The sequence below is a fragment of the Passer montanus genome, unplaced genomic scaffold (genome assembly GCF_014805655.1).
Source record: "Passer montanus isolate IOZ18808 unplaced genomic scaffold, ASM1480565v1 scaffold97, whole genome shotgun sequence".
Lineage (NCBI taxonomy): Eukaryota > Metazoa > Chordata > Aves > Passeriformes > Passeridae > Passer > Passer montanus.
Window position 1 is genome coordinate 1,701,997 of NW_024375145.1, and position 128,297 is coordinate 1,830,293.

Consider the following 128,297-nt stretch of genomic DNA (forward strand, 5'->3'; position numbering starts at 1 on the left):
TATACAACGCTCCATTTTCATTTTTAATTTTTATGGAATTTCGGGGTTTTTCTTCCCCACTGCTTCTTTCACCTTTCAATGTCCAGTTTCATTTATCAGCCACCCTACAGTTGGTTTGTAATGGCAAATATCTTTTTCCATTCACCAATCAGTGGAATCCTTCCCATTGTTTCTTTTCTTTTGGGTTTTATGTATCAGCAGACCCACAGCTTGTATGTACAGACAAATCCACTATTCCTCTCACTTTGGATTGCTCTCAAACTCGGTTTTCTGGGTGGACAAAAAACAGCCCCACAAGGTTTTCTCTGGCTTCATGATCCTGAGGAAAGGGGTGTCTGCTTGGGAGTCCCTCTCTGATGTTCTACTGTGGGCTGGACTCTGAGTGGAGGTTTTTCCTGGGGAGGAAACCTCTCATCCATGCTCCCAGGACAAGGGAAGAGGTGAGAATCTTGACTCCATGTTTCAGAAGGCTGATTTATTGTACTATGATATTATATTATAATGCTATACTAAAACTATTCTAAAAAGAATGGAGAGAAAGGAGCCCCATGGACCCTCAAAAATCAGTGGGCAGGCAGTCAGGGAAGGGAAGGGAAGGGAAAGCTCTGTTTCATCTCAGGGTTTGGTGGAAGCCTCCTGCCCTCTGCACAGGCCAGCTGAGTTCTGGAGGAGCAGGTAAAGCCAGGGATACAGGGGTATCCTTTTGGTCACAAAGGATGAATCTTTCAACCAGCACTTCAAGCCATTTCTCTTTTTTTCAGTCACTCACAATCCCATGGTGAGATTCCCAGCAGGGATACAGATACCTCCAGGGTTTGTTTTTTTTCAGGAGACTTTGTCAGGAGACTCCAGGATTCACGAAATTCCATTTAACCCCAAACCCTGCCTTGCCTGGAGGTTCCCCTCCCTGGCACGCCCTGGAGCCTCAGGTCTCTCCCAGATTTTTAGACCTGGCCTTGGAAAGCCTGGAAGGGGTTCCCAAGTGAGATCTTTGCCTGCTTTGGGGCTTTGCTCTCAGGGATGGAGAAAACTCCTTGCCACTGAGACTGTCCCCAGCCAGGGTGGGGAGAACCAGCCCTTCCACCTGCCAGGAAAAACACCAATTTTGGGAGTGTGAGGGCTGGGTGCTGCTGCAGAGATGTGAGAGGAGGCATCACAGATTTGGAGACTGCCAAAACCACCCTCCTCAATTCCACCTCTCTGATCATGAGCTCTGGAAAAGGAAGGGGTTTTAACACCAAATTCCTTCCTTGCAAAGCTGTTCAGGCTGCTGTCTCACTTCCCTGGCCTCTCCCAGGCTCTTCTGAGCATGACCATGACGTTAAACTCACACCCTGAATAAACTCCTAAATTCCTACCAGTCATCTGGAGACATTCCCAATCTCCTGTGGGAAGCCCTTTCCATCCAAGGACCTGCAGCTGGTTATTGACCAGTGGGTTTGCTTGAGAAATTAAAAATTCTTGCAACACACTGAATTAGCTTTGAAAAAGTCATGTCTTTATGGTTTTTGGGTTTGTTTTCTTTTTTTTTTTTTTTTTTTTTTTTTTTGGTAACAGTGACAAACTACTTCCTGAGCAAAACAATGAGATGTCAGCATATTCACAATATTTCAACATTAAGTGCTAATCCATTTGTATCCACAATGATGCTTCTAAAAAACAAAAAATAGTAGGCCAGCATAATGCCAAAGCTACTTTGACTCTTTTTTTTCTTTTTTCTTTCCTCTTTTTTCTTATTTCTTTTATTTTTTTTCTTTTTCCTTTTTCTTTTCTTCTCCAAACTACTCCAGACCTGCCTCCATCTTGATAATTGAGAAATGAGAGTAATTTGCTTCTCAAGATGGGCAGTCAAAATAAACAAAGATAATATCCATCAGTCCTAAAAAGCTTCTTCTGAGAGGAGAACAACGTCATCAGAGCTAAGGATGTCAGCATTGCCTTTTTTTCTCTGTTCCAGACTCTTATCACCTCCCAGTTATTGGAGCCTAAATCCTGGGGACAGATTTATTTTCCCCAACGTTTAGGAGGTATCCATATCCTCCAATTATCTTCTGATTTTCTAGTTACATTAAAACAAGAAAAGGCATCATGAAATTATAGTAAAACCTGTCTTTTTCTACCATATCTTACACAAAAGGAACAAATCCAACTAACTAACCCGCTGGGGAATTGGGCCTATGAGCCAAGAGGAATTATTCTCTTTTGAAGAGCTCCATTTGGGAAAACCTTTCCAGAAGTTCTTTTAAAAAAAATGTGTTTGGGAGAAGGTAATCATGAAAGGAGGAAAGAAGACTCAGCTTGACAATAGGAGATGGATAATTCCCAAAAAAAAATATTACTGATCTTTGCTTCCAGAGGGAAAAAAAAATCCCCTCTGGATAAATTCAGCTTTCTGGAAAAGGGTTTAAACTTAACACTTCCATTTGACTGATGTTTTGCTTTCCAGAGGAGATAAAAGATAATGACTGACTGAATAGCATGAAATCTTCATGCTTATCCACACCTCTGGAAAATATGCTGGGCTCCACTTCCTTCCCTTCCCACATTTTCACCCTGACATAATCTTTCCCATGTGTTAAAAAAAACCGAAGGTTTCTTTGTTTCTGGAGAGTAACCAAGTGCTCACATGCCCTGGTGATGTAAAATCCAATTTGTGTCCAAGGGAGTCCTGCTGGAATTTAGGAGCAAACCCTGTCAGGCCTGATGAAACACCCCAGAAATCATCAGAAATCCTGAAATCACCAGAAATCTGGGTTTTACCTGAGCACCAGAGCAGCACCTGGCACAGGGGCAGCACCTCAGACCCTCCTCTCAGGTCTGGGGCTCAGCCAAGCATCCAGGAGCAGGTCCTGGCAGCCCAAAAGGTGAGAGAGAGACTCACCTTGTCATCCTGCAAGCAGAGATGATGCTGAAGGTCAGGAAAAGGCTGGGAAAAGAGAGTTTCCTGCAGTGCCACAGGAGCCTTGGTGCAAGACATTGAGAGCACCAAAGTCAGCTGCATTTGGTATCTTGTGGGAAAGAGCCTGGACTTGAGGTCTTGTTTGGTGTGATCCTGAGCTGGTGATGCCTTTAGGTTTCAGGTTTTATATTTTTCAGATCATGTACTGCTTTAGGGTATAACTCCATATAGAGTGTTAACTACTGTCCTCACATTTTGGTCAGAAAAAAAAAATCCCTCCAGGCCTGAGAACCAAAGTCATTCATCACAACCTCAGACCGCAAAAAATAGAAACAAAAGGGAGTTGTGGGGGGAGCAAACTGGGGTATAACTTCATTACCTGAAGCTGGAACTGGAGGATTTTATGCCTTCTGAAGACAGGTCTAGAACAGAGACCAGACAGAGTTACAGAATAAAACAGGGATTTATTGAAAGGATCTCCTCCATGGGTCCACCTTGGGCAGCGAAAAACTAAACCTAAGGCAAAACCTGAAAAGCTAAAACCTCAGATTAACCCCTGAAATGCAAATTGACCAAATTTATAATTGTGTGAAAAACTCGTGTCAACCAAAATTGCCAATTTTGGGTGTAGCTTCTAGGAGGGTTCTGACTCCCCAAAATGTACCTTTTGCAGCCCTTCAATAAATACCTACTTTATTCGTTTGACTCTGTCCTGCCTCTGTTCCAGCCACTCCAAGGTCTCAGTGTCACACCCCTGGGAGCCCCAGGAGGGGGTCAGTGCTGGCCAGGAGGCGAAATGAGCAAAGCCAAGCAGCAGAAACCCTCCAGGACAGCTGAGGTTCCCACAGCCCCCAGCCCCTGCTCCCCAGGCACCCACAGCTCCTGAGAAAGCAGCCCCCAGCCTGGCTGGAAATGGAGCTGGTGACAAATGAGATCCTGGGACAGGAAATGTCAGGGCAGTGCCGGTGCCTCTGCGAGCTCCTTTGAACTGTGAAGACATTTAGTTCACATTTCAGGCACCATTTATTTCACTGGCATGTGTGGTTTTGTCTTCATTTGCTTTTCCTCGCTGAGCATCACCCTTGTAGTTAAACTATCAGGTTCTGGGGGATTTAGAACCAGAGGAAATGCAAGCATCTCAAAAAAGAAAAAAAAATAAATTAAAAAAAAAGTTTAAAATTGTATATTTTTGTACTGGGTTCAATATTGTAACAATCTTCCTCTTTCTCTGCTCTCTGAAATGCAGGAGAAGGAAAGGCAAAGAGGAAACTGCCTCATATCCCTAGGAGTGGGGTAAAAAAAAAGTGGTATCACAACAAAGGGTCATGCTCACCACTTTCACTTCTTGAAGAGGAATTTCATTGCCTTTCCTGTGCAAGCCGAGGTTCTTCTTGCCTGCATTGATGAAAAAACCTTGCCCTCAGGCTGCAGGAGCACTGTTATTCACCCTGGGGGAGCAAGGGATGCTGAAATCGTCTGGTTTTACCCTAATTTAGAGGATGTGAAATGCAAGACAAAGTGTTCACAACACAGGAATGATCCAGTGCTCTTTGTTTCTCTTTTCCCCAGACTCCCTGCTCAGAGCTAGACACGTGGGGCAGATTTCTGAATGTCTCTGTCTGCAGCCATCTTAGAAGCCTCCATTTGTGACAAAATCCTTTAAAGGAAACAGCAAAGGCCACAGCGAGGGGGAAGGTTGGCACCATCCAGTGCTGCTCCATCCCCTGGTCCAAGAACCTTCCCAAAAATCTGAATCCAATTTCCACGATGCTGAATGGTGACAATGTACCAGCAGCTTCATGAGCTTTTTTTTTATTATTTTTTATTTTCCGTCAAGAAGCCGGCTGGCTGGGATTTTGGATGGGAACTGAAACAGCCCAGCTCCCTCTTGCTGTTTGCTCATTGTTCAGGGGCTGCTCCCCGTTTGCCCAGCCCTGTGAGCTATTGTTCCACGGGGCCACTGCAAAACCTCTGCGAGCACAAACTCAAACCACAACGCACGCAGCACATGGCTTTGTTTAATCCACAGCAAAGCCCTGTGCTCCTGCTGGAGAGGCAGCACAGCACAGTGACCTGCCCTGTTTGTTCTGCCTTTACACATTGCCCACTCTTTTCCAGTATCAGGACATTGTGTGCCCCGTTTTTTATTTATTTATAAGGAGGATGCTGCAGCATGAAACGCCTCTTGGCTCTGTCAGGGTGGCTTGTGATGGCTGACCTAAAACAGAGGCTGCAAAGAGTTACAGAATAAAGCAGGGATTTATTCAAAGGATCTCCTCCATGGATCCACCTTGGACAGCACAGGAGCCCAGCCAGGGCTGCACCCAGGATGGACCAAAATGGTCCCAAAATGAACCCAGGATGAACCCAAATGGCACAAAATGAACCCAAGATGAACCCAAGTAGTCCCAAAATGAACCCAAGGTGATCCAAAATGGCACAAAATGAACCCAGGATGAACCCAAGTGATCCCAAAATGCACGAGCGCTGACGGGGTCTCTCCCTGGGCTCAGCTCTGCTCCATGTGCACATTGCAGTTCAGTGTCCAATCCCACTGCAGCCCCTGCAGTCCCATCCTGCTTGTTTTTCTCTCTGCAGCCCACGGGGTTTGTGCTCCTGGGCTGAGATTGGGATCATTTGTCCTTGGTGCCCAGCTGGAGCAGGAATTGTTTTGTCTCCCTGCTCTGTGCAGGGAATTCACCATCCCCTCATGTGAAGCCCAGACCCACTACACCAAAACACTAGAGCAGCACAGAACCTGAAAAATATAAAAAGTAAACCTGAGGCATCAGTTTCAGGGTGCTCCGAGGGTTTCCATGCACTGGTTAAGGCAGCATTGTCCTGCTGAGTGCTGCCTGCAAGCACTCCCCTCATTCCAGCCTCCAAATGCAGGCTGTGGATGCCCTCTGCTGCTCCACCGGTGTCAGTTTAAGGGTTTTTTTGCTGTTTCTGGAGATATTCTGTTGTTCCTACAAAGATTAACCTGCTAGGTATGATTTTAATTCCTAATAAACGTGTGTGTGCTTTCAACAGGCTTCTGCAAGTATTGTGCTGCTCAGAAATCTATTAACAGGCAGCAGAACAAAGTGCTCATCACAGTTTAAATTCTGGGTTTTCTGCTTTGGAATGGTGACATGCTAGTGCTGGCATTTCATCAGTTCCTACTGCTGAATTCATGGAAAAGGAGTGTATCACAGAAAAGGAGAGGAGGGCATTATAATAAATAAATAAATAAATAAATAAACAAATTTTTCCATTTATAAATATATATACACTAAGTATAATGAAAATAATAAAAATTATATTACATTTATAAATATATATACACTAAGTATAATGAAAATAATAAAAATTATGTAAGTATAAATATATTGTACTATAAACACCACTTGTTAAAAGCTCTAGTTCCACCAACTTTTACAGGAACACACCTCCTGGACTGGGAGCAGCGAAGAGCCAAGTCAGTGCCCTGACAGTGAGAGGGAAACCACAGCAACCAGGGGTCCCTCAGCCAGAGGAACAACCTGGTCTGATCCCCGAGGAAGGACAGCAATGGGGAGAGAGTGTTAAAAAAGTTAATTTCTGCCTTCTCTGTGGAGAAGCGTGAGGAGAGCATCCCTGGGCAGCAGCAGGGGGAGGTTGGCTCTGTGGGGTGACCCCACAGCACTGTCACCCTGTGCAGCTCCAGCAGCTAGCCAAAACTCAGGGGCAGACATGCTGTTTCCATTAGAAGAAGTAATTGATGAAGAAATCAGATACTTGCCTGATGCACTCCTATTTTTCTGCAGTGAATGTACAAAGCCCCATTTCCCTTCCCCCATTGTGTTTGAACAGCAGGAGATGAGATTTTCCGTTCAGAACTCCAACACTTTTTTGCAGCTAGGACCCTTCCTGAAGACTCTTTCTTACCCTTTTCCCTATGGAAATGTGAAAATGTGGCTTTGGCTGTCTGTGCCCCCTCTGTCCCTGGCTTTCCACCCTCACTGCTCTGGGGGCTGTGCCCCACACAGCTGGGTGGGATAATCCCAAAGTTTGCCCTCCTGCATCTGCCCCCAGTGCAGGCAGCACTGCCTGGCTCCTGACCAGCCCTACACCTGGCCTGCACCTTATTTCCACCAGCTGGATGGAAAAGAGCTCCCTCAGGGGCTTTTTTGTCTTCTTCCCTAAACAAAGGATGTCTCTCCCCTCCTCAGTGTGAGATCTCACTCCAGCTGGAGGCCTGAAGAAGCATTTTCTGTCAGTGCCTGGTCCTTGAAATACAGATTTCCTCCTGTTAGCAGGTACTAAATTAAAAGGCAATAACCAGGTGGAGAAAGCAGCATGGGGAGATGATTCCTCCCTCCAGGTGTAAAGAAATCTTCCGCCGCAGGGAAAAAAACAGAAAGAAAAGAAAAAAAAGAAAGAAAAAAATCTTACAGCAAAGCAGGATAAATAAACCTTCCCTCTCTTGTGCACACTGCACACAGCTGTAACTTCAGTGCTTTCTGGACGAGGTCATGGAGTCCATCTGCTAATGGGTTTCCTGCCTGAGGGTATTTACAGGGAAAGCAGTTTGATGGACAAGGGCCATCACGGGTGAAAACAATTTGACAGGGCAGGAGATGAAAGCAGAGAGTGACCACAGCAGCTCAGAGCAGTGTCCTTTGAGGACACACAAGCAGCCCGGACACTGCACCCTTCTGGCAGTGGATTTTGGACAAAGAAAGATGCTTAATAAATGCATTTGACAAGGGCTGTCATGAAAAGTGCAGCTCTGAGCAGAAAACAGGGAGGGAGGAGGGAGCAGCACACGTGGAGCCATGCCTGTGTCATGAGGAGGAATTCAGCTCAGGAGACACTTTTCAGGTAAATGAGAATCAGATATTTAAGGAAACTGGCAAGATATGTTGAGATTATGGAAAGCAATAAGGAATTGATGGAGCTTTTATCAATAAAGACATGATAAAACTCCATTTTATTATTATCCTTCATATTGCAGAGTGTTCAGAGCTGGAGAAAGGGGCCACATGGAAAAAGTGCACCAAGATTTTTGTCTTTTAAAGCACAGGAGTTTCATACTCTGACCACCACATGTTGGCTCTTAATAGTCATGTTATCAACTTTTTCATCTGCCACTCACCTGAAATTACCCTGGTCACTCCCCTCTGCCCTGTGCCCCTGCACATTAGGGAACTTACCCAGAATAATTCTGCTTTTAAACCCCATCTTAAACCCCATTCAGCTGTCAGCCAGGCCACTGCCAGGTGTGGAGCTTGCCTGCTTGAGCCTGCTTCCATGCAAAGCTGGGCAATCCAGCTCTTGGCTTTGCTTCCCCAGCCCCAGCCCAGTGGGAAGCAGTGAGATCCATCTTGTCCAAGGAGATGTCACTGTCACTCTCCACTTGGCACACACGCCCAGTCTTTTTCTGTCATTGTTTGCAAAATGGTTTGGTTTGGGGTTTTTTTCCCTGGCAATAAACTCCTGCAGCTGGCAGTTTATTTGCCTTTCTCATGTTTCCCCCCATAGTACAGGCATTGTTTCTGCCTTCCTCTCAGGCCACTCTGTTTCTCATTAGTCTGTGTTTGTCTCTTGTTGTATACGTGACAACCAAGCTCCATTATTATTACACTTTCAGCTTTCATCATCAATTCTTTCCTGCTCTGCTGCTGCAGAGGACACCACAGGGATAGTGTGAGCACTAGATCACCAGCTCCACACCCTGATCTTATGGATTCCCTCACATCACCTCTGTGAAAAACACCAATCACTTCTTTTTAAAATTTTAGAAGTTCAATAGTAATAACATTGTTATAAAAATAGTATTATAATTAGAGTAATAAACATTTGGACAATTAGGATTAGGAAAATACAAGACAATAAAAACAAAGAGTTATGGACAGTCTGGGTACCTCTTTCTGGGCAAAATAAGCCCAAAAAAGGACCCACATTAACAGAGGATTAACCCTTAAAAGCAATAGCCCGTTTCATAGTCATACACCTCACACATGATGCATAAATTCTATTCAAACAAAAGATTCTGTCTGGTCCGTGTCAACTTCTTCCTCTTAATCTTCAGAGCTGAGGAGGTGAGAAGAAGTTAATTTCTTCTCATAATGGGGCAATAAATTCTTTTTCTCTGAAAGATTTAGGTGTCCTGTGACTGCTATCTCAATGTGAGTCCTCTCTTTCAAAAAGTATCTTGCATAGCATAGTTTCTATTTTAACATTCTGTTATAACCTAAAACTATATTTAACACATTACTTAAGAAAATTAATACAGCATAACTTTCTAACATAACACATACAATATTCATCTGAATATTTGCTGAAAGCCAATCATAAAATACACATTTTTCACAACATCCCAAACGATAGTGGCCAGGACCAGATGTCTGAGCCAAGGTGTTTGGTATTTCTTGAAGAACTTTGGCCCTGTATGAGGGCACAAAAAGGAGGCAGGGAGGAGGCCAGGAGGGGTGCTGAGCTCTGGGGGCCTGCAGCAGCTTGGGCTGTGTGGTTTTGTCTCATTTTCTGACGTGCAGAACGAAAAATGAAAGGCCCCTAAACTTAGGGGTGTCTCAGGGAACATGTGTCTACTTGAAATGCTGGAAATGTCAGCATTCAGGAACACATAATCACAGAATGATTCTATGCAGGTGCTTTTATTGTAGAGCTCTGGGTGCCAGGGCTACAGACCCAAATCTGACTCCAACATGGGTTTGGGATGATGTTTTATATTCTATCATTATATAACTTACATATTAATTATTAAACTTACATTGGTCTTTTGTATATATTGATTTCATCCAAGCATGGGTTTCTCATCACCCCCCCTCAATCCCTTGAACATGGCTTCTCATGATTCTTCTTATGATTAAACAATAATTATATTTAATTACTAAACAATCATCACATCCAGCAATTATATCATTTATCATATATTGATTGCACAGGTGCAGTTTCACATGATCTGGCAAACACAAGGCCTAGCATTTCCTAGGGCCTACCCTTAACATTTTCCCAGGGCCTACTAAGCCTAGCTTTCTTTCTAACTCATCAAATTTTCTATGATTTCAAAATCTTTTACTATCAGAACCGTGGGGAAAAAATAACTGCAACAACCCTTGTGGAAGTGGATGTGAGAGCCTGGACTCTGATTAATGACTCAAACACTGGACCCAGGGCTGGGCAAGCCAGGACTGGCAATGCCAATGGCTCCAACCATCTCTGCTCTGCTGGTGATGAACCTGGGCTGCAAACTGGGTTCCCAGGTCAGGGAAGAGGGTGATGAGACTCCAGGTGTGCTGATTTTATCGTGGCAGAGTCCCCCCCTTACACAGTGACTGCAGAATCTCCCCTCTGAAGCACAGGGCCACTCACAGGGAGGATGAAGGGTGTCCCCTCTGATGGGCCACAATGGCTCCAGGCACACCTGAGCCTGACCTAGGAGACAGCTGCAACCTCCCAGAAGGTGTCAAGGACTCAGGGAATGTCCCTGATCCACCATCAGTGTCCCTTATCCACCCAGGTGTCCTGTGGCCCAGGCCACTCCAGCGTCCACTGTGAAACTCCCCATCCTGGAGGGGATCCCTGAGTGTTCCCCCCAAACCTGGGTGAACACAAACCCAGGCTTGTGGGGGTTTTATTTTTTTTTTAATTGTGTGTTTATTTTTTTTTATTTATTGTGTGGTTTTTTATTTATTTGAGCAGAGCCTGTTTTCCCTGTATTCTCCCCTCCACCTCTCAATGGATGCAGTCTGCAGCCACCAAGAGGACTAAAGGAAGAGGATCACCAAAATCTGCACAGTGGTGATATTTTTCCTACTTAGTCTGTTTCTCTGTCATTTTCTTTCTCTTCCAGCCACCCCACCCACCCCCACCCCCATATTTTTCTTATCTCCCTCTCAACTTCACATTTACTGCTAAATAATAATCCATACTATTGATTTCAACATGTGGTCTCGTTGGCACCTTAACTGGGGCAGGGGCATCTCTCTAATAATTTTAATAGTCAGATTTTAACAGTGAAGGACCAGGTGAAATGGCCAACAGAAGATTTATCAGCAGGGCAGTCGCCCAGCAGAGGAGAGGTCTTTTCCCTCTTTTGGTTTTCAAGCCACCCTGAACCCAGAGGAACCATCAGCCCTGTGCTGATTCAGCCTGACAGGAATTTCACCCCAGCATCTTCTCCTCATCACCAGAATCACGCTGAAGAATGGGGCTCCAGGCAGGTGTTGACACTTGCTCTGCCACACAAATGTCTGAGGTTAAACAATATTGATGGATTTTGAATGTTTTCCATTAGCAGAGGCTGCTACTGGGCAATGCCATCATTTTTCCACAGAAAAAAAAAAATTTTTTTTTTGGGAGAATAAAGGTTGTGTGCAATTTATTACCTTTGTGTAGTCATTTATGTGCTTTAAAAACAAAAGCAGCCTGCTGCAATCTCCCACCAGCTGATCTAGATATCCCAGGTACAAATCAGACTCTGCCCCCTGACAATAAATCTGTCCAAAGCACAGTGACTCTGCAGGAATTTTTCATGGAGAATCTCATTTGTGTAGTGAACAATTAAATCATCATTTTGAATTTCTTCCCTATCTATTCCACTTTGCAAAAGAAAGCAACTCCTGTGGCACCTGCTTGATTAGGAAACTGAAATCATTCAAATTTTGGAAAATTTAAATTCCTCACATTTTCAGGTGCTTTTGAGATGTGGCGAAAAGCTGTGAGAGGAATTAATTGGGAAAAAAATATGAAACCATGTCAAATGGCTGGGGTTTGCTTTTTCTTTATAAACACATGTCCCCATATTTACAGAGTCACAGAATCATCACGGCTGGAAGAGATCCTCAGGATCACTCAATCCCCCTGTCAGCCCAGCGCCACCATAACCACCCCAAAAAGTGTCCCTAAGTGCCACATCTGGACACCTCTGCAGACAATGACCCCACCACCTCCCTGGGCTGCTGATTACAATGCCTGGTCACTCTTTCAGTGAAAAAAACAATTCCTAATATCTAATCTGAGCCTCCCCTGGTGAACCTGACTAAAGGGGAATGTCCTCATTCTGGAATTCTGCAGGTCCTGTGGGATGTCAGCCCCTGAGCAAGCTACAAATCCAAAGGGGTGCCATGAACTTCAGCTGCCCAGAGGACAGGAAAACCCTCAGGCTTCTAAATCAAGTACAAAAAGAGATATACAGTGCTTGAAATACAGATTTCCTCTTGTTAGCAGGTACCACATTAAAGGGCAATAACCAGGTGGAGAAAGAAGCATGGGGAGATGATTTTTCCCTCCAGGTGTAAAGAAATCTTCTGCTGCAGGAAAAACAATATTAAGAACTCTTACAGCAAAGCAGAATAAATAAACCTTCCCTCAGCTCTGCACACAGCTGTAATTTCAGTGTTTTCAGGAGAAGGTCATGGAGTCCATCTGCCAATGGTTAATACCACAACAAGGTGAGGAGTGAACCTCCCAAAACACCAGCTGGATGCACTTCAGCTCAGGTTCCTAAGCAATTTCGTAGACCTGGATCTCAGGACCAACCAGGAGCACCATTTGGGGGCAAAGCAGGGGAGGAGGTGGCCGTGCCACTGTCCTTCAACATGGTGGCCCAAGCACATCCCCAGTGGCCACCACAGAGAGTGAGCAACCACTCAAACCCTGCTGGGCTTCAGTGGCTGGAGAAAAAAGCTTCGTGTAGCCAGTCCTAGGTGTCCATAATTATTTCTGTTTGGAGGTGGGCTCTCAGTGAAATGCTCAGTGAGGAAACAGCCACGTTGGCCACGCTGTCCCACGTACAGCTTGGTCTTGGAAAGCATTCATGGCTCAAAAACCCAAAAATAGCTTCAGCTCAATGACCCCTTTGTACCTTGTGAAGTTAATAACTGCAAGTTAATAAAGGCTAACTCAATTTTCCCTCAGACGAGAGCGTCAGGTCTGGTTTTAATCACGGCTGCAGTCTAGACCAGGAATATTGTCTAATTAGAACCCGGATGCAGACAGCGCCGGGGTCGCGCTTGCAGGTGAACTTGGAACCACAATTTCCGCTCCTCTCCCTCCCCCGGCTCTCAACCAGCCTGAGATGAAGCTTTCATTGTAAAATCATAAACCCTTCAGCCATCCCGTGCCAAAATTAAGCCAGAAAGAGTGGTTTGCAGCTTTCTGATCATGGTCCTTTGCATTGGCCCAGAGAGGGACTGCGCCAGAGGCTGAGCTGCATGTGCCAGGTTTTTGGTTCTGAGCCACTGACCAACCTTGTTTTCACTGAGTTTCCCTCAATCAAACACTCAAAGCCATTTTTAAGATGGACAGAATTACCCAGAATGGAGAGAAGGATAGTGTTAGCAACGTGGGTGTACATATAAACCAAATAATTGGTTTATAAAAACGTGTTGCCTTCACTTGTGTGCAGATCCCTGCCCAGAACAACACTTGGAATACAAACCTACCTTTAAATTGAGTGAGTTCAACTAAGTACAGATTTAAAACCAAAAATCATGCTGATTTTTAGCCCATCACTACTTCTGCTTCATGAAATTACCAGTGAAAGAAGAGGGTCATCACCTGTCCACTCCTTCACAGCAACAAATGTGTGAAATCATAAATCATTTACCCACCTTTTTGTTTCTTTTAATATAGAATATTATTTTTATTTTATTACAATATTAATTTTTAATATAAAATATTTTAATAAAATAATCATATTATACATCTGTAATTATATATGTCCAAAAAGTGACATTTTTGTAAGTATGACCAAATGAAGGGGACCTTGTGTTTTGTTGGACATTTTTCTTGCAAAGCAAATTACTACTTTTCCAATGGTCATCAGACATTCTTAAATAAAAATTATTTTAAAAGAAAAGGAAAATAAAAGATCAAAAAGTGAGCTTTAAATAGAGCTAGCATTAAATTAAAAGCATGACTCAGAAGAACTCAGAAGAGATAATGTGTGCTCCTTGACCTGGTTCACTTGTCAGATCTTATCCTTCATCAAAAGTGATTTTCATGCAGGCTTTACCTAGAATCCTTTCTGCTTTTTGTGCTTTTTGATTTGAGGTTTTGGTGGTTTTAGGGGTTTTTTTGGTTGGGGCAGAGAATTGGCTTTTTGAGGGTGTTTTGTTTTGGTTTTTATTGTGGTGCTGTTTGTTTCATTTTGTGGTTGTTTTGAATAAATCCAGAATTCTTAGTCTGAGAAAAATACTAATTTTAACACTTTTTTTTTTTTTACTTCCCTATACATATATAACAATACCTTCTTTCTGTATAACAGAATATCAAATAAAGCAAATACTTCTGTCAACATGGTAGTACTAGAACCCAGAAATTGAAAATATTTATGTTTTTATCAGTGCAATGCAGTCACTGGGGAACAAAAATAAAAAGGTGGATCTGCTGATGGATCTGCCCAAAGTTTCATCAGTTGCACAAATAACACAGACAAAAGCAAGCTAGCAAACCACACCTGTGACTGGAAACTGGTAAAGCATTCCAGGTATTCCAGAGTGAAGCAAAGATTATGATGGTGAATTTGCATGTCGAATTATGTATATTTCAGCCAAATATTCTCCTCTCATAGAGCCCTCAGGTCTGGAATCTGCTGGTGCAACTCACTGATGCCGAGGTGCAACCAGATTTTGAAACTGGTGCAGTTGGTGGTGCAATACAGTGATTTAAGCTCTGAGTTTCTGTTTCTGTGAAATTACATCTGTCCCTTTGAAATTTCTGAAGTGTCTTTGGGCATGGACGTACATGAGGAAAATAGGAAATGGAAAAGGAAGAGGAAAAGGAACAACAGAAAAGGAAAAGGAAAAAAGGGAAAGGGAAAGGAAAAAATGGAAAGGAAAAAAGGAAAAGGAAAAGGAAAAGGAAAAGGAAAAGGAAAAGGAAAAGGAAAAGGAAAAGGAAAAGGAAAAGGAAAAGGAAAAGGAAAAGGAAAAGGAAAAGGAAAAGGAAAAGGAAAAGGAAAAGGAAAAGGAAAAGGAAAAGGAAAAGGAAAAGGAAAAGGAAAAGGAAAAGGAAAAGGAAAAGGAAAAGGAAAAGGAAAAGGAAAAGGAAAAGGAAAAGGAAAAGGAAAAGGAAAAGGAAAAGGAAAAGGAAAAGGAATCTTCTAGAGAAAAACAAGAGTGGCAATCTTTCCAGTATAAAGAAGAATCCCTCTTCATTCAGATTTCAGCACCTGTGTGTTGTTCAAACATGGCAACACTCATATTCATCTTCATCCTCATCCTGCCTCAGCCACTGGGCTGTGCTTTGCCACCTCCCCTGTGCCCTGACACAAAATTGTTCCACCTGTGGCCACATCTACTTAACCCTTAAATTCACCACATAAAATTCTGCCCTTGAACTTGCCCCACTCATTTTCTCCTCATTTCTGGCTTCTGTAGTTTAAGGACAGAGGCTTTACTTCTGCCAACTCTAACACCGCCCTGCTTTAATCAATACTGACACTGACCATTCATTTGGACTTAAAATTATTGCAGACTCCTTTAAATCCCTCATTAACCTCTGTTTTCCCTGCATTTCCTCACAAAGGGTGGGTTCACCCAGGGAGATGTCAACCCTTTCCTTGCCAGGGCTTACCCTTTGCAGGGATGGGAGCTCTGCACTGGGCAGCAGCGATTTAAACTGGGTTTAAAATTTCAGAATTTTCTCTGTTCCAGTTCCCCACCTCATCCCCTCAACTCCAAGTGCCTTACAGCTCCCAGTGCTTGCAACTTCAAATCCTTCTTCAGCACCCAATTTCTGTCAAAGGGACGTTCACATCCAGACCCAGGCACTGGAAAAATTTCTCCATGTCCCATGGGACTGAACTACATCCCCTCAAACAATTATTTGGGCAACCTCATCTGTGCACCCTGGCCTCTGCAGCTGCCAGCTACTCATGTGCTCTGCTTATCCTGGTTGGATGCAGGTGTTCCTCCTCCTCTAGTCCTCATTTTCCATCCCAAATGCCACCAGTCGTGTGGGTGGTGTGGCTCCCATCACACTTCTACTGTAGCCATGATACTTTCTGAGAAATCCTTCTGCCAGGACTTTTCTCCCGAGGAGCCTCAGGAAAGAAATGTAAACAATTCATTATCTGCTGCTGTGGAATGCAACAGGTATATCTGTGATTGGTGCATGTTGGTTGTTTTTAATTGATGGCCAGCCACAGTCAGCTGGCTCAGACTCTCTGGGAGTCAGGGGCTTTTGTTACCATTCCTCTCCTGTCCTTCCTAGCCTTCTGATGGATCCTTTCTCTCTATTCTTTTAGTGTAGCTTTAATATAACATTTAATATATCATAATATAATAAACCAGCCTTCTGAAACATGGAGTCAAGACTCTCCTCTCTTCCCTCATCCTGGCACCCTCAAACACAACCGTGCTCCCACCACCAGCAAGGGCCAAGGGTTGTGTTGGGGAGGCACCCAGCAGCTCCACCCCAGAGTGCCACCACTGATTTGCACATTCCCCAGCAATAAAACATCTCAATAAAACTGTGCAGTCACAGTGGGGATGCCTGGCTGGAGCAGAGCAAGCTCCAGATGGGGGTCACTTGTTCAGGCATTCCAAAATTCCAGTGCCTGATGCACTGATGAGCACACCCCCACCATCAAAGCCAGGGAAATGCATCCTCTGGCTTAGCAGGGGAGGCATCCAGGTAAGCCATTAATGCTCTTTCATTAAACAGGGATGAGCCCTCATCTGGAGCAGCCTTTGCTGCCGAGCCAGCTGTGCTCCAAGAGGAGCTGGGAATGGGAATGGAGCTGGCTGCATTGCTGGGACAACTGGGGAGGAGGCAGGGCCAGCTCAGAGGATATGGGAAAGGCTTGCTTAGCATATCAAAGTCAGGCAGCGTGATTGATCTCTAAAAATACACCAGCGGGTAAACCCTGGGCAGGAAGAACAGCTCTGAGGCCAAATGACAGCCCTGGCACGGCAACAAAAGGGTGCAAACCTCGTGGGGCTGCACAGCTTCCCCCCAGGGCAGCACAGGGACAGCTCCCACCTCTGCTCTGGGACAGGGACAGGAGCAGGGCACGGCTGGGACTGGCACAGGGGAATTTGGGGTGGAGATCAGGGAAGGTTCTGCTACCCCCAGAGGTGCTGGCACTGCCCAGGCTCCCCAGGGAATGGGCACAGCCCCGAGGCTGCCAGAGCTCCAGGAGAGCCTGGACAGCACTCCAGGGATGCCCAGGGTGGGTTGCTGGGGGTCTGTGCAGGGCAGGGTGGCACTGGGTGATCCCGTGGGTCCCTTCAGCTCAGGATATTCTATTCCAGTCAATTCTACTCCTACTCTATTCTACTCCTATTCTATTCTTTCTATTCTATTCTATTCTATTCTATTCTATTCTATTCTATTCTATTCTATTCTATTCTATTCCATTCCATTCCATTCCATTCCATTCCATTCCATTCCATTCCACTTAAATTCTCATGGCTTACACACCAGAACTGGCAGAGGAGGTGAGAGACAGAAATTAGTGACTTTTAAATAAGCATTTTACAAGCTACTCTTAATTACACCACGATCATGGTCTGACCTTGATGGGGCAGTCCATCATATCCTCTATTTTTTTTTTTTTTTTACCTTGTTGACTCCCATTAACCATGTCATGTTATTTCTAAATCTTTCATTTATTCAGGACTTGTTCCAACCAAGTCTGTATGGTTTTGCCTGACTGGTCATATGGCACATTATTTTGTCACAATTCTCTAATTCCTACATATCAGTCATCAGCATTACACCCCATATGCAACTGGAAAGGCTGAAAAGCAAATTCTGCAAGGCAGAAGTGTCTGAAGTAACAATCTTCTTAAAAATAAATTATTTTTAAAAATGTAATTATTTTGCATCTCAGCTTATTGAATACAGTACCACTAATGTATTTATTATTTAAAAAACCCTTAATTTATTTTAAATGCATTTTGCTACCAGAGTATTGCTTGACACAAACTTGCAATGTTCCAGTATGACAAAAAACCTAATTATTCATTTTGGAATTTTAAAATTTGCCTGAACCTAAGCTCTTCATTGAATTAAGCATAAGGTCACAAATCCTTTGGGTCAAGAGAAAATTTTAATTGTCAAATAGTCATGTAAAAGGTTTCAGTCAATCTAATAATGCAATGATATGCAAACACTTTTACATGATACAGAGCACTCCAATTTAAAAAAATGAAAAAAATAAAAGAAAAAAGAAAAGGAAATAACCCACACATGGAGTACATTAATTGGCAGATTTCTAAGTGTGACTGTAAACAGAAAAAAAACCAAAAGACAAGATGGGCTTTTAATGCAAATTATACAAATTAGTTATTGAGTCTATACCATACAACATTTTGTGAATGATCCAGGGTAAATATTTAAAACTGTTAGTGGCAGATGGCAGAAAGACTGGGGCAGTAAAAAACAAGGAGGCAAGGACAGGACATGAGTGCAAAGACCCCAAATGCTGAATGAGGAACAGGAAAATCTTCATGGGCCCTTCTAAACCAAACCATTCTGTGATTCTGGGGGGATTTTGTGGGGATTTTGTGGGGACCCTGTCCCGTGGCTGGAGGGTCCCTGCTCCCCCAAAACCCAATTTCCACTGCAGGGAGCCAAACCCCCTCCCCTCACACCCCCCTCACCCCCTCTCAGCATCCCCTGAGCTCTCACCGTGCTCCAGGATCAGGAAAAAGGGACAGGGCAGGGTGAGAACCATTCTGGGACCTTCCACCAAGACAGCATCTGCCTCTGAGGGTACTTATTTATTTAACTATTTCCAGATTTATCTCAAAAATACCTCCAAAAAATTATATTCATAATCACGGTAAGAAATTCATAGAAAAAAACCCCATTTTTTGCTGAGTTTCTTGTTAATTCCTTTCCAGGTGAACCAGACAGCATTGCCCACAGGACTCCTCCCTCCTTGTATCCCCACTCCACATCTTCCCTTCCCCTTTTCCCCACAGCACCCACAAAGCAGCAAACTGCACACAGAAGTGCTGTCATATTGAAGGAATTGAAAGCTTCTACCTTCAGAAAACTTTCAGAAAACCAAAACTATTTTTCCCCCATATATATATTTTTAAAGAAAAGAATATAAGAGGTCATATAACAAAATCCCTGGCCCTGGCAGCACTGAGCAGAGCCTGGCCCATGCTCTGGCACCAGGGGACAAACAGCTCCCTGTGGATTTCCAACACATCATGCAAACCCCAGAAACGCTGCCCTCAGTACAGGGAGCACTGAGCTGGCTTTTTAACAGGATGGAAAATCCATGTTCTGCAAAGGAAGCCTGTCTCAAAGAGGGAAAATGGTGAGAGGAATGGGGGATTTGTGTTTACACAAATTTGTGTGGGTCTACTGGTGGATAAAACCAGCACTGGGGGAGAAAAGGAACAATGGGAAGGATTCCACTGATTGGTGAATAGGAAAAGATATTTGCCTTTACGAATTGTCTTTACAATTGGATATTGAAAGATTAAATAGACAGTGGGGAAGAAAAACCCCTGAATAGGAAAAGATATTTGCATTTACAAATTGCCTTTACAATTGGATATTGAAAGATGAAATAGACAGTGGGGAAGAAAAACCCCTGAATCCCATAAGAATTAAAAATGTAAACAGAGGGTTGTACATTAAAGGGAAATCTCTGGTATCAGGTGCTCTGGGAAGTCTGAACCTCTCAAGGACCTCAGATATTGTGAATAACCTGGGAGGAGGCTGCAGGGTTTGTTTTTTTTTTTCCCCCCCAGGAACACAGGAGTGTGAGGGGTGACCAACTTTTTCCTGCTGGGTGTTTTAAGCCCATCCCAGGTGCTGCTGGCACTCCAGGAATTATTGCATTTGCATTTAGAGGCAAAGGAGAGTCTGGCAGCCATAGGGGTTTGGTCCTGCAGCAGCTGGGATGCATTTTAAACAAGCTCCTGGTCATGCTGAATTCACATCTCCTGCAGGTTTTAACCACAATCCAGGTGCCTCAGGCACCTGCAGTGAATTCTGACCTGCACTGGATGGAATTAGGGAAATTTTCATACAGGAAAGAGCATGAGGATGCTCCCCATCCACCCACGTGCTGTGGAAATAATCCTGCATCCCTCTTTATTGCTGGTAAATCCCTTCTGTATCTAGTCCTAAAATAAATAATAATTAAAAGAAGAAGTAATATGAATTATCTGAGATTTTGTAGTTTAAGATGACCCAACTGTGCAGCTGTTGGTATTTTTTCTCTAATTGAAGAAGATTCAGCTGCTTAGACCTTGGAATTGGTTAAAAAAAAAAAAAAAAAAAAAAAAAAGGAAAAAAAAGTCTGTGCCAGCTTTCTGTTTGATCTGGTCCAAACAGAAGCTGCCCTGAAGAGCAAAGCTCCCCCTGAATCCACAGAAAAGATATAAAAATCTCTGCAGCTGGTGGCATGGAAAAAGTGGAATTAACTGGAAAAGGCCTGGACACAAAGTTTGACTTCACCTCTTTACATCTGCAGCTGAACCTGCTCACCTCCAAAAGAAAGAGTGTGGCTCCACAACCCTGGCACATCAGTATTTAAACCAGATTTATGTAGATAAAATTACCCAGGTGGAAATCAATATAACTGCAAAATAATATAACTAAAAATTATAATTGTAATTTTTGATTTATAAAATAAATTATTTTAATTTTTTATAATTTAATTCTATTATAATTTTATACTTATATATATTATATATGTTTAATTTATATATAATAATATAAATTTAATATACAGTTGTTTGATAACTTTAGTATTTCAAAAAATATATTATTTCATATGTAAATTTTATATATGAATTTATAACTACACAATTTATATCTAATTATATGAATTAAACATATAATTTAAATTTTATGTAATTTTTAATTTATATAAGTTTTATATATTATACATTCATAAATATTTAGTATATTTATATATGTTAATATAGACTAACATAACTAAAAATTAAATGTTCTAAAGCAGGACTTCTTTTGTTCAGGAGACTGCAGAAACACAGTTACTTTGGTTTACTAAATCCATGCAAACAAGCTTGCCCCTGAAGACCTAACACGGGTTAATTTAAATTCCTAGAAAACTCCATAAATTAACAGGAAAAATCAGTTTTCTGATGTCTATGTTTACCCTGAGATCAGCAAGCACCAAAATAACTGGGCAGTGAGGTGTTGATTAGCGACCTCTTGAGAAATTTAAGAAATACTGATTTGCACTAAGAGGTAGCATGAGAATTCTCAGCTGCCTGAAGAGGTCAAAATAAAAATTCTTTAATAATTTAGTGGGGGGTTTTTTGTTGTTGTTGTTGGGTTTTTTGGGGGGGTTGTGGTTTTTTTTGTTTTTTGGGTTTTTTTGTTTTTTGTTGTTGTTGTTGTTGGTTGTTGGTTTTGGGGGGTTTTGTTGTTGTTGTTTTTGTTGTTGGGGTTTTTTTATTGTTTTTTGGTTGGTTGGTTGGGTTGGGGTTTTTTGTTCCATTTTGTCACTGGACCAAAATGAAAAGTTAGACGTTTATCTGGTATCTTGCCAGTGTTCCTGGTTTCTTGATGTGGACAAAGCTACCACAAAATTTCTGTGTACCCACCCTCTGTGCACTCAATTGTCCTTAAATCCTGCGTGGAATTGCTGTGTTTTAGTGTTTCACAACAACAAAGAAATTTAAATGACATTATGACAAGGCATGCTGCCATCAGTTCACCCTGGGAGGGGATATCTGCTGAATTTTGGGGCTCTCTTCACTCTGCAGAGCTGGCGGTGGGTGCAGGGTCAGTCAGGGAAACCTTAACCAACCCTTCTCTCCTCAATCCTCCCTGGAATCCTGGCAAAAGTCACAGGGAATAGAATTAAGACACAGGGAGGGAAATTGCTGTAAACATGGCAGGTGGTCGTGATGCAGGACATTCTGAATTGTGTCAGTAAGAACAAGAAGCAAAATAAAATTATATTAACTGGGCCAGGGGTAATCCATCTCCTGCTAAACACACCGCCTGCCTCCCAGCCACCAGGAGTGGAATCACACCTGCAATTTGCAGAATTCTCCATAAAACATCACTCAGAGCAAAACAGGGTCAGAGCCAGACAGACCTGAGGGAGGGAGGCACCTTGACACTGCTCTGAGATGGAAAATGCAGCCACATCTCCTGGGATCCTTCCGATCACCCTCTGGGTAAATGAGCTGGATTTGCCACTCCCAAGGTCGTCTTCCCATCCTGTCTGTCTTCTCCCTTGTCTTGGAAATGCAAGATGTGGCTGGGGTGTGAATTCCATTTCCATCTGCCGTTCATGGGGCAGTGTTCTTTATCTCTCCTATACCCAATCCTCCCTCCAGGAGATCTCTGCTGCTCATGGGCCATTAATTATTAACCACTACATTTCAAAATTACAATAATTCAGAGGGAGGGGGTTTGCATTTTCCATTTCAGGGGAGGCTCCTGCCTTCCTCAGCAGACACCTGGCTTCTCACACCAAGACATCCCTCCTGTTCCCACATCCTGGGGGACACCTGGCTGTCCCTGTCCCAACACACAGCACGTGCAGGTGACACAGAGTCACCCATCCTGGCCCCAGAGCCCAGAGCTGAGGACTCCTGGGCCACTCAGCAGCTCTGGCACTCCAGGAAGGGTGTCAGGAGCTGTCAGGAGCTGCCTTTGGTATGTCATGAACCTGCTGGAAAAGAAATCCTGCAGGGGGTTGCTCTCAGAGCAGTTTGTGAGTCCAGCTCTGTTAAAAAATCATGGTTTTCTCCTGTTGTGCCCTGGAGGAATGTGATGTGGCAGACCCTAAAGGTCCCTGGGTTGTTAGCAAAGCTCAGGGAAGGTGTCTCTGCAGCAGGCTGGGCGCTGGGGTAGGGGGTGTTTGCACAGGACATATTTGAAAAAAACTGGATTTTGAAGATGCATTACATGAAAAAGTATCAAAGACTTTATCGTGCACATAATGAAGTAACTACCACATGATTTCTCAGAATTCTGCCTGATACATTTAGAGAGTAAAAGGTGAGTGTTTCCCCTGTGTTCTGAATAATGCTTTTATTTCCCCTGTTTAACACAAGGGAGAAATGATGATGTTGCCACCCAGGCATCCAGCAAGGAGGAACTGAAGAAGTGACCTGACTAGATATGTGTTTCTTGTGCAGTTGTGGGTGAGGACATCTTGCTGTGTTCTCTGCAGACCAGAGCTTAAAGGACCTTTCAATTCCACCTGATAATTCCGAGGGGAAAAAAAATACTTGTGGAGTATGGCTTTGCAGGGAAGGTGAGACAGCTGCTCAGGGGGCTTCTCTTCCAGGGCTGGAGTGCCCATCCCTGGAGGAGTCCAAGGAATTCCTGGAGGTGGCACTCAGAGCCCTGGGCTGGGGACAAGGTGGGGCCCAGGCAAAGCTGGGATTCCCAGGGCTGGGAGGGATTTTCCAGCCTCAGGGCTTCTGTGATTTGGGGAGCTGCCCAGAGAGAGCTGTCACCACGGAGCCATGTGAGAATCACACTCCCTGAACAGAGAGACACAATTCTCTCTCTCTGTTTTTGTTTTTTTTTTCCTGGAGAAGCAGCAAAAGAAATTATCAGAACAATTCTTATCTCGTTTGCTGCTCCTGTGTTTGTACACGAGTGGAAAGCACGGGCACATCTCCCACCACGATATTTTTATCAAAGATCCCTCTGCCAGGATTTTCCTCCTGGGAAGCTGAGCAGCCTCAGAAAAGAAATGTGAACAACAACTGTGACGTAAACAATAACAACAAATAAAACAAAGGCTGTGGAATGTGGTCTGGAGGTTGTTCACCACCAGGTGCATCTGGGATTGGTTCATATGAATTGTTTTTAATGTAATGACCAATCCCAGTCCAGCTGTGTCAGACTCTGAGTCTGTCAGAGGTTTGTATTATTCATTTCTTTCCCACCCTTCTGATGTATTCCTTTCTCTCTGTAGTTTAGTATAGCTTTAGTATAGCACAATATAATAATATAATGTAATGTAGTGTAATATAATATAATGTAATATGCAAATAATCCCCTGACACTTGATTGGCCATCAAGTAGAAACAATTTCACATGCTGGGTAAACAATCTCCAAATCACATTCCAAAGCAGCACAACATGGAGAAGCTGCAGCTTCCCAGCTTTTCAGGGGAAAAGACCCTGGGAAAAGGATATTTTATAAAATATGTCTGTGGCACATTCCTGTGTTTTAAAAGCGGCCAGAAGTGGTAGGAATAAATAAGGCAAAGCAGCACATACAGCATCTAGAAAGGTTGACACAGCTGAGGCCTGACCAAGGAATTTATCACAGCCCAGAAAGGCTTCTCTGTGAGGCTGGCTATGTTCTGTTTTGGGGGGAGTTTCACTCTCCACCATTCATCTTTCAATTATTACATGCATTTCCTTCAAAATTCCCAGCCATTCTTCCCAATGTGTCCTTGGAAGCAATGAGATTTTACTAATTCACAATAATTCAGGCATTAACGGAATCATTCAGACCTCATTAGAATAATTCAGACCTCTTGAAGGACCACCAAAAAAACCCAACAATCCTCTAATAATTGCAACTCACTTCAGAGTTTGGAAGGATAAAAGGGAAATTAGTGACTTCCAAGTGTCAAGCCTAGATCCTACACAGCTTGCACATGGAGTGAAAGTTCCCCCTAAAATTAGTTCTGTAGAACAAAGAACAACAAAAAATATTATAAAGTGGGCTAGAAATGTCTTCCTAGCAGTCAGCCAGAGGAACAGAACCAAAGATATTCAGGCACTACTGGAGAATGATGCTCCAGCCACTTCCACACAAATTGCCACCAGGGGTTTATGTAATTCACTAAGCAGATTTTCAGGAGAACTGAAGATTTCCTGATCACTTTAATGACATGAGGGATCTGCCTTTGGAGAGGCTGACACTGTAATTTCCCTGCTGCTGGTGACCCACTAATCCTCCCAACTCTGCAGCAAGATCATATGTGTAATTCTGCACCTTTTTGGATTTTCCCTGAGGAGTTTTGCAAATTCCAGGGGCTGCAAAAATCCTGGGGACAGCAATCCCAAGGGACCTTGGCAGACCATGAGTTTCACTGCAACTGTGTTCATGCAAACCATTCCGACCCTCAAAAACCCCCAGGTGGCACCACAGGCAACAGCCCTGATAAAAAAGGAATTTAAGGTTTTTTCCCTGTGTCGTACCTCGAGCCAGTTGGAACAGATCTGAAAAGGAAGAATATTAATGCTGAGGATGTGCTTATTTGGGAACAGGTTTAAGGATTTCCAACAAATTCATTTTGCTGATCAGGGGCAGGATTTGTCACCACCCCACATTTCATTTCACACCCGTGTTTGCAGAGTGGTTGAATGTGGGGTTTTTTCAAGAAGTGAAGTTAAACTGTCCCTTTCTCTCCAGGCTTCACATCTGTGCAGTTGTGGTACTGCTGGAACAGAGCTTTTCAGTCTCCTCAAGAGCCTTGATTGATATTTTGTGACAGAAAACTGCAGCTGGGAGTGAAAAACCTGCTCATTGTTGATAAGACAAAATGCTGCAAATTCCTTTTCACTGGAAAGACCAGCTTTAGCTTGAAGAAAACAATGGGAAACCAGAGCTGAAAAACTCAGATTTGGGGGGTTTTTGTGTGTGTGGTTTTGGTTTGGGGTTTGTTTGGACTTGGGGTTTTTTTTGTTTTTGTGGGGGGCTTTTGTGGGGTTTTTTGTTTGTTTCATTTGTTTGTTTGTTTGTTGTTGGTTTGGTTTTTTGTTTGGGGTTTTTGGGTTTTTTTGGAGGCTTATGGTTGTTTCTTGGGTTTGGGTTTTGTTGTTTTGGTTTTTTGGGGGTTTTTTGGGTTTTTTTGGGGGGGTTTTTTGGTTTGGTTTGTTTTGTTTTGTTTTAATGAGAAAATACTTATAATTAATTATTTCCACTGCAAACATGTAGAAATGGCAAAAAAGCTGCAGACTGGCTCCAGGACAATGGTGTAAGGGACATCATGAGGCCAAACAAAAAGTGTTGCTTCATTTAACTGGAAATCCTCCTTTTCCAGCTTCCATCCCAAGAGAAAATTCCTTCATATTCCCAAGCAGTTACCAACAAACAGGCAATTGTTTGCAATAACCAATTCAGGTATTTAGGCAGCCAACACAGAGCATGCTGATGTACCAGAACCAAAAAAACCACCCAGAAAAAGCACTCAGACAATGTTCAGGAGGGCTGTCCCAAAATTTTCAGGGACTGAAACTCTTTGCTAGGCTTCAAACATAATGTGAGTCATGAGCAAATTTACACTGCTGACTCAGGAGAAACAAGCTGCAAATTCTGATTTATAAGTTATCAGTTTGTGGAAGTGGAAAAATATGTATATAAAAAATTGCGCATTCTGATTTTGTACAGGTTTGGCCCTAAAACATCACATTTTTTATTGATTTATTGTGTTGTTACAGTGAACAAATTAAGGGGTGACCTGGGAACCATAAAATCAGATTTCAGGCCTGTCACACCCCAGTTAAATGCCATGTCACAAGGCTTTTTGGAGGTGGAGTGAACCTCAGGAGTTGTTCAGTAATGGTGCAGGACAGACCCACCCTGAAAATTATCTCTGAGCTCCTGGGGAAAGTCTCTGAAAGGAGAGGCTGCACACAGCTTCTTGGAAATCCTCGATTTAAAAGGCATAAAAGCAGAAATACCAAAGCTGCTGTGGCAAAAATCAGTGTTTCAAGGATGAGAGTGAAATGCCACCGTTTAAAAACCTTGAAGGAAAGAAATAAATCCATTTCTTCTGGCTCCCTGTAACTCAGTGTAACTTGCCAGCTGCTGGGCTCATGGTTTGTCTCCCTGCTTTTTTACAGTGACAATGGCTCTGATTATTCCTTGTGCATTTTTAATTAATGCTAAGCCAAAACTCGACCTCTTCAGTTCAAGCAACAGTGCTCAATGTGCTGCCTGAAAAACCAGTTTTCTGCCAAGTGAAATTGTCAAATATTGGGGTGAGGGGCAATTACACAACATTTTAACTACTGCAGATGAAATGCAGGGGAAAAAAATGTTTTCATTTGTTCAATTCAGCGTTACCACAGCCTGTGACATTTATCCTGTGTGAGTTAAAGGAAGTGAGACTTTTCCTTTCAGCTCTGAGTGAGAGTGGATGGCACCCTGAATTTGGAGCACTGAATTGGTTCTGAAAGGATGCTGTAAGGTTTCTGTGTAAGTGAACACATACACCTTGGAAAGCCTAAGGTGTTCTCATGCAGAATTGAAATTATGCATGTGGAAAAAAGCTTGTATTTTACAAGCCAGTCTGCTAGTGCCACTGCATCTTATTTCTGTATCAAATACACAAATAATTTTAACTTGAATTGTCCTGCTTCAGTTCCAGGGCAGTAGAATGTCTCTGTTTTTCCCAAGTGTGCATTTGATAAGGATTATTTGGCTCATGGTTACTGGGAATGGAAGAATACACATTTTTGTGTTTTTCAGCCATGGGTGCTTGCTTTTATACATGACACCAGGAAACAGAAACTGCAATTAAGATGATTTTTTTTTTCCCTCTGGTGCATTTTCCACCAAAGCATCATTAACTCTTTACAAATATGTATCTCATCCTTCCTGTCCTGTGACCAACAGTATATTTCCTGTCTAATTCAATTAGTGTATTTATCCTTTGTAAATCCTTGTGTCATTTGAGTGGAGCTGTGATGGCACAGGGGCTACCTGGCAGAGGGAATTACCTGCCACTGCCAGGCAGAACAGTAACACAGAAAGTCACAGCAGAGATAAATACTGTGTGTACTCCTTTTCCCAGGACATCCCAGTCATGCCATGGTTTAGAAAAAGCTGATAAATTGAAAAAAAAATCTTGTTTTTTTTTCTCATTTTTTTTCTGAATTCTCCTTTCCTTCCAAAGTTTTCCTTTTAAGTTATTCTTGGTTTTTTTTCTGAATTCTCCTTTCCTTCCAAAGTTTTCCTTTTAAGTTATCAGGCACTAAATATTGTCTCTGGCTCAGGAGGGGCTGGGAGGGGCACACACACACAACCCTTGAAATTCTGCAACAAAAAGTCTGGCCTGGCACACGCTGGAGGTTTGCAGTGCTGAGCATCTCCAGCACTAAGCCAGCAGATATCCATCCTGAAAAACAAGGAAAAGCAAAGGGAACACAGCTGGGTTGGAAAAGAGGATGAGGAGTGAGGGACAGGGCCGGAGGGAAATTCCCTCATTCCCAATCTCATCTTATACAGCCTCTCACAACAAAGGTGTAGATTTGCCCACTTAAACCATGCAAGGAAATGAATTATCAGGTCAGAACTATGGCAGCTCCATCAGACACCAGCCAGGAGGAGAAATTTCCTCTGTGGGAGGAAGAGGCTCCCCTGTGCCTCAAAAACCTGGATTTGGGAAGGGCGGCTCAGCCAGGTGAGGATCTCACACCAAGGACTTGCAGTAAATTTCTCAGGCTGCCTCTGAGCAGTGCCAGGTTTTATTTCCTCAGCCCAGCTCCCCAGAGCACAAGGAACATCTCCTGTTTGGCCCTGGCACCCTGAGCTGTGCCCAGCTCTGTGGGCAGGACAGGGGACCAGCCTGGCCAGGGTTTAATTCTCACCTTCTCCTGCCAGCCCCACTCAGACATTCATGATTTTGCTTGCCCCCTTCATGGAAAAGATAAAAGTTTGGCCGCAGCTGGCCACAGGCAGCCTTGGCAAGTCCTCAAAAGCTTGTCTTTTACACCTGGTTATGTGTCAAAGATAAATTTTTTTCCCCTCTGAAGTGCCTTCCTAGGTGAACTAATCTCTGAGGACTCCACATCTGGTCAGTGTGTCACCTGTACTAATAAACAGGATACATGTGAACACCTCTCAAGGTGTTTAAACTCCTCTGCAGCACCATCTGCAAAGGCTTCAAACAACCAATTAATTCTGACATCTAAAATTTAAAAAGCTATTTGCTTGCAAATCTGGTTTTAATTGATTTTCTATCATGTTGTGGCTCCCATAATTTGTAACATAAAAGCACTACAGTGCTGAGAACAGTGCTGTGTTCATACCTGCTGGAAAGCAGGGCCAAATTATGGCTAATTTGGAGTTCCCAAACTTTGCCCCCATCAGAAGAAAGGATGAGTGTGGGATGGCAGTATCCTAAATTCTCAGAGGCAGCAGGGAAAATCATAGCACAGTGTCCTTTTCACTGCTGGCAGCTTCCACCTTTATGTTTAGATATATATATATTTTTTTTTATTTATTTATTTCCATCTGGCATTCTCCATTCAGGTAGAAAATCCCGAGGGAGACTGATGGGATTTGGCAGAAAATAAATTTACCTGGAATTACAGGATATAATGCTGATAATCCATCTCCTGGCACGGAGCTGAGCCATGGGGTAAGCCTTTGTCAGCAGATGCCTGGTGTTTTCCCAGCAGATCCTCAGGATAAACCCCCATCTTAGACACAGGAAAGCACCAGGGTGCTGCTGTCCTGCAGCCACTATTTCATCTGTGCAGTGGATAAAAACACACCTTAAGTGGCCCTGAGGATTCCAGAGCAGGAAAAGGAGTTTATGGGGACAAAAAGGAGGGGGTGTGACTTGGGAAGTAGATCCAGAGAAAGAAACTGATGCTGTTTTCTCAGGACACAGAGCAAATATAAAATATAAAAAATATAAAAAATTTAAAAATATGAAATGAAATTGCCTTCTGAAAGAATAAGCAAAGAGTGTGGTTTGGTTTTTTTAAACCTTTATTTAATTTCAAAGTGTTCATTACAGATCCGGGGAAATCTTGCCTTCTGAAAGAATAAGCAAAGAGTGTGGTTTGTTTTTTTTTAAACCTTTATTTAATTTCAAAGTGTTCATTACAGATCCTCTCTTCAAGACTTGGTGAGCTGGATGAGGAGCTATGCCTCTATTTTGGCTTTTTGCTACAGGAGTAAAGTCCCACAACACGAATATCTCTAATTCACAATGGAATTTTTTTATCTCACCTTCTTTCCCAAGGCATCTTTGAGATGGTTATCAGTGAATAACTGGCTAAACAATCTGTTACCTACTTTTCCTTTCATCAGCTGGTACAAAAATCTGCACACACTACATACAGCAGTGCCAGCAGAAGAAAACACCTCGTTTCACTGAGACACAGGCTGCTAAATGTAGATGTTACCAAACTGCTGGCTCCTGAGCTCGTAGCACTCATTTCCACTGTTTCTCAGTGGCTCCTTCTCATCCCCCATGTCACTGTCCTTCATCTGTGCAAAGTAGGCAGGAGAAGCTTTGCACTCGTAGTGCCTGTCCAGGGATTTCAGGTGGAGGAGCATGTGCAGGGCATAGGCCAGGACCAGCAGCAGAATCAGGGACATCACCAGCCCCATCAGGATTGCTGGGGAGAGGAAGGATGCACAGTCTCTGGCGTAGGCAAAATGTCCTTCTTGGATGTTAAAACCTTGAATCTACAGAGAGAACAAGAGGGACCGTGTTAAATAAGGTTCTGCTTCATTAATTTGTGTTTCACTGGCTCCTGCTGGCAGTAAGAGTTTCTGATTTAACACCTGCACAAATTTGTGTCTGCCACTGAGAGCTGGAGCTAATGCCCAGAGTTGATCCAGGTCAGTCTTCTGAAGCTGCCAGCTCTTCTAATCCCCTCCACTCTGCTCTGCTGCCCAAAGGATTTGCAGCTGAGTTTCAAACAGACCCTTCCATGTTCACTCTTGGTGGCTCAGCAATATTTAATTGCAGGCATGGTGCCTTTCATGTTAACTGTGCATCTCCAGCATCACTTGCTGAGAGTCCCCAGAGTTTTTGCTTCACAAACTCCAACACGAAAAACCAGGAAACATTCTCAAGTGCCTGCCCTAGGACAAGATTTTTCTCACCAGTTCCACACGGGTGGCAGCAAACCAGCCAAACTACAGGAAGCTGCACCCAGCTATGGAAAATATCAACAGGTTTTATTCATGGTTTCAGTTCTAATATGGATTTTAGCACTTTGGCATGCAGGGAATTGACTGTCAGCTCCACTAAATCAGTCCATGGCAATTTTCACACAGTGAGAAAAGGTTTTTCCATTCCTTCTTCAGCTCCTCATGCCCCCTGACTCAGGTATCTAAATGCAAAGCACTCTAGTCCTGCCATCTTAAGCTCCCTCATTGCCCAACACAGAAGAATTGACACTTTCAGAAGATTATTAATCTCATCCTAAAATAAGGGCTTAAGATGGGTCAGGGGAATTATCCAGTGGCTTTAGAGGCAGGCTGGGGTGACTGTAATGAGGGTACAAGGTTAAAATTCCTAGGCATCAAAAGTGAAGTGAGATGAATCCCATGCCTGAGTGGGTGGTGCTATTATTGGTGTTGAGTGTGAGAGCTCAGCTCAAAACTATGTAATGACAAGAAATCAAATTCACTCACCACTAGAGGGAACACAAGCAGAAAGACCACAAAAAACAGCCTTTAATTTCCTTGGACAGGAAAACTCTTAGTTTCTGTTTTGTGCTCCATGTGATGCCTTGGGATTTTAGCTTTTATGTATTTGTAATCCTGCAGTTCTTTAGTGAATAACTCTAAACTCCACATTCAGTGTCAGCTGCTGCTGTTCCATTTTGGGCAGACACAACAATTCCTCTCCAGGCCTGGCAGTCAGGGACACCTCACTGCCCCAGGGCCCAGAAATGGAAACAAAAGTGAGTTGGGAGGGAGAAAACTGGGGATAAATTACTTCATTACCTGAAACTGTAATTGTTAGATTAACTCATGATATGCAAATGGACCACATTTATAAAAGTATATATAACTCGCGACCTGTTGTTCATTTTGGGTGTAGGCCTTGGGGGAGGCTTTGTCTGCCCGAAATTTACCTGAAGGCCCTTCAATAAATATAACCACTTGTTATTTTCTTAACTTGGTCTGGTCTGTGTTTTTAGGTAGCCCAAAAAAACATCCCAGGTGAGGCACAAGTGCAAACTGTGCGTGGAAGGTTTTACCCTTTCCTTGGAAGGGCGAAACCTCCCCTCGACCTATCCACGCCATCCATCTGTCTGAAACCCATGGCATCACCTGGAAGTCGACGAAGGTGACCTCCCAGAGGTGGGAGAGGTCGTTCTCAGAGCTGGGCACCAGCAGAGCGTGGTATCTGTGCAGGCTGCTGACGTGCTGGCAGTGGAAGGAGAGGGCGGCGGGCGCGTGGATCCCCGTGGCGTTGAACGTCGCCTGCACCGAGTGGTTGTAGAGCAGCTGCAGCCTGTGCAGGCTGAACCAGCTCTGCACGGACAGCTGGTAGTAGCTGGTGGTCAACAAGAGCCTGGGAAGGAGCAGAGAGGAGGAAGGAAGTCAGTGGGAGGATTGCAAGTGGTAAATTCGCGCGTTGAGCGACTCGCTGGCGCGGCCAGTTTGTATCAGAATAATCAGAATTATGTGAGATCTGCCTCCTTCCTTGGAGTCTGGAAAGGGAGGGACAGCTTTCCACAAAGCCCTGGAACAGCTGCCCAGGGAGGGCCTGGAGTGTCCCCGTCTGGAGACATCCCAGCCCCAGATTCTGTGCCACTGCTCCAGGGAACCATGCCCAGGCAGGGGCATTGACCAGATCATCTCCAGACATCCCTTCCAGCCCCAAATATCCTGTGGTTTTGAGGTTGCTCCCCATGGCAGCTGGAGCAGTTTGGTTTCTCCCACAAAAAACAGGAAGAGTATGAGGGGATTTTGCCTAATTACTTGGAAAAATATTAATTCAACACTGGTATTGTACTTCCACCCGGTGAATAGAAAGTCACTTTTCAAGAAATGCTGTTCTCTTCTATCACCAACATAAAGTAGGTCACAGTCTGATGCCCAGACCATACTGAATTATTAAAGTTTAGCTAAAATCTCAGACATGGGACAATTCCACACAAAAGACATGACCCAAACTTCTCCAAGAGTAGAAAATTCAATGTAGGAGGAAAAAATGTCTTCATAAAACAAGTCAGGTGACAGACGTGCTGAATGCAGGTGTTTCAGCTGTACAGGAGTTTCTCTCACATTATTTTTGCTTAAACAAATTCTCTTTCATTCCCCACACAGCTGCATAACACTGCATTTACATTATGTTATTATCTAGTAAGGATGTTATTATATAAACTTACCTGATAACAAGTCCCTTGAGATTGTCAATGTCACCAAACTTCAGGGAAAGCCTAGGTCAAAAAGCAAATTACATCAGGCTAGGAAAAAAAATTCAGAAATCTCCAGAGATAAAAGCACGACAAAAGATTAGGGTCAGTCATACAGGGAATTTTTTGCTCAGTCTATCCTTGAAGTCAGTGGGGGAAAACCTGAAAGGATTAAATCTTCCTCCAGTGAAATATACTCATTCACGTCTTGATTGAGGTTAATTAATGCAATAGATGATTAGGCTGAATATATTCTTCTCACTTACAAGCAATATTTTGCCTCTTCAAACCTGCATGGACATTCTCATTTTTCAAGAAAGACAAAAAGAAAACACCATGGAAGCATGCAGGTTCTGAAAGGCCTTCAAAATTAAAGGTGAGGATTACTTGAGAAAACAAAAGCAAAACAGAAAACCAACAGCAACATTTTTTAAACAAACAAAAATCCAACCAAAGTAAAAAACAGCTAACCCCACAATTTCATAGGTGATCTAGACTTCTTGGGTAACACTGGTCCCCTAAGACTGACTCCAGACCATCCCTTGCTGTATTACAAAGGGAAGTCAGAAATAGTTGAGGATTAGACAGAGGCAAATATGCCATTCAAGTAAAAATAAAACAAAAATGCAGGTTGGATTATCATATCTGATACTACTCTCTGTGTTTTGAAACCCTTAATTTTGCCTTAGTTTATTTTCTATTAGGTTAAAATACTTCATAATCAGACTAAGATTATTTTCAAATTGTAGGCCAGAAGAGAGGGAGGAATGTTTGTTATCACTTTTTTATCTTTAATATAAGTTCATTCCGTTCTCTACCTCTCCCTGTCAAAAGACTGCTGGATAAATTCACTTGCTGATGATGCAATATTCAACCTGCCTTGTTGAATATTGTGGCACTGGGTTCTTTTTCAATTTCACTTTTAGCTGTCTGGTAACCTCACCAAAATGTCTGTGCACCTTGTGCTCTACAATCACAAAGAGGTAACACTGGCTTTTCATTGAAAACATATTTAGATGTGCAGGTGAAATGTTGTGTAGGAGGTAAATGAAACTGCTGGGTTTGGCCATGTTATTTTTATTGCTGTGTGTGTCATTAGAGATTTAAACTCCCTTTTTGGGGTAGAATCAGTGCTGATGTTCAATTAGGATTTCTAGGCCTCCCAGAGTGGAATCTGGTGTGAGCCAGAAGGCCAGCACACTGCATGGGGGGAGAGAAGCAGGCACATGGCAAAAGGGAACGAAAAATACCACCTGCCAGGCTAGAACAGCCAATTTGGAGGATTTTGGATGCAGTGGGGTTCATGCTTAGCTTTCACTCAGGATGAAAAGCATCAAAAGCAAAATTTTGTTGAATGCTTCTCACTCAGTGTGAGAAACACACAGCAAATCTGGTAGATACTGAAGAAATGAATGCTAGGCTGGAGTGCAGAGCTCAGGTTTTCAGACACTTTTATGCCACGTGCAAACCTGTGATAAACCCACTCCTTGTCTGCAGCACCTCAAGGATCACAGCCTGGGATTTGAGGTGACCATCTAAATACAGACCTGCACCCTGTGCAGCACTGCTGGAGATGCCTCGGGATTTTAGTCTTTGTAATTTTCATGTATTTGTGATCCTGCAGTTCTTTAGTGCACAACTCCACACTCCACATTCAGTTCCAGCCACTGCTGTCCCGTTCTGGGCAGACACAACAATTCCTCTCCAGGCCTGGCAGTCAGGGACACCTCACTGCTCCAGGGCCCAGAAATGTCAACAAAAGTTGTGGGGAGCAAACTGGGGGTAAATGACTTCATTAGCTGAAGTTGTAATTGGAACGTTAACCCCTAATATGCAAATGGACCAAACTAATAAAAGTGTGAAAACCAGTGACCTGTTGTTCATTTTGGGTGTAGGCCCTGGGGGGCTTTGTCTACCCAAAATGTACCTGAAGGCCCTTCAATAAATATAACTGCTTTTTGTTTTCTTAATTTTGTCTGGCCTCTGTTTTTAGGTAGCCCCAAAAGCTCATCACTGGCACACACCCCATGAAGGGAAAATTAGTCATGCACAGCACCTGAGCCCCACATTCAGCACAGGATCCCCTCTCCAACCCCACAAGCAGCTGTGTAAAACAGCTGGAGGTGAAACAGAACAACAGCCCCAAAGGCACTGAGAGCAAAGCTGGGTGCCCCTGAATGTGAATGTCCACACCAGGCTTAAAGTACACAACCCCTGCTGCCCACACTGGCAGGACATTGTCAGAAAATCCTGGGACTCTGCAAGGGCTGCTCTCCTGATGCTTTGGAGTGGCTGCCTGGAACAGGAGATGGACAAAATTAATATAATAAAGTGGGAATTTATTAATGGCCTTCAAAAGGTGGAGCTTGGGCACTCAGAAGCCTCCCAGAGGCTGCACCCAAAATGGGTGCCCTCTAACTGGCAATTTAAAATTAAAAACAGACAGAAGCAGAAAGGCTTTCTCTCAGATTTGCAGGCACACTTTGCTGTGTATTTTACACAGTGTTTTGCAGGGGGTTGTAATCTCAGTGTGGCAGCTCAGAACTGCCCTGTGCTGATGCCTTGCTTTCAGTGAGGCTGTGTTGGCTGAGGCCTGGTGCTTTAATAACCAGAATTCTGTGGTTTCTGGTGGGCTGGGAGGGAGGCAGAGAGGTGCACCTAGGACAGACATGCAGTGTGAGCCCCCCAAAAATCACTGAGCTGTGCAGGCTGTCCAGGGGCTGCTCCTGGACCTCCATCCCCGTGATGCCTTGGAGTGGCTGCCTAGAACAGAGGCTGGATAGGATTACGAGAATGAAGTGGGTGTTAATTAAAGGCCTTCAAAAGGTGCAGCTCGGGCAGCCAGGAGCCTCCCAGAGGCTGCACCCAAAATGGACAATGGTCACGAGTTTTTCCCACATTTATAAGTTTGGTCCATTTACATTTCAGAGGTTAATCCTCCAATTGCAGCTTCGGGTACTGAAGTGATTTCCCCCCAGTTTGCCCCCCTCAATTCACTTTTGTTTATACTTTCAGGGCCTGAGGCTGTAGGGTGGCCTTGGGCCACAGGCCCAGAGGGATTGTGTTGTGTGACCCAAACGTGAAGGCACTAACTAACACTCTATATGGAGATAGAGTTATACCTTAAAGCAGTAAAGGATCTGAAAACTGTAACAGGTAAAACCTTGAGGCTGCACTCCCATGAGCAGCTCGCAGAGTGTTTGTGTGGGCCCAGCTCCCCCAGCAGAGCAGGATTCCCCTTACATGGCGCTGTCCTCGCTGCAGTTTGAGTCCCCAACATCCACGGTGGCGCGGGCTCCAAACGTCCTCTCCGTCAAATCCAGCTGGGTGTGGTTCTCAAACCTGATCAGGATCCTCCTGGCCCAGAACAGGATGCAGGGCGTGCCATTGATGGTGACATTCAGGGGGCTGAAGTGGCCGTGGGGGAGCCCAGGGTGGCTCCAGGGTGCTCCTTCCCACTGTCCTGCCCTGCTCAGGTTGTAGCTGACCACCTGAGGGACCACACAAGAGATTTCCGTCAGAAGACGCGCGTGAAAAATGTGTATTTTGTGATTGCCTTTTCGCAAGTGTTAAAATAAATGTTGCATTATCTTAGAAAGTTATGCTGTATTCATTTTCTTAAGTAGTGTGTTAAATATAGTTTTAGGTTATAACATAATGTTAAAATAGAAACGATGCTGTGCAAGATATTTAAGAAAGGACTTGCACCAGACAGCAGCCACAGGACACCTAAATCTTTCAGAGAAAAGGAATTTATTGCTCCCTTATCAGCACAAAACTAACTTCTTCCCACCTCAGACTGGAAGATGGCATGAGGATTGAGAGGAAGAAGTTGACAGTGACCAGACAGAATCCTGTGTTTGAATGGATTTATGCATCGTGTGTGAGGTGTATGAATATGCAACAGGCAATTCTTTTTAAGAGTTAATCCTCTGTTAATGGGGGTCCTTTTTTGGGCTTATTTTGCTCAAAAAGAGGTACCCAGACTGTCCCTAACTCTTTGTTTTTATTGTTTGTCCTAATATTGTCCTAATCTCAACTGTTCAAATTGTATTACTCTAATTATATTACTATTTTCATAACCATTTTATTACTATTAAACTTTTTAAAATGTCAAAACCAAGTGACTGGCGTTTTCCACAATGTGGTTTTGGAATTACCAGAAATCATAAGGCAGCCCCACAATGAGGAAGCAGAGGGATTCCTGGCTGTATCCCCTTCCCACCACAGGGATGGCACCTCACAGAGCACCCAGCCCCAGCACAGAAGGTTTCCCTCTCATCTGAAGACTCTCTAGAGCACCTGTAAAAATTTCTTCAGCCAACTGGAAAAGGCTCATGTTGTGCCCAGTACACAGCCCACCATGCTGGAAGCACATTGGGCAGCTGTCCAGTGAGAGAAATATCTGAGTTTTTTTAATATCAGTTATCTGAAATATCTGATTAAAGCCATGGTGAGCCAGCTTGGCTCACCATGGCTTTAATCAGGGAAATAGCTGCTGCAGAATGGGATGGATCAAGTAGGGATGCCTGCTTTCACAAAATCAGCTGCAGGACTAAAACCAGGGATTGCATCTTCCTGTCCTCTGCACACACCAGAAAACTGCCATCCCTTGTAAGCCTGATTTCATAGCCAAATTTCCATTTTCAAAAAGGCAGTTTGACTTAGGGCTCAGGAAGAGCTAAAAAATCTAGCTCTCATTCTCAAACTTCACACTCAGATTTCCAGTCACCACCTCTGTCCTACCCAAACAGGACAACACACACAACACCTGCATGACTGTTTTTACCATGTCATGATTGCAAGCTCACATTAAAACAGGAAAGGTTTCCTGAGCCCCAGTCATAAACAGCATCTTACCAGGCTGCAGAAGGAACACAGTCAAGACCTAAGGCTTGATCTTGGCTTAAAGAGAGATATTTTTTGTGTGTGCTGTGCTGTTTAGATTAGCAAATCATAACTCTCAGCTCAGACCCTGAAAGATCCCTTTTGGTACTGGACCTCACATATGGCACAAGGATGTTTTAGGATTAAAATTAATAAGCACTGACAGCAACAAGCTGAAAGCAAGGCAAGATCATGGTCAGGAAATGTGCTGAGTGGCTAGGAGTGTATTTTTAAAAATGACAGAGCTGTCTCCTCAGAAGTCCATGTGAGAGAGATTTATTCAACATGTTACTGACACTGGAATGCATCACTTTTGGTAAGAAAGCCTTTTATGCTCACTTTTTGACAAGACCTACAGCCTGGTCACAGATAAAAAGTTCCCACTAAAAATCTGAAGTTTTGCTTCAGCTGTTCCTTCAGGACCAGCTGACATGAGAACAAGAAATCTTGTGAAATCCCATTGCACAGACCGTGGATATCAGGATTTTGTCCCAAACCCATGGCCAGCCAGCACCAGCAGCAGCACCTGAGGTGTCACTGCAGCCCTCAGAAAAACTGAGAGTATTTGTACAAGTGGTGGGGCAGAACTGCACCACAATGTTTTACATGGTTTTGTTGACAGTTTCTAAACAAAGTAAATACAATTTATTTTAAATTTGTACAAATACAATTTAATTCAGCAATGTAATTGAATTGAAAGACCTAAATGTGCTGTGACAGGAGTTCACAGACCCAGCCCTCCAGGAATTACCTGTGCAATTGCCTCTTGGTTGGCATTAAACTTTGGCTTCACACCACCACTGTAGTGCTGGCCTGCAGAAGGAGGAGTGTTATTTCATTGTTAGCATATTTCCAACACCAATTTATAAAAACACACATTTATAAAAACACACATCTATAAATTCGTGCAATTTACTCTGTAATCAATAATTATCTCTGCACAAAATGTGTATGTCAGAATTACTGCTTTTGCCTCAGAAAATACTTGACTTGCAGCAAATACTGCCTTCACTACCTGTATTTTCTAATTTGCCTTTCTTGTTCACCACAGTTCCTCTTGTTCTCATTGGACACCTTGACACCCTCACTGGGAGGAACTCCAGTGCCCCAAAATTACAGGATTCAGTCTATATCTGTATTTATTCATCTCAAACACATTAAAAGCTGCTTTTTTTCTTCATGCAGCAAATTCATCAAAGGGTATGTGCTGAATTGCCTGGCAAAAGTGTGACAACTGTGCTGGGAATTTCTCCCTGCACTGCCAGAGACAGGAAGCTGTGACAAATGTCCTGACATCCCAACTCCTCCTTGCCAGGAGGGTGAAATTTCACAAGCACAGATCATTCCATGGGCACTCTCACAGTTCCATCCTTCAAGCACGGAGGTCTCTTTTCATTTGGTTAGAAAAAGGTGAAGGCTTTTTCCTTCCACATTCTCACTGCATCTTGGAGTAAATTATCATTTTAACAGGAAAATCCTTTAAAGGGTATTTTTAAAGAGGGTTATGCTTTAACAAAACATGTGACAGAAGAGTCTCCAACATCTGGGAATTAATTCTACACTAACATCCACCAGCATCCAGGGATTCAGCCCCCTGAAAGCCTTACCAGGTCTCTGGAGAGAATCTTGATCTGAAAATTCATGTGAACTAGGAGAGAGGAGAAAAATATTTATTGTGCAGCGTCTGAATTCAAAGTCTGGAGCAAGGTCAGTGGGGAGAGCTCCTGCTGCTGCTTCACTCCACAAAACATTCCAAAGGCAACTCAGGGTCCTTGGCTGGTGAATGCCACAGCAACACGGTGAAATATACCAAAGCTGCTGTAGTCTGGCTCAAAATGTCTCGTTTTCAGAGATCATTCAGCCCTGACAGGCACTCCCATGTCCCCACCACGCTGTCCCATCCCATGGGATGTCACTTTTGGGCTGGGAACAGAGCCAGTTCCAGGGCACAGGCAGGGGAACCTAGGAGAGCTCAGGGCCACCGTCGCTCCCCAGGGAGGATCAGAAGAAATATGTTGGATTTGGAGCAAAAGCAGGGGCTTGGCATGCCTTGGGCACAGATTTACACCACGTGCAGACAGCTCCTGGATGGTTCCAGGCAATAACACATCCCATGGGAGGCACTGCAGGGCTGGGCTCAGCTGAAGCACACCTCAAGTGACGACTACGAGGCTCGTGGGTTTTTCAGCATTTGGTTTTCTTTAGGCATAACTCTTCAGCTGGTGTCAGCACAGCCAGCTTTCCTGAGCTGGAGACTGAGGCCCAGTGGATTCACAAACACCTGAAGAGCAAAGACCAATAAACCACAGGGTTTCTGGTTTTCAGGAGCAGAATCCTCTCCCTGAGTCCATGAACACTTTCCACAGTACAGCAGCCTCCTTGGGACTGCATCCCCCTTCAGGGCATGGATTTGCTCCTGTGATGGCCTCTGTGCCCTTCCCAAGGCTTCCATCAGAATTCCCAGCTGAGCACCAGCCCACCTGCACACCCTGCCCTCCACTGCACAGGGAAATGCACGTCATCTGCCTCCCTTGCCCCATTTATTACCACCTTTCCAAACCTCCCCAGCAGAAAAAAAAATGTGTGTGGACATATTTACATCAAGATTGGCATATAAATATTAGGAATTAGAGCAATTTTCAGTGTTTATGTGCAAATTTCACCATGGGTTGTTGGAATTGCAAAGTCAGGGCTTGGCTCTGCTGGGGAGTGCTTGGACACTTCCCCTGGTGAGTGTCAATGTGTTTGTGGGTCCCAGCACAAGGGAAGAGATGAATGTGAGTCCATGTTTCTCAGAAGGCTGAATATTATATTAATTATATTATATTATATTATATTATATTATATTATATTATATTATATTATATTATATTATATTATATTATATCATATATCATATTATATTATATTATGTTATATTGAGTTATACTGTGTTACTTATATTGTGTTACTTATATTGTGTCATGTTATATTTTAAAAGCTATAGTGAAAAGAATAGAGAGAAAGGAATACATCAGAAGGGTAGGAAATGAATTAAAAATAAAATCTCGTGACTGCTCAGAGCCTTGACACAGCTGGACCATGACTGGTAATCAAGTGAAAACAATTCATATGAACCAATCCCAGATGCACCTGGTGGTGAACAACCTCCAGACCACATTCCACAGCCTTTGTTTTATTTGTTGTTATTGTTTACATCACAGTTATTGTTCACATTTCTTTTCTGAGGCTGCTCAGCTTCCCAGAAGGAAAATCCTATTTTATTTTCATAAAATATCACAGTGAAGGTGGGTTCTGGGCAGGGGGATCTGTGTGGCCCAGTGGCACACAAGAAAGGGGTGATCCCAACCTAATTTCCATCACAGCATCCTCAAGGGCAGCCTAGAGCCCACCCTGCCTGCTGCCCAGGCTGAAAGAACTTTTATAAAGAGCTTGCATTCAGAAAAGTTCAACTCTGTTCAGCATTTATCTGGCAGGGTTTTTTGCAAAATAATTTTTATTTATTATAATTTCACGTTATTTACATATGGAGAGGCCAACTTTGTCCTCAGTTGCTGCTCTGAAACCCCAGAGGCTTCAAAAAGCATTTTCAGAGTGGTTGCCCTTTCTCCCAGTGCTTTTTGGGTGCCAGGGTTAGTGTAACCTGGGGTCTTCACGGGGCTTGGGGCTGCTCATGCCAACAGCAACAAGAGGTGGGTGGAAATATTCAGATTTTGACACGCAGGTGACAAAAGATGTGGCTACAATGGACCACAACTTGTTTCCTTGCTTAAGCAAAACCCTCTCTCTGGCTGTTTTACAGTTGGGAACATGGGTCTTGTAATTTGATGTGGCTTTTTTCATCTTTTCCAGCTTTTCCTCATGACAGATCATGCCTGCAGGCTGGAAAAGGTAATCTGGGGGGACATTTTTTTTCATGGTGGTACCAACAAAATCAAGGCATGCCAAAATGGTGTGAATGTCCATTATTTAGTTACACTGACTTTAACTGTACTTAGTTGCAGATATATATATATAGATATATAGAGATATATATATATGCAATATATATATATGCAATATATATATATATATTATATATATATAACAGATATATATATATATTGCATATATATATATATCTGTTATGGTTATGCTTAGTTTTACTGTTAGCTCCTCTCCATATGCATAATTAAACACTGTATGCATATATGCATCATTAAGCACCCATAGCCATTTACTCCAGCTTGGAAATCACCACGCTGTGGTACCTGCACTAAAACATTGGGGTTGGAAGAAGAATGGTGTAAAACTGTGCAATTCCTCCCATTCCCTGACAGATTTCTATGCTGTTTGTGCCAGAGGAAAGGTTAATTCTGGGTTTTTTTGTGGCTGTCCATTGAGAGAAATGAATCCTGGCTCCTCCACACCCCGCGCAGGCACAGCCACTCTGGAGAGATGTCACATCTCTGCTTTCAGCACGAAGACACTCAGACAGAGATGAGCGTGCACAGCTGCTGAAATATTCATAATTCCATCAGGAATGCAGAGCAGAGGGGCACCCGGGAGCCCCAGCCCGGAGGGAGCTGCCTCCAGCCAGGCCCTCCTGCTAATTAATTACCCCGTTAATTAGCAGTGCTGGCTGCCTGCTCTCGCCCTGCAGAAGGCCAGCAGTGCCAGCAGGAAGGGGAATCCATCACCCCGTGGCACAGCCAGGCTGTGGTTTTCTGGTTTTGGGGCAGATTTGATGTTTTCAGCTCTGTCACCTGCCTCTGACACCCAGCCCCGAGGTGTCACCGGGGTGTGGTCCATGCCACGGCCACCCTGCTGCCAAAACAGCAGTTTTTCTACCCAAAAAGGCCAGCTGGGGAATCCACAGGCAGCAGAGCCCCGTTGTCCTCAGCTGGAGGAAACAAAATGTTTGTATGTGGAAACAAAATGTATGTGGAAATAAAAGTATTGAAAGTGAGAAAGGGAAAAATAGCTACATGCTAAAAAATATGTGCTCCCTTTTGATTATAAAAATGGTAATTACATGTATAAGAGAAAAGAAAGTAGCCAGCACTTGAGCATTCTCCACAGCAAATAATTTCCAGCACTTTGAGTCAGAGACCCTCTTATCAGCCTCTCTTAGTCTGAAATTTTGAATTCATTTGATCACAAGTGGAGTATGTTTGATGACCCACATTATCCCTTACCCATTGGTAAACAGCTCTCCCACATGTACATATATTGTATGTTGAATTTACCACACCAAGCATGTTAGGAACCCACATGAAATTGGATTAGCCCTAATACAAAGCACTGGAATGACTAATCACCATGCAAAACCCAATTAAATGGGATTATAAGCATAAAGAAGTGTAAATTTCCTCTTATCAGATGACATTATCCACCTGCATAAGACAACCAAGCCTGGCTTGTTTGTCTGCAGAGGTTGATAAACACTCCAGCTCCTGAGGCCTTCCATGTGAACAGCATTTTCCCCACTCAAATAACCAGGAATAATCCTGGCACTCAGCAGGGGTTGAGTGGGGAGGCCACAGGCAGCTTTCATGCCTTGTCCACACTTCTGCTCTTCATATCACTGCTCTGAAGAGCTGCACCAGAAGGGAAAATGCACTCTACATCTACAGAAACAGTATTTCTGTTTTTCCATTACTTCAGGGTCATCTCCCCACGACTGATAATCTCCAGCTGCAGAATTCCTCACTGGCTGCTGAACTGGTTGCAGGTAATTTATGGAAATAATGTGTGACCTCTCAAATAAAATTGTGAAAGGTGAGGAGCACCTGAGGCCAATGCACTGCTTGTAGTCCTAGGGACATTCAACATAAAGAATTCCAGTTATTAAGTTATTAAAGCTATAAATGTGTAAGTTTGCAGATGCCAGATTCAAGGAAAGAGCTGGTTCCTTCTAAGAAACATCCTGACAAAAAACATCACTGACTTTTAAATGCCTCTGTGTAAGTTCTATCAGTGAGAAATATCTACAAACCCCACAAGTCTTCTGGTTCTTTAATGTGTGATTTGACACAGGGAGGCAGATTTACATAAATATTTTACAAAGCACTGGTTACTGGGGCTGATTTTTAATTAATTAATTGCAAATTAATAAATAATTGCAATTGATTGCAATTAATGGATGTCCAACAGGGTCTGGATCAGAGCAAGATGATACTCAAGCTTCCATTTTTAACACAAAAAGAGAAACTGAGCTCATAAAACTTCTAGAAAATTAACAGTGTGCAGGCACAATCCCACTCCTAATGAGGCAAAATTCCCCTTTGACTCACTGGCATCAAGACCATGACTTCTTCTGTTAATATTTATTGCAGTAAAGCTCAGGTAATGCTCCACTGCTTGTTATCTGTCAGATTTTGGTCTGTTTGAAAGACAAAGTGAAATTATCCTAAGAAGAGCAGTAAGAAATCCGAGAGCTGGCAGAGGAGAGCAGCAAGTAAAGCTATTTAATGAAAACATATTGTAGTATTTATCAGTAACTGGCTACCAGATCTCTTAATACAAGCTTAGGCAAATCACCACATGTCCTTCTTGCCTCGAATGCACAGATTTCACTGACAGCTGCGACCTTCCTCAGCATGTTTGTTCTGTGGTTTTGTGTCTGGTTTTGGTGACTTTGGGCATCATTCCACTCAGGCTGTTTTCACTTTCTCTTTTTTTCTCTTCACTTTTTTTTTGCTTGGCTCTACAAAGTCCCCTGTTCCCCCTGCTATGATCTGGGCTCACTGTGTTCCATTAGAGAGTGAAACAGCACTACTAATAATAAACCCAAATCTCCAGTATTTTTTTTTTTAAGTTTCATACTCACTTGCAATATTGAATTCACGCTTCAAATGCTCCACACAAGCAGAATATTTTCGTGCCTGAGTTTCTTGGAGCAGTTTTCACACCCTTGCTGTTATGCTATTTATAACTCCCTTTTCCCAGGGACCGGGGAAAAATCAGTGTGAGAGTCAATAAAACAAAATCAAAATTAGGGCGGTTTGCACGGAAAACACCGGATTTTAAACAACGGCCACAAAATCGCTGCAAAGTTACCTCTCTAACGCACCGCCTGCTTTAAAATAATTAATTTCTGCATTAGCCCGGGGTGTTTTCAAAGCTGGAAAGGAAACGCGGCACGGACGGCAGCGGTGACAGCGCGGTGCGCCCGGGTACCGACCTGTTCCCGGCGGGGCTTTTCTCCTCGGAGCCGCCGAGCCCGGCGCAGGACAGCAGCAGCAGGAGCCGCAGGGCAGAATTCCCGTCCATGGGAAGGCGAGGAGCCCCTCCACGCCCGGCACATCGGCGCTCTCCGGGCTCCGGGGGCGGGACAGCAGCGGGGGCGGCGGCGGCGGGCGGAGCCGCGGCTCCATCCCTGCTCCATCCCTGCTCCATCCCTGCTCCATCCCCGCTCCATCCCTCCCTCATCCCTGCCTCATCCGCGCTCCATCCCTGCTCCATCCCTGCCTCATCCCGGCTCCATCCCCAGCTCCATCCCTGCTCCATCCCTCCCTCATCCCTGCCTCATCCGCGCTCCATCCCTGCTCCATCCCTGCCTCATCCCCGCTCCATCCCCGCTCCATCCCCGCTCCATCCCAGCTCCATCCCTGCCTCATCCCCGCTCCATCCCTGCTCCATCCCCGCTCCATCTCCTCTCCATCCCTGGCTCCATCCCCTCTCCATTCCCACTCCATCCCCAGCTCCATCATCAGTTCAATCCCTGCTCCATCCCTGCGTCATCTCGCCTCCATCCCGGCTCCATCCCCACTCCATCCTGGTTCCATCCCTGCCCCATCCCTGGCTCCATTCCTGCTCCATCCCTGGTTCCATCCCCGGCTCCATCCCCGGCTCCATCCCTGCCTCATCCCGGCTCCATCCCCAGCTCCATCCCTGCTCCATCCCCGCTCCATCCCTGCTCCATCCCCGCTCCATCCCCGCTCCATCCCTGCTCCATCCCTGTCTCATCCCCGCTCCATCTCCTCTCCATCCCTGGCTCCATCCCCTCTCCATTCCCACTCCATCCCCAGCTCCATCATCAGTTCAATCCCTGCTCCATCCCTGCGTCATCTCGCCTCCATCCCGGCTCCATCCCCACTCCATCCTGGTTCCATCCCTGCCCCATCCCTGGCTCCATTCCTGCTCCATCCCTGGTTCCATCCCCGGCTCCATCCCCGGCTCCATCCCCGCTCCATCCCCACTCCATACTGGCTCCATCCCTGTCCCATCCCAGACCCATCCCCGCTCCAGCCCCACTAGCACCGCCCTCCGTGTGCCTCCCGCTCCTCCCAGGGATCTCCCGAAGCAATGATCTGGGGAACTGTACCCGGATGGGAGCTGCTTGCTGCAGGGGAAAGGAACAGGATCAGATGGGCTCTAAAATCACACCGAGGTTCACCTCTCACCTGTACTAACCCTAACCTTAAAGGGAGGTCAGGGTGATGTGTACGAGCGGCTCTGGAATTTCTCCTTCTGTTCACAGAAAGAATTGTGTGAATTCTGAAGTCATTATAACATCTTATGTCATCTACATATTATAGAGATGATGTGAAAGTAAGACACTGCAAGCTTTGGAGCCAAATATTTGGAACCAGTTTCCTTTCTTCAGCACTAATTCAGTTTGTGTGTGTCCAGCTTTCTGGACCAATTGTTTTGGTGCTTTGAATCCTAAAATTACTGAGTGATTTGTGTTGGGAGGGATCTTAAAAACCATCCAGTGCCACCCCAGCCATGGCAGGGACACCTTCCCTGTGCCAGGCTGCTCCAGCCCCAGTGTCCAGCCTGGCCTTGGGCACTGCCAGGGATCCAGGGGCAGCCCCAGCTGCTCTGGGAATTCCATCCCAGCCCCTTCCCACCCTGCCAGGGAACAATTCCCTATTCCCAAGATCCCAGCGAGCCCTGCCCTGTGGCTCTAGGCCATTTCACAGCTGTGCAATGCCCACAGAATCACAGCTTGGTGTTTCAGATCGAGACACCAAAGCCCTCACACATCACTGTGACTGCAGGGGGCTGGCTGTGGGTCACCCTCAAGAGATTTGTGGTACCCCTAAGAATCACAGAGTCATAGAGTGGCTTGGGCTGGAAGGGACCTTAGAGGTCACCTAGCTCCAAAACCCTGGAATATCAGGCAGGACACAGCCATACACCAGCCTGCAGGCATCACACACCCAGTCCTGCCCTGCTACCTGCTGATGGCACCACCAGGGAAGCTCCACCTGGCTGACTAGGAGCTCCTGCCTGTGGCATTCCACATGTTAGGGAATGACTGGGGCTTTAGCATTGTAATCATTAAAAAGGATTTGCCATCTTAATTCATTTCTCCTTCTGGGATGCAGAGGGTATCTGCTCGTCTGAGAAATCCCCCAACAGCTTGTCCTCAGTTGAGCGGCTTCTATCCAATTTAAGGAGGAGTAAAGATGCTTATGTGACAATCCCAGATTGAAAAATTAGATGAGGGAATGTAGGATTAAGCAAAAACCACTTGAGGATAACCCCTAAATTTTCTGAGAGGCACCAGCAATACATGATGCTACAGTTAGAGCAATTACACCACAACGGAGACAGGGCTCATTTTAAAAAAATTTAAGCAGCCCAGGGAAGGGGGCGCAGAAGTGTCACACACTTTTCTAAACACTGTGAGGTCACTAATGTCATTGCCCAATGCCTCAGCATTCCTTTTACTCCATTTTCCTAAAAAAAATGGAGTAAAAAGCACAGAGAGGCTTTCTGGTGGTGCCTTGAGATCAGATCTATTTCCCAAGCACTCCTCATCTACTTGGGAGTAAAGGCTAAAAAATAAAAACTCTGAAATATAAACCAGTAGGGGACAAAAGAAGGAAAAAAAAGTGTCATTTCAGGGAAGAGAAAGTAAAGAAAGTAGCATAAACAATACAAGGCAGGCCACAGGTAAAGTCAGCACAGGCTGAAGCCCAGATGATGCTCTGTGACAACTGAATGCACCTTTAGCTGCATTTCCACCCCCTGTGTTTCCATTTATTAATTTATAATACCTGCTTTCTTGGATCACACCATTTCACCTCAGAAAAAATGCTTCAAATTTGCTCAGAAAAAATGAGGGGGGTTTGCAGACAACCCAGAAAACACCTAACACCAAACAGCCAGCGTAGGTTAAACCAGAACAAATCAGTGAAAATATCCTGACTCTCTCACTGTATATTAATGCTAGGGGTACTGATAATAAATCAGTATTCAGCAATCAGCTGGAATATTGGTGAAGCAAAGAGCAAGAGTAAAAGCCTTTCCTTGCCCCATGACTCTTGCTGATAGTAACAACAAATCAACATATTTTTAAAATGTTGCTTTTTTGTGAGGTTCAAGCATAAACAAATACACTTGGTACCTGAAAAGAAATGAGATCCTCATTCTGGTGAAGAATGATGACAAAACCAGCATCTCTGGGGTTTGTAAGAAATTCTGAATGGATCCTTTTGTGCAGCAGTCCTGATAAGGTTAGGGAGTTAGGGAAGCTCTTGCGACTCCTTTTTTGAATTGCTGTTGCACTTTTGTCTGGTTTATGTCAAAATCAGCCAGAAAAAGCTTCACCCTTGAAATTTTTGTAGCCACAAATGAATCACCTGCAGGGCAAAGTCAGTGGGAAGTCAGCAGAATCCCAGGAGAATCCCATGGAATCCCAACTGTGCCTAATCCCCACCTTCTCCCCACCCAGGGCTCTGAGTGCCACCTCCAGGTGACACCTGCAGGGATGGGCACTGCAGACAAAATACACAAAAATCTTGTCTCAGTTCCAACACCAACCACCCTCTGGGAAACTAACCAGCCCAAAGAGCATCCTTCTGGGATGGGATGCCAAAATTAAGAAATTTATCATTTTATAACTCTTTCCTGGCAGGGTGGGCAGGCCAGCTGTGGCTGCCCCTGGATCCCTGGCAGTGCTCAGTGCCAGGCTGGACACTGGGGCTGGAGCAGCCTGGAAGGTGTCCCTGCCATGGCTGGGGTGGAGAAGGATGGGATTTAGGGTTCCATTCCACCCAAAACAGTCTGGGATTCCAGGATTACCTTTTTGGGTCCCAGACCCCCACAGGATCCCACCCCTGAGGAATCCCCATGCAGACTCCAGGGGGGAAAATCACCCCAAAAAAAAAAAAACCCCACAAAAATCCCAGTGTGTGTCACAGCCCAGCTGTCCCTGGCTGTGCAGCACCACGGGACGCCAGGCCCCAGGGATCAGATTATCCTGGGAGTTCCAGGATAAGTGGTGGGATTTTGGGTGGATTTGTCTGCCTGGCCACCCGAGACATTTAATTTTAGAAGCGCTTATCTGGCAGCACTCTCCACAGCTGCCCTCAGCGCCCTGAGGGCTGAGCCCAGGAGGGGAGGTCTGCAGAAAGGAAGGAGTCTGAGACTCTCTGCAGGTCACAGAGACACAGGATGGTTTGGGTTGGACACCAGTGGTCATCCTGCTGCAGCCCCCTCTCCCTCCAGGGACACCCTCTGCTTGCACACCTCTCACTCATTAGCCTCAATATTGAATTTATTCTTGTTTGTTGTCTCAAATCAGGCATGTGGTTTTAACTGTCGTTTATTTCAGCTATTGAACTGTTCTTATCTGAACCCATTTTTGGTGCAATTCCCCTCCTGGAGAGGGAGAGGAATGAGGGAGAAGCTGCGTGGCGTTTAGCTGCAATCTGGGGTTAAAAAATGACATATGGGATTTAAAAAACAAACAAACAAACAAACAAACAAAAATTGCAACAGTAATCAATATTGATCAGTAATTAAAATTTGGAATAGTGGCGTTTAGCTGCAATCTGGGGTTAAAAAATGACATATGGGATTTAAAAAACAAACAAACAAACAAGCAAAAATTGAAATCAATAATGATCAGTAATTAAAATTTAGAAGTAATGAAACAGTTAAAGGTGTGTTATAAATGAGAAGCTTGACTAGGCCAATATTCAAACCAAAAGAAACCAAACCAAAACAATCGACCAAAAAAAAAACCAAAACCAAAACAAAAACAAAAACAAACCAAAAAAAGAAAAAGAAAAAGAAAAAAAAAACCACAGCAGTAATTTTTAAGAATGTGGTGAAACAAAGAAAACCTGTCTTAACAGAAGTGCCCCAAAGTTCTGGTGTACTTTAAAAAGAAAGAGCAAACCCCACAGTAGCTCCATGGCAAACCACCTCCTTCCCAGATCTTGACATTTTAATGCATTTTTGTCTAATAAATGCCAGTTTGTCATGGTATATTCATGTCACATCCACCAATTGTCTTCCTGTTCAGCTGTTGAGTATTCCTAGCATTCCTACCTTTATAAAGCAAAGCTGCAGCATTTTCACAAAAACAAAATGGTTTTGAAATCACCAAATGACAACTGCATGCCAACATTAGAACTGCATTTTCAAGAGATGAACAGTAATGATTTCTCCTCAAAGTGTTAATGGAATTTATGGTTCTGTTTGGGATTTTCTTTGCTTGGGGTTGGATTTTTATAGTCCTTAAAAAATTTCTATTAGTTATTGCATTGAACATATTTACATATTGAATGTAAAACCAGCCCCACACAAACACACAAACTATATATTTCCCACTTAAGCCAGGAGCACAGGCTGTGTTAAAAATGATGTGTTTATATCTAATTACTGCCTCTCCAGAGCCATTCCCAAAAGGGAAGGGAACATTCATGATTTGGATGGATGCAGCTTGGCAGCGTGGACTGAAGCAGCTTTCAGAAATTAAAAATACAAGCTTGTTCCTGTTACAGGACTTTGCCATGTGCAAATCTGCTCAGGGCAGGGCAGAAATTGAAGTCACCATTTCTCTGGATCCCTGGCAGTGCCCAGGGCCAGGTTGGACACTGGGGCTGGGAGCAGCCTGGGATGGTGGAAAATGTCTGTGGAAAACACCAATCACTTGTTTTTAAGATTTTTAAAATTTAATCATAATAAAATGGTTATAAAAATAGAAATATAATTAGAGTAATAAAAATTGGAACAGTTGAGATTAGGACAATATGAGACAATAAAAACAAAGAGGTACAGAAAGTCCAGGTACCTCTTTCTGGGCAAAATAAGCCTGAAAAAGGATGCACATTAACAGGGGATTAACCCTTAAAAACAACAGCCTGTTGTATATTCATACACCTCACACACGATGCATAAATTCCATTCAAACACAGGATTCTGCCTGGTCACTGTCAGCTTCTTCCTCTGCATCCTGACAGCATCTTCAGGGCTGAGCAAGGAGGGAAGAAGTTTGTTTATTCTGATAAGGGAGCAATAAATTCCCTTTCTCTGAAAGATTTAGGTGTCCTGTGGCTGCTATCTTGGTGCAAGCATCTCATTCCTCTCTTTAATAAAAGTATCCTACATAGCACAGTTTCTATTTGAACATTATGTTATAAGCTAAAACTATATTTAACACACAACTTAAGAAAATTAATACAGCATAACTTTCTAACGTAACACATACAGCATTCATTTTAATATTTGCCAAAAGCCGTCACAAAATACTCATCTTTCATGGCAGGGCTGGCACTGGGTGGGATTTAGGGTCCCTCCCAACCCACACCACTCCACGATTCCAGGAAAAGCTACAAGTAAGAATCACGGAAAAGACCCATAAAACCAGTTAGCCCAGCACAGCCCAGGCCACCAACCCTGCTTTTGAATCCCGGAATCCCGGCTCAGCACAGGCTCATTCCAGGCAGAAATCCTGGTTCAAGCCCGTCCAGGCCGTGAGGGGCCCATCCCAGACCCTCCGCGGGACTCGAACCCGTGACCTCCGGCACTCCAGCCCTCCGTCCCAGCGACACCAACAGGCCTCTGTGGAAACAAGGCCCACACAAAAAAAAAAACAAAACCCGCGGTTTTACCTGCCAGGAGTAACAACCAGGTGGTGTTTAATGGGCAGTTCTGCACACCAGGAGTATCCTGGAGCTCCTTGGGCAGCCGTGTTTGGCGGCAAAGGCCACCAGGCCTGACATCACCTCAGCCCCGGGCTGAGGGTGAAAAGAGCAGAGACATGAGCATCTGTGACATGAATTATTGTAATAAACATGTGTGATTCGTGCTGGTGAAATTGAAACGGTAATCAGTATTGATACAGTAATTAAAATTTGGAATAATTTTAATTAAATTTAATTTTAAATAAAACAGTTAAAGCTGTGTTATAAATGAGAAGCTTGACTAGGCCAATATTCAAGCAGCAATCTGGGGCAGGGCAGAAATTGAAGTCACCATGCCTCTGGAGCCCTGGCAGTGCCCAGGGCCAGGTTGGACACTGGGGCTTGGAACAGCCTGGAACAGTGGAAATTGTCTGTGAAAAATGCTTGGTTTTAATTTTTTTTTTAATTTAATTGTAATTAAATGGTTATAAAAATAGCAATATAATTAGTCATAACCACAGATACACAGGATGTACAGTATAAAAAGGAGAATTTTGGGCTTGGCAATTCACATGTGAGGGGACAGGGGTCAAGGCCTGCCCTCCGTACCCCACACCTTTATTTTTGCTTATGTGCTAAGATAAGAACCAAATTACATTGTCAATATTTTGAGTGTATTCGATTTTACATCTTTTAAGCTACTTAATTAATGTGAAAAACACCAATCACTTGGTTTTGAAATTTTAAAAGTTTAATAGTAATGAAATGGTTATAAAAAATAGTAATATAATTAGAGTAATAAAGTTTGAACATTTGAGATTAGGACAATATGAGACAATAAAAACAAAGAGTTACAGACAGCCCGGGTGCCTTTTCCTGGGCAGCACAAGCCCAAAAAAGAACCCCATTAACAGAGGATTAACCCTTAAAAACAACAGCCTGTTGCATATTCATACACCTCACACACGATGCATAAATCCCATTCAAACACAGGATTCTGCCTGGTCACTGTCAGCTTCTTCCTCTCAATCCTCATGCCTCTTCCAGTCAGAGCGAGGTGGGCAGAAGTTAGTTTTGTGCTGATAAGGGAGCAATAAATTCCCTTTCTCTGAAAGATTTAGGTGTCCTGTGGCTGCTATCTGCGAGTCCTTTCTTAAACAAATATCTTGCACAGCATCATTACTATTTTAACATTCTGTTGTAACCTAAAACTATATTTAAGACACTAGTTAAGAAAATTAATATAGCACAACTTTCTAGCATAGTACAATCTTTATTTTAATACTTGCAAAAAGCCAATCATAAAATACACATTTTTCACAATTAAAGTTGCTGCTACATTTATTTTCGCTTGGGTTTTTTTTTTTTTTTTATGATGGGATAATTGGGCAAATATAACATCAGCATGCATAGGAGGCTTTTTGGAAAGGGGTTTTGGAATGAAAAAACACACTTGTATAACAAGCTGTATATCATCCACAACAGCAAGCAGCTCGGTGTGGGCGACAGGAAGACAGACACTCCCCATGCAAGCGGCGCGGTGATAAATCAGTGTCTGTTTTCCGTGCCTAACTTTGGTTCCAAAATTTCCCGATTTTCTGTGAGGCCACAACGCACCTGACCCCCGCGGGACTCGAACCCGCGGCCTCCCTGCTCTCTGCCGGGGCGCCCCTCGCGGCGCCGGTCGGCGTTGGGCTCAGGCGCGGCGCGGGCAGCCCGCGCGGGTCCTGCCGGGCGCGGCTATAGGCGGCGGGGGCGGCCTCTCCGCCCTCTTTTCTCGCCGTGAGGCCGCGTCCGCCATTACCCGCCGCGTGCCCGCCGCGGCCTCACGCTCCCCTTCCCCTCATGGCTCCCTCCCCTCCTCACGCCGCCTCCGTGTCGCCCTGCAGGGAAGTGCCGAGGCCTCCGCACCGCTCGGAAGCTGCGCAGCCACCGCCGGGACCAGAAGTGGCACGACAAGCAGTACAAGAAGGCGCACCTGGGCACGGCGCTGAAGGCCAACCCCTTCGGGGGCGCTTCGCACGCCAAGGGCATCGTCCTGGAGAAAGTGTGGGTGATCCTCCTGGCTGGAATGGGCGTCCCAGAGCCCCTGGGATGCGGCTCCCGAGAAGGATGGGGAAAAGCAGGGATTCGGGGTGTTTTTTTCTAAAAAATGGCGGGTGGGAAATAAAGATCTTGGGCCAGAATTAGTTTACGGCTATAGGCGGCGGGCGCGGCCTCTCCGCCCTCTTTTCTCGCTCGGCAGCCGCGCGGAGAAGATGGGTGAGCTCCGCGCCGCGCCGCGCCGGGGGCTGCGGGAACGGGGCCGGGAACGGGGCTGCGGGACCCCCGGCTGCGGGACAACCCTCCGCAGGCGCTGCCGGCCCGCCCGCAGCCGGCTGCGTGCGGTGCGGGCGGCGCCGCGGGCCGTGAGGCCGCGTCCGCCATTACCCGCCGCGTGCCCGCCGCGGCCTCACGCTCCCCTTCCCCTCATGGCTCCCTCCCCTCCTCACGCCGCCTCCGTGTCGCCCTGCAGGGAAGTGCCGAGGCCTCCGCACCGCTCGGAAGCTGCGCAGCCACCGCCGGGACCAGAAGTGGCACGACAAGCAGTACAAGAAGGCGCACCTGGGCACGGCGCTGAAGGCCAACCCCTTCGGGGGCGCTTCGCACGCCAAGGGCATCGTCCTGGAGAAAGTGTGGGTGATCCTCCTGGCTGGAATGGGCCGCCCAGAGCCCCTGGGATGCGGCTCCCGAGAAGGATGGGGGAAAGCAGGGATTCGGGGTGTTTTTTTCTAAAAAATGGCGGGTGGGAAATAAAGATCTTGGGCCAGAATTAGTTTAAAAAAAAAAGATGGGAGGGGTTGGCACAATAAGAAACGTGTGGGGTTGTATCAAAAAATAGGGAAAACCAGGATTTGTGGCAAGAGTTAGAAAAAATAAATTTTAAAAGTAAGGAATTGTAGTTAAAAATCAGGGAAATTTTTTTTTTCTTCGTAGATGATGATCAGGATTTTTTGGCACAAGTGGAAAGGAAATAGTCTTCGTGTGTCATAGATCCTACCTACTTACTCCTTTTTTTTTTTCCTCTTCAGTAATTTAAAAATTTTATTGGGATGCTGCCACAGCGCTGGTTTTGGGGCACTGTTTCTGTGGTTTCAGTTTGGGATTTCTTTTAGTTGTTGTTTTTTGGGTTTTTTTAGACTTTTACTGAATTAATCTGGAGATATATTTAAGTTTCTGTTTGGCTTAGGAAGCATTTTATGGATTCCAGCATAAATCTAGATTAATATAAATTAATTGAGTATTAATTCAGTACATTAAAGAGCTCACAGGTGTTGAGATACAGACACAATTTACACTGAAAACAAGGTAAAAAAGTTAATTTTGTGCTGATGTATTTTATGGATTCAGGCATAAATCTAGATGAATATAAATTGAGTATTAATTCAGTACATGAAAGCGCTCACAGATGTTGAGATACAGACACAATTTACACTGAAAACAAGGTAAAAAAGTTAATTTTGTGCTGATGAATGTCCACCCCAGTGACTCCTTTGCTGGTTGGTTTCCTTTGCAGGGGAGTGGAAGCCAAGCAGCCCAACTCTGCCATCAGGAAATGTGTCAGGGTGCAGCTCATTAAGAACGGCAAAAAAATCACAGCTTTTGTGCCCAACGATGGCTGCCTGAACTTCATCGAGGTAATTGCCAGGCACCCTGAAACCCCGTGAGGAGAACGGTGTGGAAGGCAGATCTATTCCCTTAGCAGTGATGGAATTGGGTTTCAGGGATTGTGGTCAGCACCCGCTGTGCTGGGGCAGGTGCAGTTCCCTGGGGGTGTTGGGACTGGCTTTGTGTCCCTGTCCTGTCCCAGGTTTGGGCTGTCCCTGTCCCGGGTTGGGGCTGCCCCTCACTGTCCCTGTCCTGTCCCAGGAGAACGACGAGGTGCTGGTGGCCGGCTTCGGGCGCAAGGGCCACGCCGTGGGGGACATCCCGGGCGTGCTCCCTGGGGGTGTTGGGGACTGGCTCTGTGTCCCTGTCCTGTCACAGCTTTGGGGCTGGTTTTGTGTCCCTGTCCTGTCACGGCTTTGACCTGGCTGTGTGTCCCTGTCCCGGGTTTGGGCTGCCCCTCACTGTCCCTGTCCTGTCCCAGGAGAACGACGAGGTGCTGGTGGCCGGCTTCGGGCGCAAGGGCCACGCCGTGGGGGACATCCCGGGCGTGCGCTTCAAGGTGGTCAAGGTGGCCAACGTGTCCCTGCTGGCCCTCTACAAGGGCAAGAAGGAGAGACCCAGGTCGTAAACCCTCGCAAGAAATCCTGTGACAACGACACCAATAAATCCTGGGTTTTAAAGGAGTTCTCTGCTGCTTTTTCGGGGGTTGCTGTAGGAGATGGGGCAGTCACAAAAATATTCCAATTAAAAAATTTGATTTCTCCCTAGATCTGACCAAAGCCCAAACCCTAATTTTCCTTTTGAACTACTACTCAAGAATTAAAATGTTCCCTCAGGGCGTCAAAAACTGCATTAATTTTAATGCACAGTTGTGAAAAAGAGCCTTTCTCACATGAGAAACCCTCACTGACATGCTGGAATGGTGTTTGTGGCAGCACTTCCAGCCTCAGGTGTGATCAGCACGGGCACAGAACTCCCTGGGTCTGGGCCCTGAAGGATGATGGAACCATGGACCCAACTCAGAGAGTTTCACCTCTTTAATATAAATTAACCATGCTCATTTTGGGGCAGGTCTGCCCAATTTGAAGACACCTGTTATAGTACAGTAACACTGTGCTCTGACTTGGGTGTCTGAATTTCTACCTGCTTAGCCAGATAAAAAGTGCACAGTTCAGTGGTTTCTTCAAGTAGTAAAACTTCAAAATGCTTGGCTGAAGTCAGAGTAAACAATTCCCTTGTTACAACTGCAGTTGGTCTGCATGGTGAGGGAAAGGCTCTGATTCAAATAGTTTATAGGAATTCATGTGAGAATTCAGCAATTTATATGAAAATGGAGAAGGAATCGAAGAACACGTTGAGAATCTCCCCCGAGTTTGAGAAGTCCAACACCTGGGGGAGGCAGAGGGGAAGGGGACTGTCCCCGTGGCGGTTCTGAATCCCCGGATTCCAGAGGAGGAACATTCCGCGGGCGCTGTCGTGAGGCCGTGTCGCCACCAGATGTCGTGACAGGAGCGGGGACAGCTGAAACGGAAACTTGGGTGGGTTGTGACAAAGGAAACGGGGAAATTCGGGCAAAGCGGGGCTCCAGAGAGGCACGGGAGCAGCCCCGGGACCCCAAAGCTGGGCTGGGCTGGGACCCCAAAGCTGTGCTGGGCTGGACCCCAAAGCCGCGCTGGCCGAGCCCAGAGCCCAGAGCCCTGTGCTGGGCCCAGCCCCGCGGGGGCAGCAGGGCAGGGGGGATTCTGTCCAGCCATCCTGTGATTCTGTGGTTGTGCCAGTGCCCAGGAACAGCTTGTGTTACCTGGACACTGCAGGAAGAACCCAGAGAAAGCTGAGCTGAGCAAAACAGCATCAAATCACTACTAGAGGGGTTTAGAGCCTAAAAAAATACATGTTATGGAACCCAACATCCTCCAAAACGGAGGAAAATCCACAGCTGGCCACGTTTTCCACCTCATCACCAAAACTTATTAATATTTTCACTTATTAAAGCAGCTGGCCAACCATCTGACACCAGCCACACCTGACAGAATAACATCGCTGCCACAGGAGAGGTTGTTTTGTAACCCACTTGAGGAAGGTGTTAAGAGGGCGCTCCGTAAATCCATTCTCTGTTCAAACACAGCAGTGAAATCTCCTCTGCCTTAAGGTGAATTTGTCTACAGGAGGTGACAGCTACAACAAGCTCTCAAGTGGGGAACTGAAAGCTTCCTGGTGGTGCACGGTTTTTTAAGATTTTCCTGAAATCCAAGAGATAAAAAGCTGTGTGACACTTTCCTAATCCTGAGCACTCAATACAGGGTTACTTTTGCAGCTCTCAGCTTCAGGCTTTCTTTTTATTATTATTATTCTAGATGGTAAGAATTTATTGCTAAAAAATTCACTAAATTCCTTGAAACACTTTTAACAGCCTACATGTTGCTAAAAATAGGTATAAATACCCATACACATGCTGTTCTCTAGAAGAGAGTATTTTTGAGGAAATAATTGTAACTTCACCATTCAGAGGGAAGAGCAATCGTCCCTCCTTTGTGCTGGAACTGAATTTGTACGTGTGCAATATAAATACAGATGTCCAAACAGACTCATGAAACCATCATCATAGCAAAGAGGGAGGGGGAAAAAAGTTATTGAGAAAGTTTCGCTGGAATTCATGGAGTTGCAGCAAGAATTGATACTGATTACTTGACTGTATTCAGCTGTAATTAAGTAGCTGCACGTTTCCTGCGTGGAAAGGAATGCTCCTGTCAGTAAGCAAAGCCAGGCAACCTCCAATCTCCTGGCAGGGGGTTAAATTCTCACCTGGTCATGCTGACACAAATGAGGGATTATGTGTGTGGCTACCAACTGCACTCCCCAGAAAAACACATTTTTTGGCTTAGGTGAACACAAAAAATTAATTCCTCCTGATGATTCTGGCAACCCAGGACAGGTATGAAACTGCTCTCTCTTACAAGAGCTCCCCAGAAGTAAAGAACCTCCCTTGATGTGTCTTCCCAGATTAGAAAAGGTTAACAAGTGAGCAAATTTACAAATCTAAGCTGGAAATTTTCTCCTTGGTAGGATGCAAGAGTTCAGATAATGCATGTAGATGAAATCCAAGCTCAGGTCTAAGGATCTTCAACAGTTTAACTAAATAATGAATCACAACATAAAATATAATAACAAAACAGTGTCACACTAAAAAAAATATATATAATCATATCACATATCACAATTATAACACATTAAATATATGTATACAAATATATAATTTTCATGCATAAAAATTCAGTAAGATGTCCTAGGTCATTAAGGCATGAATGTAAACAGGAAATTGGGTGCCCTCCTCCCACCCAGCCATTAAAAAGGAGATGCAGAAATGGACTTATTTATCTCCTTGGTCCCAAATATTTATGTTAGCCTGCATTTGTTTCTGTATCCAACCTCCATGTATTTGTACTAACCGAGCTGATTTTTGGTTTTCCAGGCAAATTTCAGGGAAACTTTGATACTGATGACACATAGCACTGTCACCTCCTTTTTGAGCCCAGTGTAATGCCCTGGTCAAACAATCCTCTTCTTTGTGTGCAAATGGTGAATTAAAGTTGAAAGCATCGGGTGTTGAGACTTGTTCCATGTAAAATGAAAATATTTATTTTCCTTTACATATAAATTCCACATTTTGAAGGTTGAGTGCTTCTACTGTTCCAGGGTAGCCCAGGTGAAGATCACAGAGCAGGGGTGAGCATTTCACAGCTCTTAAACCTGCTGTTACCTCTTTTTGTTGGCTCTTCCTCTTGTCTAAGTCTCACTTACATTTAAAAACTTGGATGCAATTATCAAGCATGTGTTAACGAAATCATTGTAGCTGTGGGCCATATTTTGTAAATCTTACATGGGAAAAATGGCTTTTCAGGTTGATATGACACAGAACAAAATAAACTGTGTGCTTTCATTATTAATTACAAATGTCTGCTAAACAAATTCTGCGACCACGGAATTTGAGGGACTGCACTCTGTATCCCATGTCCACCAATGGCAAGTAATGGAAGTTAAAAACGTAATTTGAGAAAACAGAATCTGGATGCATTTCACACTGTGGCACAGCCTCGACTCTGCGTGGCAGTGACAATTGCTGGATGTGCAGAGTGAAACCTGTGCCCCAGTGCCAGCTGCTCAGACTCTGTTTCACTCTGCACATAAAATGGGAGTGGGAGAGAAGCCAGGATGGGTGGTAGGGAAGCTCCTCATCATCTGCCTCTCCGTGGCAGCACCACCAGGCAATCCCCCAGAACCCAACAGCTGTCAGGGGAGGCTGCAGAAGCAGCGCAGGGTAGGGAGCAAACCTGTGAACACCCACAGCTACAAGGAGAAACACTAACTGGGAACAACAGCAGCTCCCAGGGGCACGCAGAGCTTCCCTGGCAGGCAGCAGAGCTCGGCAGAGCCAGATGTTCCCACACGGCTGCTCCAGAGCTGGACCTGCTCACCCCGTGCAGCTCCAGGAGCTCTGTTGCTCCCTGAGGTGTGATGTGTGCGGGATATTCCCGGGATGAGGATGTTCTGTGTGCTGGGGAACACAAGCTGGTCCCTCACCAGGCTCTGCTGGAGAAGGTGGCTCCCAGGTGAAGCAGTCTCAGCCCCCAGCCTGGCTGGCACAAGCTCACACCACATCCCATGTGTATTTTTGTGTGTTTATATTGCTTTTTCTGCCCCACAGTAGTGTAGATTTTCCACAGGTAAGGTCAGTGGATCCAGATCTCTGGCTTGTGCATCTGTGTGCAGCCTCAGCAAGGGCACAGGAGGCAGATGAGTGCCTTCAGGGCAGGTCAGATCTGGGTGGTGCTGAGGAGGTGCTGCCACAGCAGCAGCCAATTCCCACCCTCATCTGTGGCGAGTTCTGTCCACAGAAAAAGCCATGAGCAACCACTTCCACTCTGGCATGGCTGAGCAGGACCCTTCCACTTCATCCCCAGGGAAGTCTGCAGCAGCTTTATCCCAGCCTAACCACTCCCAGTCCTTCAGCTCAGGGCTCTGGAGAGGCGACAGCAAACACAGAAAAAAGAGTTAAATTAAAATCCTTGCAGCACTTAGGCCAGGCCCCCAACCCTGTGCTGGGAGAGCCAATATGAAACACTTCCCCACACTTGAGGGAGACCCCAGGGGCCCTCTGGACTCAGGAAGGCTGTCAGCAATGGGCTGAGCACCTCTCTCTGCACAAATTTTCATTCCAAAGCAAGTGAGGCAACAAGGCAGGCAGGTAATCAGAACAATGAAAGGTGAGTCCTGAGTTGAGCCAGAGCTTCAAAGGAGGAGGAAATGGTTCTGCCATTTATCCATCTGATCTTTGGAACGGGAGGGTGGGAGAGGAAAGGATGGTTTCCTCTTCTCTTACCTTTCAGCCACAGCTGTGCTCTGCTCAGGTGCCAGTTTTGCATAACTCAAAGGCAGATTCAGGCCCACAACTGGGCCTACAGTGCTGAGCCACAGTGTGATGTAATTTGTGTTTCTAGGGGGAAAAGAAAAAAAAAACACACAAAAAAGCACCATAAATATATTATCCCAGCTTTTTCTGAATTGCAGACAGACTCAACAGCCACAACACAACTTCAGAAGGGGCTGCTCCTTCACTTTTCCTATCCCAAAAGTATTTTAATTTTGAGGTCTGAAGTGACAATACAGGAGTAATATTATTCTGCTGGCACTAAGGAAGTAGCTTTCCCCAATTCCACCCTGCAGCTGATTGACTTCACCTGGACTGCACAAAGCCTTGCAAGGCCCAGCAGTGCCTCTCACCTGTGGTGCTCCTGGGAGCCTCTCAGCACAGCAGAGATGAATTCATTGGTTCGACAGGGGTGCAGGACAAAGAAAGGCTGCCCGAGGATGGGGTGCTCCTAAGAGGGAACAGAATTTGCTTGGTCATGGAAGGGAAAGACAGAAAACACATCATGTGCATCTGGAAAAGACAAGGCAAGTTGCAATCCACCCCTGATGCAACTTTTCTCAGTTCAGAATCTCAGCTCACACTGCTTTTCCTATCACCGTCATGACAAATTAAAACATATTGTATATATTACACATCAATAATATATATTCTGCTCTGTTGAAAGGGAAATAAGATCAGCAACCAGGCTACGCCACTACTCCAGTTAAAACACAATAGTTTGTGAAAGGAACTCAAGTTACTGTATCAGCATCACCTGGCTGAGGAGAGGCAAAGCTACTGTGTAAACCACAGTGTGAGCAAATATAACACAGAAAACCCATTCTCCTCAGGAAAAAAGGTCTTCAACCACCCTGAGCCCTGGTGTCCTTCAGGCTGGTGCTGGGAAATACACACAGCTCCATTTGGAGAGGCAGCAAGAAGGGAGAAGGAAGTGGCTTCAACTTCCACTTGGTTCTGATGCTGAAAATGCTCTCATGAGGATCAATCCCTTTATGTCTAAGAGAACTTTAAAAAACTCCCAGAAGCTTCAGAATAGACAAAAAAAAAGGTGTTCAGAAAGCTTTGTTTCACACTGCAAACAGATAACTCGCATAAGAATGCTACCATCTGCTGTTGTCAAAAGTGAATTGATGCAGGTTTTCTTCGAGATTGAGTAATATTTTGAATTAAAATCCCTTTCAGTATCTGCTCAAATAAACTTAGACCTCCAAATAATTCCAGAAAATATATGGACTGTACCAATGGTATACCTTAAAGACAGTAAAGAAAGGATATAGCTAATAATATTTACAAAACTGTTATTCAAGGTAAAAAAATTAAAAGTAACTTGTGCAAAAAATTTGAGCGAGCTTCACAAACTCCCAGAAAGGAGAGAAGTAATCCAGGTTTAAGTGACTCAGCTCTCTTAACAAGGCATGAAGACGATTCCCAAAGCTGAATATTCAGCCTACATTTATTCCCAACAACCCTGACCCCCAGGTTTTGATTTTGCCTTGCTACAGCAAACCACTAGTGAAACATAGATGCCAGACCTGACTTTTTAAAACAGTTTATTACATTTACATTCTACTTTTTTTTTTTCTTTTAGTCCTTCCTCTTCTTACATGACACCAGAGTGACACTGAAAACATTCCCAAATGCAGGAATTTCATGCTACTGGAAAGACAGGACTGTGTCACACACTCCCAGGAAAACCACAGAAGTACAAGAAACCAAAAGAAATCCTGAGCCAAGAGCCATTAAGGAGCAGCCTTTAAAAAGGGAGGAGGCTGAGGTGGGGATGAGAAGCTTGTGGAGCATCAGGGAAAACACTCTGAGAGCATCAGCTCTGCTTCCAAATCCTGTACACAGTGGCATCCTGTGAGGCTCTGATGTGCTCTCAAGGTTAAACACTGACACAGCAGCTCTGAGGAGGGAGCATGGGGAGGTTGCCAATAAAAAAGCAGGAGTTATCAAAGCCCTGGATGATTTCAGAATTGGTAATGGGCTACAGAGCCTCTCGCTGCCAGGCCCCCAGCCTGCCCTGGGAGAGGGTGAGGTGGCATGAACCCCAAATCCCGCTCAAACACTGTCAGAAGGGTGGAAAAGAATGAAAGTTTGTGCTGCATCAGCTTCATTGGCATTAGCTCACTGCCTGCTGCACTTACCTGGCAGAACAATGACACTGCACATGCACTGAAATGCATCCTGAGCAAAATATTAGGGCAGCAAGTCCACCCTTCATCTAGGCTGGTCCTGTGCCAGTTACACCAGAAATATACAGTCCTGCTGGGACTGCAGGAGGAAATGCCAAAACAGTACAAACAATATGTAAGAATCATCCATTTCTTGTTTACAATTAATCTTTTTCCAGTCAGTCATGCACCAGGGCACTGTGAGAGTTTCAAGCCAATTCCCACAAGCACTCACTGGCGCTGTACTGCAAGAACCCATTTGCAGGTTGCCCACAACTCTTCTGGGCAGTAATACTCTGACACGCAGTTTATTTGAAATCAACAGCATTATTCTCTTGGATCTGTCTATGATTTTGGATCTATCTAGCCATGAGGCTGATTTACAGCAGTGCCTGTTCAGCACCACACGCTGGAATCCATCACACATCTGCATATCCCTCTGAGTCTGACCCAGCTGGGATGGGGAAGGAATACTTTCACAGGCAGGACCAGCTCTGCTGATTTTGGAAGCTCAAAATGTTGCTTCATTTATTTTCTGCAGAAAGACCTCTCTCCTAGGTGATGCAGGAAAGATGTGTGAGGATGTTCTGTGCCTGCTGCTTGTAGCTGCTGCCTGAACTCCTGCCATTAATAAAACCTGGGAGAGAGAGATGGATGCAAGACATAAAATGTTCCATGGGACAGAATGAAAATTAATCAGAGTCCTGGAATGGTTTGGTTTGGGATGTGCCCCAGTGTCCAGCCTGGCCTTAAGGCTCATCGCATTCCTGCTAATAAATTATCTGTAAATGCACTACACAGCACTGAAAGAAATTTTTCCACAGAAGTAGAAAATAATGAAGAGAATCAATAGTCCTGGAATGGTTTGGTTTGGGAGGGGCCTTAAGGCTCATCGCATTCCTGCTATATAAATTATCTGTAAATGCAATACAGAGCACTGAAAGAAATTTTTCCACAGAAGTAGAAAATAATGAAGAGAATCAATACTATTGCAATGTAATTGGTTCGATTAATTATGAATCTGCATGGAAAATATTATTGAATCTTCATTTCAGAGTAACTCAAGTAACAACAGTAACGGGATTTGAAAGTCTGAAACTGGCAGGGAACTTCATACTGCTTTGATCTCTGCATTATTACAGAATCCTGGAATGGTTTGGTGTGGAGGGGACTCAGAGCCCACCCAGTGGCACCCCAGCCATGTCAGGGACACCTTCCCCTGTGCCAGGCTGCTCCAGCCCCAGTGTCCAGCCTGGCCTTGGGCACTGCCAGGGATCCAGGGGCAGCCCCAGCTGCTCTGGGCACCCTGTGCCAGCCCTGCCCACCCTGCCAGGGAACAATTGCCATTGCCAAGATCCCAGCCAGCCCTGCCCTCTGGCAGTGGGAAGCTGTTCCCCCTTGTCCTGAACCTGGTTTTCTCAGGAATGGCAGCCCAGGCTGGGACTGAGTGAGCTCTGGCAGCACAATGCTCACTGCCTGTGCAGGTACAGCCCTCCACGCACAGGGGCTGAGCAGGGAAATGTTACAGCACTGATCTGAGCAGTGACAAGGACTGGGCAGCTCCCAGCACAGGTACAATTAAGAACTAAGCTTCCATCACATTGGATTAAGTCATTTTATCAAGCAGTCTCCATGTCGGATTTAAACCCAAAATAAACATTACTTCAGATAAGGGGTAATTGTCTGTAGGTTCCTGTACTGTGCTCTGCTGCTCTCCTCCCCAGCCAGCAGGGATTTTGTTGTCAGTACATCTCTTGTAACAGCACCGTTTATTTTCTCTGTCATAACTGGAGCTCTTCCAGGGGTAATGGCTTCTATTTTCTCCAGTGCTACATTAAACTGCCTTCAAGCATCCATCACAAAATTTATGGTCTCTCCATTGATGATAGTTCAGGGGATTTGTGCCTGAAACTGCCTCTTCCGCAGCCTGGTTTGCATGATGTTGCTTTGTAAAAATAAATTCACACAGGGGTGTCAAAAAGTTCATGCAGGATCCTACCAGCAAGCACCACAGCCATTGCCAATTGATTCCAGACTTTTTCCCAGCAGCTGCCAGGTCAGAAAAAGAAGGCAGCATTAATAAAACATGCCCCCCATAATCTCTGCCATTTAGGAAAAGGAAACAGTGAAGCAATTAATAAAGAGGATTTAACTTTCACCCCTTCTTCCAATTTCTGACCACATTCATTGAAACAAACAGCTGAGTTTAAGTAAAAATTCTTCACTCAAGATAATACAATTTATGTCTTGAATTCATGGTCTACCTTCTTTATTCCTTATTTTCATACACATCAACAACACTTTACTTGCTAATATAATCCAACTCTACACATTCAGAAAGAAGGCAGGAAGATTTCTCTCTTCAGACTGACCCTGAGTCTCAGAGCCAGAACAGCAACTGAACATGAACTTCAAACATGTGCAACTTGAGGTCAAAGGGAATTTCCTCTAATAATGGAATTACTACAATGGAAAATCTATTACTATGGAATCACTGTGTTGCAAGCACCACGTTAAGGAACTGTAATGGCACGGGGAACTTTTATAATCCTGACAGAAGGTGTAAATCACAGTAATAAAGCTGTTGGTAGCACAGTAATTGCACAGGGCTTCTCCATCCTACTCACTTGGGGTTATGCTGGATTTGGGGAAGGAATTGTTCCCTGGCAGGGTGGGCAGGCCCTGGCACAGGGTGCCCAGAGCAGCTGGGGCTGCCCCTGGATCCCTGGAAGTTGGCTGGACAGGGCTTGGAGCAGGCTGGGATAGTGGGAGGTGTCCCTGCCCATGGCAGGGGGTGGAATGGGATGAACTTTCAGGTCCCTCCCAACCCAAACCAGTCTGGGATTCTGTGACCTGGGACACATAAAATGTATTTATGGTCAGTGAATTCAACTGACAACCAGCAGCCGACTCATCCTGCTGGCATAACCGAGGCAAGTTTCCCCAGCTTTGCAACAAAACACAGAATCTCTACCAAACTCAGGAGCTGAAGGTGGAACAACCTGCCCTGCCTGGGACAGTGCTGACCAATGTCCTGGCAATGCCACTGGCACTGCCCTCCTGCTTTGCTCAGACAATCAGAGCAGATCTGTGCTGGCATCGAGCAGGGGAAAGCGTGAAGGGACAGCACAGAGAAGTGCAAACCATCCCCAAAAAGCAGATTTCTGTGGTTACTGAGCCTGTCTTTGCAGAGGGGGCTGGTGTGATTTACACCCCAGCTCTTGCAGTTGCCCCCATGATTTAATGTCCCCGTTCCCGTGTGCTCCCAAAGACCAACAGCCACGTTCAGAGATGATTTTTTATTGACACCTTCACCACTTCCAACACCACGCAGCCAATCAGGCTGGATCCTGTCCTTCTTTCATCAAACACCAGGTCCAGGCTGAAAAAGCAATTAAATGGCTACATTTTCCTGAGGAAAGCAGAGATGCTTTGGCAGATCCTACAGAAATACAAGGACACTTAACACAGCCAGAATTTCTCTGAGATGAACCACGCCTACCACTTTGCATCTGCTGCTTCAAATCCATCATGGATCCCAGCAAAGGTGCCTTCCAAACCAAGCCATTCTGTGACTCTGTAATTCATATTTTATGCCCCAGTTCTGCCTGATTCTAGTATATGTATAGTTCTGAAGAGGTGGTGAATATTTTTTACATTTTATAACTTTATAATTTTTAATTTTTTTTTTTAATTTTATTATTCTGTTAAATAGTTAAGAGAAGATGCCTGAAAGGCAGAAGACATAATGCAGGACAAGCACAACAGTAATCAAGAATAGCCAACACTGCTGGTCTATAATTACATATTTTATATATGTATAATAAGGTTTGAATTATTAATTTCAAGAACAGGAGGAATCAAAGCAGTAGGTGACACTCAGGCATGTTTCTAAAGCTTAACAAGCTTCATTTAAGGCTTTAAAGCTTCTCACAAGCACGTAACTTATGCATTTAGGATTTTTCAAGAAAACTTTATACTTAAAAATTGGCAGGTCCATAGTTACATTGTCAAGAAATGGCATCTCAGCCATTTTCCTAAGAAAATAAACAGATGATTCTTCTTCCATGCTTGCCAAAAGTAGATTAATTCAGTTGTCACCATTTTAGTTATGTAGCATATAGTCTTAATTAATTACTATTTAAAATCTGTTCTTAAGTTATGAGATTCATCTAAGGTGCAAAACTGAACGATCCAACAAGCTGTGGAAGTATGGAAAAGACACTGGAAACAGATTTCCTACCCTGATTAAAAAATTATAAGGGAAAAAAAGAAAAAAAAAAAAAAGAAAAAAAAAGAGGAAAAAAAAGGAAAAAAAATTTAAAAAAAAACCCCAAACCCATGCTGGCATTTGACAGAAGTGGCCTGAAAGGGTTCATATCCCATAATCCCAGATATTCCAGAGGATGCCCCAGCAGCACCTGGGACAGCACAAGCCTGGGCTCCCTCTGTGGTTCACTCTTCCCTGCACTGCTGGAGCAGATCTGCACCCCAGGCACTGCAGGACTCACTCCTGCCAGGTAATTTTGCATCCATTTATGGATAAGTGGCCTCATGAATTTGTCTAAATGCTTTTGAACTGCTGACACCATCTGCTGCCACCACTCCAGAGCACAGGTGCTTAGTTATGAACTGTTTCTGTTAGCACAGATACCTGGCTCCCATTTCAGCAGCACTTAAAATGCTTTTTTTAATTACTAAAGTAGAAAAAAATATGGTTTATAATGCCCTGTGGCCACTCCAGTGGCCTTTCAAATGGATCTGAGTGTGCCACATATGATCCTCACTTCTTTCATACTGTGCAGTCAATGCTGTTGTGTAATTTGGGATTTTTCCATAAGGGGGGAATGTTCAGTAGGCAGATTCATTCCAGAGGTGAACAGCCAGCAGTCAAGGTGGGGGGAAAGCAAAACAGAACCCACTTCAGCTTACAAGGAGAAATGCCACACCAGGCAGGGAAGGTGCTCTTACAACTTACTGCACAAATTTCTGCTTGGGAAGCAGAACCACTGCTACATAAATTATCTGTAAAAGCAATGCACAGCCCTGAAACAGATTTTTCCACAGAGGTAGAAAATAATCAAGAGAATCAATACTATTGCAATGTAATTTTTCAATTAATTATCAATCTACATGGAAAATATTATTGAATCTTCCTCTCAGAGTAACTCAAGTAACAATAGTACCGGGACTTGAAAGTCTGAAACTGGCAGAAACTTTACACTGCTTTCATTTCTGCATGTAAATTATGACAGAATCCTGGAATGGTTTGGGGTGGAGGGGACTCAGAGCCCACCCAGTGTCACCCCAGCCATGTCAGGGACACCTTCCCCTGTGCCAGGCTGCTCCAGCCCCAGTGTCCAGCCTGGCCTTGGGCACTGCCAGGGATCCAGGGGCAGCCCCAGCTGCTCTGGGCACCCTGTGCCAGCCCTGCCCACCCTGCCAGGGAACAATTGCCATTGCCAAGATCCCAGCCAGCCCTGCCCTCTGGCCCTGGCAGCCATTCCCTGGGTGCTGTCCCTGCAGCCCTTGGCAATTGTCTGTGTCCATGTTCCCTCAGCCCCTGCAGGCCCTGCAAGGCCGCCCTGAGCTCAGCCCAAAGCTTCTCCTGCCCGGCTGAGAAATGGCAGCTGTGGCAGCCTTTGCTGCCAGCAGAGCTGCTCCGTGCTCTGCCCAGCCTGGAGCCTCCTCCGGCCTGGCTGCAGCAGCTCCAGCTCCTTGCTGGGCTGGCCCAGGGCTGGGGCAGCTCTGCAGGTGGGCTCTGGCTGAGGGGAGAGGGGCCTTGCATAAGTCCAGGTGGATGTCACCAGTTACACATCTGTTTATGCATAAAGCTTCTGCATTTACTCTACATTTAGTATTAGTTCATTATTTGGTCTTCTCCCTCTATGAAATTAGTTGAAGTAGATTACTGTCCATGAAGTCTTACGGGGAAAAGCATGACTTAACTGCAGGGCAGCTGAACATTATTAATCAGTGGCTAGTTTTAAACTAAAACCTCCTTAGTAGCATGTACAATACTACAGCTTGGTTTAAACCCCAGGAGTTCAACACATCATAGAGGATTTTGGGAAACAAATACCCACCCAGCTTTGCCATCCTCGTATGTTCCCCCTGTCAAATAGCTTTCCAGTCTGTACTGGTAAGACTCCCTTTTCTCAGGAAGTTGTGCTAATAATTTTCCAAAAATATTAGCAGGGGATCCATAGCAACTGTTGATGCAACTCACATTCGTTAGGAGCGATCCTAGCAACCTTCTGTTAAGAAATACTGTATACAGCCTCCCCCACTTAGCAAAATCCCACAATATGGCAAGAAAGATTTGTGTGTCTAAGAATAGATACCTTACCACATTTTTCAAAATGACTGAGCCGTAATGATTTAAATCCTCCCTATCACATTTTCAGCAAGATGTGCCTCTACAACACTATGTCAATGTGTTCTGTTCAGAGTTTTGACTCTTTCTCCTTTTTCAAATCACACTATTAACATCCCTGACATTTTAGAAATAATGTTTATTGATTTTTCTGTTAACACTGCTATAAATTAAATGATGTAATGGACAGGATTATTGAGGTACTATAAAGAATGTGTCCTCCAGATTCCTAACTCCTGGTTGAAAAAGACTCTGGATTAACTCAGAAAGAGGAGCAGTTCTGTGTTGCGATTTCCACAGTTTAAGTTGAATACTTTTGATATGACAGAAAGGACATATTAAAGCTACCTGCTAAGTATCAAATGACAGAAGAAAACCACCTCCTTTGGATGAAACTGAGAAATTAATGGTTGAGAATAAACAGATGCAAAATTCCTGACCACTCACCATAGGATATAGTCAGTATCAGAATGGTCTGAGTTACTTTATCTGCAGCAACAGTAAATGGCTAAACCAGGAAAATGCTGATTTATTGTTGCAAATCCAGAACCAAGGTGTCACACATGAAATGTGTCCCCTCCCATGCCTGGGAGCCCTTTGGTTGCAGAAGTAATTGCATCTGAACAGTGTTGGTTAGAAAGGAGGGGAATCATGTATGGATACACATGCTCCACAGCTTCCAGAGCCCCTTGGAATCCTGACTGACAGATTAATTCTTAAGACTCTTTCTGCAGGATCTTCAAGTCACCAAGTTTTTTTCCTTGCTTTATGGGGTAGTTTTTCAACCTCTGAGCCTCCTGTAATAATGCAATTCGATTTCTACCCTAGGATGTTTGGTTTTACATTCCATCATCACCAAGCATTGATTAAGCCTTAGCACATATACTTGATTGTGTTTACGACTTTGTTTCCTCAGGGGAAGGTCAGGCTTTATGACAACATCACTCTGTTAAAAACAAAAAATTGTTGGTGATGCTACTGACTGTGATCACCTTCATTCATCAGCTTACAAAATTCTCTTGCTACTTTGCTTCCACACAGAAGAAAATTAATGGAAGGTGTGGATTAGCAGAAGTAACAAGAATCAAAAATGGACTTGGGCACCTGTGTTCAAAAAATTAATTACATCAATACTGAATTTCATCATAGTCTTAGAATCATGTTTGTCAAGAGTTTTGTCTCTCCCCTGGTTGAAGTCCTTCTGCTTTGTCTACACTTTTACAAATATCCATCAGGGCAAAAAAAAATTACAAAGATTTAGTAGTGCCCTCACCCTTTTTTTTCAATCCCTTATTCCACTATTGTTAAATTTCAGAAGGTGCTTGGGGCCTCAGTTTACCTCCTAGTAGGTGACTGTATCCATCAGTCCAGCACCATTCCACACTCTGTGGAAAACACCTGGATGTGAAGGCTAGACCAGTGTCCTGGATCTTGATGAAGGCACTTCCAAGCAGGTGTGCAGCCCTCAGCCACAGCAGGATGAAAATCCATGCCCTGACAATGCCTGTCCCTCACCCATCCCAACAACAAAAGCCTTTCAGTCTTGCACTTCCAGCTCCCCAGAGGGAACCCAACCAAGGCCACACAGCCTTTAGTTCTGGCTATAACCACAGAGTCACTCCCTGCTGCTTCACATCTCCCACCCATCTTCAGACAGGTTTCCAAAATGATAAAAGGTCAAATGCAGCCTCTACAAATTAACTCAGTATTAGCTGTCTGGGTTTTTTGGTTTTTGGTTTTTTTGTTTTGTTTTTTGGGGGGTTTTTTTGGTCTTTTTTTTTTGGGGGGGGGGGTTTCTGGGTTTTTTTGTTGTTGTTGGTTTTGGGGTTTTTTTTGTTTTTTTGTGTTTTGTTTTTTTTTTTAATTCCTGGTTCTTACATCAAGCACTACCATGTGTCAAAATATGTTCACCTTCGTATTTGGGAAGATTTCTCCCCATGAGTCTCATTTCTCTCCCCACTCTCTGTTTGGGGTTTTTTTTAAAAAACCTTTTTCCTGCTCTTGTAAATTTTTATTCTCTCAATTTGCCTCACCATTTAGCATTTGACCATGGCACTTCTGGGCTGCTGCTTTCCTAACTGGGACATTACACTTGCTATTTATTATATTTATTACAGACAGAGGGCCCAATAAGTTTGAGCTGTTTAGGCAGTACCACTATGTATTTGTGTATACTATCTTATAAATAACAAATATAAATATTATACATCATACATATAGTATATGTTTATATGGCATTTAAATTACTAATATAAATAAATAACATTAAAAAGCACCAAGTCACAAGTAAACAATTCAGGAGATGGGGTATCTGTAATTCTACTTTTGAATCCTCCTAAAAAGAAGCTGAAAATCACAGTTGGCAACATTTCTGGAATGCAACAGAAATCCATAAATACTTCTTAATTTTCCTGTCATTGCAGAATTAAGCCACTTCCAGCTCACACAGATCTTACCAGGTGTGCTAAATTGATGTCATTATAAGTCATCAGGAAATACCCACAGAGACCTGTAGCAACATTTGGAAGTTTTGTTAAACAGCTGTGTGTTCTAATTGATTTGTATTATTTAAAACAGCTAAAGCAAGTTATCGCCGGATGTAGGGAAGGGATGACTGAAGACCCCAGGGAGATTTAACTCACAAGAAAGCCAATCACAGGAACTTCATTTGAGCATTTTAAGGTTATTACTAGAGGAAGTGCAATTAAATCATCACCATTTATCAATTATCATTATAAAATACTATGCAACCTTATCATGTTAATTTATTTATGAGAAGGTAACTAGTTGACTTCTGCTTTCTGCAGTAATCTAGTCAGGAAAAATATTTCAAGATGCCTTCTCTGGAAATGAGCATAACTCTCCACCACAATCAAAAGTAACTACAAAAGTCCAAATTTTACCTAAAATTTTCAAATGTCAAATATCTCCACTCTTTGCAACTTGTCTCAATTCCTGAGATGTATTTTATCACAGATGTATTCTACCACAAGGATTATACAGCAAAATATAGTTGTATCAGAAACGTGCACAGGTCTGGCACCCTCATTTCATAAAATATATGGGGGAAAAAAATCCCAAAAAGTCAGTAAGCCTAAATTTTCCTGGTCTGCCAATCACAGTGCAGATCAGCTCCAGTTAAAAGTTAAGTAACATGCATGGACCCTTGGCAAACTCAATTTTTCTTCCCAGTGGTGGAGTGCTTGTAGCATGTAAAATTTGTGTCTCTTTTGGATTAAAATCCTAAACCTTTTTTTACTCTGCTGCTCATGTGTACAGAGTGCTCAAGCCTGATTTGATGAGTTTGCCCAGTGACTTGCATTATAGGATCTGTGTCCCTGCAGGCAAAGCCTAACCCACATAACAAAATGGGTCAGCAGAAAAGCAGCAAGGCAAGACAAAACTCCCTATTTCAGTTCAGAACCCTGATTCGTTTGACAGAGAAAAGCAGTTTTTTTCTTGTAAACCTGACTCTTGCTTTGATCTGAGGCTTGCAGGCTAGTTTTCCTTATCTTCCATAATCTCCTTATTTCACAGAAAGTCACATTTTGCAGCTGTTAACTCTGCTAATTTCTCCAAAATGTTCTTCCTGTGTTTGTCAGTGCACTCACAGCTCGCTGTATCACCTCTGGAGAGTGTCCCAGAATCAGTTTCCTCACTCCACATATTCTGCCACCCACAACTCTTGTTTCTGCAGGAATTTGTGTGTAAGTATCCCACACACACCTCCAGTTATTAGGTGCAGGACAATTTTTACTTTACTGTCCCTTAAGAAGCAAAAATAATCCCTGTGTGGGAGTGACCTGATTTTCCTTTTGGCTTCCACAACTCTAACTTCACACATTCCAAACATCCCATTTATGCTGTATTCTCAGTAGTGTCCCACTATTACATTATGTTATTAAAACCCAGTTTTCCCCATCTTCATTCACAGACAAGCCAGGTAATTAATGTTTCATGTGAAAAGTGTGTATTATAAGAACCTGCCAGCTCACAACTGGAATTCAGACATGCACAGCAATCACCAGAACACCCATGGCTTGGTAGCTTCTCAGGAAGCTCTTATAAGATAAATAATAGTCTGTGGCTGCAAAAAACAAGAATTCTGCTTGTGTTCCCATCTACAAACAGGCATCCTGTAATTAAACTGTGTTATTTGAATTAAGGGAGCAGCTGTAGGACCTGGTGGATGTCACACCCTTGTCATGCTGCTGTGGCAAGAGACCCGAGTACCTGGAAACAGCTAAAATAAAAAAATCAAGGAGGAGAAGGAGAGGGAGAGAAGACACATTGGTCTTGGTCTGATAGGAAAAAAAGTCACACCTGGAGAGTCTCAATTCTTTGTCAGACTTGCTCACGAGACCTGGAGCTAAGGGAAGACTCCAGAACAATCAGCTCAGATCTGAGCCATGTGGCTATTACACAGCACCAGCTTATTTTTGGACAGGAGACCAATTTTCCCTTGCTCAATCCTTAAGACTGCAAGTCTATTTAAAACTGAAAGTTACACACAGTCTTGTTTGGTAATTTGATTACCAGACAATCCGTGCAATGTTACACTGATATGTTTTATTTACATAAACAAGTCTGCTTCTGTATTTACCCAAATTCACAATTACTCAGAAACTGCCTGAATTTTTGAGGACTGGCTTTGGAGAAGTATTTTAGACGTGAGACACTGTCAAAGCAAGCCTCAAATGGTGAACACTTACATATCCTTCAAAATCCAGGACTGAAACTATTGCTCGTAAATCGTTGAGCATGACACAATACAGACATTTTTTTAATTTATTTTAATTTTCTCGCCTACTGTGCAAGAGAGGAATAAGGCCACTGAGGACCCAGGCATATATTTCATTCCCCAATTTCATGAAGGACCAGAGGACTCTCACCTGCTGTGTAATAGTGTCCCAGGGCCCCTCCTGCAGACGAGCCTGGTAGGATGCATGAACACTTCCCCATATTTCATCCAGAGTTAAAGGCCTTCCATCTGGGGGAAGAAACAACCACCTTTAGCCAAAGCTCTCAGGCATGCTGTATCTTTAACATAGAACAGCAAAATTAAAACTGAAAACTCTTCAAATCCTGGCTGAAGGTGCACACAGAACCACCCTAAATTCCCTGTCTGGTTTTCTTCTCTGTCACCTGAGAGTAACAACTCACTGTGCCGATTTTAAGGTGTGAAGTGTAACTGGTTTTGTAAAACAAAGCTTTGCTAAGGTGGATTTAAAACCACAAAATAACATCATGAAGACTCACCCACCGTAAATATATGCAACTCATAGTGAGAGAGAGAAGAAAATCTAAGGAACAAAATTCTGCAGGTAAAAGTTTACTGCATTTTGGTGTGTCCACAGTGTTTTCTTGAGCTGCATTTATATAGCTTTACTGCATCAGGTTTTTAGCTGTGACACTAGAATTATGCCAAGATATTAGTGTCAACCACTTAGAAAATAAGCATGTCTATTTTTAATGAATATTTATTTATAGCAAACAGAGTATTTCGATAGACTTTAGTAAGTAGCTTCATCTTGGCATTTATCAGGTGTCAGAAACCATCATCCTCTGATCATCAGTTTTATTGTACTGAGATTTGTATGTCTGTAAAATGAGAAAGATTGATTCACACAATTACTATTTGAATGCCATGTTTAGACACAAGTTCAAACCAGCTGCCCACAGCCTCTGTTTTATTTTCTGCACACATTTTTATAAAAAAACAGGAAGTTCTGAACTTATATGAGCACCATATAGCAGAATCACATGGCACATGAAGTATCTGAGGGGGTAACAGCATATTAATCAGCTCTCCCATGCTATCCTCACGAAGGTGAGACTTGTTAGACCATCACATCCACTCTCTTGTGATGACAGACACCAGAGCTGTGCTGGGAACAGTCTTACATTCACAAAGATATTTGCTACAACAGCATAAATTTATTTTAGAGGGATGTACTTACACTCAGATCACCTGGGTGCAGGTGATATGAAATGCCATGCATACCTGCAATGCTGTTCTCAGCAGAGAAAGTCCAAGTGTAAAATCTACAATAACACTAGATGTTCTAGTCCAACATCTGATTTACCACTCTAGATTGTGCTCTGTACACCTTGCTCTGAGAATTTTATAACAACACTGAGCAGAGTCACATACACATGCAATGGATTACTCTGACTCTGTTAATCCCATTTTTATAAATTATGGGAAGTTATTGAAATATGTTCTAGCTAAAAACAAGTGTTGTCTTTACCACATGGTGAATTCATTCTATGCACGAGCTCCCAGACTTGCTCTAAACACAGATCTGTGTTCTTTGGGCTCTCTCACCCCCTTCTTCCAGCACTCTCACACGTTTAGCAGCCCTGTTACACCTTCTTACAACCCACTGAGACCTCAAACATCCAGCTGGTCTGACAGAGCAGGCAGTAATTGTTGCTGCTGGCAACAAGGGCCCACTGTGGCACCTGCTGAGCCAAGCAGCCTCTTGCCTTCCTGCCTCTTCTCTTCCCTGGGATGGAGCTGAGCTGGGAAGTTGAGCCAGAACCTGAAGGCAACAGCAGCACCAAGCCAAGAGAAGGGGCAGGGGAGGAAGGTGAAGGCTCCAGATTCACCAAGCCATGATTTTATTTAGTCACCACCCACCCACAAGGACAAGCTTGCTGTGTCCCAAGGCTTATCCCAAGTTCAGCTGGGACAGTTTTATTATTTACAGTGTTTAGACTACAACAAACTTTTCTGAGAAAAGCTTCTTCAGTGCCCAGCTGGGGTTAACTCCACTATGTCACCACAAATAAGAAATAGTTAAAGGCAGAATACTGAGTGCTCTCTCACAGCAGCAAGGTGAGGCTGTCAGACCACACAGGAGCTGCAATCTCAGCTGCACCTTGATTTCTGCAAAGAGCAGAAATTCTTTAGGTAGACAAAATTCCATGTTTATTTTCAGAGAAAATGGAAATACATGGAAAACATTTTCAGGCTTCCCAAGTCGCTGTATTCTACTTTCTTCATGTGTAGTGAGGGCTTTTAGTAATTTCAGAGATTCCCAATTAAAATATTTTAACAATTTCTAAGTTTTTCAGTTAAAGGTTGTTTGACACTTTGGGTGAAACAGTGCATAAATTGTTTTGAGGCTTCATTCTGATGTACTTTATAAAGAAACAATATTAAGAAACCACTGCCTAAAGAGGAAAAAACCTCATACAGCTTAAGAGAATACATGATCACAGAAATTATTCCATTTCAGTTACGTCCAAAGCCACAATAAAACCAGTTCTTACAGGATATGGTCTTTAGAGCAGCTGTGTTTCTGAGAAAGGACCCGGTGGTTACATGTTTTTGAGCTCAGGAAGTAAATCTGTATTCTGGAAAGCACTTCAGTCAGGCCCAGTGTGGTTGTGAATACAGAAAGTCATGCCTTCAGGGTTGGAGGAAGTTGCCCTATCTCAGAAGCTCCCTCTCTCTAACCACTGATTAGCATGGTTTTTATTGGCAGGGATTTAGCTGCCACTGAGCTGAGAGAGTATTTTGAGCAGGTCAGCCTGAAAACCTCATTCCTTTTCTCTTCTCTAGAGGAGTGAGGGTGCAGTCCTTGTTGACTCCCATTAGTCCTGCTCTTTCTTTTCAGTGTTTAGCCAGCTTTCCTGCTGCTTCCTCTGCCTTTGCAGAAAAAAGGAGAAGTGTGAGACGAGCCATTATTTCCTCTACACACAGGGTGATTTCTGAATGGTGCCTGTGCTCACCTGTGCTGCTGATACCTCACTGTGAGTTTTCTAATGTATGGCAAGAGGGTTCTGAATGCCTGGCTTCAGATGGGGATGGTTCAGGAAAAGACTGAAGCTCCTTGACATCTTAAAGAGTAGGAAAAGAGGAAAATACTCTGCTGATTAAAGAAAGCTTACTGGACCTAGCTCAGCCCATCTGGCTGATGCCAGCATTGAAGGGGAAGGATAATTGCCTACACCATCTGTCTCCAAGAGGGCTAATTGCTGACATCAGATATCAGCAGGGGTTCATGCATTTCTTCAACTACCTATCTGGTAGTCTCAGAAGCCAGGGGAAGAAAGAAGGGATCCATTTCTGGATGGTGTGACAGGCACAGAGCTGATTTTGGAGAAATTAGCCTCTGCCGTGAGCTCCTGACACTTGACTGTGACTTCAGCAGGTCTGAATTAGGAATATATGCCACGTGGCAAGTATCATGAGGCAGTGAAAAATGTTTCTTACGTATATACACACTGCCTAAAAATATCTTCTTGTACCCTATAATGTTCCCAAACACCTTTCCAGACAGTCTCATCATGCTTAATCACTGTTTTCAACTGAAGTATTTGTCCTTGCACAGAACAAGATCTTCCCTGTAAATCCATCCCCTGAGACTCCAAAAAAGTTTAGATGTCTCTCAAAATGTTTTTTGCAATCAAAATTTCAAACCCTACTTGCACCACCTAATGTAGCAAACTTCATCTCACAAACAACAAAAAAAGTCAAAAGATGAGTTGAAGAAAGGAAGTTATTTAATCGACTTTAAACAGCAGCAAGGGCAAGGATAAAATGCAACTTTTTCCCTTCTGCAGGAAGAAGTGATCTGAAATGCTTGACCATCACTTCTAGAAGAGAGGAGTGAAAATTAGATGTCTTCACTGGCACAAGCTCCTGAGGATGCCAACAAAGCTGGAGATCACAAGAAAATCCCCCCAGCAACTCTGTGGGGAGCCTTTTTCCTAGGAGGGGCTGAGAGACCAGGTAAATGTAAGCTGCACTCACATGCAGCAGGAGAAAGGCAGGATTTCATTGATTTCAGCATTCTGGAGAAGTTTGTAAAGTGCCTGCTGGAGTGCAGATTTGGACAGGCTGGCATCAGCTGCTGTTATACAAAGGGAAGAAGTGAATGCTGCAAAAGCCCTCAGCCAGGTTGAACAGAAGAATCATTGTTTCCCAGGTGTGATGGGCGCTGCAGACACTGCCAGGGAGGAAGCAGAGCTCTGAATTCCAGCTCTGTGCCCTGTGCTGGGGAAGGCAAGACGGGGCAGGGCCGTGGAACCACTGGAAGGATTACAGCTCAGCTCTAATTAGCACGGGGATCAGTATGGGCAGGATCCCAGGGGAGCCAGGAACAGCTCACAGGAGACTTGTAAGGAGCCCCTCCTGCTGCCGAGCCTACAAACAATGGTAGGAATTTAGACTGGGAAATTGAGGTAAGTCTTGGGGAGATTGTTCCTTGATTAGTGCAGGTGAGCAATGCAGTGAGCATTGCTGATTGTCTGACAAAGTGAGGAGCCCATCACACGGACAATTACCTCAACAGAACAAAATTCAGGGCATTTCCCAGAGTTTTCCTCACAGCAGGTTTGGGACAAGGCAAAGGATACTCTGCTCAGGTATCTCCAGTGTTGGTGAGCAGGTGCCAGCTGTACATATCCAAAAATCCCACTTTGGGACCTTCAGACAGCACAGCACAGGCAGACCAACATCGTGCAGGGAAGACAGAATTCTTCATTTTCAAAAGTAAGCTGCCCATAATTAAAATCAGAGAATACCAGCTGGTAACACTGTAGGAAACACACTTACTGCCAGCATTTAGTATCCTGCTCCCTTCAAGAGTCAGATATTGTTATAATTTAAAAGGGAATGCAAAATGCTGAAGAGAACCCAGGTGACCTTCGGAAGCATCTAAAAAAAGCCCTTGTTTTCCATTGTGAAATGTTCCCAAGAAATGTTTTAAAGGATAATTGTACTTGTAGGAGCAATTACAGTTCTGTACTGCAAGGGGAGCTGTTGGCACACAATACCATGATTGTGCATTAGATCATCCACTGGCTCCTGTAATATCCACTTCCAGCTATAAGGAGTCATGTTTCAACACCTCCGATTCCCTGGTGCTGACAAGCTAAACAACTTGTTTTGTCTCTGTGAGCTCTTCTCTGGTGATTAACTGCTTATGGTGAATACTAATTATATGGAAGTACAGTACAGTAGAGATACTGTCCTACTTCCTCTACCTGCACCATCTCCGTCCTCTTCTGTAGAGACACTGCACTATAAATTCGGCAAAAATCAAGAAGATGACATTTTTCAGGACCACAAATAGGCTAACCCGTCTCTAACAGCAAAACAACCTTTATCTTCCTGTCTGCACAATAAGTTCAAAGGCAAAACACTGCACGTTTGTAAATGCCTGTAATAATGATGGAAATAAATTTGCAACAGGATGTGTGCAAATGAGTTTTGTTGGTGGTAAAGGCAGAGCAATGTCCCCAGTTCCCCATGTCCCACTCCAAAAATTTACCCCAAATTATCCATTCCTGAAACTGCACCTCAGACTAAAATCTTTGCACCAGGGAGCCTACAAGAATTTGTTCTTCAATTTTGAATCTGAAGTGCTTTTTGAAACGCTAACACTGCAAAATTAGAAACCATTAAACAATATAAGGCAGAGCGTGATTAAATCTACCAAACACATTCAAAGCAGCTTAAGCTACTTTTTAATTAAAAAGGAAAAGATATCACTGGCAACATTCAGACTTCTTTATCTAGATAAAGTTAAGATATTATTCAAAACACAGAAGATGGTGATCATAGAATCATTTAGGCTGGAAAACAGCTCTAAAACGATCGAGTCCAAGCCTTAACCCAACACAGCCATGCTCACCACTCAGCGTTGTCCCCAGGTGCCACAAGCTGGTCCTGCTGGCCACACCACTGCAGGCACAAGCCAGGTGCCACTGGAGCACAGGTACACAGGCTTGGGGCAGCGGGGAACAGAGCACAGCCAGTGCTGCAGTGTGATCACTCCGTGCCTGCTGATTACATGAGTGACACCAACAGTGGCCTCCCTGGGAGGCTGAGTGTTCCTCCTTCCTCCCCTGACAGGATGGGGGCTGAAATCTCAGTGGCTGCAGCCACAGAGCAGTGGGTAGCAAGATGTACATACCAGGGAGGGGATGGCATCAGATTGTTCCAAGAGCAAGCTTCAATACAAAAAAAATTCAGTATCTTATCGGTATCATTTTATTTTCCCTTAAGCAGCAAATTTAAACAGAAAACAGCATACATTTTAAAAGACACCTTTAGACCCTAGCCTTGTGTCTCAAACTGTGGCTCAAGCACTGTGGTTATGGCCACTGATTGCCCAGCCCAGTTTAAACCTGCAGCACTAAGTTTTTGTAGTCATTTCAAGAAAAGAACAAGAAAAATGACCTGCAGTTTCAGTCAACCACAGGCAAGATGCCAGGAGCCAAAGATCAGCCTCCCTGAGGCTGAGATGATATCATCTCCTCCACGGCCCTGGAGCTCTGAGTCCAGAGCATTGAAAAATTCTCTGGTGAGCAGCCTCATCTCTCAAGTTTCTTATTACACCTCTTCCCCAGCTTAATACGGAATTTCCAACGTTACTGCACGCAGCACAGGGAGCCTGTGCTGGCCTTACCCAAGAAGCACGCTCTGAAATACAGCACAGGCACTTGGTAGCTGCTGGAGTAGAGGACGTGGTACTCATAGCGAACCACTTCTTCCGTGCTGCACACCCCGGCGGCCTGAGAGTCATCCGAGGGCTCCTGCAACGACACACGTGGCCACAGCAGCACGTCAGCCTCTGCTCCTGTGCCCAGGGAAATTGCCATTTCAGAACAGAATTATCATTTCAGAACAGAAATAATGGCAACCACCGCCCCCTCCACGGCACTGCTCATGCAAACTCCCAAGGGAACTTTTCAACGCTAGCAAGAAAATCGGAGAAGTATGAAACCTACAAAGACATCTTACACACTCCCTTCCACAAACTGTGAACTATCTGCAAGCCTTTCCAGAACTGAGATCTTTCCAAGCTGCACCAAGGCTCTATCTAAAATCTTCATGGCACAGTAACTGGCACAATAAGGGGACTACAGCTGTACCTGTCCTCATTACATTCACTATAGACCATTTTAGAAGTGTATCCTTAAATAATCCGGTTTTGCTTGCCAAAAGACAAATCAAATGTATCCACCAAAAATCCTCTGATCTACTTTCTTTAAAGGCTTTTTGCCAGGAGTTGCTTTTGCTAATAATATAAAATATATAATATAATGTAATTATAATAATAACATAAAATGTAATAATAAAACTGAGGGGTTTTTTTTCCCCTGTTAGTGTATATTCCAGGTGTAAAGTACTAAAGTTTATTGTAGATTTGAAACAAATCAAAATAGATGAAACTAATTGCATTGAGATATACCACAGCTGCAGCATGAATTTCACAACATTTCAAATTAATATTCCAACAGTGCTAAGCACCCAGTTGTTTGGACTTTTCTAAAAGCTGTCATAACTCAATGTCTCTGAAAATGGAACCATTAAATTAATAATGCCATTAAGATTAAACACAAGAACAAACTTTCCAAGAAGACACTCTGGGTGTGGACTTGTACAGTGCTCAAACCCCCAAATTTACATGCATGAACTAAGCAACCATAATGCCCCACAGGTTGGGTGTGCATTTCATGACTTGGCTATTGCCAAGCAACCCTGAATACTGGCTTATGGTATCTGTCCAAGCAAAACAAAAAAAGACTGAGCAGAAAAGAAGAACCAACCATCCTCTGAACACTATGTTCATACAACACACCAGAAATTCAAAGCTATTTTGCATTTTTATCTCACATCCTTAGTCAAGTCAGCAATGGATGAATCAATATACGAAAAAATATAAAAATTTATAAACTTTAACAGTAATGACATGCAAGATATTTTCAGGTTTTTCCCTGATATGACTTCCCCCAAATTTAGTGTATTAGGCACCAGATGCTGCTGAGGCAGAGGGACAGAAGTCCACAAATGACAGCCCAGACCTTGGGAAGCTGCAGACCAAGGAACTGCTCATACATTTTTGGGCACAAAGTGAGAAGATCACAGATGGTCATGGAGCAGAGGTTTCCTGGTGAATCCCAGATGTCTTCAGGAAAATGGCTGATTTTTGCTTATGGGGAAAGAAGTGCCTAAAGCATTGAGTGGCGATGTTTGAAAACATGCTCTCTGGGTTAACCTAGTTTTAAAAACTGTATGTCAAGAGACCCTGAAGTCACCCTGCCAGAAGGACAGTGTTGATTGTGGTTCCTGATGTCACAGGCCAGATAAAGACAGGTGTGACATGCCCAGTTCCCACATACATGAGTGACAGACCAAGAAGTGATGCTCTTTTCCTTCTCACACAAGTCATACCCAGTGGTTATATGTAAAATACAGCTGAAAAAAGAAACAAGAAAAAAAAATTCTTCTCTATATAACACTGAACCTTCTTTAAAACTGATTAATGCTTCAGTAAGAATACCAAAGAGACCATCAGCAGCCTGTGGGAAAAGAAAACAAAAAAACCAAACCCAGCTACAGTTTTCATGGTTTTTATGTATGTAGGGGAAGGGAAGAGAAAGTCTGTGCTCAGAACTGGGCTTACAAGGTGCTTCTCAGCCATTAATGTTTCATCAGATACCACGGCCTTGCCTCCTGCTTACTCACCAGCTTTACCCTGCCCTAAAAGATACTTCTGGAAATGGCAAGACTACCTGTTCCTGTGTTAAACACCACTGTTCTGGAAAAAAGCTGTCTGCATACACTGCATTCTGTATATAATGCTAAAATGACTAATTTGTGACTATTTTAGATCTGCACACAAAGGCAAATAGCTGAATCCTTCTCAGGGCTACTCTAATCCCCCTTGCCCTCAGGAAACAGCAATTTCACGTTTTCTGATTTAAAAAGACACACCACTGATGTGCAATCGTGCTCTTTACAGTCTCTGCAAGTGCAACCCACAGTATTTTTGCAGGCAAAGTACATTTTGTAGCCTACAAGTTTTGATGGTATCTCTGTAGCTGATGAGATGAACTTTGCTGATGAGATGAATAAAATGAGTGCAGTCATTTTAGGTGATCCTTAAAACATCTAAAAATCTACAAATGGGTCACTAGAACCAAGGAGCCTCAGACAGTTTTATATCAACCCACAAGACCTCATTTTCACTCTCTAACCAGCTACTGATAAAGCCATAAATACAAAACACAGGTGTAACTTATTTTAAAAAAGCAAAACTTTATTCACTTTATTTTTGCGTATGTCAAAATAGCCTATTTTGACTCTTTCTCTGAATAATTGTTCTAGGTTTTTTGCCTATTTATATTGTCATTCTGACTATTTTTGAGCTAATGCTGAATTTTAGTACTGTACTGGACAACACTGAAATCAAACTTAAATTTGGATGGTTTCGTAATGGCTGCAAAACATTAACGTGTACAGACACCACAAAACAAAAGACAAAACACAAACATCAGCCTTAAAAAAGTCATATACAACACTAATAGAAGAAGGCATGTTACCCAATCTGCAATCATTACAAATTATATGAAGAAACTTGTTTCTCAAATTTTTTGTTTCTGATTTTCAAATTTACTTGCACGCCTGCCATGCTTCAAGTTAAAACTGTGAATCCAGGACTGACTGGCTGTTTCCTAAATAAACTGGGAAGCTGTCATCAGAAAGCATCTGCTCCTCTATTGCTCTCAGGTAAAATCACTCCTGTGCTATCATAATGGACTATTGAGCAGATGTTTAAAAGCAATGTATGTATTAGAAAGAAGATAAGCAGCAACTACCTAATTAATTACATTAGTTCCATCATAAATGAATTACCACTGATTTTAATTGATATAAAATTGTCCTCAACCTTTAAGTATCCCCAAAACAAATTAAGTTGATTTGTTCCTTTTAAAATGCTAAATTATTTAAATCAATAGGTAAGAAACATTGCCAGGTGTCACTCTGAAGGCAAAGTAACATATTTGTACTATTTCTATTCCTCTTGATGAGGAAGGCACGTTTAAAGCCTGGTGGAAACAAGTTAATTTGACAGCAGGAGAGAGTTAATTGTGGTTTTGGGTAGTTTGGTGGCAGCAGGGCAGCAGGGAGGTGTGGGTTAAGGTACCTTTGGAGGGAGACCATGAAGGAAAGGCAAGGCAGACAGGGTCAACAGGGAAGGTGATAGAATCACCTAAAAAATGGATTTCCCTGCTGACACCAAACATTTTCCTATCTCCACCTCACCTGCAGAGGCCCACTGAGCCAGACTTTCTTGCTCAGCCTGAATTCCCTTAGAAATTAAGAGGCAGGCCCCCTTTTAGGAGAAAAGAGAAGTGGCACAAATAAACATTTCTCCTGGATGTCCAAATACTGCTGCCCTTCTCCCCGTTCCCATGTTCCACATCTCCTTTCTTGCTGCCTTGGCCTCTGTTTACTCCTGCCTTGCCCAGGCTCCTGGGAGATGCTCCTGCAGGAACACAGCAGGACTGGGAAGAGGTGACACAGGCACAGGTACTGGTAAGGCTGCTTTGAGCGTGAGGAGGGGAAAAAGGAGATGAAACCCAGATTAGTAAGCAAATTTGCCTTCATTGCTTGGAATACATTTACATCCAATTTAATTTCAGCCTCTGAAGTTGAAAGTGTATCCCTCTTCCTCTCTCTTCAGAGGTGCAGAGCCACCACTGAAACACAAGAACTTTCAGGAGCAGCTCTTCCAGCACTTTTCCTCTGGTGAACAGGGAGATTTGAGCAGGGAAACTGAATGGCAGCACAATGTTCATCAGGGAGAATTAAAGTAGGCTGATGAGCAGGGTGTGGCCACATGGTGAGATCGTATCTCTGCTCTGCTCCCGGCTGTTCTCCCAAGCATCCAAACCTCCAGATCCAGTTCTTGCTGCTGCTCTTGTGGGTCCAGTCTCTGCAGGACGTTTTCCTGCAGGTTTTGGTCCCTCCTGTGCAGGATCTCAACTCAGCTGAGACCTCCAGACCTCGTGGTGCCTTTGTCACCACTGGTCACTGACCACGGACAGCGAGGTGACCCTGCCTTGGCAGGAGGACACTGAGTGCATTTACTGACTGTCACTGCTTTTCATCACTACTAAATATTCACACTGTGCTCAAATTTACAGCCTCTAATCAAAAGTAGCCCACTCTACCACAGCCTGTAAAAATGCAGACATCTCCCTGAAGAATTTCAGTGTAATATGGATGTTGTACAAAACCCTTTACCACCAGTTGCACCATTTTTATGTGCATTGATAAACTGCTCTCTTAAGTGAAGAACACATGGGGAATACAACCACCTCCAGGTGCTTTCTAGTGCTGACATCACTGGTGACAGATGAGGAAAACACAAGGATAGCAGAAGTGGTCTGAAGCATAATGAAGTTATCTTATGGATTTATCTTCTGTGTGCAGCTACAAAATCCTCCCCGCTGTCTAAGACTTCTTACAATTTAGTCATCCAAGTGAAGAACCTGGTTAAATACCCAATAACAGAGCAAGAAAGTGGCTCTTAAATCATTTGGTGATGCCTGAAATACTGTGTGCAAGGAGCCTTCTTTTGCAAGACACAGCTGCCCTGAAAAGCCACTATGCCACCAGTGGAGTCAAGGTAAACAGGTAGTGGATCCTTGAAACGTGTCATTTTCCAAAGGGAAATCTTCTGACTGAACTCAGCACCCTGGCCATGACATTATGAAAACATCCAGTCATTTTCAAAGTAATAATTCCAAAAAAAAAGTTCCCCCCACCACCTCAACCCTAAGCCTTGTTATTCATGGCATACCAAAACACCAAAACTAAGACTTCCATCCCAAAAAGACGTGGCACATAAAACTGCAGTAGTTCCTCATGCATGAACAATCATTTCTAACAGCTGGAAATTAGATTTGTCTTTTGATTGCTTCAAAACCACTATCACAAGTGAAAGCAAAGCCTTTTCAAGCAAAAGAAGCAACGGACCGTGAAAACGGAACAGTTGTGAATTTTGTCTTCATACAAAGGTGGGGAGCTGTTACAAAATCTCTCCTCATTCTTCCTGAGTTGTCATATATAAAATGCAGAATTTGGTGGCTTTTCTCCTCCCACAGAAGAAAGATTTTCTCTTGTTTTAATGTCGAGAGTATAAGGCTGTCTGCACAGGGCTGGAACAGAGGCATGGTGTGTTAGGAAACCTCTTCTGGTGGGAATGACAGAGAACTTGGGAAATGAGGCAAACAAATCCAAGGAGACAGAGGGACACAGCTTATCTGATGAGGGAAGATGAACCAATCCAACCTATCTAAAACTCCTGAAGGAAGATCTCCCTGAAGCTACGGACACAGCCCTTAGAGAGGATCAGATCAGCCCCACCCAGAACCACCTCCACTGCCCTCAGCCAATGTTCTAAGCCAATGTTATTCCTCAGACTGAGGAATTCACAGCAGTTTTCTTTCCAAGGAAGTATGGTGGGATAAGGAACAGCCAGAGATAGTGGTGCCATTTTTGCCACCTGCCTTCCAGGAACAGTCACAGCATCCCAGGATCACTGAGGGTGGAAAATCCCTCTCAGCCCATCCAGTCCCAGCTGTGCCCCATCCCCACCTTGTCCCCAGCCCAGGGCTCTGAGTGCCACCTCCAGGTGACACCTGCAGGGATGGGCACTCCAGACCCCCCTGGGCAGTGCCAGGGCAGTTCCTGAGCCCCCTTTCCATGGGGAAATTCCTGCTGTGCCCACCCTGAGCCTGCCCTGGCCCAGCCTGAGGCCGTTCCCTCTGCTCCTGTCCCTGTTCCTGGGAGCACAGCCCGACCCCCCGGCTGTCCCCTCCTGGCAGGAGCTGTGCAGAGCCACAGGGGCCCCCCTGAGCCTCCTTTTGAAGGATTTTCCCATCATTTTTGTCATTATCTTCCATTTGCACAAATTGGAGTAAGCTACTGCTTTGAGGTTAAGTACTATTCCACAAGATTATTGCTTCTTCAGAACTGAAGTGCTTCCAGGACTGGGCTCCGTGCTTTACAACAGGCAAAAAAAGGGGAAAAAAATTGCTACACTAGAAGACAACAGTAGCAGTTCAGCTGTATTTTAGGTCAGCTTTATTTTTTTAGAACAAGGATTATTATTTCTGCTTTGTGAATCACAGCAGCAACCCAGTTTTGGCCACGTTTAATTCAACAGGGAGACTGACAGCAAATGCCTACAAACCTTTACTTTTCAGAAGACAAACTCAAATCCTCATTAATTTCTCAGATGGGAAACTGTATGAAAACGATGCCAAGACTGACAGACAGTGTTTAACAGTAATTCTGGTGAAAAAGTTACAGACAGAAATGCTCAAATTATCACAAAATCTGGTGCTGTAAAAACAAGACATTTAAAATTAAGGGCTGCAATTAGAAGTGGCTGCACTGGTGCCCACCCAGGACACTCCAAGAGAACAGCTGTGGCACCAGGACAGTGACTTACTGCAAGAAATAAAACAATTGGATGCTGACCACTTGAAAAAGGAAATGGCATCTGATTAAGTTAATATCTGACAAAATGATGCATCTTGAAAGTTACTTGAGATGCTAACCTAAGCCTGGCCATAGACTGTATTAGATAACCACAACCATTAGAAACAATAATCATAAACAATGTGGCTTAATTACAACTGGCTTATTTGGATGTGAGAGATCCTATCCTATTACCTATATGTTAGGGCTAAAACATATGTGTTATTCTTTTATTAGGAAAACACAAACATGATACTAAATTATAATGATCCATTTCACAGTTAACATAGCCTGAATTCAAAAATTTTAGCTATCACTAAAAATAATTACAAAATTACTCAAAATAGTTGTGAAGTTACTCCTAAAATCTCCAAAAGAAAACCTGAACTTGCTCCTACACTTAGACAAAAAATGACAGAACGTTAGGATCCACTGATTGTTTGCATTTGGTAATACCCAAGCATAATAACTACATTTTTAGATGGAGCAGGGGCAGATCCTACCAGGTCAAGTGTGTTCAGGTTTTGCCCACTCATAAAAGCTATTTATTGTATTCATAAATGATACAATAAAGATGCATTTACCTTCATCTCTGTAATTACTGCTACAAAGCAAATACAAAACTCTGAACTCAGACTGGGGCAGGTCAAAAGCCCTTCAGTTCATTTTCAAACACAACACTCTGTAAGAATATTCCAAATAGTAACAAACACAAAGTTATCAAATGTCACTGATCACAAACACACCAAATGTATATTGGAGACATTCATAGTGTAAAGAAGTACTGAATTACCTCCTTTATTAGTCTGATCTCAAATGAAAAACTGCCATGGAGTGTTACATGGTCTCTTCAATTTCCAGAAATGTGGTACATAATAAGTCTTGATGCAAACTTAACCACTTGGAATTTGCTTTACACTTCTTTAAAGCCAAGTAGAAAATCTGCATGAATTATTGACTATGTTTTTGTCTGGAATGGCTCCTCTAACAGTCTCCATTCAAACTGTGTTTTATTTGACAAGAAAGCCCAGTACAGAACTAAGAATACCCAAATATTTCCACTGCTGCATGTGGTGGGAAAAATGGGGTCAACAGCACCCAAAAACACAATGACCAGACAACACCACTGCGGCAGAAGGGTTAAAAACACCATGAAATGGTACAGATGTACATAACTGCACTTGGCCAAGCTCATGGATTCTTACCAAAAAAATCAGCATAACGGCTGAATTGCTAAATAAATTAATCTCATTTCAAGGAATTACTCCTGTAGTCGAATTGCTCAGAACTAGGTGGAAGGACCTCAAGAAACTGTTCTGTATACAACTGTTCAATAACCATACGAAATTTTCCCTTCAAACTTTATAAATAACCTACATAAAATACTTCAAGCAATTAGCAAGTTGTTCCAAAAAACGTTCAAACTCATTATCCCACAGGATGGGAAACAAGAAGCAAGGAAAGAGCCACTAATTGTACACATGTGCAGAGAAAGAGCCAGAATGTGGCTCTGACTGTTGGGACATTTTATCTGCTCTCATTTCCCTCAAAAGCAGCTCTATAATTTATTCCTTCCATTTGATTAAGGTATCTCAGGGGTTATTTCATATATTTATCCCTATTTGCAACTAACTGAAATCATAGCTAGGACAATGAAGTACAGACTTGGTTAAATTGCTCTTGTTTCTAAAAACTGAAATATTCCAAGTGTCCTGAAGGCATTCAATTCCAAAACAGGAAGCCAGAGAGGAGAGCACTCAGTAATTCTAATCATGTGCAGATCTCTTGGAAAGTATTTTCCTAAACATTTGCTGCAAGAACCTTTAATTGTACTGCGTGCTGCTGCTTGTACCCCAAACAGGGTCCCACAGCAAGATATTTACTACTTAAATTGTCTCTGGTAATGTAAAGGAATCAACTGGAGACAACCAGGACCATGCTTCCTTAAATATTAAACTTCAGCCAAGTGCAAAACCAGGGAATTTGGGGAAGAAAAAGCAATTAAAAATATATTAATATATTTTCAACATCCCATAAGATGGCTTAATCCATAAGGCAGAGGCTACAAATGGTAGTGTAAAAATCAAACGACAAGTTAATTGATTTTTTCCCTAAGTTCAGTTTATAGGTTTCTGCAACTCAACTGCAATCTCTGAACGGATAATTTTAGAGAAAAGGCTTTGTGTCCATATGATATTCCAGACAGTACTGCTGGAGTCCCTATTCCATCATGTTTCAGGTAACAGCAGAGTTTCTGACTTAGCTGAGTCTGGAAGTAACACGTGAGTGGATCAGGAATTAATGACTGCAGAAACCAGCTCCCAGGGTCTTTCATCAGCTGAATTCCAGAGGACTCCACCCAACTTACAGAAAAACGCTAATGATGCCTTTTTATATCAATTTGCTTGTTTCTGCAAACGTCTACACACCCATGCACAGCATGAGTGCAGGTATGTGGGACTCTTTTACAGCAGACTTCTTGCACAGAGGAAAGAAGCTTTGGATTTTGTAGAATCATGGAATCATGTAGGCTGGCAAAACCTAAAACCATCGAGTCCAAATGCTGATAGGCATTCACACAAAACTGACCTCTCTCAATAAAAAGACTCCATGGGCACTCATATTTACAGGATCCTAGTACAGTTAAGAGTTTTAAACCAGGAAAAGTGCTGTGAGAGATTTGCCTGTTATCTAAACAGAGTATAAAAGCAGAGATGAACAAATAGCAAAATAAAAATAAAATGAAATATTAAAAGAAAAATTTTAAAAACCAAACAAAAAAAAATTTTAAAACCACCACCTTTCAACAAACAAACACAAGCTGCAGGAAATTATGTTTCTAGAGGTTTGGATGCAATGTTGGCATTATTTATTTACCTAAATTTCCTGAATTAACAAACAAAAGTATTTTTATGTGGATTAACAAAGTTCTAAGATGATTACAGGATAGCTGCTTACATACAATAAATCTGACTCAAAGATTAGAATTACCTACAAGTAAAAATACATGAAGATAGGTGTGTATATGATACTAAGTTTATTTGACTGCTGGGTCTTACTCAATCTCTCAAAAACAACCAACTGCAAGACACCAAGTCAGGTGGGAATCTCATCTGCCATCAGGCTGGCAGAGATTACTGAAATTTTAATGTCTTGAATGGAAAATCAAGAGCGTGCTCTGCTTTCTAGGATCAGACAGGAATTTTACAAGTTCAAGAAGTGGCAGTCAGGATTTTGTAACAGATCTTTGTATGGTGGACAGGGAAATGTGTTCTGGGCTGCAAGGCCAGGTGACCACAGAACAGGCATTTCATGGGTCCTCCTGAACTCAGCATCTGCTCAGAAACTGCCCATGATAAGGTTTCTAAATCTATGCTTAGATTGTTTTAAATATTTGAGAAATAAGGGAGATCATGAGTTAAAGCAGAAAAATCTAAATGAGGAAAGACTGGAATTTGGAAAAGGCTTATATTTATTTAAATCAGAGACACAAAAACTTCCTAAAATTTACACCCTGAACTACTGAAAAAAACCATACACAATAAAACTGCAGACCTGAGTGAATAACCACCTCACAAATGATACCAAGAGTATGAAAAGAAAACCCCTACAGAGAACAAAAAAGAGGTATGGCAACCAAAAAACCCTACTTCTTGAAGCCTAAGTTTAAAGAAGAAAGTAAGAACTGCCTAAATTCAAGTGGTACTTACAAATGCCAAAAGGGATTACAACAATTTCTGAAGGAAAGAATAATTCATCATACAGAGCTATGCAGAAATTGGATTAAAACTTAACATTGGTTTGTCAAAGAAAGAGCAAGCCAAAGGAACCTGATACCTTCCCCTGATAAGATAACCGAATTAGTGGACAAGGAAATGCAGGAGATTCAATCTGGCTGGATGCAGTAAAATATTTGGTATCAGGCCAAATGGGAAGCAGTTCTTTAGAGTGGAGAAGATGGGGATTATGTTCAAAATGCAACACACAAGAAAGTGGGAATGGGGAGAGAATAACGTGAAAAGCTAAAAAGAGAATTATTGACCAGGAGACAGTCAACTAACAAAGCACCTCTACAGCTGGGCTGTAAAGTAATCTTAGTTACAATATTCCCCCACAAGCTGAGCACAAAAGCAGGAGATTGTTGACAAATTCTGCTGATGATACAAAGCTGGGCAGCGCAGTCAATAGAGCAGGAGATGGAAAGCGTGGCAGGAAATGGAGTTTATAACCAGCTCTGCCACGCTGAGCTTGCCCACGAGCTGATCTCAGCTCTGCTCTCCCCTGCCACACGACTATTGACAGGGCCAACAAATCACAAGACAAATGCCCCTCATTCCCTGCTGCCACCAGGGATCCCACACACGCTCCACGGAGCTCATTGCCTCGGCCGTGATTTACACCCAGAGCAGAGAGCCAGAAATGCTGAGATTCGCCCAAATGCCGCCGATTCCACTCCACGACAAAATCCGGGATTTTAACATTTGTCTTTTTCTTTAATCAATACTGAAGTTAAATATGAGCGCTTTTCACGGGACAAAAACCTTCTGGTCTGAGATGGTAAATATTAAAATAGAAAATGTCAGATTTTCCAAATTAAAGTGTGCTATATAAATCTGAACTGGCTCACTTGGAATCAGCTGGACATTCAGTTTGATAATCCTGGTAGTGTGCATTAGGGCATTAGTGAGAAAAGATTTTAAAAATACAGCTCTGCTGGGCAATGCAGCAGATTATTAAACTTGCAAAAAAAAAAAAACTTTCAGAAAAGTTTAAAACCTTGTCATATTTTCAGTATGACTAATCTGATCCTAGATGAACTACTTTATTTGTCTAATTAGAAAACTAAGTTCCTGAAAAAAATCTGAGTTTGTAGAAAATGGATTTTCTACTCAGAAATTCTCTTGACACCTTCCCCTGTACTGTATCCACAGCACTAAGCAAAAGAAAAGTGAATGCGCATTAAAACTGCAGCCACAACTCTGAAAAAAGAGAAAAATAAAGCCACTTTATAGTCACAGAAAATCCACTTATTTCAATCTAAGTTTACAGAAAATTGATTTTCTACTCAAAAATTCTCTTGACACCATCCCCTGTACTGTAGTATCCACACATCACTAAGCAAAGGAAAAGTGAATGTTCATTAAAACTGCAGCCATAACTCTGAAAAAAAGAGAAAAATAAAGCCACTTTATAGTCACAGAAAATCCACTTATTTCATATCAGTATATTAAAACATGTAACATTAAGCTAGACAGAAATTTAATCCCATTTTTCTTGTTGTTATTATCAACCAATTTTAGGATGGTAGAGGAATGCAGACCACAACATTAAATACTGATTATACACAGCTCTGATGAGACCCAAAGTTTGCTCCAACTTTCAAGGATAGTTGACCATCTGTATCATAAATATCAAACAGCTGTCCTGAGGTTTTTTGTCCTCAAAAACAATCTTCAGTGATATGACTTTTAAGCTGCACAGTGTTTGCTTACCCTACAGCTCCACCCTTAAAAGAAGTTAGGTAAAATTTTCAGCAATAAACCCAAGAACATGAAGATGCAACAGGAAAGGCAAAGTCCTAAATAGACTTTTTTATTGTTTAACACAGGAGGAGGTGAAAGGAAACATTGCAATGCAGTAATGGACTAATTCAAGGTAAAATTCTTGCCTTAATGGTTTCATTGAATATTTTAGGAAGGTTTTCCAACAAAAAGTGACAATACAGAGCTCACTGAATATTCTAAATCAAGATTACTTTTACAAAGTTATTTCGTTCTGTTTGCTTCTACCCCCTACAAGCAAGAGCTACTCTGTGAAAACAAAGACAAAAAAGTGAAAAGCTTTGATCAAACATACATTTCAAAATCACAACAGAACAGAGAGCATAATGTAGTTATCTTGATCCCTATGGCCAAAATGCTGAGTATTTCCAAACACTTAAAAAAAAAAAAAAAACACCAAAACACCTACACAACTGATCCCTATGGCCAAAATGCTGAGTATTCCCAAACATCAAAAAAAACCCACCAAAACACCTACACACAAAAAAACACCACCCCCAATTAGTGACTTTACAGCTCAATATTGTAGTAAAATAACCTCAAAATTGGTTCTGTTTAGGAACACCAGCAACCTTTAAAACAAGTGATGGTGGTAAAATACTCAGGAAATATTTTAGATATCTTTGTTTTCAAATGTAAACATTCCAAACTTTAAATCAAATATTACTAGGCTGTAATGATTCAGTGGTAAAATACCTATGTATTTTAAAAGTTCTTTTATTAACTGTTTAATTTTGCAATTGAAAATGGTAAAAAACATGGTGGATGCTTCACCACAGGTGAGGAGAACCTCTAATTACAGGACAACTTTATCATGCCTCAGACAGCCTTGGAACACACCTATTACAGCTTCACCAACTGCAAAAACCATGCTTTGAAACAGTCTAACTAATCACTCTTTGAAGAATAACAACTCTCTGTGCTAAACACTTCTTTAAAAAAAAAGTCACTGCCAAACAGTTCTGTGAATTATTAGACATATTTTCAAAGCATGGAGACCCTCACAGCAGAAAGAATTCCATTTCCAGCAACACTGAGGAATAGAATGCAAAAATATCCAAAGCTGCAAACACCAAAATTTATTCATTTATTCAGGTGGTGCAAGACTTTTATCAGATATGACCCAGGAGAACGCTGAAACTGTGCCTGTACAATTAATAACATTACCATGCTAGTAAGTAACTTCCAGTGTAAACCCAGGACACTAGGAAACAACAGTAAATGCAAGATTTGTTTGTATCTTTAACTTGAAAATGTAATTTCAACACTAGGAAGGTTAACACTTGTGAAAATTTTGTCTTCTATTCAAAAAAGTATTAATCACAGAAATAGGTGCCAAAAGCATACTTAAAACACATCTGAACATATTCTTTTCCCACATTTTCCTCTGTAGAAGAAAATACCAACTCTTTATATAGTCTTTGGAGGAAAGATGAACACAGGAAAGAAAAAAGAAGCATGAATTTTGCAACAAAAACTAAAAATACATATATTTCCTTAAAATTATGAAGGGTGATGAGTGTGTTACACAGCTTTCAAAAAATTACTGACTAGCTATGATGTATTTGCTTTGCTCCATTTTGCCATGGTTCAACAGAACTTCTGTGTCTTTCATCCCTTTAATGCTAGGTGCTTTCAAAATAACTTTTTTTTTTGGTTTATCTCTTAATCACACTGGCATTAAAAGAATTGTTGATACTGCAGATATTAAGTAATAGACATAGAACCAAGCCAAATTTGGAATGGGCAAAGGGAAAAATCAGATGCTAGACAGAAACATGCAACTTTGCTAACCTAAAATAGAAAAAAAATAGTAATATTGAACTCTTAGTTATGGAGATAAGGCTGAAGAAAAAGCACATGCCATGCTGGGAAGTGAAAAGAAGTTATTAAAAATTTTAATTTGGTTTTAAGGTGTAATTTGGTTTTTTGGTGTTGAGTTGCCGATGTTTAACACAACTTACTCAATGCCCACTCTATTTTATATTTACGTTTCCCTCTGCATAACTCTTTTGTCTCTGATATTTTACACAATAACTTCTTTAGTCCCATGAGCTTGTTCCTTTGAACAAAAGCAGTGCAATCCCATCTGAACCTGTGCAGAAAAGCAAACAATTATGCTGTCTGCTCTGAGCCCTGTCATTTCCATGAGGAAACATGACAGTGTTCATATCATTGCTATTGGATGCCAATCACAACTGGCAACTGTCTGAGTCACTCAGACAAAATCAACCTAAAAAGAGCATATTAATATTAGATTTTATCAGATAAAATTGTAATTCTGTCATCAGGGTTAGCTTCTTTATTTTTCAGTATAAACTTCAACCAAGGCACTCTGTACAGAAGCTGCCAGAGTGTTTTCCTACCACCTGAGAGACTCCAGGTGCTCATTTGGACCCTTCCAGTTGGCAGGACTCCTGCAGAGCTCCAGAAAATCCCTAACTTATCTCAAGTTCTACATCCCTGCTGCTTTCCTGTTACACATCCTCCTTGGAGAAAAATGTCTGTCAGTACTAGTCCTTTTCCTTTTCAACACCAAATGACTGAAAAATGAAAACAAATTCCACCCAGGAAAGGAAAATACTATGTTCTTGTTAACAGAGCTGGAAACGAGATTACCAAGATTACCAAGAAAAAGGTAAAAATCTAAAGGTATGAATAATCTAAAATTGTGTGTCATTAATAATTGCATTTTTAAAGACCAGACCGCTTCCCTGCTACAAAACAAAGCCTGGCTACAAAGGTGGAATAATTGACTAACCTTGCAGCATTCTCCTTCTTTAATCCATCAGGACATAAAAGAAGAAACTCCTAGCTGAACCTCACATGAAAACAGAACTTGGGAGACAGTTTTTTAGCCAATTTCATTAACCCTCTCCGACTCCCTGTCCTGCAATTGCAACTTAAAACAGGAGATTTGTCTGACAGTGAATTTTTGTGGCATTATCACACAGCTTTGCTTTCTTGTGGTCTATTGATAAAAAGTTTTACTAAACTCTACATGGATTAGAAGCACCAAATTGTCTTTGTCCAGTCACTCAGTTATTTTGCCAGATCACAGATAATGGTTCAATACATCCACTACCTTCTTATCATCTTGCATTTCATCCTATGTCCATATTCAACCTTTACTTAAATCTTCTTTAAGGATTTCTTTGAAAACTCTGAATACCACTGATGCCAGACTAATGAATATATAACTTTTTGCCTTTTGAAATTGAAAAAAACACCCAAAATCCAACAGATTTCTGACACCTGACAGAAATTCTAGGGTAGAAGCTATCTCCTACTTTCTTCTGCATGATCTCCTTTCAAAAAATTGTTTCCCCCTTGATTGAAGCATCTACTATCTACAGTAGTTACTCATCAGACCCATCCTCACCAGTCATCCTACCTCATCTGAAATAATCTTTACTGGAAATAGGAATTTATTTCCATTTACCAGGTGAACAGAGTAAAATATAATTTTGTCTGCAATCTTTTCCTTGGGCTTGTTTCTCTTTCTGTACTACTGCTATATGCAGAGTTAAATAACCTTCTGGTATTTGTCTCAGCATCTTTTCAGACCTATTTTCCATATATAAAGCATGTTTCTTTCTGAAAATTCTTGAATCTAGAAAGCTTAAACTATAGTTTTTTGCATTCCTAAATGTTGGGGATTTCTTTTCTAATGATCTTGGTACGATGGCTGCTTCTCAAACTATCCAACACATTTGATTGAACCACGGTGAAACATGCTTCAGTCAGAGCCACTAAACCTCTTCCAGAAATTAAAATGTGCCCTTTGGAAATTATGAAACATAAGCACTCAAGTTGTCCATCTATTTATTTCAAACAGAAACAATTAATGATATGTCCTTTTGATCCTGTTTTCTCAGGCTAGCTGTTCTGCAATTCTTACTACATGCTAAAACCAATTCTGACGGAGTTTCAGGTTTTGCTCATTAAGAAACACAACTGCTGAGAGAAATCCATCAGCTGTTACATACCAAAGACTCTTACCATTTTTAGAAATAATAACCAGAATAGTAATTAATTTTAATAATGCCATAGTTATCAACAAGCCACTTGCAATAGATTAGTGGGGGAAAATAATTCTACAGGTCTGACTTCAAAGCCAATTACTGACCTACTCAAAGCTTGTTTCAACTGTTTTTTTAACTAAAAAGTTGTAGATCCTCTCAAATTGACTTATAGTCCCACAACAAGTATCCCTAACCTATTTTCTGAGAGAAGTGTTGAAGAAGCTTTCTGTATTTTTCTTATTATTTAAGAACAAATATTTCACTTCAGGACTAACTGGAAACAGCTGTAGCTACACTACAGAGAAAATAAATGTTTAATATCAGTTTTTTTACACTGGTAGGGAACATTTTAAGTAAAAGACAATTGAAAAAATGGACAGAGAAAAAAGAAAAAAAAAAGCAGAAAAAACTCATGCTTCTGCTCTCCTGCTGCTGAAAATTAAACTATTTATAATCTCATTTCTGGCATTATGAAGCTACTAAAAAAAAAGGTCTGTAAAATACTAGCATGGGCTCATCCCCTTCCTTATCAAAGTATTTCATCAGCTCACTTCCCTCCTACTCTTCACACTTCTTTCTCTTCATCTATTCATTCCCTCCCTCTATGACTACAAATTATTAATAAGTTCAGCTCAAAGTGTCAAGTATTCAGATCTTAATAATTATTGTTTTAAAAACTTTGAAGCAGTTGATTCCAATTTGATTTGCTTCAGCACTTTGTTGTATTACTCATGCATGGCCATTAAATGTTCTCCAATCACTAAAGGAAACTGATAAAGCTTTTTAATTACGTATTATTTACATCTTTGAGGAGGGCTGTCCTTTATGAAGGGCCTCACACATGTGAGGGAACAGCTCATCACAGCAAGATTCCCAGACACGACTGAAAAAAGAGATGATGGAACACCTGCTGCAGCTGCTTACACATGGTAACAAGGTCTGTGATCCAGAGCTGCCTTCGGAAAACAACGGGTAAAAGTGATTTCTCAGAAAGAGTTGAAAATACCAATGGACAAAATCTGAAAGTACCAGCTAATTGAAATAGTGTGAGAACACCTTCCAGAAAACTAAGTGTACCAGAACAGGGATTGCATTTTAAGGTAATGAAGTACATTAACTGACAAACATCACCAATCACCCCACTCAAGTTATTTTTCTATTTCTTCTTTTTTACCAAGATTTCTGTCACAGTATTATCTCAGCAGTTTTCAGAAAGACCTTTTTTAAAAAGGACATTAAAGTCTAGTTATTTTTAGAGGTATTTCGAGACATGGGTTTCAAATAAAATTCTATAATGAGACCCTACTGTGGCAGCACTTTCCATGCAGAGACAAAGAAAATCAGTAGAGCTGGTAGATGAGGTAAAAAGCCTGGCACAGGAAATAAAAGTTCAATACCAGAAATCTGATTAACAGTGGAGAAAAAAATACCTTGCCAAGGTAGTCTCACTGTTCATAGGCATTCAAATCTGCCATTCACAGGGAAAAATGTTGCATCAGCTACAGTTAGGCTGGGCTCCCCCAAAGAATGCAATGTTTTAATATCCATGTACTTTGCATATTGTGCCAGGAATACAAGGATGCCTTTACTCACATTTCATTAAATGCATTCTCTGGCTTCCCCAAAGCACAGGCACTTGAGGAAAGAAAGGGAAAAATCAACAGCAAAAAAAGCAGTCTCTTTTTTTTATGCAAGCACAGTTCTTTAATCAATTCATATTTATTAGTTTGTATTGCCTCAAATTCAGGTGACAAAATATTTTGAAATTGCTTATCAAGTTGCTTGCTAAATAGTGTAAGCCCAGAATTATCTGGAATTACTTTGAAATGTTTAGTGTGACTGATTTTTCTATCCTTCATATCTGCATCAAGTGTTAGGCCCAAGGAAGGAGAGGGCTCTTGCCCCAGCTGGGACATGGACAAAGGCCTTTGTCGTGTGGATTCTCTGGCACACAGTAAATTACCTCAGGCAAAGAACTTTCATGGCCTGTCCTCCACTCAGCCACTTACCTCCATAAAACTTGCAGGAGCTTAATTATCTTTAAAAACCTTTGCTTTGCTCAAATGGGTTTAGCATCACTCCACAGAAGGAAGAATTTCTGAGAAGAGGCAAGGGCAGAGAGTGAAGCACACATCACAGAAAAACAGATCAAAACAGGTTTTCTAACACAAGCCAAAGGAAAGTGTTATACCTTGCTAACCATGGTGCAACAGACCTTTTGCAGTCTCATCTTTCCAATGTTTAACATTTTTCTCAGAATTCAAGTTAGTGCAGTTATGGTTTACACAAAAACTACATCTGATGTAAAACAGCAAATGTGTTTCTATCCTTCTAAAATGTAGGACAAAATCTGGGGAATACAGAATTTAAGCATCTAACAATGGGCAGCAGTTAGAAATATTTTTAAAATTACAAACCCATGAGATAGTCTGCCATTTACATTTGTATCTAAATGGACAGTAGTAATAATAGGGTGGTAATAGGGGTTTTTTTTCCGAGTGCTAAATATTTCTAGTTTATGCAAGACTATGGGATCAAAATTTTGATTCAGTATTCTCTTTAATTTTTAACTACACTTCAGCATCTTAAACACTGGACTAATTAAATATACATTTACATGTATTAGAACACATGCTGTGACTGCTGAAAGACAGGAATCCTGCAAAGGAGATGTTTAAATATATTCCATGCATCCCACTAGGTTTCAGGATTTCATATGGGAAGTTTTTCTAGCTCCTGTGCTCTCTCTTGTAAACCTGTGCAGCTACTCAAGACACTTAACTTTGCCTTAGCTTCTAAATCTTGGGCAGCACCTTCAAAATCAGAGATTCTCATTTGGACTGGCTTTGCTCTCTTTAAGTGCCTACATGGCCTGATTTTCCCAAGCATTTGTGCTCAGAAGCTCCTGCTGAAGAGAGGCAAAGCACCCAGCGCTGCCAAGGTCCAGGTCAGCTCAGACACAGCTCAGCTTCCACAACTGCTGGAAATTCTATGGCCCAGATAACAACATTTAATTCTTCTGACACACCTCCCTTCCAAAAAGATCAGTATTGCCTACCAGCATCCCCAAAGTATGGATTTCACTGAGTATGTAGGAGGGAAAACAAAAGTTTCACGAGCACTGACTGAAGTACTGGAAACAAAGCTGGAAGATGGAATTCAGCTTGCTTAAGTTAGATACTTAAATAATTAAATCATATTCATCATTAAATCATATTCAGGGCTAAAGTTCCAAGTTATTTGGCGAAGAAATAACTGGTTTTGCAGGTCACCATGACCAACTACCCACATCTGCAGTGCTGCTGCCTGAACTCAAGCAGATAATATCTTAATTTAGAGATACTCAAAAGCACAAAACAACCTCAAGAGTACACTGTGGTGACAAACAGAATCTTAATCCCCAGAACATTTCCAAAGGAACTGAGTCAAATCCAGGCACAACCCTGGCTCCCACATACCTGCCTAAGAGAGCTAAGCTTTCATCCTAAAAGCCTCGAGGCCCTCAAGAGCAGACCTGTGGCTGGTATTTCAGAGACTGCACCTGCAGCATGTGGAAATACAGCAGTGCCAGATCCCACACACAATACAGGCAGCACCAAACCCTTACAGAAAATAAAAAAAAGCTGAAAAAGACAAAGGCACATCGTACAGCACTTGACAATTTACATATCATTAAATTAATGTTTCCAAGGTCATTTGAACACACCCCAATACTGCTCACAGTTTCTGAAATCAATGCAAGATTTACATAAATGAACATCATTACATAACATCCAACTAAAACGGGCAGAATGCTGGAAATTCCTGTAATACTTCCAGGAAAACTATTAATAAGTTGATCCACCTGCTCAACACCACAGGACTGAAGAAACAAATGTAAATTCTGGGACAGAATCATGTATGGCAGGTGATGGCTAACCCATCTTGCTACAAACACATCACCAAAGACTCCTGCTGTATGAACACAGTGACTTTAGATGTTCAGGGATGACCAAGAGTTGGACATTTCTGAGTGGTCTGTGCTCAGAAATTGTATGTGAATTCCTTTACCTCATGGTCTGGCAATAAGAAATGTGTCTTCACTTGCTTGAGTTCCTTAAACCATCCCTCCCTCTCAGAGCAACACCTTCCACTCAGTTGCTATCTCACCTTCCTGAAAATTAACCAGTCCAGATGCAACAAAGAAAATAACCACCAAGATCCCAGGAAAAGAAGGAAAACCAAGGCTGCAATGTTAGCTAACACAAGCCAGGAAATTTAAAGCGGAAATTGAAATTTCAGCCTGAGATAGACGTTTTGGCACTGATATTGCATGATTTTCCTTTGAGTATTGTCAGTCAAGATCCTCGCTCCTGGGACTACACCTTCACAGCACATTCCAAATATACACAACATGCGGAGAGGCTTTGAGAGCTGATGGTATTTGCATTTGGACTGACATCTCCTCGTAATATGTTTGACACTGAGCACTTCTGCAACAAAGAACCGAGCCGCTTTCAACCCAAGTCTTTTCCAAAGAATAACGGGCAACTACACAAGAATGAATAAGTGAACAGTTTGCTACAGCAGTGAATGCCTCCGAAAACAGCAAGTTTGCAGGCACCAGATGGAAGAGAACATTACTGCAATTCCTGCATCCCATCGTGTAGCAGCCAACAGAGCCGTTAACGCTTTCGGGTGATTTCTGAGCTTTTTAATGTGCTTCCCTTTGAAGGTGGGGGGTTTTTGGTGCCCTGTCAGTCTGCAAGCTAGGTTCAGCTGTCTGGGGAAGAAATTTTATTGGCAAGCTATCAAATAGGGAAAAACACAAAATACAGATGGAAACACTAATGATCGTATTACAAAAATCACTAGATGGACACAAAGCTTATGTTACAAAGTATGACCTACAGCACAAGGCTTTTGTCTCTCAGCTTCCTCTCTCCCATACTAGACACGTCTGCCTTTCCACAACTTCATTGATCACTTATCCCAGAAAAATGTCTATCTCATGATCTCAACAAGTTCTTACACTTTATTGTTTTCCTTTTCAAACGGGAAACCTAAATCTTATTTAGTGTACGACATTATATCTTCCTCAGAATTCAGAGAAAAATTATGGTAAGAGATGTCTGAGTCAATGCAAATAACGCATTTTCATTGCTACCACCGCAGACCATCATAAGAAAGCCACCCATTAAGCAAAATATTCCCAGTTCCATCCGTTTATGCCAAGAAGTGTATTTTCCAGTCCCAAGCATTAATGTCCCATGTGCTCTCAGTATCTTGCACTCAGGAGAAGTGAGTGTCTCATTTAAAAAGTCAGTGAGCATGTCCAAGTGCTGCCTGAACTAGTCCTTGGCAAACCAGGGCAGAAAGATTACACAACATTAGCAAACCTAATTCAAGAGAAAAAAAAAAACTGGTCTGTATTAAAGATCTATTGTTTTGCTCATTCAGGAAAACACCTGTATCATAGCAATTGGCGGAACCAAATTAATTTCTGCCATACACTAGAACAGAAATTTTTTAATTGGGGCATTCATAATCACGTTAGTACCAAATTTTAGCACTCTGCATTGACAGCATTATGTTGAGTACCAGTGCAGTACGAAAAAAGTCTTATGTTATATACACACTTTATATATAGACATGTTTTTAAAGTATATATATTAAGTCTTGACTCCTACAAGGTAAAAAAGAAGTGTCTTCTCTCTGTGTGTTGGTCTGTATGGGGAAAAATAAGATATTTTTATGATCCATGAAAAATAATTTGTAACTCTAGAACACATTTTCCTGCACAAGTTCCTAGGTTTCAGTGAACTTCAATGCTCTTTAGTTATATCTAGAAAAGACCTGACCTCAAAATCACACACTGATTACACAATTTAAGTCTATAATGTTCTTGAGAAACAGCACATTCTGACCTCAAGAAAAAAGCTATATTGCTTTATTTACAGTATTAATACCAACCCGCATTGGCTGCTTCTTAATTAATAGGGCTAACAAAAAGATTTATGGTAAAGAAAACCTTATCATGCAGGGGGGAAAAGAAAGTATGAGACTGTATCTTTTTCAAAGAGCAGAAAATCGCAACCATTCTTTGTAACAAAGGGGAGAAAAGCATTTTTTCATGTATCTTGAGAGTTGAGAGACAATGAGAGTGAGATGGTGTTGGGAAGGAAACAAAACTCACAGTTGGACCTCACAGCTAAAAGGACAATAACCATGAATTTTCCACAAAGCAGCAACATATGGAAGTCTGGCCATTTAGCCTGGTTCTCAGGAAGCCACTCTGAGGCCCTAAATCTGCAATGTTCACTCTGAGCCAACGCGACCTGTGTGCTGCAGGCGAGCAATCCAAACACACTGAAAGACAATCATATGACACTGCTAAAAACACAGGCACTTCGCCAAAATAAAAGCATTGTTCCAATACAGATGAGCATCACCATCCCCAGAAAATTAGAGCATAACATTGAACCAGTACAATTTAATTTAAGATAAACAAAAGCAGGCATATATGCAAGGCTGGAAAAGTGAAGTGTTTTGAGGCTCCCCATTAAAAGTAAAAAGCTAACAATTGACCAGATTGTGATTTTGTTTCTATTGCGGTAAAACAGTATTGACAAAAACTACAGTGTCATGTCTTTCATTTGTGAATTAATGTCATTAAGTATTTGAAAATGTGTATTTATCTGCAGAATTTACCTACACCTGGCATGGTCAGGTTGTTACAAACATACTGAAGATTTTCTTTCAGGAATGCAAGAATGCTAACATTAATCTTTCTGTGGTATTTAACATCACATCCCAATGCAGGTGCTTGGAGAAAAAATCCTTCTGCAATGTGTGTATTTCAGTGATTAAAAAACTCTGAGCAACTATGACCCACATGAATTGTGTTCCACTGCATCCTAAAGTGTCTTGATATCAAAACTGCATAAAAGTTGGGGAATTTAGATCCCCCCAAAGTTTCATTCCATTATCCCAAGGCACACAGCATTGCAAATGTACTGTGTTACAACATGCATTGGTTTAATATATTAAATAAATATATTGGTTTAAATATATTATATTTCAATAATAATATTTCAATATATTATATTAATATATTGGTTTAATATATTAAATAAAAGGAAGCCAAAAGTGTGGCCAAATGTGCCAACATAGGCATTGTTGATATGGCCATCAGTTCAGTATCTCCTCCATTCATGGCATTTTGAACATCTTTTGAGGAGAAAAAAAGAGGGAGAGAGAGGAGGTGAACAATACAAGAAAGGAAAAATGTCTTTTTTACAGAACTGTCTCTCCTATTAAGACCACAGCAGTAATATTTTTTAAATTGGAAACAGAAAAACAGATTTTAATTTCTCACAAGCCTTTCCACTGATAAAACTGCAGAAGCTGGGATCTCTTGATGTTTTGCCCAGCTATCAAGGCATGCCAACCATCAAAACATTTGATGGAAGAGTCACCAAGACTTGTAAAAAATCACATTAACCCAGCAAGTTGAGAGGGGAAGCACACAGTCCATGTAGGTGAGTGACTGTGTGGCCTACATGTCTCTGATACTGCTGCTGTATATGCAATTACACACAGCTCTAAGGTAAATTAACACAATTTACTGTGTAAAGACAACCACAGTTCAAGTCTGCTCTGGCACAATTTAAAAAAACTATTTTTTACAACCTCATAAAAATGACTCATTGTACAAAGAAACCCCACCAGAATGTACATTTGTGACATTAAATCAAACTATAATTATTTAATTAAATTTTAACTTGAAGAATTTAAAAAGTCTAAATACTCTGAATCTGATCTAAAAGCACTGAACACCTTTCCAGACATCATAAGAAAATGCACTAAATGGAAACAAACAGCAATATCCCTTCTTGCTATCTAAAACACAAGACCACCAGGACAAAAGGGTGAGCTTATAAATAGTTTTGTCTCTGGCATTACTGCTCTCTCAAAGTTCAGATTCTGGGAAAATCACCTTCACTCCCCACAGCCTCAGAGCGTGCTCCACAGGAAATGAAGGTTTATTTACTGCAGAAGAAAGACATTGTGCTGGAATGACATCATGCCTTCAACCAGGCTGACTCCAACTCATCTGTCACATTCAGTTACCAAACCTTAATTAGAGCATCTTTTCCTGTGTCTGATGTAGCATTTTCTTCTAATATTAAGTGACAGCTCTGAATACCAAGATGGCAGATAAAAAGTTGAAATCACTCCATGCTAACATCTAAACAGAAAATTAATCACTTTTGGGGGTCATACAAAGTGCTCCTCCAGCTCTCCCAAAAGCATCATAATTAGGTTATATACTTGCTTTTGATATATTTCCTAAGATTTGTGGAAAGTTATTAGTGGGTGAAACAGAACAGCAATCAGAGAATGTGCAAGATAAGAGAATTCAGATCAGGGTCCCACCACCCTCAACCACAGTCAAGCCAACAGCATGTCATCAAAGCTGTTGGAAACTAAATGTAACTACTGCTAACAAGATTTGCCAGGATTCCAACGTGACATGCAGAAAACGATGCACAAAGGTCTGTGTGTGGGAGACAAAAACCTCCCGTGCCTCCAGAACTTTACAGGAACAGAAGCACTTAAACTTCCTCCTTGAAGACTCAGGAATCCCAGCACAGAAGGAGCCCCAAAGCAGGACTCAGGTGGCTTCTGTCTGAGGAATTCTGCTTTTTCTTTTTCTTCTTCTTCTCCAGCTCAAGGAAGGGGTGCAATGCCTCCACCAAAGTTTCTTCCAGCCCTGATATTTCTAAACAATGCCTTTATTCTGCCAAGCCTTTCCATGCAGACAACAGTTAATAAAATCCACACTGGAATATTTTCCTGTGGTTTAATAAAGCGTAATTCCACTTTCAGATTAATAGATTTTTAAGCAAAGTCATGAGGATCTTCACTGTGTTTCTGCAATACACTTTAGAACTCTCCTGCATAAGTGATTTCTTGATTTATTTTTACAGGTCTCCATTTGGGTTTCATTTCTGTGACATTTGAAAACAGTGCTGGTACACCAGCAACTTCACTGCTCTTGAGCCCAATACATTTACTACAAACTGATGGTTTGGGTATGCAATACTTGATTTTCTTCCTCTTTTCTAAGGTACTGCCATAATTTCCTGCAGTGAATGCTGGATTCTATTAAATGTATTTACATTTTTCTCCTTAAGCACTGTTTGCTGGGTTTTCACTTACCCATCCAACAAATGCTGTGGTTATGCAAATGTTTACACTGTGTTCATCTTATTTATTTTTGCACAGAAAAAAAACCAAAAAGGAGCTGTTCCTAATTGTAAAAATACTGGATTTGTTTAGAGAAAAAATTATCAATAATTGCTAAAAAGTGTAGTTTTCCATTTTCTACAAACTTAAAAGCACAGCTGAACAGCAAATAATGGAATTACAACCTTTAAGAAAGATGTCAGACCGATTGCCACATCCCCCATCAGGCAGATCCTCACCAACAGTCACGAACAGCTGCCAGCAAAGGTGGAGCCCACAATGCAGCAAATGCATAACTTCATCAGCATGTTTGCTGGGGCTCAGTGCTCGTTTTCCAAAGGCAGTGTCAGGTATGAATAGACCTTCAGCATTCCCAACCTGCCCACTCCTTCATAAAGTGGCAGTGGCTCCAGCTCCAGGAACGGTTCCATGCTGACTCACTTCTTCTGCAATACCCAGAGGAGCTGAGACAAACCACACACTGAGAATTATTACTCCAAGTTATTGCTTCCCTTGGGCTATTTGAATAACAAACAAAGAGAATGCATAAAGTGAATCCAGATTTTCACATTTTAGTCGTTTAGAGTATAAGCTCTTTGAGGCAGGAGAACTACCTTCACTTTGGATCTTGTACAGTATTTTTCACCTTATCAAGAATTCATGCAATAATGTATGTAACTGTTCTGTCCTGGCTAGAAAAGAAAACACAGTCCCATGTTCACTGATAAAGACCCTGACAGATGTCCTGGGAGGACTGATTTGATTTGGATAAAGAAAGAATACATACTGAAGATTGTTGTTGAATTAGCCAGAACGCTTTATGGTGGTTACACAAGATTTATGCTGCCTGTGGAAAAGTACAGATGACACTCAGCTGGCATAAAGTCAGAACAGCTCAGAAAGACAACAACTGATTCAATAAAAATTTAACCAGAACAAAATGGCAACTTAAAAATTTTCAAATGGCGCCCATGTGTTCCTATCTGTCCCCTGCTTTGCATCTCAGGCTATTTTTATTCTTTTGGAAGAGCCTCTAAAAGGTTTATGACTCTTCAGCTCATATCCAAGGGACTGAATCTCATCTCACTGGTCAGAAGAGCATCCTCCACCAACTTGGCCTGAAGTTCATCATCAGTCACAATGCCATTAGCAGTTTCTGTTTACCAATCAGAATGCTGAAATAAACATCTTGATTAAACTGAAACCACAAAAATCAGAGGATGGCATAGCAGAAGAGCAGCTTGAATCCTTTTCCAGGAGGATGGAAAAATGGAAAAATGGGGTCTGCCTAAGACAGGATCCCCAGGCACCTCATTAAGATAAACAGCTTGACAACTGAGACACTGCCAAGTATAAGAAGACAAACTCCTTAAACTATCTTTAAGTTGCTCCTTTACAAAACACAATCCTCAGCTAAGTATGAGCTCCACCATCAAAGGGAAATCTCAGCTCCAGTGAAGTCACCAGCAAAATTTCCCAGTGCTGTAAGGAGCCCAGAGCCACCTTTTGCTGTAGGGGGCTCACATGAGAACATGCAGGCACCTACAGCCATGTAGCATAACCTTGATCACCCCTGAGGAAAAACACACCCTTTTAGACTCATCCTCTCTTAGAGGAGACACCTAAAATAGGTCAACTGATTTATATCCAAAAAATGCTTTTTTACCTCCTCAGGCTGAAACAAAGATTTAAGTGACAAGCTCTATATTGCAGATATCTAAAATAAGCAGAAAGAAACCCACATAGAATTTTATTCTTGGTTTTCAGATGAAAACACAACTTGTATAAAAGGAACCAGCACATAATACAGACTGCTCTGTGGAAAAGACCAGAATACAAAGTTACTCATCACTCCTTCACCAGGAAGGCTCCTGATATTTAGACACCAATCAATGAGATGGAAGGTTGGGAACATTAACCATCCGTGCTAATCAATGAGGTGAAACAAACTCCAAGTAAATTGGTTAGGTTTCCAGTAGATCCTATAAGATTAGCACATTTTTGAAACTGTGATAACTGATTTGCTATTTGAATAAAGTTACTTCAAGCTATTTGTGTGTTTTCTTTATCACATTGTTAGGTTTCAGTGTCTTTTCATAGACTAAAAATGAGTAGAGCAATGATAATTTTTCCACTCTGCAGTTTTAACATCCTAACTGTACCTCACTAAAACAGGAGATATTTATGGTTAATTCTACATCACCTCCTCCCTGATGTGTCTGGGGTTCAATCCCTTACACAGGAGTTAAATCCTCGCTATGAATAACTTTCCCATAACTTCACTCAAAGAATCCGTCTTCTGATTTTCCTCCAAATTTTCACCTTGACTGCCAAAACTGATGTTCTATTTGTAACCTTTGAACTGGATTTCCAAGATGAGGGGAGGAAAATCTTCTGGCCTCTTATGCCCTGGCATATTCCACAGCACATTCTTTTTTTATTTGTGTCAACACTGATTGTTCCTAACAATGAATGTTGATTACTCAGATCTTAATTTCCGTTTTTTTCCTTTCTTACTGTTCCTGGTTAATTATATTATTATATGCACATGCATCATATCTACCACACCTTGGAGGAGATCAGATTAGTCAGATGGAAATATTCCAATAAGATACAATAACAGAGATACAATATACAAAAATCAAGATCATAACAGCAGTTCTGGAACTGAAATTTGTGAAATATGCAACTATCAGTCAATGGCTGGGTTTTTTTACAAAATAAATTTTATTTCCTCTTTAGAGCTTTTTTAAAGCTCCAAATACATAAAAATAAAATTTATTAATTTTCAAAATAAAGAGTAAATATTGAATGCATGTAGCTAGAAGAAACCTTTCCAATTTCCACCAAGATCACAACTTTTGCTTTTCATCAGAATGCATTTCAATAACTTACTCAAACAGATTGCAGTAATTCCATTACACCATGTGATTTATGGGTACAACATATATTAAAACTAAAAAAAAACCCCCAAAACCTAACACCTATTTAAATAACAGATTGTTATTAAGAGTGGAATTGGTCTCTAGCAATCAATATCTGTGAAAAAGAACATGCATCTTGCACAGGAACTGCTATGCCTAAGGAAATGTAACCTCTCTACAGTCACCATTTTCATATTTCTTAGTGTTAAACACACAGCTTTACTCTACACATCCAAAGCTAATTTCATTTTCCTATTTGATAGATTAAATAACTTTAACAGTCTGGTTACCCTTCAGCTCAATGTAGAATGTAAATTTTACATCATCTCTATTAGGCATTGAATATTTTGGAGAAGAAATTAATTTTTTTTTTGTGGTCTTATAACCTCCATAATTTTCTAAGACCTTTCTCTTGTTTCACTCTTCATCTTTACTGCTCCTACACGACAGGTACAAAGGCTCCTTCTCCAAGAGGGTTCTTCCAGCCTGTACATTACTGTGGCTAAAAACAAAGAAATCTTTCCAAATCTCTCAAGGACTACTCACTTCAGTATCTTGATAAATCTGGATAAAGTTTGGCCCGGAATCTTATTTCAGTCTATTATTTATTAGAATATTTCGGTGTATTTAACATTTCAATATGTTAGAGACTCTGAATCTTTTTTGTTTCATTATATTTTCTGTAACTGACACCAGAAGAAGGACTCAGTAGCTTTTTACAGGTGTTCTTTTAAAATGCACTCCGTAACGAAGACTTTATTCATTATTTAAGGAAAAAAAAGGTCACAATAATCAAAACCAACTTTCAATATAAACAGTAATCTGTTGTTACAAGTCAGGACTGAAGTACACAAACACTGTTGTTAATGACAATTAAATAACAACCCCTGAAGCATTGATACCCACCTTCTTTCTACAAAATATCAGAATACAATTTAAATAAAAACTTGAAAAATGCCTCAGCTATTTGTTAAATGACTTGGATATCTATCCCTCTTTAAAATGCAGCTGAAAACCTGCGAGTGAGCTCAGAAATCAGTAGAAATGACTGTATCACAGACTAATAGCACAATTGTTTTAAGTGCCATTTCCTTCAGAAACCAGGCCAAAAGAATACTCATTTCAGACCAGAAATGTCTTAAATGTACCAGAGTCTCAGTGGGGGAAAAAATGCAATCAGAGTGCTGATGAAAAAAGGAAAGGAATTGCAGAAAAAGGCAACTGCAAAGTTTACCACATCCACCTATTCAACAGTTTATAGCACACAGAATACATTGCTTTCAGTCTATTATAATCCAAGATTTATTTTGGTTTTTTATGGTAACAACATAACAAGGGAGTGAATTCCTGTCATTTATATCCTGATTAGTCAATAATCTGAAGGCCTAATGAAGACTCAAGCAAGCAAATAATTATTCACATCAGTCCAACCAGAGTTTGATGAACAGTTTTCATTTTCTGGAAGAAAGACACTTATTCTCCTTCAGGAACATCTCATTGCCCCCCATCAGTTTCAAAAAATCGCTCAGTCTTTAAGTCAGTTCCACAGCAGAAAAGTAGCCACTGAGTATAAAAGTCTTACTCAATTAATATCACTTCAAATTAGTCTTAACCTCAAAGTTTCCTTTATTCTTTTAACTAACACTTACCTCTAAGATAAATAAATCTGGATGATTAACCTTTTTCCAAACATACACACACACAAAAAAAGTTTCTTTAATGTTAGTGAATCAAAATGCCAAGAAATATTATCCTATGAGGAGAACACCTACATAAAGGATGCTGGCATCTTTTTAATTTCTTCCCCATTTTCTGTATATCTCAATGAGGTGTATTAATTAATTTTCCTATAATTGTAGGACAATTAATTAAAAGCCACTGTTAACTTCAAATCTGAAGTCCTGCTGAAAGGACTTACTAGCATAGTGGTTTCTAATTTTATTACTTACTTTTTAAACGCGTAAGTTCAAAAATCTGTACTTACTTCTACATGTGCAAATAACATTTGTTCAGTGTTATCATTGTTTTTCTCCTTGAGGTCTGGTGGGACGTGTCTGCTTCTTACTTGGAAATGTGTCTTACTAAGATAACCATCACCAAGGTCCTGTGTTCATAAAAAGAGAAAGAAAAAAGAAATTTTCTGTAACCAAAATGGTAAATGCCTTCACTGTTCTAGAAAATAAACAGAGCATGGTATTTAGGCACAGGCTCCAAGTCTTTTTATAGGCACCAGTGACTGCAGTGCTCCTCAGCACCTTCTCACGGATGGTTTACACCAGTTCTTGGTGTTGAAGGAAGTCACAGGCCTCAACAGCAAAAATAAAGTTTAATACAGCTATTAATGGAATAAGACAACTGCACCCTGGGGATCAGGGTAAGTGCCAAAGAACAGGAAGGCAGTGCACCAAGGTGATGAAGAGATGAGGAGCTATTAATGATTTTGACCTATTTCAATGCATTCATGCCAGGATTAACTTCCAGCTCTTGAGAGGCTGAGTTTGGTTTTGCTCTGTTTCTCCCTCTAACTTCACAAAGTCCTGAAAACAAAGCAAAACCACTTCGGAATTTATGTATGCAGAGTCACAACTTGTCTCCTTCTCTTGATCACCTCTGAGGTCAAACGTGAGGGAAAACAGACGAAGCTGTGCCTTCTCCCAGTTCCCATTTTATCATTTTGCTTCCCAGGCCACACAGCCCACAGCTGTTAAGTGCTCTTGTACAACCCCAGAGTGGCAGAAGAAAGGTTTAGGAGTTTTCCTGCATTACTGGCCTGTCTACCTGCACATTTTATTTTTCCTAATTAGGAGCAAGAGGAGAGAAAACATTTAATAAGAGGTACACTCTGAAAGGAAGAAAGCAAGTACAGAACACAAAGAACAGTAGTTGCACGACAAGGATTTACTTCTCAAAGGAAACAAATAAATTGGGAGTTTATTAGCTGTTTCATTACATTTTATTTTAGACAAACAGCATATGCACAACATCTGATGGAAAAGGATTCTATTCAAAACAGTCTCACCACAAAATTCATCAACATAGCATTAAATTTCTTGACAAGACTGCAAATTTAACTATGATTTAACTCTTTGGTTAATTTGTCATTGCTGACACAGTTTATGCCATGTATTTTTACCTTTAAACCATCACAGGTGTTATACTGACAGACTAGTTCTCTCTTTCCAAAGACACCGTAGATTAAATGTATCTCCAAATTGACTATGAGCTACTTGTTTACTTTGTTCTGACCAAGTTTCATGCAGTAAAAAAAGGATAACGCTCTCTACATGTACTTTTTCCATTGATTTTTAAGCATTAATAACACTATAGGCAACTACATTGCTCACTTCTCCTACTATATACCTTATTTTCTCAATAAAACTCCTTAAGAGCATGAACCCACCAAACTTTCCTGCAAATCCTGGCAGCAGAGCCAAGTGCAGCCTGTGCAGGGAGGAACCCAGTGCACAAAGAATGGTGAAAGAAAACTAAGTCTAAACTGGTGATAGAAAATCCACCTTTTTCACCCTCAACTCCCTCTCAAGCATGTCCTCGTTCCTCTCAAGTGTCTCCTCGTGGAGCTTCCCAACAGTGCCAGCAGGAGGAAAGATACCTGCAGAGGAATTTGTCCCACTGAGAGCAGCAGAGGAAGGGCTGCAGCCACCCACAGAGGAGAAACGCCCCACGGCACAGTGAGGTGTGCCAGAGCAGGGCTGGACTGAGCCTCCTCCTCCTCCCTGAAACGGTTCTTGCCCCCAACACAGTGCAGTCAAACTGCACAGCCCTCACATCCTGGGAGAGCCACGAGAAAACATGGATGGATGGAGACCTGGAGCCAGCTATCTCTGCAGCTGTGTCAGAGCAGGCAGGAAGGAGCAGCACCCCTCCTGCTGCACTCTGTAGTGTTTTGTACTCTCCTATACCCCTATAAATCAAAGCTGTAGCCAGAACCATGATCCCACTAATGTGCTAAGGGAGTCCCTTCCTACTGCAGCTGTACCAAAAGCCAAAGGGAACTAATGCAGCTTTTGGTATGATTACCTGGATTAACCTCACTAAATATGAAACAAACATAAAGCAGAGAGCAAACAGAGCCTCGTTTGCTTCAGGTAAATCTCGACCTCCACAGCAAGATTTAACCATTAACAGCAGCACCCAAGTTCAGCTCTGCCAGCTCCTGCAGGAGAGGTGCTCTTGGCTTTTTTACAGCTTTCTTCCGGTGGAAAAAAAACCCTAAACCAAGAAAACACATTATAAAAATAACATCATTTGGAACATTTCACTTACAGCTATAAATACAGGGTTCTGCCTGGGCCATGTGAGCTTATGCACCAAGAGCCAGCTCCACGAGAACAATGAGTATTTCATCATCTAAATTTAATCTCCACAGAAAACACGGGAGCACAGTTCTACCAGCCTGGCTCACTTGTGTGGTCTCACTGCTATCAATGCCTCCATTCACGTGGGTCAGGAATGGGGAATGGGATCCAAGTGCATTACATCAGCAAAATTAAGAGTGCCCCAAACTACCCACAACACATACACTGGTTTTAAAAAAAAAAAAAAAAAATGGCAAAAAGACAATGAGACATCTTGTTGAGGAAAAGCTTTCTTCCCAGACTCCACACTGTAAATGGATGGTCTCCACGGCCAGGTTTTTATCACACACTGAAATCACAGAGTCGCCAACTTGGCCCATTAAAAAAAGAAAACAACCCTCTCAGAATTTTTTTATATGAGAACAAAAATCTATCTTATTCTGCTATTTCCAGCAAAGCTTCTTATTTCACAGAAAGTTCAGACTTTGACCCATGTATTAAATTCCCAGTAGAGGCTCAGAGCATCTTTCTTTGTTGAATAAATCCTCACAAATATAGCCTTGAACTGAAATCTAAAGTTTCAAATGGTTTTCTGTAAGAAAGGGTGCATTGTAACACTTGGCTAATATTTGCACTGTTATAAAAACTCCTAAATGGAACAAATCTAAGTCCAAGGTCCTCCCTCTTACTGAAATTCTGATTGTCTGTGATGAAAGGGTTACAGATATTAATGTACTACTACACATGTAAAAACGATGGCACACACTGGAAAAAGCATGACTTTTCTCCAAAAACATTCATGAAAACATGGGAAACCACTGAAGCCATTAAACTCTACAAAAAAATTAAATAAAAGCTAGACCAGGAAATTTTCTGCAATAGAAAGAATATACAAAAAAGAGAACATGAAAACCTGCATGCTGGAGAAAGCCAGCATGTATCAACATATATTCATATACTGTAACAATAATTTTTTATATACTGTATCAATACATATTTATACACTATAATACATATACTGGATAATTTGTGTACCTATACACATATTAGTTTGACATTATCCTCAGCAAAATAATAAAAGCCATATAGAACTCAGCAAATGAAAAAATATGTATAGTAAAAGCATTTTTCTTAAAGAAAACAGAATTTTTTTCTGTGTAATTTCAGAAGACATGTTTGGCTGATAAACATACAAGGTGGAACAATACATGCTCAGAATTCCCTAAGATATCAGTGGATTCCACAAGTGGAAATTAAAAAAAATTAAAACAATTCCACGCTAATATTACACATGCTGCTATAGGATGAAAATTTATTAATTCACAGATCTCAAGTGTAACTTAAAAAATGGGTAAATCATCATAAAAGAAGTGATTCTAATGGGGTCCTTTGGGACTAGTCTTAGCCCTGTGCTATTTAAAATTTTGATTAATGACCTAGAAACAATATGTAGTTATTATTGTAGGGGTTTGAAAGTTATGGAGAAGCAGCAAATAATGAGAATTGATCATTAATATTGGCAGAGATTTCTGGCTGCTGTATGCAGCTGACAGGTATTGTAATGAAAATACTAAGGCAAGGATCTGGAACAAAGGCTATGTGCTATTTCAGCCTAAAGGGTTAAAGTGAACCTTGGACATAAAACCACACAGAGTAGGAGGGATTGAATTTCACAGGGACATTCATTGTCTGGTTCTGCCCAGAGCTAAGAAAGGGTTTTGACAGATTGGCCAGGATTCAGAGATCCACAGCCCTATTCCATACCTGCACTGGCCTAAGCCCTCACCTCAACACACCTGTGCAGGTAAAGGATGTTTCAGCTTGTGGTGGCTGGCAGCAGCCCAAAAAGCCTACCCAGAGTTTCTAAAAGTCATCACTCTGATTGTTTTACCTTGCTAGTTCTCCACTCCCAGCCATCTCCTATCTGCTGCGAGTGTTTAACAAAGTCCTCACAGAACTGCCTGAATCTCTTCTCCTCCAGAAAGAAGTCTTCTTCACCTGCCATGCTACAGGACACCTGCAGAGCAAACCGGAGGTTAGTGCTGCCAGATGAGAAGAACACCAAGAAATTTCACTAATTCATAGCAACTGAACAGCCAAATAACAAAGCATATGGGGAAAAAACAACTATTGCTTTAAATAACACAAAGACTTTTCCTCAATTCCATCAGGGAATCGTGGATCTGCAGAACAGCTGAGGCAGGAGGAGACCTTTGGGGACCTTTGGTCCATTCCCCCTGCTCTCAGCAGTGCCAAACTGCAGCAGGTTGCCCAGGGTTGTTTACACTTGGGGTTTGGTTATCTCCAAGGATGCAGATGCCACAGCCTCTCCAGGGAACCTGCTTCAGTGCTCAATTACCATTGCAGGGAATGTTTTTTTTCTTCTGTGCAACTGGGAGCATTTACCCATCAGTTTGTGCTTGCTGCCTCTTGTGTTGTCTCGACTGAAGAAATCTGGCTCCACCTTCTTTATTCCCCCACGTATATTTGGGCATTCAGAAGATCCCACTGACCCTTCTCTTCTCCAGGCTGATTCATCCCAGCTCTCTCAGCCTTGCTTCATACACCCTTAAACATCTTTGGGGCTCTTTGCTGGAGTGGTTCCAGTATTGTGGTGTCATCCCTGTACTGGGCAGCCCAGAGCTGCACTTTTAACTTGTATTTCCTTAATAGTGCAGTGCAGCCCAAAAATATGGCTTCAAAGCCTTCCCTGCCGCTCAAAGGGTTTTGAAGATAAAGTTTTTCTCAGATAATTTGGTCATTTTTGCTTGCCCCCCTTCCCTTGCCCATTTCAAAGAGGATTGAGGACATCAGGCAGCACTGCAGCACCACAAACAAACCACTGAATTCTGGAATAGTTTGGATGGAAGGAGCCAAAAAACTCATCTTGTTCCATGGCAGGGACACCTTCCCCTGTGCCAGGCTGCTCCAGCCCCAGTGTCCAGCCTGGCCTTGGGCACTGCCAGGGATCCAGGGGCAGCCCCAGCTGCTCTGGGCACCCTGTGCCAGCCCTGCCCACCCTGCCAGGGAAGGATTTCTTCCCATTATCTACTCCAAATTTACTTTTTCCAATTTTAAAGCCATTCCCCTTGTCCTGTCAGTGGCTGTAACAACAACAACCTGTAACCATTACAACCAGATCACACCCCTCCCTAACAAGAAATGCAACTGACACAGCATCTCACACAATGCTCATTATTTTTCAGTATCTGACCCTGAGTCACATCATCATCCTGTCTGCCCACGACAAAAATTATTTATTAGCACTTGAAGCACATTGCCCTCAACAGCAGTTAACCCAAGGCTCTGTGCCTCTTGGATGCCAGGAAAGGGGAAAAGCAGGAAACAGACAGTGCAGGTGTTTCTGCAATTCCCTAAATTCCCCAGCCCTGATGAAGGAATGCAAATCGGTGAGGAGCGAAAGTTCCCTCACAGGGCTGAAACAGCGCTGAGTGCTTCTGGAAAACAGAGCTGTGAAGAATCCCAGGATATCTGGGGCTGGGAGGTTCCCCAGGCCAGGCAGGGTGCCCTGGGCAGGGGCACAGCCCCGTGCCCAGCTGGGGCTGCCATGGCTCCACACAGGGACACTCCAGGCCCTCCCTGGGCAGCTGCCCCAGGCCTCTGACCCTCCATGGACACAAGTTCTTCTTCCTGCTGCTGCCCCTGCCTGCCCTGCCTGGGATGGCCACTGCTGCTGCTGCTGCCCCTGGCAGCCCTGAGCAGAGCCTGCCCGTGCTCTGGCAGCCCTGGCAGATGTCTGGGTGGGTGGATGGAGGGATCCCCCCTCAGTGTTCCCTACTCCAGCCCCGAGCCGGCCCGCCCGGGCCCGTCCCACAGGACCCGGGCCCGGCCGGCAGCGGGAGGCCAGGCGAGCCCCGCACAGATTCCTCCTTTCCACGGTCTTCCCGGCCCCGCCGGACAGGGTCGGGAGGAGCGGGAGGGACCGGCCCCGCTCGCCGCCCCTCACGTACCGTGCGCTCCTCCTCCTTTTTCCTTTTCCTCCTCTTTTTCCTCCTTCTCCTCCTCCTCCTCCTCCCGCCGCTCCGGGCACCGGCCCCGCCGCCCTGCGCATGCGCGGCTCCGGGCGGAGGACGGGGGGGCGGCTGCGCATGCGCGTAGGTCGGTGGGGGGAATGGGGGACTGAGGGGGTGAGAGGGAATAGGGGATGAGGGAATGGAGGGAATGAGGGTATGAGGGAGCGAGGGGGATGAAGGAATGACGGAGATGAAGGAGCGAGGGAATGGGGGAATGAGAGGGCTCAGAGAATGAGAGGGATGTGGGAATGAAGGAGCGAGGGGGATGAGGGAATGGAGGAGCGAGAGTGATGAAGGAATGAAGGAGCGGGGTGGATGAGAGGGAATGGCGGGATGCAGGGAATGAAAGACATGAGGGCGATAACGATGCGAGGGGATAAAGGGAATGAGAGGAACGAAGGGAAGGAGTGGGGTGACGGAATGAAGGGATGAAGGGGATGAAGGGGCAGCAGGAGTGAGGGGGAGAAGGGGATGAGAGGATGAGGGAAATGAGAGGTTGAAGGGGCAGCGGGACTGAGGGGGATGAGGGGCGGAAGGGGATGAGGAGCTGAAGGGGCAGCGGGAATGAGCGATAAGGAGTTAGAGGGGCTGGAGGGGAATGAGGGGCTGAAGGGAATGAGGGGCTGAAGGGGAGAAGGGGATGAGGGGAATCGGAGGTTGAAGGGGCAGCATGGCTGAGGGGGATGAGGGGCTGAAGGGGCAGCGGGAATGAGGGATAAGAAGCTGGAGGGGCTCGAGGGGAAGGAGGGACTGGAGGGGAAGGAGGGGCTGAAGGGATTGAGGGGCTGAAGGGGCAGCGGGAGTGAGGGGGAGAAGGGGATGAGGGGAATCAGAGGTTGAAGGGATAGCAGGGCCGAGGGGGATGAGAGGTTTGAGGGGCTGAAGGGGCACCGGGAATGAGGGATGAGGGGCCGAGAGCCATGAGGGAGGGACGGGCTGGAGGTGCCTGCGGGGTGTGAAGCTCCTGAGGGCCATGAGGGACCCTGGGGGCTGCAGCCGCCCACCCCAGCCCGGTGTGGGTGCCCAGCCAGCCCTGGAGGAGCCAGCCCCTCCGTGCATCCAGCCCTGGCTGGTTTTACACCAAGCGCTCGGCAATAGCAGGCCTAGTCACCTTCCTGTCCCCAAAATATATAATGTTACTCTTTGAGGGGGAGGTGGTGTGGAGTTAACATGGCAGGGGGGTCACCTGAGCACTTCCTAGACCATTCCCAGGTCTTTCCAATGCTATTTCCAGGAGGTGCCAGCATGTATTCCAGTGTTCCATTACCCAGCTGCACTGTTTCTGTAATTGCCTGTAGGTCTGAGACTTTTGGAGGAGCACTGAAGCTGTTCTGCTACGCAAATGCTGATGAAATTATTTTTTAAATTAAAGAGTCTATTAAACCATACGTTTTCCAGTGGTAAAGTCCTGCCTGGCACAGCTAAGCAGTCCAAAGTAAATGCACAGAATGCACTACAACAGGGTAGACAAAAAACATTTGTTTTACCTATGTAGCTATAATCTGCTGTTTTAAATAGTTTTAGGATTGTTGTGTGTATAGTAAACCACAGCTACCCCACCAGTCTGTAGACCACACTGCTCAGGGAAAGCTTCTGTATGCAAATGGTGGGTTGTGATGTGGCATTTTCCCAACTGTGCACTTCCAAATTTCCTTGTAATTTGCTGGGTGTGGAGAGCTCAGGAGGGCCAAAGCTTTGCTTTTTCATTTTCTTTTTTCTTCTTCTTTTTCTTTTTCTTTTTTTTTCTTCTTTTTCTTCTTTTTCTTTTTCTTTTTCTTTTTCTTTTTCTTTTTCTTTTTCTTTTTCTTTTTCTTTTTCTTTTTCTTTTTCTTCTTCTTTTTCTTTTTCTTTTTTCTTCTTTTTCTTCTTTTCCTTCTTTTTCTCCTTTTTTCTTTTTGCTTTTTTCTTTTTTCTTCTTATTCTCCTTTTTCCTTTTCTTTGTTCTTTTCTTATATTCCTGAGACAAAATGTCCCTCTTTGTTCTTAAAATTCCTGTTAGCAGCCAAGTCCTTCAAATAAATACCAGAGTTCATGTACAAAGATGGTTTTCACCACTTGTGATCAATGAAATGTTCCATCTCAGTCTGCAGTTTTCAACATTAGGCACATATAAACAAAGTTTTACTTCATTAAGTTATTCTGGAGGATGATTAATTGTATTATTTGAGCACATTATATGCCCCCATAGATTGGTATTTTCACTGCATACATAATTTTTAAAATCAGCTGCATAGTTTGCGTGATGCCATTACAGGCTGTGACACTATAGCCCTTATTTAATCTTCAGAATTAATTATTTATATGATTCTTTACTGTTTCTTTTAAATGGATGGGTTTTTTAATTTCTTGAGTAAACCATGGTGTCACCCACCCCTGAGTTTTGGGGGAGGATTCTTCACTGTGGAGTGTTCTCTGTAGGCCATTTTTGCTAACAGTAAATGCAAGTGGTAATGAAAAAACGTCACATAATGTGCATTTCCTTGGAAGCTACAGCTCTTGATTTCTAATTTTAGCTTTGTTACCATCTCACTGGATTATCTTAGGGAAGACTCGTTGGGTTTGGGACATGGCTAGTATAAAAAGTGGCTGAGAGGGCCCTGATTTTGCATCAAAGTTGGCAAAGGAGTTGCCATGGCTGGAAAAATAAGGCTGAGCAGAGTGAAATTCTGTTCTTGCAGCACCTGGTATCAGCTTGGTCATCTCCAGTCCCGTTGCCAGGGCACTGCAGTAGATTGCAGTGTGTGCCTCTTTTTCAAGGGAAATGCATCTGCTGCACCTCTGAAATTACTGCACACGAAGTCCCAAAGTGGGGGGTTCTCTCCTCTCTCTTCCTCCTTTTGCCTGGAAAAATGCCTTGGGTTTCCATCTCACCTGTGCCAGGCAAGAGCATTAATAGCCCTGTTCCTTGTGTCATGTGCTTTAAATGCATTAAAAGGTCATTAGACCATTTAATTTTCTTCTAAATATATATATATATTTAGAAGAAAAAATATATTTCACATATTATCATTGATGATGATAAATGAGCAAAATCATTGATACCAATACCAAATTTTTATCAAATATCAAAACAAATAAATTAAATTTTCACAGTAAATTACAGTTGTTGTAGGGACTTAGTTGATTGGGAATTGTAGAACTGAGCTAAATAAAGATTGTGGAGAAAAATCCTTTATCAGCCAGACTGAATGACCTCTGAAATGTCTTTTTCATCTCTCCATCCTGCTCTTTTGTCCCAGGAAATGCGGCTCCAGCCCAAACTCCTTGATCAGTCGAGCAGTTCGTGCAGCACTCTACTCTCCAAAGGAGAAAAGGTGACATTACAGCTCCCAGACTGGCAAAATTAACACCACGAGCATTTCATCCCATGAATCTTCCCCAGTGTGCTTCATCTCCTGACAAAGCAATTCTTCACAGCAATTCTAATGCTGCTTCTTACACTTTGTTCTTTGACTACTCCTAATTTCTGACACTGAGTGATGCTGCTGAAATGAGATGATAATTTGTTATTGCTAGTGCCTGGCAGTACCTGTGTTGCAAAGTTTTGTAAGAAAAGAATATTGCCAGGTAGGCCTAATCAGAAATAATTTGGTGTGGCCAAAGCAAAATTCTCCTGAGACTGTCTTGTGAGGCTGCTGGACAGCATGGTCAAACCATTTCACCTGTGCTGTAGCACAAAGTTTCTTCATTTTCTGTACTAATATGTAACAAGAATTAAAAACAAGATATTCTTCAGTTTTCTGCTGTGTTTGTTCAGGAGAATTAGTAGTCAAAATCCTGTCCCCTGACAGAACTTGGTAAGTGGACAGTTACTTTTTAAAAATTGTTAACAAAGCCTGTTTTTCAGTAATCACTGTAATACTGCTCTTCTTTTGTCAGGTACACAAGTAGTGTTATTTTTCCTTTTGCTGGCAGAAAAGGAGGAGTGAAGTGACCTGTTGAAGGCTGTGGTAACTGCTGGGCTGGTGAATGGAGATGAATTTTGTCAACTTGTATTCTGTGCCTTCGACTGTTTGAGCTCTTGGACTCTGTGACTGTGCTGGAAGTTCAGAAGGAAATAAACTGAGAGGTACACAAACAGCATTCATTTTTCATGAAGGTTTTTATTCCACTCCAGTGGCAAATGTTTCCAATCAGCACTGAAGGAAGTACAGTCACAATCCAGCAGTTGCCACCTTCTGTTTTTAGCAATTTTTCCTACCTTTTTTGTTTTACATAAAAGTTGAATAGATCTTTCAGAGTTCAGATTATTTTTTCATTTGTTTTGTATTCTCTTCAAGTTTCTTGGGTTTTTTTTGGGTTTTTTTGTCTCCTAGCCCAATATATATCAAACTCAACTTGAGACAGGCTATCTAGGAAATACTGATGCCATTCATGCAAAAGGCAGCAACAGTTGAAAGTCTCAAAAGTGTTGCACCTGGACAGGAAAATTGAATTTTGGGGGTGTTGCAGCTAATGAGAAGGACTGCTTGATGCAGAAGGATTTTTTTCTAGTTAGCTCACAAGTTCTTGGTCAAAATAGCATTAAAATATCTGTGGGCAGTGGAGCAAAGATCGTTAGTATATGAAATTACAGTAAGAGGACACAGTTGGAACTATAGTAAATATATATAATTCTAATAAACAAGCAAGTTATTCTTTCTCTCTTGTTTTATTACACCAGCAAACTACAATACCAGTACTGAGTTGGCTAAAAAGTCAGAAAGAAGTTCAACGTGCAGTGTGTGAAATATTTTTGTAGGTAGATCAGAACTAGGATTGCTTTTATGCAAATAACATAAATTAAGCCTATTGATAAGCTCCAGAGTACATTACTCTTCTGTTACAGGTCTAAAAAATTTTTTTACCTAAGGAGACTGATCCAGTTGAAGATTGAGAGGGAAATTCTACACAGGTGAAAGGGGTTTTTTTCTTTTCTTTTTTTTTTTGTTTTGTTCTGTTTTGTTTTGTAAAATAAAGTAGTTCAACAACAGAAACTATGCAAAAGCCAAACAGAAGGTAACACACATTTAAAAGTATTTCTGTACAGCTTTTGTTATGGAATTTATGCACAGTACATGCAGTACAGGCTGTGTCCCAGCAGGTTGGCCTTAACACGTGTCCCTGATGCCACTGCACAGCATGCACACAACACCCTGCACTCCAGGGATGCATGGGATCTGCCTGTTTGACCCCAGGATTTCTGAGGATCACCACAGGCATCGTTCCAAGGGTTAGATTTGGTTTCATTTCCCTTTCTTCCCTATTTTCCCCCTTGCCTGTGGCAGCACAGCGACAAGCCCTGGAGCTTAAGCTGAGTCCAGCTGAGGCTCTTCCCAGTAAGGTTGTTACCCACGGAGTGTTATCACTCCCTGTTATTTTAGTAACAGCTATTTTCTCTTATTAGAGCCCATGAAATCCTTCTCTGACTGCTCAGATCCCAGGAGGAAATGCCAGTCCCATACCTACCAGAACCAGAGCTGTGACAACACCTCCTGATGGCAGCTGTGTGAAACCTCTGGGGGCCTTACTGTGGGTTTAGGGGGTCTGGGGAGGGGTACAAGGGGCCTGGGGGGAGGTTTGGGGGTGTCTGAGGGGGCTGAAGGGGAATTATCCTGGGTTTAAGGGAGGTCTGGAATGTCAGAGAGGCTCGGGGGAGCTAATAGGAGGATTATCATGGCTTGGGGGAGGTCTGGGGGGCTGTGGTGTTTTTGGGGTAGCTGCAGGGGGATTTCGTGGGTTTATGGGGGCCTGAGGGGCACAAGGGGATTGGGGGTGCTCTGGGGTACTATAGATTCAGGGCACTGTAGGGATACAGAGGGATTATGGGGGTCTTTGGGGAGGTCTGGGCAGGCTATAGGGGGTAATGGGGTTTTTCGTGGATTTGTGGTGGTCTGGGAGGGTCTGGGGGAGCTATAGGGGAGTTATGGGGGCTTTGGGGTTCTGGTAGGTCTGCAGGGGGTTTTGGGAGTGCAGAGGAGTTGGGGGGCTCTGCGGGGTTACAGATTTGAAGGGGCTCTAGAGAGGTATGGGATTTCTAGAGAAACAAGAGGGTTAATGGGGAGGTAAAATGGAGTGGGAGGTTCTGGGGGAGTTGGGAGGGGTTCTGGGGAGTTGTCATGGATGTGGGGGGCATAGGGGGCTCAGGAGGAGTTTGTGGGGCTATGAGGGCTTATCATGAATTTGGGGCATCTCTTGGGTGTCTTGGGTCTATAGGGCACTTATGGATTTGGGGGCATTTGTGGAGTTACAGGGGGGATTATCATGGGTTGAGGGTGGTCTTTGGGAGTTGTGAGGGGTTTGTGATTTGGCTGGGGGCTTCTGAACCCTAGAAAACATCCAACAGGCTGTGGACCTGGACCTACAGTAATGAAATTAAACTGCTTTGTGCTGTCAGAGGGCATGCTGGTAACACTAGTGTGAGTTTATGAATAGGAGATTGGAGCTGCTTCTGTAAGAAACTTAAAAGTTTACGTGGGAAAAAAAAAAATGTTATTAAGTATCTCTGAAGCACAAGTGCATAGTCTGGTGATGGTCTGTCTGAGAGCATTTCAAAGCCACTTGTTAAAATGTGAGTTAAATGGGTGCAGAAACAAAGTAACCCGAAACAAGGGATTATGCAGTTCTCCTTCAGGCCTCCCCACCCCGAGGAATTCTTATCGTTGTACTGCTCTGCAGCACTCCTAATACAACAGTTGTGGCACTGGAGAAAATCCCTGTTTTAATGTCCTCACCAACAAAAGATCATGACCTCTAACTACACATTTTTCATATACCTCTTTCTCCCATTTGTTAATGATAGGAATTTTCTTTATATCACAGAAAAGACCTGCTGCCTAAAGTGAAGAGGTTAGCATGTGCTAAAATAGCACCTCTATGCCAGACTTCACCAAATACTCTATTAAATAAGTTTATTTATAACACTCATGCTATTGTTTATCATTATTTAGACAAGGCCAAGGACTTTTTTTCCCCTCCTTTGAATTACAGAGTCCAGGAATTTACCAGAACCTCCAAAAGTCGTATCAGCAGTTTAATTAGAGGTATTATCCAATCTAGTTTTGTTTGGGTTTGGTGGCTCTTTCCCCCATAACATCTGTGCATTTATTCAGGTAAAGCCTGAAACCTGCTGCATGCTGCATAATCACTGCATATATCAAGCAAGATGATCCTTTGAATGTTGCTGGAATACTTTCCTGACCCTGAAACTGCTGACAATTTCCACTGCAGAAGTGTGTGCAAAAAAAGGATTTGTTGGGCTCCAACCCTCCAAACTGCACCAGTGGAATTCCAACACCAGGTTCTTGCAGTTTCACTTCTCTTGTCCCCCCCACCAATCCTTACCTCAGAATTTCTTACTTTTAGTCCATGATTCCCAAAAGCACTGGCCCCACTTGACCAAATTTACCCTGGCACAAGGGTTCACTGAAGTATTTACCTACAGCACAGTTATACCACAGGGAAGATTCCAGGCAGGGCAGGGGGTAGAGGTTATCCAAACCACTTCCAATCCCCAGCCCCAGCCACTGTGCAGCACTTTCACCGGGTAAATAATACAGCAGGAGTCAAAGGAAGTCAGGAGGAGAAGAGTCTGAGAGCAATCTGTCACCGAAATTTGAATGATTTATTTAATAACACTGTGAAATAGCACACCTCAGCCTCTGCAGCTCATCAGCGCCAGCTCCCCTGGTCTGTGCGCGGCACTGACAGCTCCTTACCATAACAATGGGATCCACGGGCCAAACTCTCCGCCGGTGCAGCTCTGCTGAAGTCAGGGCGGCTGTGTGACAGAATTCTTCCAGCCCAGCAATCACTCTGCATTATCCGGCGCTGCAACACCTGAGGAATGACAAACCCAGGTAAGCCCTGTGAGGCTCAGACTACATCACGCTGAAAGGACGCGTTTCTCTTCCCAGGAATTTTCACAGAAACGGCTAAAATCTAGAAACAAAGCCAAAATAAGATGTAAAATTAAACGGTGGATCTCTGGAGCACGATGTATACATTTGTACGTGATTTTAGAGGCCAGAGAGGTGGTTATCCTGCATGTGAGACTAGTGGAATGTGCCCCCGAGCACCAATTCAAAGGAGACCCACCCAGCAGCAGCGATCCCGAGCGCTGCCTTCCCAGCCATGGCTCTTTTGTCTGCCGTCCCGACACTTCACCCAAATCCAGGTCACTTTCTGCTTAATCCCTTTTCATCCCAACTCTCGGTAACTTTTCCTGTCCCCTCACCTGCTCCGTCAAACAACGTGGCTGTAGGGATAGGCGTATTTCGCTCATGTAAAAATATATATCCGTGTGTGTTTGCAACAACACTTACAAATGTTGTCTGTCTGGTAAATTAGCTTGCCTTTTTCAGGGAAATGTTTACACACTGAGGTGGCTGAAAGCACCTTGGGAGACGACAGCTCGTTGTGGGTTTCCAGAAGCCGAGGAGCAGCTGCTCTATCCTGTTTTCTCCGCTGGGGAATTGCTGGGGGATGATGGTGAGGCTGGTGTCACCCATTTCCAGCTCTCACCTTCTTCCATCTCTGCCCCTGCTCCCTGCGCTGCCTTTCGCAGGTCATTGGCTCCTTGCTGCCATTTCCACCTACCTGCGGAATGAGGATGAGGAGGATAATGGGAGAGGTGTTTTGAAGATCAATTCAATAGTACTTAAGGCCCTTTCAGACACTCAAGTGAGAGCATGGGTGTATAGAAAATCAAAGTATAATTACTATGAAAATGTACAGTATTGTTCAGAGTAAAAGGGAAGGGAAGGCAGGATGATGAGATAATCAGACCACTGCAACTGAAGAATTTTGAGACATGATAGTAAGTAAAAGGAAACATTTTTAATTGAGCTTAGGGAGGGTTATTTCTAGCAAGAAATGTTAATTTCCTTTTTTTTTTTTTTTTAATCTTAACCTTTGAGTTTGGGCAAGCCTCTGAGACCATCAACCTTTAACCCAGCACCAAGTGTTCACCAGTAAACCACGTTCCCAGGTGCCACAATGTTGGTATCTGACCAATATTGGCAGTGTGGTGGGGAATGGGAAGCTGTAAAATGGTGTTTCAAGGCTCAAGCCTGTAACCAAATTCACCAGTAAATACAACATTAACAAGTCTAGATTTGGGTCCCTACTGCTGTGTTATTACTGGTTATATTATCAGATAAAGGCTTACTAGGGATAATATGAGTTTGTTGTAATTGTGAGTCTTTTCTTAAGAAGCCTGTCATCAAGAAGCACCTGAAGATTTACCATGCTTGAATTTATTAGAGATGATAGGTCCAAAGTGACCCACACTGCCCTCAATTCCCTTGGTTCCTTCTGCTACTTCAGCAACCAGTGTTCCTTTTCAGAGGACATGATGGGGAGCACCTCCAGCTCAGTCCAGAAAAGGCTAAAGGTGTGGCATTTATAAATCTCACGTTGCCACAAATCACACCAACTGTAACTGTTCTGTACGTGATGTAAAGTCAGGCATAAATGAGATATAACACTCAGAGTGTGGAGCTCGTGCTACCCTACATTTCATTTGCTGAACTCTGTCTGCTTGTTTGGATTCCACACTACCATGAACATTCCAGCACCAGCCCTCTTGCTGGGGTTTCTATTTATAGCATTCTCTCTCTTCACTGGATGCCCCTCCATCTTACTTCCAAAGAGGCATTAATTAGGGTCTTAAAGCAGAATTCATATATCTTTAATAATTTAATTTAGATACAAAATATACTCAATATTCTTGCAAAAGACAATATTTTTTTAATAACTCTATGCTATATTGTGAAAGAGGATGAATTTCTAAATGTTCCTCTTTCACATTTTCTCCTGTTTTTCTCTTATGTATTTGGGGGCTAACAGCCACCATCTCCACAAATTCCAGATTTCACACATGCACATATTTAGCCATAAGGCAATTCTGAACTTTCAAAATTAAGCACACAGCTATTCCCCGTAGGATACAAGATTTCTTTTGCATTCTAAATAATTTCTGTCTTCATAGCAGAACTACTTAGCTCTGTGTAGACTCAGACTTCGGCACTGAATTGGAGAGACAGGTTTGAAGGAGGGACTCTTGGATGGATAAGGACCTGGCTGGATGGCTGCATCCAAAAAGTTACAGGAAATCACTCAGCATCCAAGTGGGAACCAGTAGCCAGTGTTATAATAAATTAATATCAGCACCTAAAAGGGAGCTGGAGAGGGAGTTTGGGTGAGGACCTGGAGTGACAGGAGGCAGGGAATAGCTTCCCACTGCTAAAGGAAGGGCTGGATGGGATGTTGGGAATTAGGAATTGTTTCCAGAATTGGGAACAATTGGGAAGGAATTGTTCTGTGAGAATATGAGGCCCTGGCACAGGGTGCCCAGAGCAGCTGGGGCTGCCCCAGAGAGAATGGCTTCCCACTTCCAAAGGGCAGGGGTGGATGAGATGTTGGGAATTAGGAATTGTTTCCAAAATTGGGGACAATTGGGAATGGGAATTGTTCTGTGAGAATGTGAGGCCCTGGCACAGGGTGCCCAGAGCAGCTGGGGCTGCCCCTGGATCCCTGGCAGTGCCCAAGGCCAGGCTGGACACTGGGGCTGGAGCAGCCTGGGGCAGTGGGAGGTGTCCCTGCCATGGCAGGGGTGG

The 128,297-nt window shown here is 42.8% G+C and overlaps 3 protein-coding genes across 3 annotated transcripts; 1 reads left to right on the forward strand and 2 right to left on the reverse strand.

Moving 5' to 3' along the window:
* Nucleotides 1-29,680: 29,680 nt before the first annotated feature.
* On the reverse strand, nt 29,681-45,234 carry ATP6AP1L (ATPase H+ transporting accessory protein 1 like). The gene is made up of 7 exons (XM_039696339.1): nt 45,000-45,234; nt 39,442-39,482; nt 38,586-38,647; nt 36,191-36,438; nt 32,921-32,971; nt 31,857-32,100; nt 29,681-30,254 (listed from the first exon to the last, which is right to left on the reverse strand). Exons 1-7 carry the CDS (start codon nt 45,212-45,214, stop codon nt 29,952-29,954), a joined length of 1,164 nt encoding a protein of 387 aa, XP_039552273.1. The 5' UTR covers nt 45,215-45,234; the 3' UTR covers nt 29,681-29,951.
* Nucleotides 45,235-53,887: 8,653 nt separating this feature from the next.
* RPS23 (ribosomal protein S23) lies at nt 53,888-56,015 on the forward strand. Its single transcript, XM_039696338.1, has 4 exons — nt 53,888-53,946; nt 54,200-54,359; nt 55,241-55,361; nt 55,814-56,015. The coding sequence occupies exons 1-4, from the start codon at nt 53,943-53,945 to the stop codon at nt 55,958-55,960; spliced, it is 432 nt and encodes a 143-aa protein (XP_039552272.1). The 5' UTR covers nt 53,888-53,942; the 3' UTR covers nt 55,961-56,015.
* Nucleotides 56,016-58,945: 2,930 nt separating this feature from the next.
* ATG10 (autophagy related 10) lies at nt 58,946-117,742 on the reverse strand. Its single transcript, XM_039696337.1, has 8 exons — nt 117,637-117,742; nt 115,557-115,682; nt 111,334-111,453; nt 80,737-80,863; nt 74,203-74,300; nt 61,111-61,208; nt 60,710-60,823; nt 58,946-60,348 (listed from the first exon to the last, which is right to left on the reverse strand). The coding sequence occupies exons 2-8, from the start codon at nt 115,668-115,670 to the stop codon at nt 60,336-60,338; spliced, it is 684 nt and encodes a 227-aa protein (XP_039552271.1). The 5' UTR covers nt 115,671-115,682; nt 117,637-117,742; the 3' UTR covers nt 58,946-60,335.
* Between the last annotated feature and the right edge of the window lie 10,555 nt (nt 117,743-128,297).

Excerpts from the sequence above, each read along its gene's own strand:
- ATP6AP1L (XM_039696339.1), bottom strand. The coding sequence starts at position 45,214 with ATGGAGCAGGGATGGAGCAGGGATGGAGCCGCGGCTCCGCCCGCCGCC. Across the intron at positions 39,483-44,999 it reads AAAAGCCCCGCCGGGAACAG|TTCACATGAATTTTCAGATC; the intron begins GTCGGTACCCGG and ends CCTCTCTCCTAG. Across the intron at positions 30,255-31,856 it reads TCACCTTCGTCGACTTCCAG|ATTCAAGGTTTTAACATCCA; the intron begins GTGATGCCATGG and ends TTCTCTCTGTAG.
- RPS23 (XM_039696338.1), top strand. Across the intron at positions 54,360-55,240 it reads GGCATCGTCCTGGAGAAAGT|GGGAGTGGAAGCCAAGCAGC; the intron begins GTGGGTGATCCT and ends TTTCCTTTGCAG. Across the intron at positions 55,362-55,813 it reads GCTGCCTGAACTTCATCGAG|GAGAACGACGAGGTGCTGGT; the intron begins GTAATTGCCAGG and ends GTCCTGTCCCAG.
- ATG10 (XM_039696337.1), bottom strand. The coding sequence starts at position 115,670 with ATGGCAGGTGAAGAAGACTTCTTTCTGGAGGAGAAGAGATTCAGGCAG. Across the intron at positions 111,454-115,556 it reads GGGAGTGGAGAACTAGCAAG|GACCTTGGTGATGGTTATCT; the intron begins GTAAAACAATCA and ends TTATGAACACAG. Across the intron at positions 74,301-80,736 it reads TTTCAGAGCGTGCTTCTTGG|ATGGAAGGCCTTTAACTCTG; the intron begins GTAAGGCCAGCA and ends TTCTTCCCCCAG.